The 144179-nt window shown below is 46.5% G+C and overlaps 4 protein-coding genes across 7 annotated transcripts; 1 reads left to right on the top strand and 3 right to left on the bottom strand.

Annotated features, from left to right (window-relative positions):
* Positions 1 to 47312: 47312 nt before the first annotated feature.
* LOC142843328 (carbonyl reductase [NADPH] 1-like) lies at positions 47313 to 49906 on the bottom strand. Its single transcript, XM_075960552.1, has 3 exons — positions 49524 to 49906; positions 48918 to 49025; positions 47313 to 47979 (listed from the first exon to the last, which is right to left on the bottom strand). The coding sequence occupies exons 1-3, from the start codon at positions 49810 to 49812 to the stop codon at positions 47543 to 47545; spliced, it is 834 nt and encodes a 277-aa protein (XP_075816667.1). The 5' UTR covers positions 49813 to 49906; the 3' UTR covers positions 47313 to 47542.
* An 8237-nt stretch (positions 49907 to 58143) lies between these two features.
* Positions 58144 to 60742, bottom strand: LOC142843335 (carbonyl reductase [NADPH] 1-like). The gene is made up of 3 exons (XM_075960565.1): positions 60317 to 60742; positions 59713 to 59820; positions 58144 to 58811 (listed from the first exon to the last, which is right to left on the bottom strand). The coding sequence occupies exons 1-3, from the start codon at positions 60603 to 60605 to the stop codon at positions 58375 to 58377; spliced, it is 834 nt and encodes a 277-aa protein (XP_075816680.1). The 5' UTR covers positions 60606 to 60742; the 3' UTR covers positions 58144 to 58374.
* A 6511-nt stretch (positions 60743 to 67253) lies between these two features.
* Positions 67254 to 69940, bottom strand: LOC142843324 (carbonyl reductase [NADPH] 1). Its single transcript, XM_075960538.1, has 3 exons — positions 69494 to 69940; positions 68870 to 68977; positions 67254 to 67926 (listed from the first exon to the last, which is right to left on the bottom strand). The coding sequence occupies exons 1-3, from the start codon at positions 69780 to 69782 to the stop codon at positions 67490 to 67492; spliced, it is 834 nt and encodes a 277-aa protein (XP_075816653.1). The 5' UTR covers positions 69783 to 69940; the 3' UTR covers positions 67254 to 67489.
* Positions 69941 to 73099: 3159 nt separating this feature from the next.
* Positions 73100 to 98764, top strand: Setd4 (SET domain containing 4). Of its 4 annotated transcripts, none has more exons than XM_075954427.1 (12): positions 73100 to 73184; positions 75736 to 75833; positions 78372 to 78467; positions 81358 to 81395; positions 85510 to 85598; positions 88280 to 88709; positions 90110 to 90284; positions 93191 to 93272; positions 94293 to 94373; positions 96447 to 96570; positions 98297 to 98329; positions 98586 to 98764. In XM_075954427.1, exons 2-12 carry the CDS (start codon positions 75767 to 75769, stop codon positions 98670 to 98672), a joined length of 1302 nt encoding a protein of 433 aa, XP_075810542.1. In that variant the 5' UTR covers positions 73100 to 73184; positions 75736 to 75766; the 3' UTR covers positions 98673 to 98764. The 4 variants fall into 4 exon arrangements, 3 of the variants coding, with proteins under 3 accessions (XP_075810542.1, XP_075810534.1, XP_075810522.1); XM_075954407.1 differs by lacking the exon at positions 73100 to 73184 and adding an exon at positions 73347 to 73561; XM_075954419.1 differs by lacking the exon at positions 98586 to 98764 and having other exon boundaries at positions 98297 to 98565.
* Positions 98765 to 144179: the final 45415 nt, after the last annotated feature.

The following is a 144179-nucleotide window of genomic DNA, read 5'->3' as shown; positions in this document are numbered from 1 at the left end:
GCTTGGTGTTAACAACCATAAAGGCGGATGAGCTCTGGATTGGCCCAGTGAGAGGGATTCAGAAAATCACTGAATGCAGAAAGGCAGGCTGGGCGAGGATGGTCTGGGGAAGGTTGGGTCTTGTTCTCTACTGCTACATCATGGCAGGGCAGCGGTTGGCATGCCACCTTTGCATGGTTTAGCAATGTCCCACGTTGGCACCAGATGTTGGGATTTCTTTTAATGTTTATTATAATATCATGCTTGCTGGGGGGGGGAACTCTGTGATCCATTCTGAACAGCTGAATGTGAACTCTGCCTCTCAAGTCAATGCCTGACTTCACTGAGTGTCAGGCCACAACATAGACAAAATCCCTGAAACACAGAACATTAGCTTCCACCAATCCAAGAGCTGAGACTGTCCTGGGACAACATCTGGGCCTAGAGCATAGCTCCCTGTCTCTTTGTACCTGCCTCTCTGGTGTACCCACAAATGTAGTCTAAAGTAGCCTTGATTTATGACTTTCTTTGTTCTGTAAAAACTATAAAACTTTCATGAAACAGCTTCTAACCCTAACTCTCAGTTGGAACCTGGAACTTGGAATAATCTAAATTTATGATCTGGGGCCGTGGTTACTCAGTGACTCCAGAATAAACTGTCTTGTTGTGGAGATTACTTTAACTATGTAAAGATGTGTTACATTTGTTTATGCTGCATTTGTTTAATAATGTAAGGATGTGTGTTTAACTATGTAAAGATGTATTTCATGTGTTTCATCTTGCCTGCCTAAGACATCTATATGATTGGTCTAATAAAGGGCTGAATGGCCAATAGCTAGGCAGAGAAAGGTGAGGCAGGACATCTGGGGACAGGGAGTCTCAGAGAAGAAGAAAGGTGGGGTTGCCAGCTGAGAGGGAGCAGATATACGGGGCTGGGGCGAGGCGGGGGTAAAAGCTATGACTCACATGGCAGCATGTAGGTGAATAGACATGGGCCATTATAAGAGTTAGGACAAGCCTAAGCTATAGGCTGAGTTTTCATAATTAATAAGTCTCTCTTTCATGATTTGGGGGCTGACAATCCACCTGCTACACTGTCTCTTATTCCTTTTAGGATAAGAACTGTGGTTTTTATGTCAACATTTGGTATGGGGTTGAGGGGGTGGAAACCTATATTAAGCACATACCCAGGTTGGTGAACATCTAATCTCACAGATGGCAGCAGGGCTGTCAAAGGACGACCCCAACATAGGAAGTTATCTTGGTTCTCACTCTAAGATTTTTTTTTTGTTCATGTTTTTCAAGACAGGTTTTCTCCGTATAGTCCTGAAACTCACTTGTAGACCAGGCTGGCCTTGAACTCAGGGATCTGCCTGCCTATATCTCTGGAGAGATTAAAGGCATGAGCCACTACTGCCCACTCTAAGAAGATTAAACAAAGGGGAAAGGCTCTAGTCACCAAGCCATTGAAGGGGCCCCACTTTAACATTTTTTAGGGAGTTTAGGTGTCATCAACCTGTCTGGCTACTTCCTGCTGAGTGGGGGTGCTGCATTCTTGGGGGTATTTTACATCAACATTTCAGGGGGTCTCAGTGATTCAAACCACATAAATTTGTAATGAATCCACAGGTTCTCATCCTCTGTGGAGACAAAAGCAGAAACTCTTTTTCAAAGCATCAAATCCTTAGGCCCATATTCTAAAGTCAAAATACCTTTCTTAGCAATTCCCAGAATCAAATGTCTTTCTCCAGTCCAGAACACAAAAGATAACACAATCAACACAATAACATATATCTCTATACATTCTATCTTTTGAGCCCTCAATTCACTCCTCCTGCCTCCTCTTTACTACTTCCCTACTGCCCAATCTTCCAGAGGGCATCCCTCAGAGCATCTCTGGAGATGAAGACACACATATTCCTTTTAATCTGACTTGGCTTTTTCCCAGCCTAGAACATTTAAACCCCTCCTGTACAAAATCTTTGGCTGTCTTCCTTGTTACTTCCGTGCCTTGTTGCTTTAAGAGTTTCAGTTACTTTTTGAGGCCTTTCAATTCACCCTCACACCTCTTTATACTTGCTTATCTTTTGGAGGATGTCCCTCAGAGTTATCTCTGGGGATGAAAAATAAAAACACTTCACCTTCCCCAATACGCTCCTTGATTTAGCCGGCAGCTGGAGTGACCCCGTTCATGTATCCCCACTTTCCAGATCTTGGTGGTACCTCCACTTGCTGCAGCCAGCGCAGCCTGGATAGCCAAGACTGGTGGGGGGGTGCCGGGATTGAGACATGGAGGCTTCTTTTCGGGTGGAAGAACAGCAACATTTATTTTGCCCAGCAACCTTTTATACCTCTACTGCTTCTGTGGAGACCCACTGGCCAGAAAGAACACAAACATCCTTGTCAATTACAGACCACAAGGAAGTTCCACTGTCAGTCAGGGGGAGTGAAGGCAGCTGGATCACAACACCTTTGTTCAGAGCTAATGTTTGGTGCCCATACTATAAAAAGTGGGTTCAGAAACCGACTTTTTGTCACAGCCTAACAAACACCATCTCTGGCTGTGGTGTCAGCTAGCTGATAAGCTTTCATGCCCAGTAGTGTTTTTTTATTTTTTACTTTTTTATTTTTAAGTTTGCTTCTGGTTTTCCCAGGATCTGGTTTCTGGAATAAAGTTTGCTTCTGGTTTATTAGACTTGGTGGTGTTCTCATCTTTGCACGACCCCCCTGGGCCCAACAGCTTTGTTTTTGGGTTTGAGTGTTGGATCTAGAGACAGAACCCAGGCAGACTAGGTAAGCACTCTGCTGTTGAACTATACCATCAGGTCCCTCCAACCTGCCTTTTGATAGTTTTTTTTTTTTTACTAATGTTATTTAGAAAAACTGCTCTTAATTTCAAATATTTAGTTAGTGTTCTCTGACTATCTTGCTGCTGATCTCTAACGATTCCATCGAAAGCAGAGAATAAAATCTAGTGACAGCTTGTTTTGGTTTTGGTTTTCTGAGACACAGTTTCTCTGTAGCTTTGGAGCCTGTCCTAAAACTAGCTCTTATAGATTACACTGGCCTTGAACTCACAGAGATCCACTCGCCTCTGCCTCCCTAGTGCTGGGATTAAAGGTGGGTGTCACCATGCCAGCTCTAAGGACATCTTTTAAGAAGAGTAGACAAGCCGGGCGGTGGTGGTGCACGCCTTTAATCCCAGCACTCGGGAGGCAGAGGCAGGCGGATCTCTGTGAGTTCGAGGCTAGCCTGGTCTACAAGAGCTAGTTCCAGGACAGGAACCAAAAGCTACAGAGAAACCCTGTCTCGAAAAATCAAAAAAAAAAAAAAAGAAGAAGAGTAGACAACCTATAGATTGTGGGGGAGGAGGATGAGGTGGGTGTGGGTCACATCAGGAATTCAGGCCAGCCTGGGCCATGCAACAAAGCAGTATTTCTGTCTCTCCTCCCCCTCTCCAGCCTCTTCTGATGCACCCCAGTAGTTCTGGAATTTGTTGACTTCCTACCTTACTCTCTCATGTTTTGAACTAAAGTCTGTGCCATCTCACCTGGGAAAACCTGTCTCCTAAAAAGGAGCTTTCCAAAGCTGGGGAATACTAGTGAGTGCTATATGTAATGGTAACTGTAGTAAGAGCTGTGGGCTGCGTTCCTGCCACCCGGCTCCTGGCCGCCTAGCTAGCTTATGCCCCGAAATAACAACACACAAACTATATTCATTTAAACACTGCTTGGCCCATTAGTTCTAGCCTCTTAATGACTAATTCTCACATCTTGCCTAACCCATATTTAGTAATCTGTGTAGCACCAGTCTTACCGGGAAAGATTCAGCATGTCTGACCTGGTGGCTTGCTTCATCGTGTCTGCTCTGGAGAGGAGAGGCATGGCATCTGAGCTCACTTCTCTTCTTCCCAGCATTCTGTTCTGTTTACTCTGTTTACCTATCTTCTAAACTATCAGGCTAAGCAGTTTCTTTATTAATTAAGCAATGAAATCAACAGATTGATATATGACACTCCCACATCATTTTTTTAATTTGCATTCTCCTATGGAAGAGAAACCAGAATCAAATGTCTACAGTGGGGGCTGGAGAGATGGGGGCTGGAGAGATGGGGGCTGGAGAGATGGGGGCTAGAGAGATGGGGGCTGGAGAGATGGCTCAGGGTTTAAGAGCATTGCCTGCTCTTCCAAAGGTCCTGAGTTCAATTCCCAGCAACCACATGGTGGCTCATAACCGTCTGTAATGAGGTCTGGTGCCCTCTTCTGGTTTACAGGCATACACACATTAAGAGAAATGAGTTAACCTAACCTAGATGTGAGAATTAGCCAGTAAGAGGCTAGAGCTAATGGGCCAAGAAGTGTTTAAATGAATACAATTTGTATGTTGTTTATGTTGTTATTTTGGGGGCATAAGCTAGCCAGGCGGCTGGGAGCTGGGTGGCAGGAACACAGCCCGCAGCTCCTTCAACAGGTAACTTTTCAGAGAAAGGTAAAAATTAATGAAGGCAGAATAATTGGAGAACAAAATGTGTGGGAAGGCTTGTGTGAAGCTTTATCCTTTTTGCTTTTTGAGGGGCCCACCTCCAGCTCCAAAATAAATCACAAATGGAGACTTATTCTTAGTTATGAATGCCTGTTCTTATCTTGGCTTGTTTCTAGCCAGCTTTTCTTGACTTAAATTATCCTACTACCTTTTGACTTTGGGCTTTTATCTTTTTCTATTTCTGTATATGTTTTTTTTCCTTCTTGCTGTAGGAGCCAGTCATGATAAGCTAAATATGAACAGATTGAACAGATCACCCAAAGGAAGTTCTTTACTTCCAACCATTATCACCTGCCAGAGAAGGACTCAGCCATTGATAAATTTAATAGGCTCAGTACTTTACCCTGAAGCAATACTTGGTTGAAGGAAGAACCATAAACTGAGATTACCCAAGCACCACCCAAGAACCGACCATCCAAAGAAAATACCTAACATTCCAACTGCTGTAGGTAGAATCACCTGCCATTACACACTTACCAGGACACACCTAGACAAATGTCAGCCAATCAGAGGTCCTGAACCTCAGAAACCCTTCACCCCCACCTTTACTACTATCAAAACCCTACTGTAACTGAGTTTGGGGCTCTCCGTTTATTCCAATATGTTGGACATGTGGAGAGACTGAGTTTGCAAACTTGCATAAAATAAAGGCTATTTGCTTTTATTTTTTTTGGTTTTTCGAGACAGGGTTTCTCTGTAGCTTTGGTGCCTGTCCTGGAACTAGCTCTTGTAGACCAGGCTGGCCTCGAACTCACAGAGATCCGCCTGCCTCTGCCTCCCAAGTGCTAGGATTAAAGGCGTGCGCCACCACCGCCCGGCAAGGCTATTTGCTTTACATACAGGACTTGGTCTCCTTTTTGGCTTTTGGGGGACTTTGCAGATTTGAGCATAACATTTTGGGGCTCGATGGGGATCCCCCAAGCCCACTGGGACTACCACCCATACAGCCTTCAACTGGCCAGTAAGTTTTCTGTGTTTTGTTTCATGTCTCATGTCTGTGTCTTCTGTCTCATGTCTTTCTGTGAGCAGACCCAGGAACCATCAGTGCCTATAGACAATCTAGGTGGACTGCGAAAAAGATCACAGGCAGAGTGCCTGGAGGAAACATCCCCAGGGCCCTTCTGCAGAGGGCTGTTCCCTCTGGTGAGATACGCTTGTAGCAGTCTCAGAGACATGCAGGTAGTGGTCTCAGTTCTGTGGAGTGACACACCGGTAGTGGTTTCAGTACTCTGGTGAGAAATGTGGTTAGTGGTCTCAGTTCTGTACAGAGACACACACAGGTAGTGGACTCAGTTCTGTATAGAGACATGCAGATAGCAGTCTCAGTTCTGTAGAGACACGTGGGTAGTGGTCTCAGTTCGATAGAGAGGTAGGTCACACCCACAAAACAGCTTGAAGCTGTCATCTTTGGTTTGGTTTGGTGCCATTGTCCTGTGTGTCGGTGTGTTGTTGTGTTTTTGTTCTGACTTAGACTTATGCTGATGATGTGGGACAGAATCAAATCATGACTTCCTTGACTTTGATATTGTGATCACTTACAGGACTTTAGAGATAGGGCCATAAGCATAGGGGTATATTTTCTTCACTGCCTTAAACATTTCAAGAAAAGGAGTCAGCCTTGGCCCCAAGCATGAGGCTGCAAGGCAATGTGCTTGTGTGCACGGGTGGCTGGGCTATGCAGCCTTGTTGTTGCAATGTAGCAAGGCTGCCAGGCACAGTTGTATGGAGCAGATGTATCCCAATAGAATTTCAAACACTAACCAGAGAATCAGGCATTAATTTCTATGGCTGGAGAGGTTAACAATCTCTTTTCCCACAATGCTGCATACCTGCCCACACCCATGCTGGTGGATGAGTTCCCTCTACCTGCCCTGGGACTGTGTGCTTCAACTTCTGGTCAAACCTGACCAAGGTTTGGTTCCAAAGGTCAAGGGCTCTGACTATAGTGGTTGCTGTAATGGCTGTGCCATGACACTATAGCCAGACTTCCCTCCACAAGAGCTGCTTTCATCATTCAGATCTAAAGGGTTATAAATATCTGTCATCATTCATAGGGGTTTGTTACAAATTATTATTGGTTAATGCTGAGGGAGCTCCTTCCACTCCTTCAGCCAATAGCCTTTGAGATATCAGCCCACTGGGGCGTGGTCTCTTTCTCATTAAAAAGCAGCGACAGCCCTCCTCCTCCTCCTCCTCCTCCTCCTCCTCCTCCTCCTCCTCCTCTCTCTCTCTCTCCCTCTCTCTCTTTCTCTCTCTCTCTCTCTCTCTCTCTCTCTCTCTCTCTCTCTCTCTGTCTGTCTGTCTCTGTCTCTCTCTCTCTTGCTTCAGACTCTGGTTCTGGTGACTAGACTCCTTTCCTGGTCGTGTAAACGGTGTTCTGTAAGTTTTTCCCCCTCAAATAAATAACTCTTTTAATAATAATTCCAAACTGTTTTCATGCTTTATCTGGTGCCCAACATTTGGTTTTAGAACCATTGATCTTTTCTGAGCAGGTTTGAAGTGCAGCGCTTGGGCAGTGCAAGTCAGTGCACAAGTTGTTGCCACATCCAGTGCAAGCACTGTGTGAAATCCCGGCGTTTGCATTTGCACCGTGACTTTGTCCCAGTGGAACAGCATAGGGATGCTGGGCGGGCAGGCAGCCATGTAGAAAGGAGCTGCGGGCTGTGTTCCTGCCACCCAGCACCCAGCCACCTGGCTAGCTTAGGCCCTGAAATAACAACACACAAACTGTATTCATATAATCACTGCTTGGCCCATTAGCTCCAGCCTCCTACTGGCCAACTCTCCCATCCTTATCAACCCACCTCCATTAATGTGTGTAGCACCATGAGGTGGTGACCCAACACAAAGATTCTAGTGTACATCCATCTTGGGCAGGAGCTTCATTGCGTCTGCCTCACTTCTCTTCTTCCCAGCATTCCATTCTGTTTACTCCGCCTACCTAATTTTCTGACCTATCTGGCCAAGCAGGTTTTTTTTTTTATTAATCAACCAATGAAACAACAGATTGACAAATGACCTTCCCACATCACAGCCGTTCTCGCAGCAGCTATGTCACGACCCCTGTATTGGGTTGGAGTAGGGCGGGTGCCCGGGGTGAGACATTCTGTTTATCAGCTGCTGGAAGCTCCCTGGATTTTTGTACATCTAACCTCTAGAACACCACAGGATCTATCCTGACACCATTCCATTGATTCCGGTCATGACTTGGAAACAGCACCATCTGCTGGTTAATGGGTAAAATGGCAGGTTTCGTTTTTAATGGGACTCTAGCAGCAGTTTTTGCTGAGATCACATGAAGCCTCTATGACCTTGGAGGTACCTCAATTTACTGGTTACTAGGTTTCAGTTTTCTTCTCTATATTATGTCATTATGGAAGTATATGACATTAATTGCTAGGATTAATACCATGATAGGCAAAATTGACTCCATATCTAAGGGTACTAGGAACTTACCTGAAAGGGTCCAGGCTGTTGAATTTGACTTTCAGAAGTTATCATAGAGTTTTGATAAGGCAACAGACAGAATATACCTCCAGGATGCCAACTTACATGATATCCAGGGGCAGTTCAAGGAGATATTATCTTTGAAAGGAAACATTAAGACCTTGGAATCACAGGTTCACAATGAGGACCAGAAAATTAATACCATAGGGAAATCACTAGAAACCTTTGCAGGTCAGGCCTTACGAGAGACAATGATCAAGAGACTTGAAATGATTGAGGAAATTATTGGAGCTGATGAGCCGGGTGAGAAGATGAACTGGGTGAGAAGATACAAGGGCAGGATACAATCAGAACTGGTTTATCCAGGGTTTTAGCAACATACCCTGTAATTTATTCTGACAAAGCATCAACTTCTAAAGGCTCAAAGGGAGTCAAAGCAGGTAGATGGATGCTGATAGGACTGAATGATCTCAAGGAATTTAAGCACGCTGTTGTTACTTATGGCTTGCACTCTACATTTGTTAAGGAAATGGTAAGGACTTGGGCTTCTAATGTCAGGGCTATGCCCCATGATTTCTCACAGTTAGCATCTGTGGTGTTGGAAGATGGACCTTACTTGATGTTTGGAGTTTATTTCAGGGAAGAATCCAAACATATGGAAGAGCAAGGAAGAGCAAAAGGTGTGGAGCTCTCACAGGATCAAATTCTTGGTATAGGAGCATACACTGATCCACAGGTCCAAGCTCTTTATGATGAAGAAGTATTGCCTCTATGCTACAAAGCAGCCTTGAATGCCTGAGATAGAATACCAGAACTAGAGAAAAAGTAGAGTCATATACCAGGCTTAGGCAGGGACAGGGAAAACCCTATACTGAAGTTTTGTAAAGATTAATTAAGGCTCTGAACATAGGAGTAACAGACCCAGAAGCTAGACAACTAATTCTTGAATCTCTGGATTTTGAAAATGCAAACTTAGACTAAAAAAAGGTTATTAGGCCTTTAAGGTTTAGATCATCACCTATGGATGAATGGATCCAGCATACCATGAATTTTCAGACCTTTAACTACGAAGATGAATCTTGGATAGGAAAAGTGATTTCCAAAGTGATGAGGGGACATCAACGTGCCAAATGTTTTAATTGTGGTAAACTAGGACACCTGAATAGGGATTGCAGGCAAGGAAGTTCTAGGAATAACACTTCATCTGGAAATGGCAGGAATAGAAAACCTTGGCCTCCAGGTATATGTAGGAGGTCTTGTAATGGATGACATTGGACCAATGAATGCAAATCAACAACAGACAGACAAGACAAACCAATACCATCAGGAAACTCCCTGAGGGGCCTCTCACAAGCCCCCCAGCCAAAAGTGGCCCAGTCATTCCCAGTAACCATGGAGGACATGTCATGTCATACCAGGAAAATTAAAAACTCTAGAACCTTCTGTGCAAGATCATAAGGTTCTAAATTATGGCTCAAATTTGGAGGATAAGTCAGAAATTCAAATAGGAAATAAGAAGCGTATATTTTGGCAAACTTCTATAAATGATCAGAGACCAAAGCTGAGAGTGCGTATAAATGGAATTGTGATTGTTGGCTTGATAGACACAGGAACAGATGTAAGTATCATCACTCCAGAATCTTGGCATCCAGATTGGCCTCTTCAAAAGGCAGATGTTCAATTACTAGGAATTGGAACCATATCTTGAGTTAAACAAAGCATGAGATGGGTTAACTCTATTGGGCTAGAAGGTCAAAGAGGAAAGATAAGGTCATATGTAGCTTATATTGCAATAAATTTATGGGGCCATGACCTGCTACAGCAATGAAATACCCAGATTAACATCCCTGCAGTCCCAGGAACTCATAATTCTGGGAAGGATGTAATAAGGTACTATGCACAAAGGCCACCAGCCATTTAGGCTGTACAAGAACATAAAGCAACAAACAAACCTTTAAAGGTACCAACAGCCCTACCTTTAAAATGGCAAATTGAGAAGCCAATATGGGTTAAGCGATGGCCTATAGCTGAAGATAAATTGCAGGCTTTAGAACAATTGGTACAGTTGCAATTAGATGCTCGACATATTGAGGAGTCAACTAGCCCTTTGAATTCTCCTGTGTTTGTTGTAGAAAAGAAATCTGGTAAATGGAGAGTGTTGACATTTCTAAGGGTTGCCAACAAGGTAATTTAACCTATGAGTCCTCTATAGTCTGGAATTCCTCTGTCTTCTCTGTTACCCAAAGGATAGCGCTTATAGTTATTGATTTGAAGGATTGCTTCTTCACTATACCTTTACAAGAAAAGGATAGAGAAAAATTTGCCTTCACAGTGCCTACTTATAATAATTCTCAGCCTACTAGGAGATACTGGTAGACTATCCTACCATAGGGAATGCTCAATAGCCTCAGCCTGTGTCAATACTTTGTAAGTCAGCCATTAAAAATAAAACATAAGCAATTCCCTAAGTCTATAATTTACATCCATTACATGGATGACATTTTGCTGTCTGATTCAAACAGATATTTTAGAAAGGAAGTTTGAGGAAATAAAGATAGTTTTGCCTACATGGGGATTACAAATTGCTCCTGAAATGATTCAAAGAGGAGATTCTGTTAATTACCTAGGTTACAGAATAGGTTTACAGAAAATGAGGACACAAAAGGCACAAATTAGGAGAGACAGGTTACAGACTCTTAATGACTTTCAAAGATTGTTAGGAGACATTTCCAGTCTATGACCGGCTGTTGGGTTTATACGTGATCTAATAATTCATTTAAACAAAACCTTAGATGGTGACAAAGATTTGAATAGTCCCAGAGAATTAACAGCTGAAGCAGAAAAGGAACTGATGATTGTTGAGGAAAAATTATAGGAGGCACATGTGGCTAGGGTGAATCCAAATCTTAGTTGTATTCTAGTCATATTGCCTTCCAGAATTTCTCCTATGGGAATTTTAATGCAGAGAAAAGATACTATATTTTATTTTTTTTTAATTATTTATTTATTTTTTTGTTGAAAAAAATTTCTGCCTCCTTCCCGCCACCCATTTCCCTCTCCCTCCTCCCACTCTTCTCCCCCTCCCCCCACTCCTTTCCCCCTCTCCCCACTCGTCTCCCCCTCCCCCTACTCCATTCTCCCTCCCTCTCAAGTCTGAAGAGCAGTCCAGATTCCCTGCCCTGTGGGAAGTCCAAGGTCCAGGAAGGTGAGCATCCAAACAGGGTAGGCTCCCACAAAGCCAGTTCATGCAGTAGGATCGAAGCCTAGTGCCATTGTCCTTGGCTTCTTATCAGCCTTCATTGTCCACCATGATCAGAGAGTCCGGTTTTATTCCATGCTTATTCAGTTCCAGTCCAGCTGGCCTTGGTGAGCTCCCAAAAGATCAGCCCCACTGTCACAGTGGGTGGGTGCACCCCTCGCGGTCCTGACTTCCTTGCCCATGTTCTCCAACCTTCTGCTCCTTATTTGGACCTTGGGAGCTCAGTCCTGTGCTCCAATGTGGGTCTCTGTCTCTATCTCCATCCATCGCCAAATGAAGGTTCATATCCAGACAGATGACTATATGTTTTTCTTTGGGTTCACCTTCTTATTTAGCTTCTCTAGGATCGCAAATTATAGGCTCAATGTCCTTTATTTATGGCTAGAAACCAATTATGAGTGAGTACATCCCATGTTCATCTTTTTGGGTCTGAGTTACCTCACTCAGGATAGTGTTTTCTATTTCCATCCATTTGTATGCAAAATTCACGATGTCATTGTTTTTTTGTTTGTTTGTTTTTTGAGACAGGGTCATTGTTTTTTACCACTGAGTAGTACTCTAATATGTATATATTTCACACTTTCTTCATCCATTCTTCCATTGAAGGGCATCTAGGTTGTTTCCAGGTTCTGGCTATTACAAATAATGCTGCTATGAACATAGTTGAACAAATGCTTTTGTCATATGATAGGGCATCTCTTGGGTATATTCCCAAGAGTGGGATTACTGGGTCTTGGGGTAGGTTGTACACCAGGCTAGGCTCAAACGCAAGAGATCCTCCTACCTCTGCCTGGATTAAAGGCGTGGGCCACCACTGCCCAGCACATCAGTTACTCTTATAAAAAAAGATGGTTTTCCCCAATCCTGGGAGCCCAAAGTTAGAGGGGCTGTGGTTGAAGCTGGTGATGCCAGGGGTGTTTACGGCAAGAGTGGGCACAGGATGCGGTCAGTCTGTTGGGGAGTTTGTGCATCCAGAAGTCAAACCATTGGTTCTATAGATACTGTAGGAAGGATGTAAAAACACAACCCATGAGCAGCTGATCCAAGGGCCTTGAGCTAAGAACTTTAAAAACCAAAACCAAGTGATGTAATAGGAGCGGCGGGGCTGCGTCCCCAGCACCCCAGCCGCCTGCTAGCTTATGCCCCGAAATAACAACACACAAATTGTATTCTTTTAAACACTGCTTGGCCCATTAACTCTAGCCCTTACAGGCTAATTCTCATATCCCAATCAACCCATCTCTAATAATCTGTGTAGCACCAGTCTTACCGGGAAAGATTCTAACCTACATCCATCCTGGGTCTGAGCTTCATGCGTCTGCCTCAGAGAGCAGAGCTCTCGTGTCTGTCCGGGAGATGGGAGCATGGCATCTCTGAGCTCACTTCCTCTTCCTCCCAGCATTCTGCTCTGTTTACTCCTCCCACCTATGTTTTAACCTATCAGGGCCAAGCAGTTTCTTTATTGCTTAACCAATGAAATCAACAGATTGATATATGACACTCCCACATCACTTCCCCTTTTTCTGTTTTTTTTTTTGTTTTTTTTTGTTTTTTTCGAGACAGGGTTTCGCTGTGGTTTTGGAGCCTGTCCTGGAACTAGCTCTTGTAGACCAGGCTGGTCTCGAACTCACAGAGATCCGCCTGCCTCTGCCTCCCGAGTGCTGGGATTAAAGGCGTGCGCCACCACCGCCCGGCCCCTTTTTCTGTTTAAACAAAAAAGGAAGTCTTTAACTTTAACATAGCAAAATTACATATAACAAAACAGTTATCGAGTAAAAGTTACAATATTTACATCTATTTTATCTTTTTTCATAAGTAAAGAAAACTATAACTATCTATATATTCTTTAACTCCATCAAAGACTCCAGAAGGATATAATATTACCCAAGCAAACAAGAAATCCAAAACTCTAGAAATGACAGAGACATCTCGCTGCCTGGACAGTCATCCAAAGTTTCTCTGTACCATTGGGGCATCCATCTTTGGCCTATAGGCCCATAGTTTCCAGCAGACATTTCCATGAAGCAGGAAATTTCAAAAGCAGTCACTATCTGCTTGTCCTGAAGAATGTCTTGCAGACTCTTTCATGAATCAGGAATCCTGAAAGATCATCTCACCTTTAGACAAGTTCAGTAGTCCTCTCTCTGCGGGTTCTCTGTGTCCAGTTTATGCAATACTCCAGGCAAGAGCAGTTTCTTGCCCAAATGGCTATCAAACTCCATAAGGTGCCTCTTCGATGCCCATCTTCCTCTTGAAGTAGATTGGTGCTGCCAGGAGCAGAGTGTCTCATTGTCATGAAAAGTCCTCAGTTATTAAAAGATTAAATGTCCTATTCTGTAATCTTTGAAAGATATGAAGAATGTCTATCTAAAATTTATCTATGTACATCTAGAAAATCTTAATTAACATAACTACAAGCTTGACTATTATCATTATCTATTAACAACCTATACACATTACATTTTTAAATGTACTACACAATCACAATTTCTTAATCAATATCAGAAATACATATACATATAATAAAATTGACCTTAAATTAATATCAGTAAACCAAGATTCATATCAATGCAAATTATTCACATCTATATCATCTTCCCCTTTAAATGCAAAAGAACATTTATAAACAATTTTTGGGAATATGGGCTCAGTTATTTCTCTCCAAACTGCTTCCTGCTGAATGGGGGCGTCATTAATTAAGTCTTTCATGGTATAACCTGTGTGCTAGTTTTATCTCAGTTGGCAGTTGAGCGAAGCAATTTTTTGAGGGTGTTCACAGCAATCTTTCAGGAGGGCGTGGTCTATCATACCATATTGGAATAGAAGCAATCCACAGACTCTCACCCTCTGTGAAAACAAAATAAGAAACTCCTTTCCAAAGCATCGTGTCCTTAGATCCAAATTTCAAAGTCAAGGCATTTTCAAAATATCTATGTTGGATTAGTTCAGCAGCATTTATAAACAAATATCTTTTGGCATCTGTTGCTCCTTCCTCAGCATTCAAACAATTCAAAGAGAGCATAATAGCATACAGTATCAAAATTCTCTGTTTATTTTCCATCTTTGTACAGCTTTGTTTTAACCTCTATTTTGTTTATTTTTACTTTTAACTTTTTGCTTTTTGAGCATATATCTTTGACCTGGAATAACTCTGTGGGAGTGTCATATATCAATCTGTTGATTTCATTGGTTAAGCAATAAAGAAACTGCTTGGCCCTGATAGGTTAAAACATAGGTGGGAGGAGTAAACAACAGAGTGCTGGGAGGAAGAGGAAGTGAGCTCAGAGATGCCATGCTCCCCTCTCCCAGACAGACGCGATAGCTCTGCTCTCTGAGACAGCGATGAAGCTCAGACCCAGGATGGACGTAGGCTAGAATCTTCCCCATAAGCGCACCTAGCGGTGCTACACAGATGATTTGAAATGGGCTAAATTAATATGTGAGAGTTAGCCTAGAAGAGGCTAGATAGAAATGGGCCAAGCAGTGTTTAAATGAATACAGTTTGTGTGTTGTTATTTCGGGCATAAGCTAGCAGGCGGCCAGGGTGCTGGGGACACAGCCCCGCTGCTCATATTACAACAACCAAGGCACAAACTCAAACACAGCTGGCAGAGACTGGAGAGGTGGCTTCTACTCGGCACAGAAGCGGCTCTGAGATTTCCTGAGAGCAACTGGAGGCCAAGATGTGTAAGTTTACATGGATTTGGTTACGATGACACACTTCCAACCTGTAGAATTTCCTCAAGCAAAACGAAGAGTCTTCTAGAACCTCCTGAAAAAGCAAGTTTGAGGCAGGTGAAGTGCCTGGAAGCCAGTGCCCTTCAGGGACCTCTCAAGTGTAAGGGCAGCTTGGAACATATGGTGAGTTTAAGGCTGGCGTCGGTTTTATAATGAGACCCAGTCTGAAAAAGAATATATATATATATACATACATATACATATTATGAAACAACTTAAATGTAATTTGCTTTCAAATTTATTTGACAACTTGCATGCACATACCTACTAATATTAAAGTTAGTGAGATTCTAAAACTGAGGCCAATTTCAAACTATATATACATTTAATTTGTTTCATAATTTAAGAGGAAACAGAAAATTTCCTTAAAAAAAGGCAAGATTGGGGACAGGACTGCAGCAGGGATTGCAGAGGGGATCGCGGAGGGGATCGCGGAGGGGATCGCGGAGGGGATTGTGGAGGGGATTGCGGAGGGGATTGCAGGATTGTGCCACTGCTTCCTGCTGGTGCCTAACACCAGTACTGAGTGCTTTACTCACCACTCACCAACACCGAGCCATCTCTCCAGCCCCAAGGAGGATCATTTTGTGCCCTCCTCCTCCTCTTCCTCCTCTCTCTCCTCCTCCTTTTTCTTCTTTTCTTTTTTTCTGGTTTATTTGTTAAAAACACAAACAAAATATCACTGCACTTCTTTTTAATGAAGAAGTTCTTGTTAAATACCTTCTATCATAATGTAAGCAAATCCACAAGAAATATTTCCACTTTAAAGACTCCTTCAGACATATGTATAGACATGCATAACACATACAACCCCCTATGAGTTAAAAGTAATTTTTTAAATAATTGAAAGTTCTGGTTTTCATCCGTGTGACACAGGTAAGTATTTGTTAAACTTTCACTGCTCAGGGGTTGTGGAGACTCAGAGAGTGGAAGGCACTAGATTGGGAACGTAAAGTCAAGCTTGAAATACGTCTGTGCTCAGACAAGCCCTGTGCCTCCTGATGGGTCGTCCGGGCTGAGTCTGTCTCTATTATGCAGTCAGGTGGGGGGGGGGGCGGCGGCACTGGGCTATTGCAGGCCAGACTGGCCGCTAGCAGAACCTGTCTGCTTAACAACTGGCAGCTCTGTCTGTGGGGCTGAAATGGCCCTCTGCAAACTGAGGGTCAGCTTTTAGATAACCCTTTTAGATAAACCAGCAACTGACGTGAGACGAGCTAACTTTTAAATGATGGGATGTACGTGACGTTTCGGTTCTGCATTGTCCCATACCCTTCCCTGTTACACAAAACTGGCAGTTTCAGAGGAGGGAAGAGCTTGGGTAAACACCATGGGAAAGCGGCAGAGAGAAACAATGGGCTTAGTTTAACTGAAAAGCCCTGTTAATGGAAATTGTAAAAAGAAAACCAATTTGTATCTGAGTTTTACCTCGAGATTGTAAAAAATCCTTTGTTCATGCCTAATGCTTGCTTCTTGCTATAAAAGGGGTGGGAGGTTGGGAACTGCGACTATGGAAGCCCCATCTCTGGCTGTGGTCACAGCATAGCTGGGAAGCTTGTGTGCCCCCATAGTGATTCTTGGAATAAAGTTTGCTTCTGGTTTAATGGACTTTGTTGGTCTGTCCCCCATCGTTGTGCGACTTGTCAGCGCCTTTTATGGCTCAGGGAGGCAGGCAGCTGTGAGTTATTTCTTAAAGGAACCAGGGTCATAAAAAGCAAAAACTGAACCAAGGAAAACGCTAAGGAGGAAACGGAGAATTCACGCACTATCCACATTTAAACACTGTTGCTAAATTTATAAGCTAAAAGTCCATGATTAATAAAACGCGGAAAAAAGCAAGACGCATGAAGCACCATTTCTCTCCCAGACAGCGGGTGAAGTGGTTGCAAAACATTGAGTAACCATAGCAACCTGCATAAGGAAGGAGACAAACACGTAGCGCTGATTCGTATCATCACATTCGCCAAACGCGAACTGGCAATGAAACCCTTGTAAGTCTAAAGATAAGCCTTTGCCTTATGTGGTTAGAATAAAGGAAAGGGCCTGCAATTATCTGTACAAAATGTGGGGCCTGACACCTCTCAGCCGCTCTGGCCCCTGGCGGCCCTCACTTCCCAGGGAGGTTTTGTGAGATTGACTAATAACTCTGTTAGTTGCACAAATTTTAGGGCTAAAACATAAACAGTCTCCTAACTAAGATCGAGTATCGATAAACTGAGGTGAAGTGTGTATGAGCTCTCCATAGCCTTCCGGGTTGGGCAGGAGAGTGCAGCTCCGGTGAGGACAGGCGGCTTACTGGTGATGCTGCTGGCGTCTTCCTGACTCTGCCTTCTTTCTCCCTGTGTCTCTGCTTGGATTTCCTGCTTAGCTGTATTCTGCCCTGCCATCGGCCAAAGCAGCTTTTTTTATTAAGCAACGGTAATAAAAACATATTTAAAACATACAGAGGGGCATCCCACATCTCTCCTCCTCCTCTTCCTTCTTTTCCTCTGTTTAATAACACTCTGGGTTAGTATTGCCCATATAGACACATGCATGGGGTTGTCCACTGTGAGAGACGCCCTGTCCAGCTTGCTAAGCAGCTTAGCACCAGATGAAAGACCCCCCGCCCAGCTTGTTAAACGACTTAGCACCAGTAATGCCATTTTACAAGGCTTGTACTGAATATTCAGGGTTTGAACAAAGGGCAGTTTAAAAGCTGCCAAAATGAGATAGAGACACCTGTGGCTGGGCCGGGGGAGGAACGGGAATACAGAGAATGTGGCTGGGCTTCATCTGTCCCAGGCAGGGAGGAACACCAAGAAGACACCCTGTCTGCCCTAGATAAGAGCCAAGGCAGCCGACCTTGTCCCGACCTGAACTCGGCCACATTCAAACTAACCAATGAAAACCCTGTAACTACACTTCTCGCTTCTGTACCGTGCTTTTTGCTCCCCAAAACATATATAAACCCATTACCCCGACCTGGAGGCGCACAAGTCCTCCAAGAGACTGTGTCGCCCCAGGTACCTGTATATCTGAATAAACCTCTTGCTGTTTGCATCCGTACAAGTGGCCTCGCTGTTCCTTGGGAAGGGTCTCCCCAGAGGAAAGACACTCTTGGAGCGACTTTCAGCTAGAGCATGGCCAACTTACCAGGGTCAGCATGCCCCTAAAGAAAACTGACTCTTCCTCTCTCAGCAGCCATCAACAGCCAATAGCTTCTCAGAAATGGTAGGATTCCTGTCTCTGGATGGCCTATTCTCACACACCTGTTAAGTTCATTTGGTCTGTGGTTTTTCAATCAGACACTGTATGCCCACTGTAATTGTTTCAGGATTCATCAGACACTGTATGCCCTCAGTGATTGTATAAGAATCCATCAGACACTGTATGTCCACTGTGATTGTTTCAGGATCCACAGGACACTGTATGCCCACTGTAATTGTTTCAGGATTCATCAGACACTGTATGCCCTCTGTGATTGTATCAGAATCCATCAGACACTGTATGTCCACTGTGATTGTTTCAGGATCCACAGGACACTGTATGTCCACTATGATTGTCAGGATCCACAGGACACTGTATGCCCACTGTGATTGTATCAGGATCCACAGGACACTGTATGCCCTCTGTGAATGTATCAGGATCCACAGGACACTGTATGTCCACTGAGATTGTCGGATCCACAAGACACTGTATGTCCACTGTGATTGTATCAGGATCCACAGGACACTGTATGCCCACTGTGATTGTATCAGGATCCACAGGACACTGTATGTCCACTGTGATTGTATCAGGATCCACAGGACACTGTATGCCCACTGTGATTGTATTAGGATCCACAGGACACTGTATGCCCACTGTGATTGTCAGGATCTACAGGACACTGTATGTCCACTGTGATTGTATCAAGATCCACAGGACACTGTATGTCCACTGTGATTGTATCAGGATCCACAGGACACTGTATGTCCACTGTGATTGTCAGGATCCACAGGACACTATATGCCCACTGTGATTGTATTAGGATCCACAGGACACTGTATGCCCATGAGATTGTCAGGATCCACAGGACACTGTATGTCCACTGTGATTGTATCAGGATCCACAGGACACTGTATGCCCATGTGATTGTATCAGGATCCACAGGACACTGTATGCCCACTGTATTGTATCAGGATCCACAGGACACTGTATGCCCACTGTGATTGTATCAGGATCCACAGGACACTGTATGCCCCCTGTGATTGTCAGGATCCACAGGACACTGTATGCCCACTGTGATTGTCAGGATCCACAGGACACTGTATGCCCACTGTGATTGTATTAGGATCCACAGGACACTGTATGTCCACTGTGATTGTATTAGGAACCACAGGACACTGTATGTCCACTGTGATTGTATCAGGATCCACAAGACACTGTATGTCCACTGTGATTGTATCAGGATCCACAGGACACTGTATGCCCACTGTGATTGTATCAGGATCCACAGGACACTGTATGCCCACTGTGATTGTCAGGATCCACAGGACACTGTATGTCCACTGTGATTGTATCAGGATCCACAGGACACTGTATGTCCACTGTGATTGTATCAGGATCCACAGGACACTGTATGTCCACTGTGATTGTATCAGGATCCACAGGACACTGTATGTCCACTGTGATTGTATCAGGATCCATCAGACAATGTATGCCCACTGTGATTGTATCAGGATCCACAGGACACTGTATGTCCACTGTGATTGTCAGGATCCACAGGACACTGTATGCCCACTGTGATTATCAGGATCCACAGGACACTGTATGCCTACTGTGATTGTATCAGGATCCACAGAACACTGTATGTCCACTGTGATTGTCAGGATCCACAGGACACTGTATGCCCACTGTGATTGTATTAGGATCCACAGGACACTGTATGCCTACTGTGATTGTATCAGGATCCACAGGACACTGTATGTCCACTGTGATTGTCAGGATCCACAGGACACTGTATGCCCACTGTGATTGTATTAGGATCCACAGGACACTGTATGCCTACTGTGATTGTATCAGGATCCACAGGACACTGTATGTCCACTGTGATTGTCAGGATCCACAGGACACTGTATGCCCACTGTGATTGTATCAGGATCCACAGGACACTGTATGCCCTCTATGATTGTTTCAGGATCCATCAGACACTGTATGTCCACTGTGATTGTCAGGATCCACAGGACACTGTATGCCCACTGTGATTGTATCAGGATCCACAGGACACTGTATGTCCACTGTGATTGTATCAGGATCCACAGGACACTGTATGCCCTCTATGATTGTTTCAGGATCCATCAGACACTGTATGTCCACTGTGATTGTCAGGATCCACAGGACACTGTATGCCCTCTATGATTGTTTCAGGATCCATCAGACACTGTATGCCCACTGTGATTGTCAGGATCCACAGGACACTGTATGTCCACTGTGATTGTCAGGATCCACAGGACACTGTATGCCCACTGTGATTGTATCAGGATCCATCAGACACTGTATGTCCACTGTGATTGTATCAGGATCCACAGGACACTGTATGTCCACTGTGATTGTCAGGATCCACAGGACACTGTATGTCCACTGTGATTGTCAGGATCCAAGGGCACTGTATGCCCACTGTGATTGTATCAGGATCCAAAGGGCAATGTATGCCCACTGTGATTGTATCAGGATCCACAGGACACTGTATGTCCACTGTGATTGTATCAGGATCCACAGGACACTGTATGTCCACTGTGATTGTATCAGGATCCACAGAACACTGTATGCCCACTGTGATTGTCAGGATCCACAGGACACTGTATGCCCACTGTGATTGTCAGGATCCACAGAACACTGTATGCCCACTGTGATTGTCAGGATCCACAGGACACTGTATGTCCACTGTGATTGTATCAGGATCCACAGGACACTGTATGCCCACTGTGATTGTCAGTATCTACAGGACACTGTATGTCCACTGTGATTGTCAGGATCCACAGGACACAGTATGTCCACTGTGATTGTCAGGATCCACAGAACACTGTATGTCCACTGTGATTGTATCAGGATCCACAGGACACTGTATGTCCACTGTGATTGTATCAGGATCCACAGGACACTGTATGCCCACTGTGATTGTATCAGGATCCACAGGACACTGTATGTCCACTGTGATTGTCAGGATCCACAGACACTGTATGCCCACTGTGATGGTCAGGATCCACCAGACACTGTATGTCCACTGTGATTGTATCAGGATCCACAGGACACTGTATGTCCACTGTGATTGTCAGGATCCACAGGACACAGTATGTCCACTGTGATTGTCAGGATCCACAGAACACTGTATGTCCACTGTGATTGTATCAGGATCCACAGGACACTGTATGTCCACTGTGATTGTATCAGGATCCACAGGACACTGTATGCCCACTGTGATTGTATCAGGATCCACAGGACACTGTATGTCCACTGTGATTGTCAGGATCCACAGGACACTGTATGTCCACTGTGATTCTATCAGGATCCACAGAACACTGTATGCCCACTGTGATTGTCAGGATCCAGAGGACACTGTATGTCCACTGTGATTGTATCAAGATCCACAGGACACTGTATGCCCACTGTGATTGTCAGGATCCACAGGACACTGTATGCCCACTGTGGTTGTCAGGATCCACAGGACACTGTATGTCCACTGTGATTGTATCAGGATCCACAGGACACTGTATGCCCACTGTGATTGTATCAGGATCCACAGGACACTGTATGCCCACTGTGATTGTCAGGATCCACAGGACACTGTATGCCCACTGTGATTGTATCTGGATCCACAGGACACTGTATGTCCACTGTGATTCTATCAGGATCCACAGAACACTGTATGCCCACTGTGATTGTCAGGATCCACAGGACACTGTATGTCTACTGTGATTGTATCAAGACCCACAGGACACTGTATGCCCACTGTGATTGTCAATATCCACAGGACACTGTATGTCCACTGTGATTGTATCAGGATCCACAGGACACTGTATGCCCACTGTGATTATCAGGATCCACAGGACACTGTATGCCCACTGTGATTGTCAGGATCCACAGGACACTGTATGTCCACTGTGATTGTATCAGGATCCACAGGGCACTGTATGCCCACTGTGATTGTCAGGATCCACAGGACACTGTATGTCAACTGTGATTGTCAGGATCCACAGGACACTGTATGCCCACTGTGATTGTCAGGATCCACAGGACACTGTATGTCCACTGTGATTGTCAGGATCCACAGAACATTGTATGTCCACTGTAATTGTCAGGATCCACAGGACACTGTATGTCCACTGTGATTGTATCAGGATCCAGAGGACACGGTATGCCCCCTGTGATTGTATCAGGATCCACAGGATATTGTATGACCTCTGTGATTGTCAGGATCCACAGGACACTGTATGTCCACTGTGATTGTCAGGATCCACAGGACACTGTATGCCCACTGTGATTATCAGGATCCACAGGACACTGTATGCCCACTGTGATTGTCAGGATCCACAGGACACTGTATGCCCACTGTGATTGTATTAGGATCCACAGGACACAGTATGTCCACTGTGATTGTATTAGGATACACAGGACACTGTATGTCCACTGTGATTGTATCAGGATCCACAGGACACTGTATGCCCACTGTGATTGTATTAGGATCCACAGGACACTGTATGTCCACTGTGATTGTATTAGGATCCACAGGACACTGTATCTCCACTGTGATTGTATCAGGATCCACAGGACACTGTATGCCCTCTATGATTGTTTCAGGATCCATCAGACACTGTATGCCCACTGTGATTATCAGGATCCACAGGACACTGTATGCCTACTGTGATTGTATCAGGATCCACAGAACACTGTATGTCCACTGTGATTGTCAGGATCCACAGGACACTGTATGCCCACTGTGATTGTATTAGGATCCACAGGACACTGTATGCCTACTGTGATTGTATCAGGATCCACAGGACACTGTATGTCCACTGTGATTGTCAGGATCCACAGGACACTGTATGTCCACTGTGATTGTCAGGATCCACAGGAAACTGTATGCCCTCTATGATTGTTTCAGGATCCATCAGACACTGTATGTCCACTGTGATTGTCAGGATCCACAGGACACTGTATGCCCACTGTGATTGTATCAGGATCCACAGGACACTGTATGCCCACTGTGATTGTCAGGATCCACAGGACACTGTATGTCCACTGTGATTGTCAGGATCCACAGGACACTGTATGCCCACTGTGATTGTATCAGGATCCATCAGACACTGTATGTCCACTGTGATTGTATCAGGATACACAGGACACTGTATGTCAACTGTGATTGTCAGGATCCACAGGACACTGTATGTCCACTGTGATTGTCAGGATCCACAGGACACTGTATGCCCACTGTGATTGTCAGGATCCAGAGGACACTGTATGTCCACTGTGATTGTATCAGGATCCACAGGACACTGTATGTCCACTGTGATTGTATCAGGATCCACAGGACACTGTATGCCCACTGTGATTGTATCAGGATCCACAGGGCACTGTATGCCCACTGTGATTTTCAGGATCCACAGGACACTGTATGTCCAATGTGATTGTATCAGGATCCACAGAACACTGTATGCCCACTGTGATTGTCAGGATCCACAGGACACTGTATGCCCACTGTGATTGTCAGGATCCACAGAACACTGTATGCCCACTGTGATTGTCAGGATCCACAGGACACTGTATGTCCACTGTGATTGTATCAGGATACACAGGACACTGTATGCCCACTATGATTGACAATATCTACAGGACACTGTATGTCCACTGTGATTGTATTAGGATCCGCAGGACACTGTATGTCCACTGTGACTGTCAGGATCCATCAGACACTGTATGCCCACTGTGATTGTATCAGGATCCACAGGACACTGTATGTCCACTGTGATTGTATCAAGATCCACAGGACACTGTATGCCCACTGTGATTGTCAATATCCACAGGACACTGTATGCCCACTGTGATTGTATCAGGATCCACAGGACAGTGTATGTCCACTGTGATTGTATCAGGATCCACAGGACACTGTATGCCCACTGTGATTATTAGGATCCACAGGACACTGTATGCCCTCTGTGATTGTCAGGATCCACAGGACACTGTATGTCCACTGTGATTGTATCAGGATCCAAAGGACACTGTATGCAAACTGTGATTGTATCAGGATCCACAGGACACTGTATGCCCTCTGTGATTGTCAGGATACACAGGACACTGTATGTCCACTGTGATTGTATCAGGATCCACAGGACACTGTATGTCCACTGTGTTGTATCAGTATCCACAGAACACTGTATGCCCACTGTGATTGTCAGGATCCACAGGACACTGTATGCCCACTGTGATTGTATCTGGATCCACAGGACACTGTATGTCCACTGTGATTGTCAGGATCCACAGGACACTGTATGTCCACTGTGATTGTATCAGGATCCACAGGACACTGTATGCCCACTGTGATTGTCAGTATCTACAGGACACTGTATGTCCACTGTGATTGTATTAGGATCCACAGGACACTGTATGTCCACTGTGACTGTGAGGATCCATCAGACACTGTATGCCCACTGTGATTGTATCAGGATCCACAGGACACTGTATGCCCACTGTGATTGTCTGGATCCCCAGGACACTGTATGCCCACTGTGATTGTCAGGATCCACAGAACACTGTATGTCCACTGTGATTGTATCAGGATCCACAGGACACTGTATGTCCACTGTGATTGTATCAGGATCCACAGGACACTATATGCCCACTGGGATTGTATCAGGATCCACAGGACACTGTATGTCCACTGTGATTGTCAGGATCCACAGGACACTGTTTGCCCACTGTGATTGTATCTGGATCCACAGGACACTGTTAGTCCACTGTGATTCTATCAGGATCCACAGAACACTGTATGCCCACTGTGATTGTCAGGATCCAGAGGACACTGTATGTCCACTGTGATTGTATCAAGATCCACAGGACACTGTATGCCCACTGTGATTGTCAGGATCCACAGGACACTGTATGCCCACTGTGGTTGTCAGGATCCACAGGACACTGTATGTCCACTGTGATTGTATCAGGATCCACAGGACACTGTATGCCCACTGTGATTGTATCAGGATCCACAGGACACTGTATGTCCACTGTGATTGTCAGGATCCACAGGACACTGTATGCCCACTGTGATTGTATCTGGATCCACAGGACACTGTATGTCCACTGTGATTCTATCAGGATCCACAGAACACTGTATGCCCACTGTGATTGTATTAGGATCCAGAGGACACTGTATGTCCACTGTGATTGTATCAAGATCCACAGGACACTGTATGCCCACTGTGATTGTCAGGATCCACAGGACACTGTATGCCCACTGTGGTTGTCAGGATCCACAGGACACTGTATGTCCACTGTGATTGTATCAGGATCCACAGGACACTGTATGCCCACTGTGATTGTATCAGGATCCACAGGACACTGTATGTCCACTGTGATTGTCAGGATCCACAGGACACTGTATGCCCACTGTGATTGTATCTGGATCCACAGGACACTGTATGTCCACTGTGATTCTATCAGGATCCACAGAACACTGTATGCCCACTGTGATTGTCAGGATCCACAGGACACTGTATGTCCACTGTGATTGTATCAAGATCCACAGGACACTGTATGCCCACTGTGATTGTCAATATCCACAGGACACTGTATGCCCACTGTGATTGTCAGGATCCAGAGGACACTGTATGTCCACTGTGATTGTATCAGTATCCACAGGACACTGTATGCCCACTGTGATTATCAGGATCCACAGGACACTGTATGCCCTCTGTGATTGTCAGGATCCACAGGACACTGTATGTCCACTGTGATTGTATCAGGATCCAAAGGACACTGTATGCCCACTGTGATTGTATCAGGATCCACGAGACACTGTATGCCCTCTGTGATTGTCAGGATCCACAGGACACTGTATGTCCACTGTGATTGTATCAGGATCCACAGGACACTGTATGCCCACTGTGATTGTATCAGGATCCACAGGACACTGTATGTCCACTATGATTGTCAAGATCCACAGGACATTGTATGTCCACTGTGATTATCAGGATCCACAGAACATTGTATGTCCACTGTGATTGTATCAGGATCCACAGGACACTGTATGTCCACTGTGATTGTATCAGGATCCACAGGACACTGTATGTCCACTATGATTGTCAGGATCCACTGGACACTGTATGTCCACTGTGATTATCAGGATCCACAGAACATTGTATGTCCACTGTGATTATCAGGATCCACAGGACACTGTATGTCCACTGTGATTGTATCAGGATCCACAGGACACTGTATGCCCACTGTGATTGTCAGTATCCACAGAACACTGTATGCCCACTGTGATTGTCAGGATACACAGGACACTATATGCCCACTCTGATTGTATCAGGATCCACAGGACGCTATATGTCCACTGTGATTTTATCAGGATCCACAGGACACTGTATGCCCACTGTGATTGTATCAGGATCCACAGGACACTGTATGTCCACTGTGATTGTATCAGGATCCACAGGACACTGTATGCCCACTGTGATTGTCAGGATCCACAGGACACTGTATGCCCACTGTGATTATCAGGATCCACAGGACACTGTATGCCCACTGTGATTGTCAGGATCCACAGGACACTGTATGCCCACTGTGATTGTCAGGATCCATCAGACACTGTATGTCCACTGTGATTGTATCAGGATCCACAGGACACTGTATGTCCACTGTGATTGTATCAGGATCCACAGGACACTGTATGCCCACTGTGATTGTCAGGATCCACAGGACACTGTATGCCCACTGTGATTGTCAGGATCCACAGGACACTGTATCCCCACTGTGATTATCAGGATCCACAGGACACTGTATGCCCTCTGTGATTGTATCAGGATCCACAGGACACTGTATGTCCACTGTGATTGTATCAGGATCCATAGGACACTGTATGTCCACTGTGATTGTCAGGATCCACAGGACACTGTATGCCGACTGTCATTGTCAGGATCCACAGGACACTGTATGTCCACTGTGATTGTCAGGATCCACAGGACACTGTATGCCCACTGTGATTGTCAGGATCCATCAGACATTGTATGTCCACTGTGATTGTATCAGGATCCACAGGACACTGTATGCCCACTCTGATTGTATCAGGATCCACAGGACACTGTATGCCCACTGTGATTGTCAGGATCCACAGGACACTGTATGCCCACTGTGATTGTCAGGATCCACAGGACACTGTATGTCCACTGTGATTGTCAGGATCCACAGGACACTGTATGCCCACTGTGATTGTCAGGATCCACAGAACAATGTATGTCCACTGTGATTGTATCAGGATCCACAGGACACTGTATGTCCACTGTGATTGTCAGGATCCACAGGACACTGTATGCCCACTGTGATTGTATCAGGATCCACAGGACACTGTATGCCCACTGTGATTGTCAGGATCCACAGGACACTGTATGTCTACTGTGATTGTATCAGGATCCACAGAACACTGTATGTCCACTGTGATTGTATCAGGATCCACAGAACACTGTATGCCCACTGTGATTGTCAGGATCCACAGGACACTGTATGCCCACTGTGATTGTGAGGATCCACAGGACACTGTATGCCCACTGTGATTGTCAGGATCCACAGGACACTGTATGTCCACTGTGATTGTATCAGGATCCACAGGACACTGTATGCCCACTGTGATTGTCAGGATCTACAGGACACTGTATGTCCACTGTGATTGTATCAGGATCCACAGAACACTGTATGTCCACTGTGATTGTATCAGGATCCACAGGACACTGTATGTCCACTGTGATTGTCAGGATCCACAGGACACTGTATGTCCACTGTGATTGTATCAGGATCCACAGAACACTGTATGTCCACTGTGATTGTATCAGGATCCACAGGACACTGTATGTCCACTGTGATTGTATCAGGATCCACAGGACACTGTATGCCCACTGTGATTGTATCAGGATCCACAGGACACTGTATGTCCACTGTGATTGTCAGGATCCACAGGACACTGTATGCCCACTGTGATTGTATCAGGATCCACAGGACACTGTATGTCCACTGTGATTGTATCAGGATCCACAGAACACTGTATTCCCACTGTGATTGTCAGGATCCACAGAACACTGTATGTCCACTGTGATTGTATCAAGATCCACAGGACACTGTATGCCCACTCTGATTGTCAGGATCCACAGGACACTGTATGCCCACTGTGATTGTCAGGATCCACAGGACAGTGTATGTCCACAGTGATTGTATCAGGATCCACAGGACACTGTATGCCCACTGTGATTATCAGGATCGACAGGACACTGTATGCCCTCTGTGATTGTCAGGATCCACAGGACAGTGTATGTCCACTGTGATTGTATCAGGATCCACAGGACACTGTATGCCCACTGTGATTGTATCAGGATCCACAAGACACTGTATGCCCTCTGTGATTGTCAGGATCCACAGGACACTGTATGTCCACTGTGATTGTATCAGGATCCAAAGGACACTGTATGCCCACTGTGATTGTATCAGGATCCACGAGACACTGTATGCCCTCTGTGATTGTCAGGATCCACAGGACACTGTATGTCCACTGTGATTGTATCAGGATCCACAGGACACTGTATGCCCACTGTGATTGTATCAGGATCCACAGGACACTGTATGTCCACTATGATTGTCAGGATCCACAGGACACTGTATGTCCACTGTGATTATCAGGATCCACAGAACATTGTATGTCCACTGTGATTGTATCAGGATCCACAGGACACTGTATGTCCACTGTGATTGTATCAGGATCCACAGGACACTGTATGTCCACTATGATTGTCAGGATCCACTGGACACTGTATGTCCACTGTGATTATCAGGATCCACAGAACATTGTATGTCCACTGTGATTATCAGGATCCACAGGACACTGTATGTCCACTGTGATTGTATCAGGATCCACAGGACACTGTATGCCCACTGTGATTGTCAGTATCCACAGAACACTGTATGCCCACTGTGATTGTCAGGATACACAGGACACTATATGCCCACTCTGATTGTATCAGGATCCACAGGACGCTATATGTCCACTGTGATTTTATCAGGATCCACAGGACACTGTATGCCCACTGTGATTGTATCAGGATCCACAGGACACTGTATGTCCACTGTGATTGTATCAGGATCCACAGGACACTGTATGCCCACTGTGATTGTCAGGATCCACAGGACACTGTATGCCCACTGTGATTATCAGGATCCACAGGACACTGTATGCCCACTGTGATTGTATCAGGATCCACAGAACACTGTATGTCCACTGTGATTGTATCAGGATCCACAGGACACTGTATGTCCACTGTGATTGTATCAGGATCCACAGGACACTGTATGCCCACTGTGATTGTATCAGGATCCACAGGACACTGTATGTCCACTGTGATTGTATCAGGATCCACAGGACACTGTATGCCCACTGTGATTGTATCAGGATCCACAGGACACTGTATGTCCACTGTGATTGTCAGGATCCACAGGACACTGTATGCCCACTGTGATTGTATCAGGATCCACAGGACACTGTATGTCCACTGTGATTGTATCAGGATCCACAGAACACTGTATTCCCACTGTGATTGTCAGGATCCACAGAACACTGTATGTCCACTGTGATTGTATCAAGATCCACAGGACACTGTATGCCCACTCTGATTGTCAGGATCCACAGGACACTGTATGCCCACTGTGATTGTCAGGATCCACAGGACAGTGTATGTCCACAGTGATTGTATCAGGATCCACAGGACACTGTATGCCCACTGTGATTATCAGGATCCACAGGACACTGTATGCCCTCTGTGATTGTCAGGATCCACAGGACAGTGTATGTCCACTGTGATTGTATCAGGATCCACAGGACACTGTATGCCCACTGTGATTGTATCAGGATCCACAGGACACTGTATGCCCTCTGTGATTGTCAGGATCCACAGGACACTGTATGCCCACTGTGATTGTATCAGGATCCACAGGACACTGTATGCCCACTGTGATTATCAGGATCCACAGGACACTGTATGTCCACTGTGATTGTCAGGATCCACAGGACACTGTATGCCCACTGTGATTATCAGGATCCACAGAACACTATATGTCCACTGTGATTATCAGGATCCACAGGACACTGTATGCCCACTGTGATTGTCAGGATCCACAGGACACTGTATGCCCACTGTGATTATCAGGATCCACAGAACACTATATGTCCACTGTGATTATCAGGATCCACAGAACACTATATGTCCACTGTGATTATCAGGATCCACAGGACACTGTATGTCCACTGTGATTGTCAGGATCCACAGGACACTGTATGCCCACTGTGATTGTCAGGATCCATCAGACACTGTATGTCCACTGTGATTGTATCAGGATCCACAGGACACTGTATGTCCACTGTGATTGTATCAGGATCCACAGGACACTGTATGCCCACTGTGATTGTCAGGATCCACAGGACACTGTATGCCCACTGTGATTGTCAGGATCCACAGGACACTGTATGTCCACTGTGATTATCAGGATCCACAGAACATTGTATGTCCACTGTGATTGTATCAGGATCCACAGGACACTGTATGTCCACTGTGATTGTATCAGGATCCACAGGACACTGTATGTCCACTATGATTGTCAGGATCCACTGGACACTGTATGTCCACTGTGATTATCAGGATCCACAGAACATTGTATGTCCACTGTGATTATCAGGATCCACAGGACACTGTATGTCCACTGTGATTGTATCAGGATCCACAGGACACTGTATGCCCACTGTGATTGTCAGTATCCACAGAACACTGTATGCCCACTGTGATTGTCAGGATACACAGGACACTATATGCCCACTCTGATTGTATCAGGATCCACAGGACGCTATATGTCCACTGTGATTTTATCAGGATCCACAGGACACTGTATGCCCACTGTGATTGTATCAGGATCCACAGGACACTGTATGTCCACTGTGATTGTATCAGGATCCACAGGACACTGTATGCCCACTGTGATTGTCAGGATCCACAGGACACTGTATGCCCACTGTGATTATCAGGATCCACAGGACACTGTATGCCCACTGTGATTGTATCAGGATCCACAGAACACTGTATGTCCACTGTGATTGTATCAGGATCCACAGGACACTGTATGTCCACTGTGATTGTATCAGGATCCACAGGACACTGTATGCCCACTGTGATTGTATCAGGATCCACAGGACACTGTATGTCCACTGTGATTGTATCAGGATCCACAGGACACTGTATGCCCACTGTGATTGTATCAGGATCCACAGGACACTGTATGTCCACTGTGATTGTCAGGATCCACAGGACACTGTATGCCCACTGTGATTGTATCAGGATCCACAGGACACTGTATGTCCACTGTGATTGTATCAGGATCCACAGAACACTGTATTCCCACTGTGATTGTCAGGATCCACAGAACACTGTATGTCCACTGTGATTGTATCAAGATCCACAGGACACTGTATGCCCACTCTGATTGTCAGGATCCACAGGACACTGTATGCCCACTGTGATTGTCAGGATCCACAGGACAGTGTATGTCCACAGTGATTGTATCAGGATCCACAGGACACTGTATGCCCACTGTGATTATCAGGATCCACAGGACACTGTATGCCCTCTGTGATTGTCAGGATCCACAGGACAGTGTATGTCCACTGTGATTGTATCAGGATCCACAGGACACTGTATGCCCACTGTGATTGTATCAGGATCCACAGGACACTGTATGCCCTCTGTGATTGTCAGGATCCACAGGACACTGTATGCCCACTGTGATTGTATCAGGATCCACAGGACACTGTATGCCCACTGTGATTATCAGGATCCACAGGACACTGTATGTCCACTGTGATTGTCAGGATCCACAGGACACTGTATGCCCACTGTGATTATCAGGATCCACAGAACACTATATGTCCACTGTGATTATCAGGATCCACAGGACACTGTATGCCCACTGTGATTGTCAGGATCCACAGGACACTGTATGCCCACTGTGATTATCAGGATCCACAGAACACTATATGTCCACTGTGATTATCAGGATCCACAGAACACTATATGTCCACTGTGATTATCAGGATCCACAGGACACTGTATGTCCACTGTGATTGTCAGGATCCACAGGACACTGTATGCCCACTGTGATTGTCAGGATCCATCAGACACTGTATGTCCACTGTGATTGTATCAGGATCCACAGGACACTGTATGTCCACTGTGATTGTATCAGGATCCACAGGACACTGTATGCCCACTGTGATTGTCAGGATCCACAGGACACTGTATGCCCACTGTGATTGTCAGGATCCACAGGACACTGTATCCCCACTGTGATTATCAGGATCCACAGGACACTGTATGCCCTCTGTGATTGTATCAGGATCCACAGGACACTGTATGTCCACTGTGATTGTATCAGGATCCATAGGACACTGTATGTCCACTGTGATTGTCAGGATCCACAGGACACTGTATGCCGACTGTCATTGTCAGGATCCACAGGACACTGTATGTCCACTGTGATTGTCAGGATCCACAGGACACTGTATGTCCACTGTGATTGTATCAGGATCCACAGGACACTGTATGCCCACTGTGATTGTCAGGATCCACAGGACACTGTATGCCCACTGTGATTGTCATGATCCACAGGACACTGTATGTCCACTGTGATTGTCAGGATCCACAGGACACTGTATGCCCACTGTGATTGTCAGGATCCACAGAACAATGTATGTCCACTGTGATTGTATCAGGATCCACAGGACACTGTATGTCCACTGTGATTGTCAGGATCCACAGGACACTGTATGCCCACTGTGATTGTATCAGGATCCACAGGACACTGTATGCCCACTGTGATTGTCAGGATCCACAGGACACTGTATGTCTATGGTGATTGTATCAGGATCCACAGAACACTGTATGTCCACTGTGATTGTATCAGGATCCACAGAACACTGTATGCCCACTGTGATTGTCAGGATCCACAGGACACTGTATGCCCACTGTGATTGTGAGGATCCACAGGACACTGTATGCCCACTGTGATTGTCAGGATCCACAGGACACTGTATGTCCACTGTGATTGTATCAGGATCCACAGGACACTGTATGCCCACTGTGATTGTCAGGATCTACAGGACACTGTATGTCCACTGTGATTGTATCAGGATCCACAGAACACTGTATGTCCACTGTGATTGTATCAGGATCCACAGGACACTGTATGTCCACTGTGATTGTCAGGATCCACAGGACACTGTATGTCCACTGTGATTGTATCAGGATCCACAGAACACTGTATGTCCACTGTGATTGTATCAGGATCCACAGGACACTGTATGTCCACTGTGATTGTATCAGGATCCACAGGACACTGTATGCCCACTGTGATTGTATCAGGATCCACAGGACACTGTATGTCCACTGTGATTGTCAGGATCCACAGGACACTGTATGCCCACTGTGATTGTATCAGGATCCACAGGACACTGTATGTCCACTGTGATTGTATCAGGATCCACAGAACACTGTATTCCCACTGTGATTGTCAGGATCCACAGAACACTGTATGTCCACTGTGATTGTATCAAGATCCACAGGACACTGTATGCCCACTCTGATTGTCAGGATCCACAGGACACTGTATGCCCACTGTGATTGTCAGGATCCACAGGACAGTGTATGTCCACAGTGATTGTATCAGGATCCACAGGACACTGTATGCCCACTGTGATTATCAGGATCCACAGGACACTGTATGCCCTCTGTGATTGTCAGGATCCACAGGACAGTGTATGTCCACTGTGATTGTATCAGGATCCACAGGACACTGTATGCCCACTGTGATTGTATCAGGATCCACAGGACACTGTATGCCCTCTGTGATTGTCAGGATCCACAGGACACTGTATGCCCACTGTGATTGTATCAGGATCCACAGGACACTGTATGCCCACTGTGATTATCAGGATCCACAGGACACTGTATGTCCACTGTGATTGTCAGGATCCACAGGACACTGTATGCCCACTGTGATTATCAGGATCCACAGAACACTATATGTCCACTGTGATTATCAGGATCCACAGGACACTGTATGCCCACTGTGATTGTCAGGATCCACAGGACACTGTATGCCCACTGTGATTATCAGGATCCACAGAACACTATATGTCCACTGTGATTATCAGGATCCACAGAACACTATATGTCCACTGTGATTATCAGGATCCACAGGACACTGTATGTCCACTGTGATTGTCAGGATCCACAGGACACTGTATGCCCACTGTGATTATCAGGATCCACAGAACACTATATGTCCACTGTGATTATCAGGATCCACAGGACACTGTATGCCCACTGTGATTATCAGGATCCACAGGACACTGTATGTCCACTGTGATTGTCAGGATCCACAGAACACTGTATGTCCACTGTGATTGTATCAGGATCCACAGGACACTGTATGCCCACTGTGATTGTCAGGATCCACAGGATACTGTATGTCCACTGTGATTGTATCAGGATCCACAGGACACTGTATGTCCACTGTGATTGTCAGGATCCACAGGACACTGTATGTCCACTGTGATTGTATCAGGATCCACAGGATACTGTATGTCCACTGTGATTGTATCAGGATCCACAGGACACTGTATGCCCACTGTGATTGTCAGGATCCACAGGATACTGTATGTCCACTGTGATTGTATTAGGATCCACAGGACACTGTATGTCCACTGTGATTGTCAGGATCCACAGGACACTGTATGTCCACTGTGATTGTATTAGGATCCACAGGACACTGTATGCCCACTGTGATTATCAGGATCCACAGGACACTGTATGCCTACTGTGATTGTCAGGATCCACAGGACACTGTATGTCCACTGTGATTGTATCAGGATCCACAGGACACTGTATGCCCACTGTGATTGTATCAGGATCCACAGGACACTGTATGCCCACTGTGATTGTCAGGATCCACAGGACACTGTATGTCCACTGTGAGTGTATCAGGATCCACAGGACACTGTATGTCCACTGTGATTGTCAGGATCCACAGGACACTGTATGCCCACTGTGATTGTATCAGGATCCACAGGACACTGTATGCCCACTGTGATTGTCAATATCCAGAGGACACTGTATGCCCACTGTGATTGTATCAGGATCCACAGGACACTGTATGCCCACTGTTATTGTATTAGGATCCACAGGACACTGTATGTCCACTGTGATTGTATCAGGATCCACAGGACACTGTATGTCTACTGTGATTGTCAGGATCCACAGGACACTGTATGTCCACTGTGATTGTATCAGGATCCACAGAACACTATATGTCCACTGTGATTATCAGGATCCACAGGACACTGTATGCCCACTGTGATTATCAGGATCCACAGGACACTGTATGTCCACTGTGATTGTCAGGATCCACAGAACACTCTATGCCCACTGTGATTGTCAGGATCCATCAGACACTGTATGTCCACTGTGAGTGTCAGGATCCACAGGACACTCTATGTCCACTGTGATTGTATCAGGATCCACAGGACACTGTATGCCCACTGTGATTGTATCAGGATCCACAGGACACTGTATGCCCACTGTGATTGTCAGGATCCACAGGATACTGTATGTCCACTGTGATTGTCAGGATCCACAGGACAGTGTATGTCCACTGTGATTGTATCAGGATCCACAGGACACTGTATGTCTACTGTGATTGTATCAGGATCCACAGGACACTGTATGTCCACTGTGATTGTCAGGATCCACAGGACAGTGTATGTCCACTGTGATTGTATCAGGATCCACAGGACACTGTATGTCCACTGTGATTGTATCAGGATCCTCAGGACACTGTATGTCTACTGTGATTGTCAGGATCCACAGGACACTGTATGTCCACTGTGATTGTATCAGGATCCACAGGACACTGTATGCCCACTGTGATTGTTAGTGTCCACAGAACACTGTATGTCCACTGTGATTGTATTAGGATCCACAGGACACTGTATGCCCACTGTGATTTTATCAGGATCCACAGGACACTGTGTGCCCACTGTGATTATCAGGAATCACAGGACACTGTATGCCCACTGTGATTATCAGGAATCACACGACACTGTATGCCCACTGTGATTATCAGGAATCACAGGACACTGTATGCCCACTGTGATTGTATCAGGATCCACAGAACACTGTATGTCCACTGTGATTGTATCAGGATCCACAGGACACTGTCCACTAGTTTTTGTTTCATTAAGTTTGGAGACCCAGTATTGTATGCACATGGATTTACAATCATTATGTCATCTTGATAATTAGATTCCTTGTAAACATGCAGCGTCCTCTTTATCTCCTCTGACTAAATAAAGTCGAGTTTATAAAGAGAAAGACAGCTATGCCATCTTGATTTCAGTCACGCAATAGTTCGTGTCCCATTCTTTGACTCCTGGTCTGTGTCTTTACCATTGATGTGTGTTTCACAGAATCAATGAATAGTCAAGCCTTGTTTTTTAACCTATCAATCAGTCTGCACCTATGGATGAGTCGAAGCATGGTCCATTAAAGGCTGCTGGTGACCGATGTTGACAATTCCTAGACTTTGGTCTGCTGGTTGGATTATTGTTTGCTGTTTCTTTTCTTCTCCTTAGTTTTGGGAATTTCCTGAGCTGGACACGATGGATTTCTCTATCTTTTCCTTTTTCTTCCATTTCTCTCATGAAGTTTGTTCTTTCCCGTACTCGGTCACTTTGCTTTTCCATCGTGGACGACTCCTTTTAGCTCCTTCCACAGCGCTGACGGACAGCTATGAACTGATACATGTGTTTGTATAAGATGGTATGGAGAGATTCTTTTCTGATCATGTTTGCTTGGGGTTCTCCGTGTCTCTTCTGTCTGGATCCTAGGTTATCACTTCATTGTACAGATTCTTAGTGTTTTCAGTTCTTATCTCGGCTCCTTTTGTCCCATGGATTTGTAGGCTTGATTTTTTGCTTGAATTCCAGAATTCTTGGACAGTGAGGTCATGCTTGCTTTTGTAAAATAATTCCTTATTGATATTTGACTATAATAATTTTCTGACCTCATCTTCCACCTCCTCATTCTTTCTTCTGCTTGGTGATGCCTATTGGAGATACTTTCCGTTTTTTTTAAATTTGACTTTTTGAAATTTCATTTCCAATATTTCTATTTGCTTGCTTGCTTGCTTGCTTCCTCCCTCCCTCCCTTCCTCCTTTCTCTCTCTCTCTCTCTCTCTCTCTCTCTCTCTCTCTCTCTCTCTCTTCAGAATTTCAGTTTTATTGCTGAAATTGTCTTCCATGTTGAACTTTTCTTATCCACTTTTCTGAGTTTTTCTCTGTTTTTCTGACTTTCCTCTCCATTCTGTGTCAAACTCATCTGCCTGTTGGGATCGTTTTTCAGGTCAATGATCATTTTTACCAGAAACATTTTGGAATTGTCACCTGAAATGTTCCCTACTTTAGTATCTTTTAGCCATTACTGAGGGGTTAGGATCTCCTGGAGGTGTCATGTAACTTGTTTGTTCATGCTTCTTGTGTTTCCATGTTGCAGCTTGTGCATCTGCCTGTGTAGCTCTTCTGGTTTTTATTTGGAAATTGTATTGTCATGTGCCCTTGTGACAGCTAGCTTTATCTGACAACTTGACACAGTCTAGATTCGCCTAGGAAGAGATTGTCCTCCTCAGGGTGTCCTGTGGGCATGCCTGTGGCGGACTGTCTTCGTTGCTACTTGTTGCAGGAACACCCAGCCCACGGCAGGCAGTACCATTTCCTGGACAGACAGGACAGGAGAAAGCCAGATGGGAGCTGGCAGGCAGCACGGGTGCATTCATTTCTTTCTGCTCTCCACGGTGGCTGTGATGTGACCAGTTAGCTCCTGCCTTGACTTCCCCTCGATGATGGACTGAACCTGGAATGGTCAGCCAGAGAAGCGCTTTCCTTCCTGAAACTGCTTTTGGTCAGAGTATTTTATGACAGGAGCAGAAATATTCCTAGAATGCCTCTCTTGAAAGCTCAAGCTCACGTTGTTCATGAAGGAGGAATCAGTCGCTAGAGAGGCGTCATCAAACCTTACTAGATATAGAACAACACTTGAAATCCATTGTAGCCCAACTAACACACCACCAGTGGACACAAAACCGAGACTGGAAAAACTGATGCAGACATGTTATAAATATGTCAAATGTTAAATATGTTAAAAATCAGAGGGGCTGGAGCGTGGCTCAGCAGTTGAATGCTTTCTTCTTTTTCGGAGGACCTGGGTTTGGCTCACAACCCCCGAAACTCCAGATTCAGGCATCCTGTGCTCTCTTCTGTCTTCTCCTGGCACTCACACGCATGTGGTGAACACATATACACATGTGCAAAAATAGAGCCTTAAAACTATGTGGGGGAGTGTAAAGATAAGAAGTGAGATGGGCAAAAGGCAAGGAGGAGGGAGAGGAAAGCAGGTCAGATGCAAGGAAGGAAAAAGAAGGAGAGGCAAGATGTGGAGAAAGGATAGAGCTTAGAAAATACACGGAGAAAAGAAAAGGGGGGCGGTTTCTGATAATGGAACAACTCAAGAACAAAATTATAACAATGTTCCATGGGAAACAAGATCTAGAAACACGAGAGGGTTTGCTTTTAAGCCAGCAAGGAAAAGCTGCAAACCTGGTGGTGGCCTAAGAGAAGGAGGGGATACAGGGAGAACATCAGAAAAGAGGGCTGGCAAGACGGCTCAGCAGGTAGACTCGCTTGCTGCCAAGCCTGGGCCGAGACCACAAGGCGGAAGAGAAAGCCAATGCCTGCAAGCTGACCTCTGACCTCCACATGTGGCCCATGTGCACATTCACCTAATAAAGGCAGGCAAAATAAAGTCATTGTAATTTAAAAAAAAATTAAGAAAGAAAAGGAAAAAAATATCCCAACAGTGAAAAAATTCACAAACAAAATTAGAAGAGGAAAATACAACTAAAAATGTAAAAAAATACACTAAAGTTAAAAACACTGCTAAGAACAAAATAAACTAAAAGTAAATAGAAAAAAAAGGAATCTTAAGAATAAAATACAAAGCTGGTTGACAATTTCTCCGCTGCAGAGGTTAGGGGCATTGTTGTCGGGTTCCTATTGGGGAAATGTCTGCTGTCAGCTTGCGCTGGTTTCCCACGGTACTTTTCTTTCTTCCTGTCCAGAGCACCCTGGGGCCACACTTGGCTGTGTTGTGTGGGCGGGCTGTTTCACCCTTCTGAGACCCCCAGATCTCCTCCACCTGGGCAGCTCAGGACTCAAGTAGGTCGTGTCAACCAAGTGTGGGAGCAACCTCAACACTGAGAGCTGTACAATCAAATTGTCTTCATAAAAATTAAACTACGATCTGTGGGCTGGGCTGATTTCTTGGCGCGCTTCCCGGCATCTATCTGCAGGGAGAGTGTGTTTACCCAGGGTTATCTGTGTCAGGGGCATTTGCTGGACTGTGGGCTTAGTGTTAACATTTATGTTTGCCTACGGTCAGTTAATAAGTTACATGTGGGGCTCTTACGTGCATTGCTTGTCCACCAGTCAAGTCTCCCCGGGAAGGAACTCCCAGAGATGTGTGCAGGGGCCCGTGTGCAGCCAGCCTCCTCCGCCCACTCTCGGTGGCACAAGCCAAGTGTGTTGGCTCATGACTCAGGGTTTCCTAACAATTTCAACCTCATTGTGACTCAGGCTTTTTCCAGCGGGCTTGCTCAGCTCCCTGTGCTTCTGTCATACTGTAAAATCACGGGAGTCATATGCTGTGTGCAGCTCCCTTTGGGCCATAAGAGATTCCTCTTTTTTTTTTTTTAACTTAGAGATTATTTGAAGCTTCATTTTTAAATTTTATTTTTGTTTTTGAGAATTTCATATACGCATACTGGGTTTATATCATTTCTGCCCCTATTCCTCCTCCAGGCTGCTCTGTGTCCCTCATTCTGTCTCCAGTTCATCATCTCTCCTTCTGCATTTATTATTGTTTTACATACACTCGTGCACACACACACACACACACACCGACTGTATCGGGCTCATCAGTGTAGTGCATGTGAACACATGTTTAGGGCTCACCACTTTGGATCAGATCACCTGTCAGAGCCTTGTCCTTGGAGAAGATTATTCTATGTGTCCTCATGGATTGCTGTAGTTCTTCATCTAGAGCTAGAACCTTCGGGAAATTCCCCATCTGTGTTGATACGTCAACTGTTTTTTGCATTATACAGGTCTTATTTAGGCAAGCAGACTGTTGAGATCTCATGGACTCTGTGTCTCTGACATGTCTAGAAGACACCATCTAGCAGTGGGCACCCTGGGCCCCCGACCTTAGCAGTCTTTCTCCTCAGCCCTAGTTGAAGGGTTTGTGCTGCGGTTCTCTCAGTTGGGGCTGGCACCACGTGAGCGCTCCTTCTTTGCAATGTGAGCCCTTGTGGATCTCTGTAGTCACCTTGGTACAGCACAAACTTCACTTTAGAGGAGAGCACCTTATGTTTCCAACTTTTCTTGAGTGTTTCTCAGACTCCTGAATGTCTCCCTTAGTTGTTTGTCCTGTGACAGGAAGTTGTTCGTGCACCTGCTCCTTGTCCCCCATGGAGCTGCTGCGTCTGCAGTCCTGACGATGGAAACTGTCACCTTTCCTGTGTTCCCCTGATGCATTGGCTGCATGTCAGGTACTATTTCCCAAAGGAACAGGCTCTTGGGTTCCCAGGTATTAGAGAACACACTGAGCACGCTCCAACTCTCCGGAGCAGTTTGGGAGCATGTTCTTCGGTAGAAATGAGTGTCGAAATGGAAGGCCTGTTTGCAAGAACACAGAGCGTGAGCAGGTGGAGGAACCAGACTTCAATGAGGTTATGAGAGACGTCTTGTGCAGTATGTAGTGTTCCTGGGGGAAGGAGGGTCATGGGCAGTTCCTGGTGCTGCCTGGAGCTGCCCTGGGTGATGGACAATGAGCAAGTGTTTTTCTTAGCTTGTGGGGATGGTGTCATTCCTAAGGGCACTGTGGGGTGAGAGCATGTACTATGTGTGTCCACACACCTGTCATGATGACCTGTATTCTATTATTATCCTCACTTGAGAGTGAATGGGATCAAGGCCCAGAAGACATAGTCACCCTGTTTCAGCTCATGTATGTAAAGTTGTGAATTCTTTATGTCTCTCTTCATTTCAGGACTTCAGATATGCTGGCATGCACTTCATGGCTGAGTTACATTCTAGCCTCTCCCCATGGCTGAAAATCTTTCAACAGATAAAAAGGGGAAGGAAGAAATAGTCTAGAACAAACACGTCATTCAGACCGAGGAGTGAGTTCGCCCAGTCAGTAAGTGCCTGCTTACAAGCAGGAGGACCCAAGTCTGAGCCCCAGGACTTGTGGCATCAACTTTAATCTCTGCACTGGGGAGACAGAGGTAGCAGATTTCTGGAGCTAATTGGCCAGCTATCTAGCAAGTGCTATATCTTTAAAACCAAATGAAAAAAGCAAAAGGGACCAAAAACAGTGTACAGCATCTGAGGAATGACCCCAGTGTAGACAGAAGTTTCTGTCCTGCCTAGTCCCACAGTCGTTCAGTCCCCAAAAACACACAGAAGCTTATATTAATTATAAACTGGTTGTCCTATTAGCTCAGACTTATGACTAACTAACTCTTACAACTTAAATTAACAAATAATTCTTGTTTATGTGTAGTCATGTGGCTTGGTACCTTACTCAGCGAGACATTCTCATCTTGCTTCCTCTCCATCTGGCTGATGACTGCAGATTGAGCCTTTCCTCCTCCCAGAATTCTCTTAGTCTGGTCATCCCGCCTACACTTCCTGACCGGCTACAGGCCAATCAGCATTTTATTAAACCAGTACAAGTGACAGATCTTTACAGGGTACAAGACAGCACCCCTGAGGCTGTCGGTCATATATGTGCACATGAAAATGCACACATACATCACATGAAGTCACCCCCAGCCACACACATACTATGGGTACATTTCCTATAAGCACACACTCACATAAGACTCACTGGTGTGACTGTTTGTTGTGAACAAAACTCCCAGAAAAGAACACCAGGAGGAGACCATGTCTGCAGAGATTGACAGACTGACAGGACCTGCAGGAGAGTGGAGAGACTGGAATTTTGCAGGTTCAGAGGCTAATTACTTTATCTTGGGCTGGTTTTAGCTTCTGGAACGGCCATTTCTAGTTCCGCTCCATATGTGGAATTAATTTGGGATAATAAATAAAAACCTCTTAGGACCTATTAACTTAGCAGAAGACCAGCTTCCAGCATTCTAAGAGTTAAGAATGTCCTGGGACAGCATCTGGGCCTACATCATAGCTCCCTGTCTCTGTACCTACCTCTATGGTGTACCCACAAATGTAGTCTAAAGTTAACTGGATTTATAACTTTCTTTGGTCTGTAAAAACTAGAACACCTTTATGAAACAGCTTCTGAGTTTCCAATGAAAGAAACATGCTACATTTCGCTAGCTCAGAACATGCAGGGTGTTTCTGGGTGTTAAAAACCAGCCAAAAAAAATGACAGAGTGAGTTCATGGACCTTTTCCTTAAGGCAATGTGAAAGCCAGCAGCCAGGCAAGACTGCAGGGGAAGGTCGGAGAGAGGGTGCTGCGGCTGTCCACCTGGCAGTCAGGCTTTCGCCTTGCCCATCCTACTGACTCTTCGTCTGTGCTCGTCTGGATTTGCACTGTATTCCCCAACTTGCACACCAGACCTCTGTACCTAGTCTTCCTGGTGTCTAGTAAAATAATGCGCTGCCCTTTAAGTAGCAGGAAGTAGAGTTGTAGGATGAACTCTTAGAGAAGGTGAGGAATCGGAGTCCTGTTGAATTTCCCTATGCACATAAAGCAAAGCTGCTGGATAATCCTAGGGCAGAAGCGTTCTTCCCTAACCGCACGGGCTTCTCTTTACACACTTCTAATGCCTGCCTTTGCTGGAGGTGAGGACTGACGTGTACAGAGGCAAGGACCATCAGGGGAGGCAGCTCTTCTTCACTCAAAACAGCACACGATGCTCCCTTTATTCCCCTTTGAAGATGACGGGATGCTCTGTGCTCAGAAAGTCTACAGTTGGTTCAGCAGAGGGGAACGAATCCTCACTGTTTCCTGACACCCAGGAACTAGGGATCCAAGGTCAAGTTCCATTTTCTTACTCTTTCTTTGGTTGATACTGCCACAGTGGCCCTTTAAATAAAGTAAGACATTTGAGTTGCACTGACCTCAGTATGCACGAGGGCGGTGGGATTGGGATTACAGTGAAATCCAGAAAACAGATGAGACCTTTCCATGACGGAAGATTCTGTTGTTTCCTATAGATTGCATGTAGTAAATTCCCATTTCAGGCCAGCCCTCTAGTCAGCTGTTTACCAAGCATTTTAGACACCCAGGCTCCAGAAAATTCCTGTCTGCAGTCTCTACACAGACCTGGAACTGCTAGGCTCCAAGCCCCAACTCAGGGAAAGAAGCAGAGCTCGAAAATGGAAGCAAATCCAGGAGAAGAGACACTTTGTCCTTGATCATAGAGTTGGTGAAAAACGTCCTTGGACTCTGCAACTTGACTGGCCAGTCTCTGAGACTCTAGAGCCTGCAATACCACCCCACCAGGGGGCAGCCAGTCACAGGCCCAGAGCCTTGGAATCCCCAAGCCTCTTCCCCTCTGTAAACTTCTCTGCCAGCTGGTGGGGGTCTCTCCTGCACTGTTCCTGTTGCAGCAGCTCCTGCTGCTGCTTTGTTTTTGCCTTGAAGTTGTTCTCCTGGTGGTGATTTGGGTCCGGACTTTGGACATAATACGTTCATATCAGAGATAGGGCTGACAAGTATGCCGTGACTCAGCAGGTGACTGTTAATCCCAGGAACCTGGGTTCAGTCCTTGGAAGGTGTCCAAAGGTGGAGGGAATGGCTGATTCCATGAAGTTGTCCTGACACCTCTGCAGGTTTGCGTGGTGTTTGGTCTGCACACATGCAGGCACACACATACACAGAAACACACATATTTTAACACCACATCCCCACCCTCCACACCCACACATACCACACACATACACTGTACTGCACACACACCAGACACACTTACACACAGTATACACACACATACCACCCCACAGCACACCCCACACATACAGTACATACCCTATACAAACATACCACAACATACACACACATATACACCATCACACACCATACCATATACTCTACTCCAACGTCACCTGTACAACATAGCATACACACATAACACATGGAAAACACACACACCACACATACATACCACACACATGTAACACATTCATCACACATATCACATACCACATTCCATACCCACAGAGGACACATACAAGACATACACCATATCACTCACAAACCACATCATACTACAGTCCTACACATATATCACACACCATCACAGACCCCAATTATTCCTGTCACCATACACCACACCTAATGCACAAGTCACAACCATACCACACACACCATACCCAAAAACCATACCACATACACACACACCATACATATCGCACACACGTCATACCACTACACCCATACCATACTCACACACTGCACACACCATACTACACACACCCTACACACATACACACCACACCCATACCACACACACCACACACACATGCATACCACATACACCACACCCATATTACACACACACCATACACACATACACACCATACACACATACACACCATACACACATACACACCATACACACACCACAACAATACCACACACACACCATACACACATATCACACCACACCCATACCACACACACACCACACACACATGCATACCACATACACCACACCCATATTACACACACACCATACACACATACACACCATACACACACCACACCCATACCACACACATACCATACACACATACACACCACACCCATACCACACGCACACCACACACACATGCATACCACATACACCACACCCATATTACACACACACCATACACACATACACACCATACACACACCACACCCATATTACACACACACCATACACACATACACACACCACACCCATACCACACACACACCATACACACATATCATACCACACCCATACCACACACACACCATACACACATATCATACCACACCCATACCACACACACACCATACACACATATCATACCACACCCATACCACACACACACCATACACACACCACACCCATACCACACACACCACACCCATACCACACACACACCACACCCATATCATTCACACCATACACACCATACACACACCACACCCATACCACACACACACCATACACACATATCACAACACACACACACACACACACACAGAAACACACGTAGAGATAGGAGTTCATTCTATGAGGTTGGTTACTCTAGAGAACCCAGATACACCTCATTACACCAGCTAGAGATACCGAAAGATTTTGGTTATTTGTATCCAAATTATACAAATGGCATCAATGTCTGGTAACAACATTTTTGACATTTTATACTTCAAATCCTGATGCTTCCTCATTTAATTAGTATCTAAAATGTTCTATAGTCAATGAGCTGGGATTAAAAATTAATTAAACAATTATTAACTAAGAAAAAAGAGAGCCAATATCAGAGTAACTACAGCAAATTTCCACTTCTAACCATTTAAAAATAAGCGATTTCATCAAGTAGAAATAACTGTAAATATACAGAAACTATACAGTGGATCTTGTAAATTTGAGACATTGGTTTCATCTGTAATTTTCCCTTCATTAGGCCAAATTCTGTTCTAATTTGGTATTCTATCACATGTAAGTGTAATGACAGAATCAGGGGTGTAGAAAATGATAGTTCAGACGCAGATCCTTGCGGGTTTACTGTTTCCATGCGATCGAGTAGACGCTTTCTTAATGGCTTCACCTGTATTCCTCTCTCCTAATGACGCTGTTCTGCCCACTGCTAAAGCCTCATCTCCAGCAGATCCTAGACCAGAGTGCTCGCCACGAGGGACCACGGAACATTCAACATTCTGCTTGCACAAAATGTGGTGCTTGGTCAACAGAGGAACTGTGACAGAAAGTTCTGAAGAGAAGCTGTATCTGCTGTGAACAGAAAGCCAGGGAGGAGTCTTGTATGGACTGATAGGACTTTCAGTTCTATAGAGAGACTGGAATGGAGCAGGTTCAGAGGCTAATTATATGTTGGGCTGGTTTTAGCCTCTGGAACGGCCACTCCTTGTACCACTCTGAGCATACATCTGAAGATGATGAAGATGATGAGAATAATCAGGAGGAGGAAGAAGAGGGTCATGTTGCTGATACCTATTAGAAGCTCTTAATTCAACAGAACATAATCCAAGAACTAGAAAGTCATTAAAAAACATCTTGGGCTTATAAAATGGTTCCTTTTCTCATTGTACCCATTTCTCTGGTCTACCTACCATGTATTTTAAATTTCCTTCATACTTTACTTTGCTCAATAAAACTTTATAGAACAAAGGAAGGTATAAAACCTACATAAAACTGCTTGTATGTGGGAACATAGAATGTGGTTCCCAGGCCATGGTCTCTCAATGGCTCCAGAATAAATGCTCTGTAATTCTTTTGAGGGCTGAGATTGTGTTTTGCACCTCAAACACCGTCCTTGACTCAGGCTCTTCAGCTTGTCCTGCTGTCACCCGGCACACACCTGTGTGGCTGCTACAGCCGGCAGGGATCACAGAGCCCCCTGTATCCTGACCTGGCTTGAGATCTCCACTGACTGCAGCTGTGCTCTTCCTTCTATTGGCCCTGACTTTGGTTTTGATTAAACACCTGAGATAAAGCCGATTTTGTGTGGGCAGAAGCTGCAAAGTAAGGACTGGAGAGATGGCTCAGCGGTGAGAGCACTTGCTGCTCTTGTAGAGACCTCAGCCATTTTTAACCCCAGCTCCAGGGGAGCCTCTGCCCTCTTCTGGTCCTCAGGAGCACTTTATGCACGTAGTACCTGTCCATCCATCTAGAGAAGACGCTCACACACATAAAGGAACCCCAAGATTATACAAATCATTACGCTTAAAGAACAAGCCACATATTTTTATTGTTATCCCAGAATTGACTTTTTCTCATCTTGTATCATAGAGGGAATCATAGAACAATTCACAGAATTACAAAGGTCAATCAGTCAAGTAGTTAAAGAGTATTAAATTAGTATATTGTGTTAGTATATTATCAATGTCCCTTGATCCTCACCAACAGGATACAAAAAGAGGGAGAGGTTATGTGGGAAGAGGTGAGAGTTAAGCTCACCATTGTTCAACCTTTTTTTCATGAACAAACTGCCCATGAGGTCCCTCGGCATCTGGAGGCAAAAGAGCCAAGTACACGGGGGTCTCTGCTCCTTCTTCGGGGCTCTTGGGGGCCTTTGGTCCTGCCATGTCTGTTCTCACCCACCCAGGGCAACAGGCATTGAGGAGGATCTTGTCCCCTTTCCTCTGCTCGCTGAGTTTCCGGGCATGGATTCTCGACAGAACTGTCACCCCAATCTTGGTCACCCCGTAAGCACTATTAGGCCAGCCTTCTTTCTCATGCACTCCTTTCTTTGTGTCCTCCACAAACTTGTTCATGAGCCCCACCAGCTCCTCTTCTGTGATGGTGTCACTTCGAAACTTCTGCTGGAGCTCCGGGCTGCAGTTTTTCAGGGCCTTGAGACTTGCCATGCTTGATACGTTCACCACTCTGCCTAAAACACACAGAGATTGCTATGCAGTGATGTATATGCAAGGACGGCACTTTGACTCTGGAGAGATTTTACACCAGGAAGCTTTCATGTGAGAGAGGATGTGCAGAACAAGACTGAGGTAGCATAAGAAATTGTATTCTTCAAGGTTTGGATGGATATAGAGGCCAGGTGACCATGGAAACAGCAGCCTTTAGAGGTTCTAGAGATGCAGAGGAGCAGCCGGGAGAGAGGTCATGAGTTCAGATGAGGTATACTTCCTCAGGTCTAAACCAGACCCTCACAGTCCTACAGGGGCTCACTTGTCATTGCTGGTGCATGGTTAATGAAGTTGGTTCACATGCTTTGCAAATAACATAGGGTATTAGCAGTTCTTGATTTAAAAAAAAAGTATAATAGTTTGTGTTGCAGAATATGACCAAGTTGATGGAGAGCTAACATCAGCCTGTAGTAAGGACAGGTGATATTATTAAGTGGTATGAACCATACATACTAAAGTTGGGGCTTTTTCCTGAAGTATCTTTGGAGGAGAAGACTTGAGTACACTGAGCATAGGAAACCTGGAGAGGGCATGCTCAAGATAGGAGGCCTCCTGGGTGGGGTTGCAGGTTCCCAGTCCAGACCTGCTGTGGAGCTGAGTGAGGGACGCACTGTGTGGGCACAGTCTGAGGTCTTGTGGGGCAGGGCATTGTGACCAGCAGGGTGCGGTTGGTGTGCACCAGGTTTTAGAGAGGAATGGAATTCTAAAAGCCCCTAAAGTGTGAGCATGTGGAACAACAGACCTTGGAAGCACAGCGGATGGTTAAAGAGGAGTCGGACATGCAAAGAGAGAATCAGGGGCCACAAAGAATTGAGACCCAAAGAGCAGAGACTCTGACCAAGTTTCAGAGAGGCTGAGGCTAGAGAGAGAGGAGCGGCCTGGAAAGCACCCACAGACTCACCTCGGGGTTTCATTATTGGGAGCAGCTCAGTGCAGACATCTTGGGTACCAAAAAAGTTTGTTTTCATTGTCACTTCTGCTTGAATGTGGAAGGGGGTTGGGTCAGCATCTTCCAGGGGAGAAAGAGAATGGATTAACTGGGTGGGACCTGACCCAGAGCCTCAGAGATCCACTTCCAACTATTTAGTCAGGGCACTGCCCCACTGTCAATCAGAAAGGTTCCTTGTTTTGAAGGAGAGCAGGACTGAATTGCTGGAGTGCTTGGGGAGGCTGAGTACCAGGATCTTAATGTAACACCTCTTTCCCCTGCTCTTTCTCTCCCTTCAATTTCTGGTTTATTTCACTCTCAGAGAAGTTGCATTCAAGTATCCCCAACCCAACTACTCAACAAGCTGATATATGATTAACTCGTTCTAGATAGAGAAACACAAGGCCCAAGGAGGCTCTGCTCTGCCTGCAGCACCCACCCTGGTCCTTATCTCCCAGGGGACTTGTATTAGACTCCCACTACAGACTGCCCCTTCCCTAGCAATGCTCCCTTGAGAAGCAGAGCCCCCACCTTGTTACCGCTGGGGACCGCCTCGCCTCCCAACACCCCAGGACTTACTCTTGAAAGCAATGCCCGCATTGTTGACCAGCACGTCCAGTCCCCCGTATTCCTTGAGCAAAAAGTCGCGCAGGGCGCGGATGCTCTGCAGGTCGTCGATGTCCAGCTGGTGGAAGCGCGGGCTCAGGCCTTCTGCCTGCAGCTGCTGCACTGCAGCCTTGCCCCTTGCCTCGTCCCGCGCGGTGAGCACCACGACCCCCAAGAACTTCCGACAGAGGTCCCGCGTGATGGCTAAGCCTATGCCCTTGTTACCCCCGGTCACCAGAGCCACGCGGCTGCAGGACGACATGGTGGGTGGCTGTAGGGTGGCGGTCCGGTTGGAGAGCAGTGAACCTGGGACAAGCTCTGTAGCCCGGAAGTAGCTGCAGGGGAGCTAAAAGCAGGATTTTTCTACTAAAGGCTCAACTCAGGCCCCGCCCCCAGGAGGGCGTGGTGAGACCAGAGACTAAGTGGGTCATCCTTCCTTTAGACTTCCTGAAACTGCTTTTGTAGCTTTGGTGTCTAGTTAGGGGGTGCTGACTCACGTTCGCGGTATCAGGCTCAGCTTTATAAAAGTTTATACTCAAGGAAACTCCTGATCCTTTGTTATCTCCGAGTATGCAGGGTGTTAAAACCCAACCATAAAAAACGGCTGGATATTTTCCTTAGGGCAACTTGAAAGCCAGCAGCCAGGGAAGACTGCAGGGGAAAGTTCGGAGAGAGGGTGCTGCAGCTGTCCACCTGGCAGTCAGGCTTTTGCCTTGCCCATGCTACTGACTCTTCGTCTGTGCTCGTCTGAATTTGCACTTTTTCCCCAACTTGTACACCAGACCTCTGTACCTAGTCTTCCTGGTGTCTAGTAAAATAATGCGCTGCCCTTTAAGTAGCAGGAAGTAGAGTTGTAGGATGAACTCTTAGAGAAGGTGAAGAATCGGAGTCTTCTTGAATTTCCCTCTGCACATAAAGCAAAGCTGCTGGATAATCCTAGGGCAGAAGCGTTCCCCCAACCGCACGGGCTTCTCTTTACACACTTCTAATGCCTGCCTTTGGTGGAGGTGAGGACTGACATGTACAGAGGCAAGGGCCATCAGGGGAGGCCGCTCTTCACTCAAAACAGCACACGATGCTCCCTTTATTCCCCTTTGAAGATGACGGGATGCTCTGTGCTCAGACAGTCTACAGTAGGTTCAGCAGAGGGGAATGAATCCTCAGTGTTCCTGACACAAAGGAACTAGGGATCCAAGGTCAAGTTCCATTTTCTTACTCTTTCTTTGGTTGATACTGCCACAGTGGCCCTTTAAATGAAGTAAGACATTTGAGTTGCACTGACCTCAGTATGCACAAGGGCGGTGGGATTGGGATTACAGTGAAATCCAGAAAACAGATGAGACCTTTCCATGACGGAAGATTCTGTTGTTTCCTATAGATTGCATGTAGTAAATTCCCATCAGGCTAGCCCTTGGCCAGCTGTTTACCAAGATTTGAGACACGCAGGCTCCAGAAAATTCCTGTCTGCAGTCTCTACACATATTTGGAACTGCTAGGCTCCAAACCTCAACTCAGGGAAAGAAGCAGAGCTCGAAAATGGGAGCAAACCCATGAGAAGAGACACTTTGTCCTTGATCATAGAGTTGGTGAAAAACGTCCTTGGACTCTGCAACTTGACTGGCCAGTCTCTGAGACTCTAGAGCCTGCAATACCACCCCACCAGGGGCAGCCAATCACAGGCCCAGAGCCTTGGAATCCCCAAACCTCTTCCCCTCTGTAAACTTCTCTGCCAGCTGGTGGGGTCTCTCCTGCACTGTTCCTGTTGCAGCAGCTCCTGCTGCTGCTTTATTTTTGCCTTGAAGTTGTTCTCCTGGTGGTGATTCGGGTCCGGACTTTGGACATAATACGTTCATATCAGAGATAGGGCTGACAAGTATGCCATGACTCAGCAGGTGACTGTTAATCCCAGGAACCTGGGTTCAGTCCTTGGAAGGTGTCCAAAGGTGGAGGGAATGGCTGATTCCATGAAGTTGTCCTGACACCTCTGCAGGTTTGCGTGGTGTTTGGTCTGCACACATGCCGGCACACACATACACAGAAACACACATATTTTAACACCACATCCCCACCTTCCACACCCACACATACCACACACATACCCTGTACCGCACACACACCAGACACACTTACACACAGCATACACACACATACACATACAGTACACCCCACACATACAGTACATACCCTATACAAACATACCACAACATACACACACATATACACCATCACACACCATACCATATACTCTACTCCAACGTCACCTGTACAACATAGCATACACACATAACACATGGAAAACACACACACCACACATACATACCACACACATGTAACACATTCATCACACATATCACATACCACATTCCATACCCACAGAGGACACATACAAGACATACACCATATCACTCACAAACCACACCATACTACAGTCCTACACATATATCACACACCATCACAGACCCCAATTATTCCTGTCACCATACACCACACCTAACACACAAGTCACAACCATACCACACACACCATACCCACAAACCATACCACGTACACACACACCATACATATCGCACACACGTCATACCACTACACCCATACCATACTCACACACTGCACACACCATACTACACACACCCTAAACACATACACACCACACCCATACCACACACACCACACACACATGCATACCACATACACCACACCCATATTACACACACACCATACACACATACACACCATACACACACCACACCCATACCACACACACACCACACACATACATACCACACACACCACACCCATATCACATACACCATACACACATACACACCATACACACACCACACCCATACCACACACACATCATACACACATATCATACCACATATACCACACCCATATTACACACACATCATACACACATACACACCATATACACACCACACCCATACCACACACACACCACACACACATATCACACCACACCCATACCACACACACACCATACACACATATCACAACACACACACACACAGGAGTTCATTCTATGAGGTTGGTTACTCTAGAGAACCCAGATACACCTCATTACACCAGCTAGAGATACCGAAAGATTTTGGTTATTTGTATCCAAATTATACAAATGGCATCAATGTCTGGTAACAACATTTTTGACATTTTATACTTCAAATCCTGATGCTTCCTCATTTAATTAGTATCTAAAATGTTCTATAGTCAATGAGCTGGGATTAAAAATTAATTAAACAATTATTAACTAAGAAAAAAGAGAGCCAATATCAGAGTAACTACAGCAAATTTCCACTTCTAACCATTTAAAAATAAGCGATTTCATCAAGTAGAAATAACTGTAAATATACAGAAACTATACAGTGGATCTTGTAAATTTGAGACATTGGTTTCATCTGTAATTTTCCCTTCATTAGGCCAAATTCTGTTCTAATTTGGTATTCTATCACATGTAAGTGTAATGACAGAATCAGGGGTGTAAAAGATGACAGTTCAGACACAGATCCTCGCGGGTTTACTGTTTCCATGCGATCGAGTAGACGCTTTCTTAATGGCTTCACCTGTGTACCTCTCTCCTAATGACGCTGTCCTGTCCACTGCTAAAGCCTCATCTCCAGCAGATCCTAGGCCTGAGTCCTCACCACGAGGACTTCAGAACATTTAACATGTGGTTCTGCCTGCACAAATGTGTTGCTTGGTCAACGGGAGAACTGTGATGGAAAGTTCTGAAGAGAAGGTGTGTCTGCTGTGATCAGAATGCCAGGGAGGAGTCTTGTCTGCAGGGACTGATGGACTGATAGGACTTTCAGTTCTATGGAGAGACTGGAATGGAGCAGGTCCAGAGGCTAATTATTTTATCTTGGGCTGGCTTTAGCTTCGTCATTCCTTGCTCCACTCTGAATGCACTCCTGAAGATGAGGAGGAGGAGGAGGAGGAGGAGGAGGAGGAGGAGGAGGAGGAGGAGGAGGAGGAGGAGGAGGAGGAGGAAAAGGAGGAAGAGGATGCTGCTGCTGATAGCTGTTAGACTGCTGAGGGAGCAGCGGGGCTGTGTCCCTGGCACCCGGCCGCCCACATGGCTTATGCCCCGAAATAATTACACGGAAACTGTATTCTTTTAAACACTGCCTGGCCCATTAGTTCCAGCCTCTTATTGGCTAGCTCTTACATATTGATCTAACCTATTTCTAATAATCTGTGTAGCCCACGAGGTGGCTTATCAGGAAAGATCTTAACCTGCGGCTGTGTCGGGAGTGAGAATCATGGCGACTCTTGACTCAGCTTTCTTTCTCCCAGCATTCTGTTCTGTTTACTCCACCCACCTATGGGTTGGCCTATCAAATGGGCCTAGGCAGTTTCTTTATTAATTAACCAATGAAAGCAACAGATCAGAAAGAAATCACTCCCACATCAATTCCCCTTTTTCTGTTTAAACAAAAAAGAAGGCTTTCATTTTAACATTGTAAAATTACATATAGCAAAACAGTTATCAAGCAAGAATTATAGTTACAATATTTATATCTATTTTATCTTTTGTCATAACTAAGGAAAACTTTAACTATCCATTCTTCAACTCCATAAAAGACTCCAGAAGGATATATTACCTAAGCAAATAAGAAATAAACGACAGAGACATCTCACTGCCTGGACAGTCACCCAAAGTTCCTCTGTACCGTTGGGGCATTCATCTTTGGCCTACAGGTCCATAGTATCCAGCAGACACCTCCACGAAGCAGGAAATTCCAAAGACAGTTCAGTCACTTTCTTCTGTATCCTGCAGAATGTCTCGCAGACTCTTTCATGAATCAGGAACCCCGAAAGACTATCTCACCTTTAGGCAAGTTCAGCAGTCCTCTTTCTGCGGGTTCTTTGTGTCCAGTTTATGCATCAGTCCAGGCAAGATGAGTTTCTTGCCCAAATTGCTAACCAACTCCATAAGGGGCCTCTTCGATACCCATCTTCCTTTTGAAGTAGATTGGTGCTGCCAGGAGCAGATGTGTCTCATTGTCATGAAAAGCCCTAAGTTATTAAAATATTTTAAATGCCATATTCTGCAGTCTTTGAAAGACATGAAGAATGCCTATCTAACTGAAGTATATCTCTATATATCTAGAAAATCTAACTCACATGACTACAAGCTTTACTATTATCAATGATTATCCATTAACAACCTATATTTCCTAATTATACATTACATTTTAAAAATGAACTACACAATCACAATACCTTAATCAAGATCAGAAATACATATACATATAACAAAATTGACCTTAAAATCCATACCAATGCAAATTATTCATATCTACATCATATCCCCCTTTAAATGTAAAAGAACATTTATAAACATACTGATGGCAAGAAATACAGATAGGTTGGAGGCAGGGTTCTTTTCTTATCTCTACAGGAAAATACTCATCTTCAAAGAAATTAAGGGACCCTGAATATTTAATTACTGATGGATGGACACATTTAGTAAGTATTAATTTTTTATATATATGTCTTATTAAATATTTCTTTATAAATATCTAGAGCAGGTTTTGGAGTTGGACTATGGCTCAGTCCCTCTTTAATCCCAAGCTTGTTGATAAGAGATATTTTAGAGTTTCTGTCTCAGGTCAGGAGCCATGAAATGGGACAGAATAAGAATAATTATGTTCTTGATAAACTTTCTTTGCTTTTCCTCATATCTGTGTCTTTCTTTATATGTCAGTATATGTCCTTGTTGTTAATGTTTAAATTTCCCATAACAAACAACAGTAATCTTTAAAGTTTCCAGGATGAAGATGGGGCCCCACGACATCAACTCAATCTGGTTTTTATGACGTCATGAATATTTTTTTAAGCGCTAAAATTAGACCTGTTTTTTGGCATCAACTGCATGAGACAATTTCGAATGGTGCACATTTTTGACAACACTCTGGCCAGACCTTCTCAAAATGCTCAGAGACTAGTTGTAATTTTCTTAGGTCAAAGGTTAATTTGGGAATTTATTATCATTTGCTTTCACAGGAGCCTCTAAGAAGAACATCACCCCCATGTCAGCTAGAAGCAATTTTAGAGGACTACGTCCCCTCTCCCAACAGAGTTTGCCCTCAGGGTTAGGGACATCTTTTAGTGGTTGGTTTAGGGTTGAGGGGATGAGGAGATATTTTATGGAATTAGGGGTATTTTCAAAAAAAGGGGGGATTAACTGGTTTGATGGGATGATTGGTTTTTGTGAATTACTGTTTTTAGAAAATTGTATTGGTACTGTTTCCTGTATATTGATATATTGAATATTGAATGTGAGTGTTCCTATCTCTATTTTTGTATAAGAGTATGTTCATAACTTTGTCTATATTGTATTGATACATCTACCATATTACAATGTACATTTCTACCTCTGATACTATTTATATAATAACATTGTTTACATTTGATATGTAATGACATTGTTTACAGTTGAAGATCATTGTCTTCATATATTGCACAGTTGCTTATTCTTTTAGTCTTCAAGTTAGATAGGTATGGAGAATTATATGTTTGCCATATTTATTTTTAGGTTAATCAGGTCTTTTAGATACACAGAGATTATATTTAGTATAGATAGTATAATCTTCAGCCTCTTCAAAGAGCTGTAGAAAATGGCCTTTAATCTAACCTAGAATTCTGTGCCAACGAGACACAATTACTCCTGGCAATGCCACTCTACTCCTGAAAGAACGTTGAGCACCAAAGACACTCCACTGGGAGCTTGTCTTCTTGGCAGAACTGGCCTTTGGGTTAAGAAAAGTCCATACCTCAACTTCTGACAATGAAACAGGATTGTCTTATCCTGCCAAGACAGGGTAGGAGGTTATAAGAAAGTTCCTTGCCTTTAATAATGGGATGTCAGTTATGCTAAGCCTTAGCCAAAGTTGGTTGACTCAACATTGCAAACGAGACTTTGGGTGATTGCCCAGGTAGTCAGTTGTCTCTGTCAATTGTTGCACATTTTGGATATCTCTCGTTTGTTAAGTAATATTTATTCCCTTCTCAGATCTTTGACGGAGTTGAAGATTATATAATTGTAGTTACTCTCTACATTATTTAGACTCCTTGAGATAGAATGTCTAGCAAAACTTTTGTTCTCAATATTGTTTGTTATATTTATTATTTGTTATTATTGTATATAGTTGTATTTGGTTTAGTTCTGTCTTATTTAGACAAAGGGGGGGGGAGATGTAGGGTTAAGCCCAACCTTAGGGGGTGTGTTTGCCTCGGGCTAATGTTTACCTATAAATCTGCCAGGCTTGTGCCCAGCCGCCCCTTCTGCTTCCTGTTCTCTGCGGGAACCGTGGTACTGTAAGTCTATTTCCCATTTAAAACTGTCTGCATTCATTTACGCTGCTACATTAGACACTTTTAATGCAGCAGAAAACTAACTTTCTATATTCCAAGAGCTAGAAAGTCATCGGACAGCATCCTGTTGTAGCATGAATTCTAATGGTATTAATAATAAAGTCCCAGAGTCAGATATAAGGGTTAATGCTGAATGTCAGAGAAACAGAGCACCAGCCACTATCAATGCTCAAAACTGAGGGGTGGGCCTGTAACATTGCATCTCCAGACTGCATCTGTCTCCAACAAACCTCAGACTGCAAGGGGCTCCTGTCTCCTCCTGCCCATGCTCATCTCTGCACCCAGCCATATCTCTCCTGTCTCCACCTCCCTAGTGCTGGGATAAAGGCGTGCTCCACCACTGCCCAGCTCCCTAGTGCTGGGATAAAGGTGTGCTTCACCACTGAGTGATACCAAGTGCTGGGTTTAAAGGTGTGTGCCACCATTACCTGACCTCTGGTGGTGGCTTAGCTCTGCATTCTGATATTCAAGAAAGCTTTATTTGTTAAAACACAAAGTATCATTGCATCTTGGGCTTCTAAAGTGACTCCCCTATCTCCTTGTCCTCAACTCTATGTTCTATCAACCAATGTATTTAAAAGTTGACTTGATTCATGACTTTCTGTCTTCTATAAAACATTTAGAACAAGGAAAGATATAAGACCTTAATAAAACTGCTTGTATAGTGGAACACAGAATGTGGGAACCTAACTCTGTGTTCCCAGGCAATGGTCTCTCAATGGCTTCAGAATAGATGCTCTCTTATTCTTTTGAGGACTGTTATTGTGTTTTGCACCTCAAACACCGTCCTTGACTCAGGCTCTTCAGCTTGTCCTGCTGTCACCCAGCACACACCTGTGTGGCTGCTACAGCCGGCAGGGATCACAGAGCCCCCTGTATCCTGACCTGGCTCTTGAGATCTCCACTGACTGCAGCTGTGCTCTTCCTTCTGTTGGCACTGAGCTTGGTTTTGATTAAACCCCTGAGATGAAGCCGATTTTGTGTGGGCAGAAGCTGCAAAGTAAGGATTGGAGAGATGGCTCAGCAGTGAGAGCACTTGCTGGTCTTGTATAGAGCTCAGCCATTTTTAACCCCAGCTCCAGGGGAGCCTCTGCCCTCTTCTGGTCCTCAGGAGCACTTTATGCACGTAGTACCTGTCCATACATCTAGACAAGACGCTCACACACATAAAGGTACACCAAGATTATACAAATCATTACGCTTAAAAATCCAGCTACGTATTTTTATTTTTTCCCAGAACTGACTTTTTCTCATCCTGTATCACAGAGGGAATCATAAAGCAATTCACAGAATTACAAAGGTCAATCAGTCAAGTAGTTAATGAGTGTTAAATTAGTATATTGTGTTAAATTATTAACAATGTCCCTTGGCCTCACCAACAAGATGCAAAGGGGGAGGGCAATGTGGGAAGAGGCGAGAATTGAGCTCACCATTGTTCAACCTTTTTTTCATGAACAAACTGCCCATGAGGTCCCTCTGCATCTGGTGGCAGAAGGGCCAAGTACACAGGGGTCTCTGCTCCTTCTTCAGGGCTCTTGGGGGCCTTTGGTCCTGCCATGTCTGTTCTCACCCACCCAGGGCAACAGGCATTGAGGAGGATCTTGTCCCCTTTCCTCTGCTCGCTGAGTTTCCGGGCATGGATTCTCGACAGAACTGTCACCCCAATCTTGGTCACCCCGTAAGCACTCTTAGGCCAGCCTTCTTTCTCATGCACTCCTTTCTTTGTGTCTTCCACAAACTTGTTCATGAGCCCCACCAGCTCCTCCTCTGTGATGGTGTCACTTCGAAACTTCTGCTGGAGCTCCGGGCTGCAGTTTTTCAGGGCCTTGAGACTCTCCGTACTTGATACGTTCACCACTCTGCCTAAAACACACAGAGATTGCTATGCAGTGATGTATATGCAAGGACGGCACTTTACCTCTGGAGAGATTTTACACCAGGAAGCTTCCATGTGAGAGAGGATGTGCAGAACAGGACTGAGGTAGCATAAGAAATTGTATTCTTCAAGGTTTGGATGGATATAGAGGCCAGGTGACCATGGAAACAGCAGTCTTTAGAGGTTCTAGAGATCCAGAGGAGCAGACAGGAGAGAGGACATGAGTTCAGATAAGGTATACTTCCTCAGGTCTAAACCAGACCCTCACAGTCCTACAAGGGCTCACTTGTCATTGCTGGTGCATGGTTAATGAAGTTGGTTCACATGCTTTGCAAATAACATAGGGTATTACCAGTACTTGATTTTAAAAAAAGTATAATAGTTTGTGTTGCAGAATATGACCAAGTTGATGGAGAGCTAACATCAGCCTGTAGTAAGGACAGGTGATATTATTAAGTGGTAAGAACCATACATACTAAAGGTTGGGGCTCTTTCCTGAAGTATCTTTGGGAGAAGACACGAATACACTGAGCATAGGAAACCTGGAGAGGGCATGCTCAAGATAGGAGGCCTCCTGAGTGGGGTTGTAGGTCCCCAGTCCAGACCTGCTGTGGAGCTGAGTGAGGGACGCACTGTGTGGGCACAGTCTGAGATCTTATGGGCAGGGCATTGTGACCAGCAGGGTACGGTTGGTGTGCCCCTAAAGTGTGAGCATGTGGAACAACAGACCTTGGAAGCACAGCGGATGGTTAAAGAGGAGTCGGACATGCAAAGAGAGAATCAGGGGCCACAAAGAATTGAGACCCAAAAAGCAGAGACTCTGACCAAGTTTCATAGAGGCTGAGGCTAGAGGGAGAGGAGCGGCCTGGAAAGCACCCACAGACTCACCTCCGGGTTTCATTATTGGGAGCAGCTCAGTGCAGACATCTTGGGTACCAAAAAAGTTTGTTTTCATTGTCACTTCTGCTTGAATGTGGAAGGGGGTTGGGTCAGCATCTTCCAGAGGAGAAAGAGAATGGATTAACTGGGTGGGACCTGACCCAGAGCCTCAGAGATCCACTTCCAACTATTTAGTCAGGGCACTGCCCCACTGTCAATCAGAAAGGTTCCTTGTTTTGAAGGAGAGCAGGACTGAATTGCTGGAGTGCCTGGGGGAGGCTGAGTACCAGGATCTTAATGTAACACCTCTTTCCCCTGCTCTTTCTCTCCCTTCAATTTCTGGTTTATTTCACTCTCAGAGAAGTTGCATTCAAGTATCCCCAACCCAACTATTCAACAAGTTGATATATGATTAACTCGTTCTAGTTAGAGAAACACAAGGTCCAAGGAGGCTCTGCTCTGCCTGCAGCACCCACCCTGGTCCTTATCTCCCAGGGGACTTGTTTTAGACTCCCACGACAGACTGCCCCTGCCCTAGCAATGCTCCCCTGAGAAGCAGAGCCCACCTGTTACCGCTGGGGACCGCCTCCCCTCCCAACACCCCAGGGCTTACTCTTGAAGGCAATGCCCGCATTGTTGACCAGCACGTCCAGTCCCCCGTATTCTTTGAGCAAAAAGTCGCGCAGGGCACGGATGCTCTGCAGGTCGTCGATGTCCAGCTGGTGGAAGCGCGGGCTCAGGCCTTCTGCCTGCAGCTGCTGCACTGCAGCCTTGCCCCTTGCCTCGTCCCGCGCGGTGAGCACCACGACCCCCAAGAACTTCCGACAGAGGTCACGAGTGATGGCTAAGCCGATGCCCTTGTTACCCCCGGTCACCAGCGCCACGCGGCTGCAGGACGACATGGCTGGGTGGCTGTAGGGTGGCGGTCCGGTTGGAGAGCAGTGAACCTGGGACAAGCTCTGTAGCCCGGAAGTAGCTGCAGGGGAGCTAAAAGCAGGATTTTTCTAGGGGAGATGAGTTGGCTCAACTCAGGCCCCGCCCCCAGGAGGGCGTGGTGAGGCCGGAGACTGGGTGGGTCATCTTGCTTTAGACTTCCTGAAACTGTGCTTTTGTAGCTTTGGTGTCTAGTTAGGTGGTGCTGACTCAGGTTCGTGGTATCAGGCTCAGCTTTATAAAAGTTTATACTGAAGGAAACTGCCTGATCCTTTGATAGCTCAGAGCATGCAGGGTGTTTTATGTCGTTAAAACCCAACCATAAAAAACGGCTGGATATTTTCCTTAGGGCAACTTGAAAGCCAGCAGCCAGGGAAGACTGCAGGGGAAGGTCGGAGAGAGGGTGCTGCGGCTGTCCAACTGGCAGTCAGGCTTTCGCATTGCCAATGTTACTGACTCTTCGTCTGTGCTTGTCTGGATTTGCACTTTTTCCCCAACTTGTACACCAGACCTCTGTACCTAGTCTTCCTGGTGTCTAGTAAAATAATCCGCTGCCCTTTAAGTAGCAGGAACTAGAGTTGTGGGATGAACTCTTAGAGAAGGTGAGAAATCGGAGTCCTGTTGAATTTCCCTCTGCACATAAAGCAAAGCTGCTGGATAATGCTTGGGCAGAAGCATTCCCCCAACCGCACGGGCTTCTCTTTACACACTTCTAATGCCTGCCTTTGCTGGAGGTAAGGACTGATGTGTACAGAGGCAAGGACCATCAGGGAAGGCAGCTCTTCTTCACTCAAAACAGCACACGATGCTCCCTTTATTCCCCTTTGAAGATGACGGGATGCTCTGTGCTCAGACAGTCTACAGTAGGTTCAGCAGAGGGGAACGAATCCTCACTGTTTCCTGACACCCAGGAACTAGGGATCCAAGGTCAAGTTCCATTTCCTTACTCTTCAGTTGGTTGCTAGTGCCATGGTGGCCCTTTAAATGAAGTAAGACATTTGAGTTGCACTGACCTCAGTATGCACAAGGGTGGTGGGATTGGGAATACAGTGAAATCCAGGAAACAGATAAGACCTTTCCATGACGGAAGATTCTGTTGTTTCCTATAGATTGCATGTAGTAAATTCCCATCAGTCCAGCCCTCTAGTCAGCTGTTTACCAAGCATTTTAGATACCCAGGCCCCAGAATATTCTTGTTCTGCAGTCTCTACACAGACCTGGAACTGCTAGGCTGAAATCCCCAAACCAGGGAAAGAATCACAGCCTGAAAATGGAAAAGGAACCAGAAGAAGAGACACTTTGTTTCTGAACCTAGACCTGGAGAAAAAGTTCTTGGACTCTGCAACTTGACTGGCCAGTCTCTGAGGCTCTAGAGCCTGCAATACCACCCCACCAGGGGGCCCCCAGTCACAGGCCCAGAGCCTTGGAATCCCCAAGCCTCTTCCCCTCTGTAAACTTCTCTGCCAGCTGGTGGGGTCTCTCCTGCACTGTTCCTGTTGCAGCTGCTGCTGCTGTTGCTTCGTTTTGGCATTGGAGTTGTTCTCCTGGTGGTGATTCGGGTCCGGACTTTGAACATAACACGTTCATATCAGAAAAAGGGCTGACAAGTATGCCATGACTCAGCAGGTGACTGTTAATCCCAGTAATCTGGTTTCAGTCCTTGGAAGGCCTGCAAAGGTGGAGGGAATGGCTGATTCCATGAAGTTGTCCTGACACCTCTGCTGGTTTACATGGTGTTTGGTCTGCACACACGCAGGCACACACACACACACACACACACACACTCAAACACCATATCCCCACGACACCCACACCTACACTATACTACCCACATTCCAGACATACATACACAGCATAAACACACACAACCCCAAAGCAAACCCCCCAGACAGTACACACACCATACAAATACACCACACCATACACACATACACACTACCACACACTATACCATATACACTACACTACACACCACATGTAGAAATAACACACACAAAACACACACCACCACATATACATACTTGTGGACTCTCGCGTCCAAACACCGAGGAGGAGTAGCCCCCAGAGACCACCTCACACACCACAGCCAATGCAAAAGCAGGAGGATTTTATCAATTCTGTCATGATAGGGTCATCCAGCATTCGGGAAGCCGAGAGACCTTGAATAGTTGGCACAGGCTACTTTTAAAGGAGAAGGCCACAGAAGCAATGTGGATTGTGATTGGCTTATTCAAAAGGGCTATTATCAATAATTGGCTGGAGAGCTGTTGCCAGATCAGATGAGGTAAGAGGTCATTTTGACCCCGTTTCCCAGGGGACCGAATCAATAATATACATATATGGGTAATTGTTCGGGTACTGAGTACGTGCGTGTGTAGCTGTTAGGTCCTTGGTTCCCAGGGGAGGAGGGGAAGCACTATGGCACAGAGGCTGAGAGGATTCAGAATTGTCAAAAATGGCTTCAGGATTGTCTTAAAGTCTTACAATACCACACACATATAACACATCACACATATCACATACCACACAACATACCCACAGAGGACACATACCATACATATACCATACCACTCACAAACCACACCACACACCAATCATACACATTTACCACACAGCATCACAGACACAAATAATTCCTGTCATCACCCACCACACCACACGCAAGACACACATCACACAAAAACACACCACACAAACACAACCATACCACATATACAATACACATCACACCACACATCATAACACATATCATACCATACACACACCATACACATCACACACACATGCTACACCACTACAACCATACCACATATACACACATTCCATACACACACCACCACACCCCTACCACACACATACATACCATACCAGACACATCACACCCATACCACACACACACACCATATACACGTACCATACACACACACATAAACCATACATATCATACACACATGCCACACCACTACAACAACCATAGCACACACACAACACACACACCATACACACACACCACCACACCACTACCACAAACATACATACCACACCACAGACACACCACACCCATACCACACACCCACCATATACACTTACCACACACACACATTAACCATACGCATCATACACACATGCCACACCACTACACCCATACCACACACACACTACACACACACACCATACACACATACCATATCCCTCAGACCATACACACACCACACCCATACACCATACACACGTACCATACCACACCACACTCACACACACACACATACAGAGGAGTTCATTCTATAATGTTCGTTACTCTAGAGATTTTGGTTATTTGTATCCAAATTATACAAATGGCATCAATGTCTGGTAACAACATTTTTGACATTTTTATACTTCAAATCCTGATGCTTCCTCATTTAATTAGTATCTAAAACGTTCTGTAGTCAATGAGGTGGGATTAAAAATTAATTAAACAATTATTAAGAAAAAGAGAGCCAATATTAGAGTAACTACATTGAAATTTCCATTTCTAACCATTTAAAAATAAGCAAATTCATCAAATACAAACAACTGTAAATATACAGAAACCATACAGTGGATCTTGTAAATTTGAGACATTGGTTTCATCTGTAATTTTCACTTCATTTGGCAAAATTCTATTCTTTATTTTTTAAATTTGGTAATCTGTGTCACGTGTAAATGTAATGACAGAATCAGAGGGTGTAAAAGATGATGCAGGACAATCGTCTATATTCTGTCAATTATATTTTAAATAAATGCTGATTGGCTGGTAGCCAGGTAGGAAGTAAAGGCAGGAAAACCAGACAGGGAGAAGAGGTGGGGCAATGAGAACAGGAGTATTCTGGGAAGAAGGAAGCTCTTTCAGCAGTCCTGCCCAGATCACTGAAGAAGCAGGATGTGACCTGCCCCGCTGAAAAAGGTACTGAGGCATGTGGATAACATAGATAAGAATAATGTGTTATTATAAGCTACAAGAGCTAATAAGAGGCCCAAGCTAATGGGCCAATTAGTTCATAATCTTATGGAGACCTCTGTGTGATTTTCTTTGGGGCTACCGGCTGCGGGATTCAGGCAGGATTGAAACCCCAACAAGCAGGCCCTCATGCAAGAAATTGCTCTTGTTTGGACTGTTGCATAAACTAGACATAAAGAACCCGGAGAGAGAGGACTGTTGAAGTTGCCTAAAGGTGAGATGGTCCTTCGGGGTTCCTGATTCATGAAAGAGTCTGTTGCGAGACATTCTGCAGGATACTGAAAAAGTGACTGAACTGTCATTGGAATTTTTTGCATCATGGAAAGGTCTGCTGGATGCTATGGGCCTGTATGCTGAAGATGGATGCCCCAAGGATACAAAAGAATTTTGGGTGACTGTCCAGGCAGCGAGATGTCTCTGTCATTTCTAGGCTTTTGGAAGTTGCTTATAATGCACTTCCTATTTGCTTAAGTAATATTATCTCCTTCTGGAGTCTTTGATGGAGTTGAAGAATTTATATAGTTTTCCTTAGTTATGATAAAAGATAAAGTAGATATAAATATTGTAACTATAATTTCTGCTTGATAACTTTTGTTATATGTAATTTTACTATGTTAAAGTTAAAGCCTTCCTTTTTGTTTAAACAGAAAAAGGGGAAATGGTGTAGGAGGTCCTTTTGACTATGTGTTGCTTTCATTGATAGAATAAAGAAACTGCCTTGGCCTTTTGAGAGGTCAGCACTTAGGTAGGCAGAGTAGACAGAACTGAATGCTGGTAAGACAGGGAGCCGCCATGAAGCTACCAGGTCAGACATGCTGAATCTTTCCTGGTAAGCCACAACCTCTTGGTGACATACAGATTATTAGAAATGGGTTGAATCAAGATGTGAGAGTTAGCCAATAAGAGGCTAGAACTAATGGGCCAGGCAGTGTTTAAACGAATACAATTTCTGTGTGGTTATTTTGGGTGTAAGCTAGCCAGACAGCCAGGACCAAAAGCAGGCCCGCGCCTCCTGTTACAAAAAGATGATAATTGAGAGGCGAATCCTAGTGGCTATTAGTTTCCATATGATGCTTCCTTAATGGCTTCACCTGTGTTCCTCTCTCCTAATGACGCTGTCCTGCCCACTGCTAAAGCCTCATCTCCAGCAGATCCTAGACTAGAGTGCTCGCCACGAGGGACCTCGGAACGTTCAACATGTGGAGCCTGCTTGCACAAAATGTGGTGCTTGGTCAAGGGAGGAACTGTGACAGAAAGTTCTTAAGAGAAGCTGTGTCTGCTGTGACAGAAAGCCAGGGAGGAGTCTTGTATGGACTGATAAGACTTTCAGTTCTATAGAGAGACTGGAATGGAGCAGGTTCAGAGGCTAATTACATCTTGGGCTGGTTTTAGCCTCTGGAACGGCCACTCCTTGTACCACTCTGAGCATACATCTGAAGATGATGAAGATGATGAGAATAATCAGGAGGAGGAGGAAGAGGGTCATGTTGCTGATACCTATTAGAAGCTCTTAATTCAACAGAACATAATCCAAGAACTAGAAATGTTGTAATATGAGTGGCGGGGCTGCGTCCCCAGCACCCTGGCCGCCTGGCTAGCTTATGTCCCGAAATAACAACACACAACTTGTATTCATTTAAACACTGCTTGGCCCTTTAGCTCTAGCCCTTACTGGCTAATTCTGATATCCCGATCAACCCATCTCTAATATTTTGTGAGCACCGGTCTTACCAGGAAGATTCTAGCCTACGTCCATCCTGGGTCGGAGCTTCATCGCATGTGTCTGCCAGGGAACGGGGCATGGCGTCTCTGCTCCAGAGAGCAGAGCTATAGAGTCTGAGCTCACTTCCTTTTCTTCCCAGCATTCTGTTCTGTTTATTCCTCCCACCTATGTTTTAACCTATGAGCCCAAGCAGTTTCTTTATTACTTAACCAATGACCTTCCTCCATCATAGAAAGTCATTAAAAAACATCTTGGGCTTATAAAATGGTTCCTTTTCTCATTGTACCCATTTCTCTGGTCTACCTACCATATATTTTAAATTTCCTTCATACTTTACTTTGCTCAATAAAACTTTATAGAACAAAGGAAGGTATAAAACCTATATAAAACTGCTTGTATGTGGGAACATAGAATGTGGTTCCCAGGCCATGGTCTCTCAATGGCTCGAGAATAAATGCTCTCTTATTCTTTTGAGGGCTGAGATTGTGTTTTGAACCTCAAACACCGTCCTTGACTCAGGCTCTTCAGCTTGTCCTGCTGTCACCCAGCACACACCTGTGTGGCTGCTACAACCGGCAGGGATCACAGAGCCCCCTATATTCTGATCTGGCTCTTGAGATCTCCACTGACTGCAGCTGTGCTCTTCCTTCTATTGGCCCTGACTTTGGTTTTGATTAAACCCCTGAGATGAAGCCGATTTTGTGTAGACAGAAGCTGCAAAGTAAGGACTGGAGAGATGGCTCAGCGGTGAGAGCACTTGCTGCTCTTGTAGAGACCTCAGCCATCTTTAACCCCAGCTCCAGGGAGCCTCTGCCCTCTGCTGGTCCTCAGGAGCACTTTATGCACGTAGTACCTGTCCATCCATCTAGACAAGACTCTCACACACATAAAGGAACACCAAGATTATACAAATCATTACGCTTCAAGAACAAGCCACATATTTTTATTTTTTTCCCAGAATTGACTTTTTCTCATCCTGTATCACAGAGGGAATCATAGAACAATTCACAGAATTACAAAGGTCAATCAGTCAAGTAGTTAAAGAGTATTAAATTAGTATATTGTGGTAGTATATTATCAATGTCCCTTGGCCTTCACCAACAGGATACAAAGAGAGGGAGAGGTGATGTGGGAAGAGGTGAGAGTTGAGCTCACCATTGTTCAACCTGTTTTTCCTGAACAAACTGCCCATGAGGTCCCTCTGCATCTGGTGGCAAAAGGGCCAAGTACACGGGGGTCTCTGCTCCTTCTTCGGGGCTCTTGGTGGCTTTTGGTCCTGCCATGTCTGTTCTCACCCACCCAGGGCAACAGGCATTGAGGAGGATCTTGTCCCCTTTCCTCTGCTCGCTGAGTTTCCGGGCATGGATTCTCGACAGGACTGTCACCCCAATCTTACTCACCCCATAAGCACTATTAGGCCAGCCTTCTTTCTCATGCACTCCTTTCTTTGTGTCCTCCACAAACTTGTTCATGAGCCCCACCAGCTCCTCCTCTGTGATGGTGTCGCTTCGAAACTTCTGCTGGAGCTCCGGGCTGCAATTTTTCAGGGCCCTGAGACTCAGCATGCTCGATACGTTCACCACTCTGCCTAAAACACACCACAAATTGCTATTTAAAGAGGTGTACGCAATGATGGTACTTTATCTTGCTGAGATTTTACACCAGGAAGCTTCCACGTGAGAGAGGATGTGCAGAACAGGACTGAGGTAGAAGAAGAAACTGTATTCTTTCCTTTAAGGTTCGGGTGGGCAGAGAAGTCAGGTCACCATGGAAACAGCAGCCTTTAGAGGTTCTAGAGATGCAGAGGAGCAGCCGGGAGAGAGGACATGAGTTCAGATGAGGTATACTTCCTCAGGTCTAAACCAGACACTCACAGTCCTACAGGGGCTCATTTGTCATTGCTGGTGCGTGGTCATTGAGTGGTGTTCACACGCCATGCAGATAACATGGGGTATCAGCAGTTCTTGATAACAGTTATGTCATAGTTAGTTCTGCAGAGCATGCACAAGTTGATGGAGAGCTAACATGAGCCTGTACTGCATTAAGGACAGGTGAGATTATCAAGTGGTGTGAACCATGCTAAAGGCTTGGGCTTGTCCCCTGAAGTATCTTTGGGAGGAGAAGACTTGGGTAGACAGGGTGTAGAAACCCTGGACATGGCATGCTCAGGAAAGGAGGCCTCCTGGGTGGGATTGCAGTTTCCCAGTAGAGACCTGCTGTGGAGCTGAGTGAGGGACGCACTGTGTGGGTACAGTCTGAGGTCTTATGGGGCAGGGCATTGTGACCAGCAGGGTGTGGTTGGTGTGTACCAGGTTTTAGAGAGGAATGGAATCCTAAAAGCCCCTAAAGTGTGAGCATGTGGAACAACAGACCTTGGAAGCACAGCGGATGGTTAAAGAGGAGTTGGACATGCAAAGAGAGAATCAGGGACCACAAAGAATTGAGACCCAAAAAGCAGAGACTATGTCCAAGTTTCAGAGAGGCTGAGGCTAGAGAGAGAGGAGCGGCCTGGAAAGCACCCACAGACTCACCTCGGGGTTTCATTAGAGGGAGCAGCTCAGTGCAGACATCTTGGGTACCAAAAAAGTTTGTTTTCAATGTCACTTCTGCTTGAATGTGGAAGGGGGTTGGGTCAGCATCTTCCGGGGGAGAAAGAGAATTGCGTTACTCCAGTGGGATAGTATAGACAGGACTGAGAGCCCTGGCAATCCACTGCCAAGTATTTAGTCAGGGCACCACCCCACTGCCAAGCTGAATATATTCTATCATTTTTGAAAGCACCCAGGGGTGGGGGTGGGGCTGGGGAAGGTTTATGTATCAAGATAGCATAGTAACCCCCCTCCCTTGCTCTTTTCTTTTTCTCCGCCCAATTCTTTGTTTATTTTACTACCAAGTAAGAATTCAATTCAAGTATACCCATGCCCACCTACTCAACTGCCGAGTGAAGGAAATCTGGAAAGCAGGGTAAAGCGGTCTAGTTGGGTAAACACAGGGCTCTGCTCTGCCTGCAGCCCCCACCCTGTTCCTTATCTCCCAGGGGACCTGTTGTAGACTCCCACAACACTTTCCCTGCCCTAGCAATGCTCCCCTGAGAAGCAGAGCCCACCCTGGCACCGCCGGGGAAGCCGCCTCCCCTTTTCACACCCAGGGCTTACTCTTGAAGGCAATGCCCGCGTTGTTGACCAGTATGTCCAGTCCCCCGTATTCCTTGAGCAAAAAGTCGCGCAGAGCGCGGATGCTCTGCAGGTCGTCGATGTCCAGCTGGTGGAAGCGCGGGCTCAGGCCCTCCGCCTGCAGCTGCTGCACCGCAGCCTTGCCCCTTGCCTCGTCCCGCGCGGTGAGCACCACGTCCCCCAAGAACTTCCGACAGAGGTCACGAGTGATGGCGAAGCCTATGCCCTTGTTAGCCCCGGTCACCAGCGCCACGCGGCTGCAGGATGACATAGCTGGGTGGGTGTAGAGTAGGGGTCGGAGAGCAGCGAACCTGGGGTTAACTCTGCAGTAGGAGGTAGCTGGACAGCCAGTCCACGCAGTGTTTTTCTAGCGGTTGTAAGTTGGAGAGGCCAGCATGGGCGCAATGCGCAGGCGCATCTCTTGATGCCGCCCCCAAGAGGGCGTGGCGTAGCAGGCGGCTTCTCTGGGTCTTGCTTTCTTGAGACTTTTGAAACTGGGCGATTGTCTTGCTGGTGTATATTTATGGAGTTGTGGCTCACCTTCGCAGGATTGACCTTTTTTTTTTTTTAAATAAAAATTTCCCATCAATGAAAATGCTACATTTCGCTAGCTCAGAGCATGCAGGGTGTTACTGGGTTTTAAAAACCAGCCACAAAAAACCGGCTGGGCCAGCTAGCTCACAGGTATTTCAGGCTTTCTTCTTAAGCCGACTTGAAAGCTATCAGCCAGGCAAGACTGCAGGGGAAGGTCGGAGAGGGTGCTGCAGCTGTCCAACTGGCTGTGAGGGCAGGTGGCTGAAAAATCTGGCAACCTGGGTTCAATCCCTGGAGCCCAGGCAAAGGCGGGATGAATGTCCTGATTCTCAGAAGTGGTTCTGACACTTCTGCAGGTTTGCAGTGGGGTTTGGTCCGGCACACGAAGGTGCACACACACATGCACAGACTCACTATTATGTATGTGAACAATAACTTTTTAAAAAATCAGGAATGATCCCAGATTTTCTCCAACTAAATAAATTGTAAGGATTTGTGTGTGTGTGTGTGTGTGTGTGTGTTGTGCCTCCATGTCTGTGTGGCTTGTGCATACTTGGTGTCATTGGAGCTCAGAAAGGGGTAACAGGTTTCCATGGCCTGGAGGTTGTTAGCCTTGTTGTCAGTGCTGGGCATCAGAAATTCCAGTGCTGTTAACTGCTGAGCCATCTCTGCTGCACCTGTGCCTTGAAGTTTTTGTGGAAATACTTGAAAAGTCTAGAGGTATTGTAAGAAATAATAGAGAAATTATACATATTTTCAAAAATATTAAAATACACATATGGAGAATGAGACAATCTTTCTTCCTATTCAGACTTCTCTTTTGTGTTCCTAATTAAGTCCTTTATCCTATATAATTTCATTGGAATTATAGATTTGTATCTATCACAGTGTTGGAGATCGGCTTCGACAAAGATTCTGTTTACCAGAGTAGGGGCCTGGGGATTAGAAAAATAAATCAATTGAAGGAAGATGTGAGTGAAAATAATAAACAGAAACATAGGATAGTACCAGGAGGGAGTTCGTGGGTACTGAATTCGCCAATGTTTAATTTCCACTAGCTTATCATACCCCTGGCCCCAAAAGATAGGAGTAAGATAACCAACTATATTAACATGATACAAGGAAATGAATATACCAGTTGAAGGTCGTAGGCTACATTCTTAAACATTCTGTTGCTAGAACAAGACAAGTATTGCTCACACCCTAGACCAAAAGCATTTTGTATGCAATCCACTCCCTGGGTGGAATCCATAGGCAGCTCCCTAAGGTAGTAAAATCTTAGTAGGATCCTTAGAGCTCTGTTTGAGGTAGAAACTGATCTACTTCTCTATACTTGAAATAGAAGGTCTGGATATTAGCCACACCTGTTGACAACAACCTTGAGAGAACAGAACCCTCAGCTCCACATCTAGGGTGGGGCCTTTATTTGAGGTAGAAGCACAATAGCCTTGAAGGAAAAGAAGTTCTAACTCTCTGACCTTCAGACAGCTTGGAAATAGGCTCACAGTTGTGGGCCTCTACCTCAGTCAAGACATGAAACACCCCATCAGTGCCTGGATCCCTCTTGTTGCTGTTTCTTGAGGAAACACCCCTGCATTGCTCCTCAGTGCTGAGCACTGTTAGGCAGGTGAAGCACACTGTGCTTGGTCTTGCTAAATGTTTCTCACTCTGGACAAGTTATCAGTTGTGCTTTTCTCCTTTATCACAGCGAGTATTTGCTGCAAGTTCCACACCACTGGAGCCCGTCTTCTGCTGTTGGACTTAGCCTGAGTTAGAAGGACGTGCATTGAATTAGTTGAGTACCAGAGCCACTCAGTGATCGTTCGGGGCCTGTAAGGAACCTCGAAGGCGGCAAGGGTCTTGCTGCAGAAGAGAATCATGGATGATTTAGGACCACCTGAAGGCACACTCAGCCCTCCTTCCTACTATGCGCTTCTGGGAACCACGCTAGGATCTTTCTGATCATTCCAGGTTTACTTCTTGGGCCTTGCTTTAGAAATTAGATCAATGCCATTCAAGATAAACTTGACTCTGGCCTCGGTGGTGGGGTAGAATTCCTTACTGAGTCCCACAGAGGGGTCTGCATTCTCCTCTAGAAACTTGGCTTTTTTTATGCCAAGTCAAAGATGGTTCAGTACAGGACCCAGAAGCTCCAGGATCAGATCTTAACAACCCAACTACAGTCTCTTCTCTGAATGGGCTCCTGGTCCCTGCCATCCTGCTCCTCCTGTAACCTTTTGCCTTCCTCTTAATTCTCCCTACCCTTATGTTTTTGCCTTGTCTTTTAAACTTTTCTTAAAAAAACAGAAATTTCTCTTGGGTCTTTGGATAGAAATTAGTCCATCACGCAAATCAAATTAAAAACAGTGTGTCTTTTAGAGTAACCCCAGACTGAAAAACTTCTAAAACGATGTCCCCTGTGTCAAGAGGAAGTAGCCAGAGAGAAGTCTCCCCTATCTTTTATATGAGAAAAGGGTCTGGAACGTCCCCTGACTCCAATACAGCCAAATCCCTGAAATTGAACTCAAAAAGTTCTTTAGTGATTGTACAAAAAAAAAAAAAAATCAAAAAACCAACCAATCAAACAAAACCAGCTGATACCTACTCTAGTCACCCAGAGGTTGCAAAGGCAACTGCCCCTGTGTTTCTCATTCTACCCTTAGGAAACTCCCTTTCTCCCTTCCGAATCCTTAACTACAAAAATCCCAGCCTAAAGCATGGGACCTCTGGTCTTTGACTGAGTCCTGTGCCCGATCATGCACAAATGGCCAGACCTAGAAACACCCTTCCCTGACATTGACCAAAGCTTGCTCACCTTTTATTTCTCCCTACGAGCTTCTTACTTTTTCCTTATACTTTGGCCCTAACAATTCCGGTAACAGCCTCGGGACAAGACTAATGCGTACACAGAGGTGGATGAGGGGATAGCTGCCTGGGAAAATGGTGTGCCCGGGTCCTGATGGGAGCCAGGTAAGCCAGCCTGGGGCAGGGCTGCAGATGTGTATTTGGTGGTGGTGGTGGGGGAGGCCTGGGGAACTGCGCGTGCGCAGCAGAGGCGCAGACTCGCGACAAGCAGCCGCTTCCTCCACAGCTGAGCGCGCGATCTCCGTCGCCACACCCGCCACGCGCGATTCCCCAGGTGAGCGGAGGACTTCCGGGTTGGCCCGGCGTTGTCTGGGGAACGGCAGCGGGGTTTGGTTGGACTTCCCGAGTTCTGTGCAAATCCTGACCCCAACTTCCTGGTCCTGCCAGCAACCTCTCCCCGACCGGAAGTCAGGACGGGATTGAACCCTGTGCAGGCGCAGGATGCACGGTCGTCTGTCCCCAGTCTGTTTGCCTGTGTGGGCGACGTGCAGTGATTGATGGGGTCAGCCGGGACTGTGCTTTGGCATGTGGCCATCACTGGGGTGCTGGTGGGAAGCAGGGTGCAGGGCTTCGGTGGAATTGCACGTCCCTGTGCACCCACATCTGGGCACCGGCAGGGACCAGGCCTGCACGTCCAGTGTTCCTGCCGAGGTAGATTATTAACGCTGCCTGCGCGGCTGACCTGGAGGTTCATTTCTGCCCAGGCATTTTTAATTTCTTTTTAAGAAGCAGATTTTGAAGTCATTTTGCATGGGTATAACATGTCAAATATGTGTAAATCACTTATGCCACTTTAGTATGCACCTGTACGGTACAGGGTAGGGCGTGAAATAGAAAGAGCTTTCAGATAGTGGTTTTTTAGGTCGTTTAGTTATAGAGTTATACTCTTTCTTCCTCTCTCTCTCTCTCTCTCTCTCTCTCTCTCTCTCTCTCTCTCTCTCTCTCTCTCTCTCTCTCTCTCTCTCTCTCTCTCTGTCTCCTCAGAGGCAGGCCCTAAAGGTATCTATCTTATCTTGGGTATAAAGGTGTTTTACCTACACGTGTCTGTGTACCACGTTCGTGCACAGCGTGTGGAGGCCAGAAGAGGACATCAGCTCCCCTAGGACAGGGATTACTCTTGGGCACTAGGGACTGAGCCCTGCTCTTCTGTAGGAGCAGCAGGAGCTCTCAACCACTGAGCCATCTCTCCAGCTGCCCCCATCTTTTAATTTAGAATTTTCGTGATTATTATTATTTTGTTTTTTCGGTAGCTTTGGAGTCTGTTCGGGAACTGACTCCAGTCTGGCCTTGAACTCACATAGATCTGCCTGCCTCTGCCCCCCCAAGTGCTGGGATTAAAGGCGTGCACCACTAATGCCCGACTTCAACTTTATTTTTCCTCACTATTTCTCGCTTAGTTTTATGTCGTAGCGTACATCTTCCAAAAATGCTTGAGTTTATTTCTGTTAATTCCTACAGTTGGTCCCCACTCTGTTGTCTGTATTCTCTGGATTTTCCCTTTTCAGAAAGCTTTCGAGAGAGTAACGTAGAAAGCAGTAGTCATTCTTTTGTCTCCTGCTCATCTCTGACTTGTGTTCCTATCTTGGTTTTCATTTCTCTCTAACGTAGTTATATTTATTCCTAGACCCTAGTGTCTAAAAATCCATTTGACACTGATGGGGATTTATTTCTTCTTTCTAAGACTTTTGAGATGATGGGTGCCTCAAAGACTATGTATTCTTTTTGGTACTTATTTATTGTTGTGGGTGTTCTGCCTTCACAGTGTGCTATGCACGTGTTCACTGAGCCCTGTCTCCAGTTCCTGTGTGTCCTTGAGTGCGTTAACTGGCACTGAACTGTGAAAGTCACCAAAGGCTACGTCTAGGAAGTCAGCTGTGAGAATCTAGTCAGCAGGACCTCCAGATGGTTTTGTTTCCTCTTTTTAGAGCAGAGGTCTTAACCTTCCTAATGCTGCTGCCCTGTTCCTCATGTTGTGGTGACCCCTGCCATAAAATTATCTCACTGCTATGTTGTAGTGCTATTTTGTTTGTGTTTTAACAAAAAAAGCTTGCCTGAAGATCAGAGTGCAGAGCTAAGCCACTAGAGGCCAGGTGGTGGGGGCACACATCTTTAATCCCAGTACTTAGGAGGGAGAGGCTGACGGATCTCTGTGAGTTCGAGGTCACCTTGGGATACACTAGATTGAATCCAGTCTCAAGGAGAAACAGAGCTCACACCTTTGATCTCAGCACTTGGGATCCCACACTTTTAATCCCAGCACTAGGGAGATGGAGACAGGAGTGATGTGGCTGGGTGGAGAGAGGAAGATAAGGCAGGAGGAGACCGGAGCTCAGAGATGCAGTCTGAGGCCGCAGTCTGAAGTAGTCAGTCTAAGGAACAGTCTGAGGACAGGCTCGCTCCTTTGGTCTGAGCAGTGGTAGAGGTAAGAACTCTAGTGCCTGATTGCTGTGCTTCTATGATCTTCCAGCATTAACCCCTCGGTCTGACTCGGGTTTTTATTAGTAATACCTGTTAGAATTTGTGCCATACTACATCATAACTGTAATTTTGCTACTGTTATGAATTGTACTATAAATATCTGATGTGCAGGATATATGATGTGGGACCTCTGTGACCTCCGTGGTTGAGACCCACGTGACCCACAGGTTTAGAGGACACGTTATGGTTATTTGTTACTGCAGGGATCCTGATTTATCACACCTTTTAAGAGTGTACACACCTTTTAAGAAAAGGATTTTTTAAAAAATGAAAACATTCACCAAAATGTGTATTTGTATATTCACTCATCCACTTGGTGAGTAAGGCTGAGACTCTCCTTATTTTAGGTTGAGCGACGCAGGGGCTCTTGTTTTCAATATGCGGAAGCGAAGAGGAAGAACGGGGAGAGTCAGAAGGCGAAGACGGTGCTGTGACTCCAGAGGAGGTGACTGGGGAGGGGTCCTGTGTGCTCACAGTGTTCCTCGTAGGAGAGCCCTGTGTGGACGAGGGTCTGCTCACACAGAATTAATCCAAAACTTTTCACTTTAGCCTCAGGCAGGCTCTTGAGACAAGGGCAAAAAGCAGCCACATTCTTCACCAAAATATCACAACGATCTCTAGGCAACATAATAAAATTCTTCTCCTCTGAAATCTCTTGAACCAGCCCCCAGCAGTTCAAGTAACGCTTAGCACCACTGTCTTCCCTGTTCCTACTCATATGAATTATTAAGCAGTGATTAAAGCATTCCACTGCTTTCCTAACCCAAAGTACCAAAGTCCAAAGTTCTGCAAGCAAAAGCATGGCCAGGCCTATCACAGCAATACTGGTACCAATTTCTGTTTTAGTTAGGGTTTCTATTGCTGTGAAGAGACACTTTGAGCACCTCAACTCTTTGTTAAAGAAAATATTTAATTGAGGTGGCGACTTACAGTTCAGAGATGCAATTCTTCATCGCCATGGCAGGGAGTGTGGCAGTGTACAGGTAGACATGGTGCTGATTACCTCTTGATCAGAAGGCAGCAGGAAGTAGACTCAGGTACTGGGCGGTATCTTGGTCATAGGAAACCTCAAAGCCTGCCCCTACAGTGACACACTTCCTTCAACAAGACCACACCCACCTCAATAAAGGCACACCTCCTAATAGTGCCTCTCCTTATGAGATTATGGGGGCCAATTACATACAAGCTACCACAGTATATATTTCTCTCTCTCTCTCTGAGACCGAGTATATTAAGCAGAATAACTTGTAGTAGAGGCTGGGAAATGTAGCATCAAGGTTCTGGATAACTTGGTTCCTGGAAAGGGTTGTCTGCCTGCCTCACCATGTCCTCATGTGGTGAGGACATCTGTGTTCCTCCTACTTTTGTTGGAAAGGGGTGCTGGCCATCAGATCTATGTCTTCAGGCATAAGTGCACACTGTACCACTGAGATACATCCTCAGTCCCCTCTCATAAAGCCACCATCATAAAGATCCTCCCTAGACTTCTTAACCACTGAGCCATCTCTCCAGCCCCACGCTGTATCTTCTAACCCTGGTTGTTCACTTTAGACTCCATTTCCAGCTCTCATGAGATCTTCAGTATATATCTAAAAGAAACATAAAATCTAAAAGTCATGTTTATTATGTACCTTTTACTTGTCTTCAGCAGTATTTTATAGCTTTTGATGTGTAAGTCATTATCTATACAAACATGTACATATATATTTGGATCTATTAAGAATTTCATATTTTATCAGGCAGTGGTGGTGCATACCTTTAATCCCAGCACTTGGGAGGCAGAGACAGGTTCTCTAGAGTTTGAGGCCAGCCTGGTCTACAGACTGAGATCCAGGACAGCTTGGGCTACACAGAGAAACCCTGCCTCAAAAAAAACCCCAAAAAACAAAAAGCAAAAAACAACCCCCCCATCCAAAATTTATATTTTAGTAGCATTTTTGAAATTTGATTTTTTAGTTATTACTAATATATGTAAATATAATTAATTTTTTATATATTGATTTTTATCTTACAACTTTGTTAAATTCATGTTGTTTTGATATTCTTCTTAGATATTCCATGATTATGCTTATGTGTTCTGAAAATTTTGTTTTTTCCCCCACTTTGGTTCTTTTATTTATTTTCCCTTATTACACTGGTTAAATAGCTTTTATCTTTTTGAGGGAAAATGAGAGATGTCTATCTTTTTCTTGTTCCTTGTGTTACGGGAGATCACTTAACTTTTCACTATTGTAGGCTATTTGTACACTGTGTGGAGATACATTGTTGTGATTGGTTTAATAAAGAGACGTAAAAAGCCACATGGTGAAATGTAGATCAATAGAAACAGGTTAATTTCAGCTTGAGAGCAAGTTAGGAACAAGCCTGAGCTATAGGCCGGGCTTCTGCGGTAACTCTCAGTGTTATTGTTTGGGAGCTGGCTTGCCGGGCAGAGACAGACTCCTTACATTTCCCTGTTAGTGTGGCAGCTGCATGATGGTGCTGGGAATGGAGCCAGGACTTTAAGTGTGGAGCAGAAGTTCTACCCGGGGCCATAGCCCCTGCCCTGTCATCTCACCCCCTACCAGTGTTTTTGTTGTATGTTATTTATCTGGGCTTGGAAATTTCCTTCTGTCTTCATTAGCTGGTGATTTTTTTTTGTTTTTTTTCGAGACAGGGTTTCTCTGTGGTTTTGGAGCCTGTCCTGGAACTAGCTCTTGTAGACCAGGCTGGTCTCGAACTCACAGAGATCCGCCTGCCTCTACCTCCCAAGTGCTGGGATTAAAGGCATGCGCCACCACCGCCCGGCTTAGCTGGTGATTTTTATCAGACTGATGTTAGATTTTTATCAAATATTTTTGTGCATGCATTGAAATAACCATATAGCAAATGACTTTTCTGTTTAGTGTGTATCATTTTCATTTTTAGCAAGATTCATTCCCTTTGTGATCTGCCTGTCTGATACAACGCTGTTAATGTGGTGTGTCCCTGCCTCTCCTGACAGTGAACGAGAGCCACAGACCTGAGTTTATAGAGCTGAAAAGATGGCTGAAAGATAGGAAGTTTGAAGACACAGGCTTAGTACCTGCCTGCTTTCCAGGTGAGAGTCCTGTGGAAGGCGGGGACGGGGTGGGGGGAGGCAGGGGTGGTTCCTGCAGTGGCTCTGTCATTTCCGGAAGCACATCTGTATTCGGGCTTCGCTGTTTGTTTGTGCTTTACCCTGCTTTTCTATGGAAGGGAATGACAGATGAGGAAGAAAACTTACATTTGAAGATGGGGAATAATAAAAGTAAGAAAGATGAAGCCATGAGGCCAGCTGTGGTACATGCCTTTAATCCCAGCACTCAGGAGGCAGAGGCAGGCGGATCTCTGTGAGTTTGAGGCCAGCCTGGGCTATATAATGAGACCTTCTTTCAAATTTAAGAAAAAAGAAAAGGGAAGTAGATGTAGCCATGAATAAGGACAACACGTGAAAACATAAAGTCTTAGCACTTGTGAGAGGGCAGCGTTAGACATGTCTTTAAAGAGCCCATGTGACCGACAGGACTGGTGACCTGAACCTGAGGGGCACACCTCACAGTGCTCACTTTCTTTCGCACTTGGGGAACCCTAATTAAACAACCTTGAGATTTTGTCTCACCCCGGTCAAAATGGCTGATATCAACAAAACACCCGGCAGCACACGCTGGCTGGCTGTGGAGAAAGATGCCCCCATTCACTGCTGGCAGGAAGGCAGATGGATCTTCTACTCCAGATACCGGTACAGAGAATCCTCAAAAACACTGAAAAGTGAATCTACCATATGATGGAGCTATATCCACTCCTTGGCATATGTCCCAAGGACTCAACAGATTCTTCTTCAGCCATGTTCCTTGCTGCTCTATCCACAATAGCCAGGAAATGGAAATGGCCTGAATGTTCTTCAGCGGATGAACGAGTAGTAAAAATGGTGGTGTGCTCAGTGAAGTTCTGTTCAACTGTACAGAAAAAGGAAAGTGTGAAATTGTAGGGAAATGGATGGACCTAGAAAAGATCACACGGTGTGAGGTAACCCAGGCCCAGAAAGGTAACAGTGGTTCCTATCTCCATAGCCTCAGATATGAGTGTGGCTGCCGCCCACTTTAGGGCAGACCGCCTCAGAGACCACAACTGGACGCACTGCAGAGATCATGGGAACCCAGCCCCAGCAGACACTTCTACACCACAGTGTCTGCGGCTGGGGCTCGGGGAACATCTCTGAGGAAGAACATGTGTAAGAGCTAGAAACCAGGACGTCCACTGTGCTGTGAAACAGTCTCTCGTGGAAATGACTGCACACACAAGACCAGAACAATGGCAGTAGCAATGGGCGTGATAATGTGGAAGGGGGATACTTTGTGGGTCCCACCGCTAGACGGAGAGCTGATGACTGCTGGGAGGAGAATTTGCCTCACCCAGGCACGAGCTTCCTTATTGATGAGCCAGCACAAAGCGGTCAGCCTTGAAATGAGAAAACCGAGACTGTCAAATTAGAAGTTTGGGTATTCCTGGAACCTCAGCCTGAAGGAAAGACCTGGGCTGAATCCTCAAAGGCACTTGTGTTCTGAGCGTAGGACTGCTCAGCCGTATCCCTTGAGGTTTGGCAGTATTTGGGGAACCGTGCAGGCGGATGGGATTGTCCCAGGCCCAGGAAGGGTGCAGTTATCTGAGGGTGAGGCGTGCTCCAGCCACACTTGAGGTGCTTCTTCTGTGTCGTGGTGTGGCTCCAGGGGAGGGGCCCTTGGTGTGGCCCTCAGCAAATACTGTCCCTCAGGCAGTTTGGGTCTCTTCTCTCATGTTGGAGGAGCACTCTGTCTGCTCCCACGATCATCTGAACCGAGGCAGGTTACCGTTCTCTGGAATTTGATAGCTTCTTGTGGAGGCTAAGTTGGCATTAGTTTGGATCTATTTCTCGGAAGTTGGGCAATGTCCTACGGACGTGGGTGGACAGCATCTGCAGAGCAGACAATGTCCTTCAGGATGACTCAGGTCTGGGGTAGCAGAGACAGTTCTGCAGTTGGGACCCATTGTTCTTCACACGCTCAACCATAGTGCTAAAAGCACATGCTACTGGACTTTCCCTCTGGCCCCTCGTTAGCTTCTTTTACCTCCCAGGTTGAATGATTTCCCACGTGGCCCCAGCTGAGAGGTGTGTATGATGGTACTCCCGGTGGGTCATTTGCACATGGTGGCTCTGGAAGATTCGAGCTGCCAGTCTGAATAGCAACACAGAGGATAGTTGTCACTTGCAGGTTATAGAGCTGGATGTTTGCCATAGTGAACCGTAGATGCATTCAGGGAGGCAAAGGGGGAAGGGCTTAAGGTAAACTGGAAGGGTTACGTAGTTATTCTGAAACAGTTGTCCACAGCCACAGAATCCCAAGGGCAGTGCGAGTCTAGGGTCGGACACCGACTGCTGGGCAGGTGTCTTCTCATGACGACTATGTAAAGTTGGAGTTTAGCAGAATATTTTGTGCTAGTTCCTATTGTAAGACAATTAAGTATGAAGCGTCTCCCTTTTGACTCTCTGACTTCACCTGTCAGGGTTTGACACAAATGCCTCTATTTTGTTCTTGACAACATTCACAAGACCGTCTTTAGTCAACGTCTCCGCTGGTATGAACTACATTGTCAGCCAAGGACAGGACGTTTAACTCTGTGTTTGTATGTCAAAGCCTGGTCACTGAGTCACTTCTTAGGTTGTAGCTCATCTTGGGAAGCGTCAGCATTGTCCCTGTGTCAAGGTCCTTAGATCTTGACCTAGAACCCAGCTTTGCTGTTCCAGGAATGCAAACCCACAGAGAGGCCAGGTTATATTCTAGAACAGCTCCTGATCCCATCTTTCCTGGGAGGGAGAGCCAAAAGACCCACCTTCAGCATAGCACTGTGAGGACCTTTTTTCAGTCCTGAAGGGGGCCCCCAAATCTCTAAGATACAGTAGGATTTACCCCTCCATGTTTTGATTCTTCTAGGAACAGGAAGAGGGCTGATGAGCAGAACGTCACTACAGGTGAGAACGGCTTCTTTACCCTGGAGGTTCAAGATTGACTTTGCTTTGTGCATGCGTGCATGTGTGTGTGTGTGTGTGTATGTGTGTGTGAGTGAGTGTGTGTGTGTATGTGTGTGTGAGTGAGTGTGTGTGTGTGTGTGTGCATGCATGTTGCTCACATGAAGGGAATCAGATGTGCTCCTGTGCAGCCATATCCCTTAATTACCAAATAGATATGTTGGTTAGGATTGTGCCAAGGAAGCCTGGTTTGCTGTGTAAAGACAGACATCCAAGTCCTTCTGCTGACACAGCATTGAAAGTAGTTTGTTGTCATTTAAACAAGCATAGAGGGGACAGATGATCAGTCCTCAGGACCACGACCTTCAGTCTTGTCGCTCTGAGTTTGAATTACAGGAGGGGACAGATTGGAGTGCTGGTTTTCTGCCCCTTCCTTTTGAGGATGGTCTGGCCCCAAGGGCTGCTAAGGTATGAAGGCCTGCTGTCTTTTCCCTGGCCCTGTGCTCTCTGAGTGAACACTTAGGAGGAAGAGTCAGCCCGGGTAGGGCGCTGAGTATACCGCAGCACGTTAGAGCTTAGATGGGGTCTGTGATGGTGGTGTGGGCTGCTCTTGTCTGGCATGTGTGCTGTGCCGGAGAGCAAGAACATGTGGAGAAGGAACATGCTGGGAGTCGGCCCTAGAGCCCATCCCACAGCATGGCTCCAGGCCTCCAGCTTCTGTTTTCTTTCCTGGAAAATGACTTTGATGATGTAACTCATCTCTGTGGTCCTCTTTTTCTTTTCTTTCTTTCTTTTTTTTTGTGCTATTTAAAAGTACTGTCCACTATACATTTTTCTCCATAGTTACAAATCAATTTATTTATTTTAAAATCACATACATTTGTTTATCAAAATGTTTTTGTGCTGGTGTTTGTACTTGGGGTCGTTCCCAGGCTAACCACACATTTTGCTACAAAGCTATAGCCAAGTCCCTAAGTTTATTTTTAAATTCCTTAATTTATCTCAGCTTAGTCCTGTATGTGTGTTCAGCCAAAAGAATGTACATTTCTGTGCTGTAATTTTATAATGCTGTTTTGTTTTCTTTTATCGTTTTTAAATGTGTAGTCCAGTACTCATGAGTAGAGCCATACTAGGGTGCAGTATTTCTACTTTTTAGTACTTAAACCACTTTAAAATAAAGATTATTCGTGTGTGTTTTCGTGATGTGCGTGCGTGTGATCACACGGCACTGTGCATGCGTGGAACAGGACAGCTCTGGAGCTGGTTCTCTCCGTCCTCCATTACACGGGCTCTGGGGCTGAGCTCAGCCACCAGGCTTGTGTGGTAAGTGCTCTTCCCTTGAGTATTTCTGTTTCCGAGGCTGTCACTAGGACTAAGAGCCGGAGAGCCGTAGCTGGCATGCGCAGCCGTGCTTGGGGGGACCACACCTAGACTGTGAAGTCACAGCCGCGCTGGTTGTTCTCCTTCCAGTTTTTGAGGTTGGGTTTTTGTACGTAGCCCAGCCTGGCTGGAGTTGAGCATGTAACTCAGGCCAGTCACAAATGCTCCATCCTTCTGCTCCCACCTCTGCAGTGCTGGGGTTCCGGTGTATGCCGCCGCGGTACCTGGGCCCAGGCACTTTAAGATGTGTGTTTTTATGAAACTTTTTGAAAGTAGAGATGTATGTTATATGCAGTGGGAGGTACAGATCCTGAATGTATATTTGATGCATTATATATTATACATATTTTATAATGAGTCTGCTCAAGGTTTTTTTTTTTTTTGTTGTTGTTGTTGTGATAAACACTGACCAAAAGCAGCTTGAGGAAATGGAGCAGGAAGCAAAGAGAGAGAGAGAAGGGAAGTAGCCGCTTTTTTAAAGGGAGAGAGACCACGCCCCAGTGGGCTGGTATCTCAGTGGCTATAGGCTGGAGGAGCGGAAGGACCTCCTGCAACAGAGTTCCAAGGACAGATGCTGTGAAATGAGCAAGTGTTATCCTTGGCTCATCCATGAGAAGCTGCTGCTTTGTATGCGGGTGTGAGAGACACACAAGAACATTGTTCAGAGTTGCACATCCGTAAAGAGTATAGCCTGCCAAAGACAGCACACATCCCGTGAGCTCCGAGGAGCTGAGGACATTCCTAGTTCAGCACTGCTTTCTGTGTGGGATGATAGCGTTTATAATGGCAAATTCAGGAAGCTTTAAGGTCAGGCTTGGCAGCCCTCACCTTAATGGAAGCAGAGGCAGGCAAATCTCTGAATTCAAGGCCAGTCTGGTCTACAGAGTGAGTTCCAGGCTAGTCAGGGCTAGCTACATAGAGAGACCGAGTCTCAAAACTAAGTAAGTAAGTAAATAGATAAACAAATCTTTTGGATTTCTTGGTATTCCTGTCTTTTCACAGAAGACAATAAATAGGGTTTCTTCTGGGGCCTGGACATGCTAGGTGAGACATGCCTCTTCGCTGGGGCAGCCTTCTTCAGGAAGCCGATCCATTCAAGGAAATAGCTGTTGATACAAGTGTTTACAGGAGTGGAGCCTTCTAATGTTCGTAAGAAACATTACTGAATAGAATATGATCTGAAAGTGAGGCTTGAGAAGAAGTGGACTATCAAAGTACAGGCCGCCGATCATGTGTGATTCGAATTAATGAATTGCAGTACTTTATCCACCATGTTCAATTCTTTCTTTTCCTGTGGGTAACACTCCTACTGTAAATCACACTGTGGTAAAGTGGAAGTGTGCTGTCAGGGAAAGCTGTGCTATCCATGTGCAGAACTGGATGCAGTCTTTTAAGAAAGAGGCTGAAGCAAGACAAAGTATAGAGAGATATTTTTGTTAATATTATTTCTAAAATATTTAAACACATTTTCATTAATTTTCTTTAACGCCTAAGTAAGTCCTGCAAGACTGTTCTAATTCTCATCGGACCTGTTTTAGGTGTGCAGCTATGAAAAGAGAAGTCACACAGGCAAAGTCAGAAGTTCTTATATCTGTTACCTAGGTGTCTTTCTCAGTTGGCTTTCATTTTTATATTTTGTTTATTATTATATAAAATGTATCTTTTGGTGGTTTGAATTCTTTTATTTTTAAAAATACTTTATTCTGGCTATTTTAGTTTTATTTGTTTCAAAGAAATTCTGAGCCATGAAAATATTTGTTACAATAAACAAGATTCTTGGGACTTAGAGGAAAACAAAATTAAGTACTTCCTAAGTCCAAAAGGGAAGAACCAAGGCTTAAAAACAGCCATGCTCAATCAGAGCCCAGCAGTGCATCCCGGGATTGTGTAGCTCATTGTCTGGCCTGGGACTCACTCATATCTTCTGAGCTCTGCCTTCCATAGCAGCTTGTTTTGTAGGCTGAGGCCAGCTTCACTCCGCACCTGCTGCTGTCCTCGGTGGTCATCTCCTCCTCCTGGCTCTCTAATACGCTGGAGTGTCCACTGAAGTTGAGGCCGTATCTCTACCAATGACCTCTCCTGGCTTCTGACATTGCCAGACCTCAACTTCTCTTCATGGCCTCTTCAGTCATGATGTTTCTATTGCAGCAGAGGCTGCACCTTCATCAGTGACCTTTCATGGATCTCACAGTGCTGAGCCTTAGCTCTTCATGATCCCTTCCTGCCTTCAAACCAGTGCCGTCTGAAGGATTCCCCACTGGACCACAGCCTCTATGTCCTGGTGCTGAGGAAGTACTCCCCAGGTTTATTTCAGTGATGCTGGTCTCTTGTTAATCATAGCTAATTTTTTGGGGGGGGGTATTTTTTCGAGACAGGGTTTCTCTGTAGTTTTTTGTGCCTGTCCTGGTACTAGCTCTTGTAGACCAGGCTGGCCTCGAATTCACAGAGATCCGCCTGCCTCTGCCTCCCGATGCTGGGATTAAAGGTGTGCGCCACCACCGCCCGGCATCATCACAGCTAATTTTTAAGCCAAGCTAATTATCATTGATTGTCTTGGTAAAGCAAAGATTTTACTTCCACAGACTCTAGCATAGGAATGGCCCTAATATAGTCTGTGCTTCTCTCATTGCGAGCCAGGCCTGCTCTGTTTGCACTCTGGGGGGCTCTTGATATGTAAAAATGCCATTCTGTGTTTGCAAAGCTGAGGTGTCCTAAACTCTACTTTCTCTTTGGAAAGGAGGGACAGACGATTATTTCATTGCCTGAGAGCTGTCTGCTCACCACGGACACCGTGATTCGAAGCTCCTTAGGCCCCTACATCAAGAAGTAAGTGACCACTTGCACAACTGGTGTGATTTGAAGCTCCCTAGGGCCCTACATCAAGAAATAAGTGACCATACCTTGCACACCTGGTCTGATTCGAAGCTCCGTAATGCCCTACATCAAGAAGTGACCACACCTTCACAGCTGGTGTGATTTGAAGCTCCATAGGGCCTTATATCAAGAAGTTAGTGACCCTTGCACACCTGGTGCCAGTGTGAAAAATTCCCTGAGAGTTTCTGCCATTGGCAGATGTGTGATTACTGATACGGCATGAGGACCCAGTTCTTGTCCAGCCTAGAAACACTTGGTGTGATTTGAAAGGTTTATTCTCTTCTAGGTTTGCTCTCAGTTCACTGGGAACTGTGTTCCTAAGGTCTTCAATAGGCTGCCTGGGGTGTGGGTGTGAACCCTGTCCTTATTTACTAAGAAGTGAACGTGAAATGGAATGGTGTACATGATGCATCTTACAGATGCTTCTTCCCTGTCTTGGTTGACCCTATTGTGCCTGCTTGACTTCTTCAGCTGTGAACGGATTTGGCCTTAGGGAAGAGTTGGCTTTAGTTAGGGATGAAGGAGAACAGGCAATGTGGGATTTGACACTGGGGAGGAGTTGGTTTTAGTTAGGGATGAAGGAGAGCAGGCAGTGTGGGATTTGGCATTAGGGAGGAACTGGACTTAGGGATGAAGGGGAGGCAATGTAGGATTTGGTGTTAGGAAGGAGTTGGCTTTAGTTAGGGGTGAAGGTGATCAGGCAGTGTGGGTTGAGATCCTTGTTCTGGGCACATGGTGATGAGCTTTGGTTTGGGGGCATCTTGAGCACAGAGTGGGAACCTCAGCAGAAGTGATTTCTACATTTTGAGGGTTCAACCAAAGATGGTGCTGTTATATAACCCAAGTCCCCACCCCCATTCTTTATGGGCCTGTGTAGAGGCAAGGGTGCTCTGAATCCTTATTTTCTGAGAGGTTGCAATAGAAGTGGGTGACGTGGGAATCTGGACTTCAAAAGGGAATGATAGCTTTGCGAAGCCTGTGTACGCCATAGGGGCTGATTTGTGAGTAATTATTCAGATGCAGCTACATAATTTGTATTAGAACCTATAAGTTTAGGACAGAAGCTCAAAGTGTCTAATGGGCGGGCAGTTTCTGTCTGGTCGGCATTGCCCAGTAGAACTCCAGCAGTGGTGGAGATGCTTTGTTTCGCACTATCCAAGATGCGAATCACAAATGCCTGCTGAGTAACTAGAATGTGGCTTGTTTTATTAAATGACTCTTAAGCACTGCTTAACTATAAATAATTTAAATCAAAATAGTTCCGTGAGCCAGTGTTCCCTGGGTTGGATGCTGCATCTCTGGATCTTTCTACCCCTCACACTCCCTGTAGTATGTCTTTACAAGGTGAAACCCAGGAGCTTATAGAGAAAGTTTCAGCTGTGTGGTGGTGATGCAAGCCTTTAATCCCAGCCCTTGGGAGGCAGAGGCAGGCGATCTCTGTGAGTTTGAAGCCTGTAACTGGAAGGTTTTCATCCCACCTGGTCCTGTAGCCACTTCTAAAATAACCACTCAGAGGCTTAATATTAATTACATACTTTTTGGTCTGTTAGCTCAGGCTTATTATTAACTAACTCTTACAACTTAAATTTACCCCTTTCTATTATTCTATACTTTTTACTACCAGGCTCATCCCTTGTTACCTCACATCTTGCTTGTCTAACAGCTGCTGTATCCCTCAACTCCACCTTCTTTCTTTCTGTATTCAGTTTGACTTTCCCACCTTGCTATATTCTTCCCTGCCATAGGCCAAAGCAACTTCTTTATTAACCAATGGTAATAAAACATATTCACAGCATACAGAAGGGCATCCCACATCATTGTCCAGCCTGGTCTATAGAGTGAGTTCCAGGACAGCTAGAGCTACACAGAGAAACCCTGTCTCAGAAAAAAAGGGGGGATAGGGAGAAAGAAAGAAAAAAGCTTTCACAAGGAAAACCAGGCTGGAAACAAGATTTCTTTCTTTCTTTTGTTTATTTAATTTTTGAAAAATGACTCTTACCTACTAACCACAGAAATGGCATTGGTGGGAAAGAGAACATAGACCATGTTGGGTGTGCTCTGGGGAGAGCATAGACTGTGTTGAGTGTGTGCTGGAAAGAACATAGACCATGTTGGGTGTGCTCTAGAGAGAGCTTAGACTGTGCTGGGTGTGCTCTAGAGAGAACTTAGACTGTGCTGGGTGTGCTCTAGAGAGAGAGAGAGAAAACGTAGACTGTGTAGGGTGTGCTCTGGAGAGAACATAGACCGTGTAGGGTGTGCTCTAGAGAGAACTTAGACTGTGCTGGGTGTGCTCTAGAGAGAGAGAGAACGTAGACCGTGTAGGGTGTGCTCTAGAGAGAGCTTAGACTGTGCTGGGTGTGCTCTAGAGAGAACTTAGACTGTGCTGGGTGTGCTCTAGAGAGAGAGAGAACGTAGACCGTGTAGGGTGTGCTCTGGGGAGAACATAGACCGTGTTGGGTGTGTTCTGGAGAGAACAAAGACCATGTTGGGTGCGCTGGACAGGCACAGCCATAGGAAAGATGCCTCTGTCTTGGGTAGAGCATCGACAACTTGAGCACATTCCCTCGGAAGCAAACCAAACTGTTTGGCCAAGGCTACACTTTAATTCCTTCGATTTGTCTTCATTTTACAAGGTGGAAGCCTCCTCCATCTCCCCTGCTGGCCCTGTGCACATTTTTAGTCTCAGAGAAGCACGCAGGTGATCAGTCCCTCTGGAAGTCTTACCTGGACATTTTACCCTCTTCGTACACCTGCCCAGTCTGCTGGGAGCCGGAAGTGGTAGATCTTCTACCCGAACCTTTAAGGACAAAGGCAGAGGAACAGAGAGCCCACGTGCAGGACTTGTTTGTCTCCTCCAGAGCCTTCTTCGCCTCCCTGCAGCCTCTGTTTGCGGAGTCTGTGGACAACATTTTCAGCTACAGTGCCTTCCTGTGGGCCTGGTGCACTGTGAACACCAGAGCTGTGTACCTGCGGTCCACGAGGCAGGACAGCCTTTCTGCGGAGCCAGATACATGCGCGCTTGCTCCCTACCTGGATCTGCTCAACCACAGCCCGCATGTCCAGGTGAGAAGCTGGCATGGACACGTGTCCTGTTGTTTTAGAATTCCAACATGTGGAGTCGAGAATGAAGTAGTGGAGGTGTAAGCTGCTTCAGGTAACCGTGTTAGACCAATCTTTCTGCAGCCACATTTTGTTTCTGGTCCTGATATAATTCTGGCAAGCTCTCTGTGTTTGTACTGCACTGCTCTCCAGGCCTGCAGGGCCCTGTGCTGAGCCCCTGGGCCTTTCAGCCCAGACTTTCTTTCCTTCCCAGCCTTCAGGACCCTGTGGTCTAGCTTTCCTTCCCAGCCTTCAGGACCCTGTGGTCTAGCTTTCCTTCCCAGCCTTCAGGACCCTGTGGTCTAGCTTTCCTTCCCAGCCTTCAGGACCGGGGTGCTGTCTAGCTTTCCTTCCTGCCCCACCCCTTTTACACTTGGTGGTGTAACTGTCTGCTCGTGTGTCTTTGTTCTGACTGGGGATTGTCTGTGCCTCTCCAATGGACTCAAGGCTTTGTGGCCTTCTGTTGTTCCTCTTTGAAGCCTCAGTGGCCAGGACAAGGCTTGATTATGGAGCAGATGAGAACCTGTGTGAACAGGAGTCTGCGGGCCATGAAAGAACTCCTAATGATAGCCACGATACCCTCTTCCTCAGCCCTTTTCTCACTGGACACACTGGAGATAAATGTATTTGCATGGCATGCTGGGAGAAAGGATAGCCAAGGAAAGCCAGCCTTGGAGGGCCGAGAGGAAGCGCTTTGTCAGCTCACCCGAAACCTATTTAGAGTTTGGGATCTGCACCTTTGCTGTCTCCTAAGAGACACGCCACCAGGAAGAGATCAGTGTCACCTTGTCATTTCACAAGGCAGTGGGAAGACCCCGGAAGGTCCTGCTTGTCTTTTTGGCCCTGGGAGGCATTTCCCACAGTCTCCAGCACGTGAGTTCAGTGTTAGGTGAAAGGTCATAGGATGCTGGACATAGGGGCTCAGTCCCCAGCTGATCTTATTGGTGTGTTTGTGGGCATTTGCACTTCAGTGATTTTCTAGACAATCATGGGAGGACATGACCACAGCTGGACGATGGGAGCCTGAGGGCCAGAGCTGCAAAAGACCTTTGTAGGCTCACGGACTATAAACAAATGAAACTGTGGCCAAGTCCAGCCTCACAGCTTTTGACAACGATGGTCTTAGCACCACCGCATTGTCTTCCATTCCTGACCAGAGTCAGAGGCCATGGTTGGACCTCCTCCCTCATCAACAGGTAAAGGTGAGATGAGGAAACAGGCCCAAGTGCAGCTGTACTGTTCCCCACCTGTGGCCGACTTTGTCACCGGGCATTTCAAACTGCATTGTACTACAGTTAATATGGTAACTTGGTGAGCCTTTGAGATTAGGTTAAAATGAGAAATCCTATGCCTTTCCCCTGTAGATAAAAGCAGCATTCAATGAGAAAACCGGCTGCTATGAGATCAGAACGGCCTCACGCTGTCGGAAGCATGAGGAAGTGTTTATCTGCTATGGCCCCCATGATAACCAGCGGCTGCTCCTGGAGTACGGCTTTGTGTCCGCCTGCAATCCTCACGCCTGTGTTCCTGTCCCCGGAGGTTGGTGTCAGTGCTGTTCTCCCTGAGGTAGTGTCGTGTCCTGCTGTAGTAGAAGGCTGGAAGGGCATCCTTCACTTATGGCTTCAGGGAGCGCTAGCCTTGCCTCTGCTGATTGGATGTCTGTGTTGCAGTAAAGACAACAAAACTGATTGGTTCTGAGGCTGCGATGAACTGAGAAGGTGGAGTGGGAGGAGAGCTGCTTAGGAAGTGATTGACAGTCATAGCTGAGCGGATGCAGATCTCTGTACTGAGCAGAAACTTAGTAAGCCCACATGGGTGAGTGGCTGGAGCGTCCCAGCATATAGTCGAGGTATTTATGTGTAGGCTCCGATGGATGTAGACCCTCTCAGAGATGCTGTCCACCCTCTAGGCAGAACGACCATTATGCTTCTTAGATTAGAGATAGAAGGGCCTGAACCGGGCCACTGAGATGGGTCCGTGGGTAAAGGGGCTTGCCACAAAGCCTGATGGTGTGAGTTCAATTCTCAGGACCTGCAGGGAGGAGAGGAGGAGAGAACCAATCCCTGCAAATTGTCCTTAGGCCTTCACACACATGTGTGGTGCACACACAACACATAAAATAAATACGTGTAATAATTTTTTAAAAGGAAAATGCGAGCAGGGCCTTGTACAGTGAGTCAGAGAGCCAGCTCTGAGATGGCCTCATTCGAGGTCTCGCAGTTGCTGTACGATGGCTCTAACTGCAGACAGTTGCCGGGTAAACCACTGAACAGCAGCTACATTGGTTAGAAGTGGCCTGAGGATCAGCTCAGAGGCAGGACAGTTGCCTGGCATCTGCAAGTCCCTCACTGAAGGAAAGGGAAGGCTCGTTTTTGTCAGAATTACACCCAAAGCCCTGTTTTGTTTTTGTTTTATAAAATGCAGAACTGAACTTATCATCACTTCCAAACAGACATCTTTTGTTTGCTCTCTCCTTCAAAAACGTTTGTCGGTTTTCACACGTTCACGTGTGGCTGCAGCCGCTGATCGTGGACTGCTGCAGACAGAGTTGCCATCCGTCCTCCCTGTGTTCCTGTGCAGCCTCTTTCTGGCTCTGTCTCCCAGCTGGGGCTCTGGCGTCTTCGTCTTCGCTTGTTCTACTATGGATATGCTTTGTGGTGGTGGTGTGTATCTGTGTGTGCGTGTGTGTTTGTATGTGCACACATGTGTACGCGCATGTGTGTATGTATGTGTGTGTCTGTGTGTGCGTGTGTGCACATGTGTGTATGCATGTACACGTATGTGTGCATGTGTGTCTGTGTGTGGGCGTGTGTGTGCGCGTGTATGTGTGTGCATATGTGTACGTGCGTGTGTGTGCGTGTGTGTGCGTGTGTGTGTGAAGGCGTAAGTCACAAACAATGCCACACCAATTTGGGATTATGATTAATAGGGTGATATTTATTTAAAGGGGAAAAACTTACAGATCACTGTCCCAGGCAACAGCCCTCTACGCGACCAGGAGTCTAGTCGCCGGCGGAGCAGGAGGTGAAGAGAGAGAGGAGAGGGAAGTGGCCGCTTTTTTAAAGGGAGAGAGACCACGCCCCAAGGGGCTGGTATCTCAGTGGCGATAGGCTGGAGGAGTGGGAGGACCTCCCGCAACACCTCCCCCTTCTGTTTAAATAAGAGAGTTCTAAACCTACTATGAAATTATATACAATAAGTACAAATATCCTATTCTAACTAGCTTAGGTCTTGTATAATAAATAACTTGGCCAAGTCATGAGAGAAAGTAACTACATTTATATAGTCTTCAACCCCATCAAAGATCTGAGAAGGGAAATAATGTTACCTGGGTAATTAGGAAGTTCAGTAAAACAACTTCCAAAACATGCAACAAATCACAGAGACAACTAGCTACCTAGGCAATCACCCAAAGTCACATTAGCAGCGTTGAAGCAACCAACTTTGCCTTAGGCCTAACATAACTGACACACCATTTTCCAAGGCAAGCAACTTTTCAAAACTATCTTACCCTGTCTTGGCAGGATAAGACAGTCCTGTTTTATCCATTGATGCATGCTCTGTATCTTTGTCAGTGGTTGAGGTATGGGCATTTCTTTGCCCCAAGGCCAGTTCTGCCAAAAAGAAATGCTCCAGGTGGAGTGTCTTTGGTGCTCAACATTCTCTTGGGAATAGAGTGGTGTTGCCAGGAGCAATTGTGTCTCACTACCACAAAACTCTGAGTTAGATTAAAGGCCATTTTCTACAGCTCTTTGAAGAAGTTGAAGATTATCTATCTATACTGAGTATAATCTCTATATATCTAAAGAACCTGATTAGTCTAATTATAAATGACAAACTTAGATGACTATTAGTCTATATAATTCTCAATATCTATCTAACTTAAAGACTAAGACAATAAACGACTGTGAAACAAATGAGGACAATGACCTCCAAATATAAACAATGTACAAATATGCATTGCAGTAGGTAAATATATATCAATACACAAACATTATATAAGTATCTTAATCAGAGGTAGAAATGTACACTGCAATATGGTAAATATATACAATATATATATATCAATACAATATATGTCAATACATAAAAAATGTTTTAAACAGAGGTAGAAACATGAATGCATACAATAGTCAATACAATTTAACTTTGTATCAATATACAAGAATCTATATCAATATATTTGTCTAACAACAGTAACTCACAATTACAAATCTATTATCCCATCATGTGTGCGTGTCTGTGAACCTTGCTTCTCCGCATTCTGCCCTCAGCCTTGGAAACCTTACATCTTTTCAGGGACCCCGACCTCGGGAGTTGCCCTGAGGAGGACACTGGTGTGGGTCAGGAAGCACTCTTGATTATATGGGATGGTCATGGGAGGGAAGTCAGCTGGAGGGCATGCATTGAGTCCTGTCCTCTGACATCATCTCTCTCCGACCTAGAGACACTGGTTAAGTACCTCCCAGCAGCCGACAAACAGATGCACAGGAAGATGTCCATTCTGAAGGAGCGCGGCTTTACAGAGTGAGTGCTTTTGGAATTTCCATGCAAACACTGGGGTTCTGGTCCTGCCTCTGTATTAGCTGATGGCTGGGTATTTATTAGGTCTTACCCTGTGCTAAAGTAGTGCTTGGTGTTGTGGACACTCAAGGAGTGGACTGTGAGAGTCAAGCTTGAAACAGTCCTGTCCATGTTGTGAGGTGGGTCGTGTTCAGGTGGGGTTATCGTCACAAGCTAGGCTGACCCCTAGCAGAACCCATCCCCTGGCGTCAGGGGCAGTGAGAGACAGACCCCAAACTCACCCTCTGACATCTTCTTTTCTGTATAAATCATGGTTTTCCATGGCTTGCAACTGTGAGGCTGCAATTGGAAAATGGCTTTTCACCCTGTCTTAGGGTTACTATTGCTGTGATAAAACACCATGATCAAAAGCAGGCTGGAGAGGAGAGGGTTTATTTGGTTTACAGTTCTACATCATAGTCTGTCACTGAAGGAAGTCAGGACAGGAATTCAAACAGGGCTGGAACCTGTAGGGGCTGATTCAGGAGCCATGGAAGGAGCTGCTTGCTGGCTTGTTCTCAGTGGCTTGCTCAGCCTGCTTTCTTAAAGAACCCAGGACAGCAGCCCAGGACGGCAGGCACCACCCACCATGGACTGGGGCCTTCCCCAACAACCACTAAGAGCCTTATAGGCAAACCTATAGCTTGATCTTACTGAGAGATTTTTCTTAATTGAAATTCCCTCTTGTCCAGTGACCCTAGCTTGTGTCAAGTTGGCAGAAGAGTCAGAACACAAGTTCCATTGTGTGGAATGAACCGCAGACTGTCCTGTACCCTGGCTTTATTCACAGAATCCGCAGACTCAGTATCTCACACTACTTTGACCTTTGTGGAGGTGACCTAACATCTGTGCCTGGTTAAAGCCACTGCCAGGGTCCTTAGGTGTTCTCCATGGTGCCGTTTCTGAGTGCTAGATTTGCTGATGCTGGTCTTCTCTTGTAGAAATCTGAGAGCTAGATTTGCTGATGCCGGTCTTCTCTTGTAGAAATCTGACATTTGGATGGGATGGACCATCTTGGAGGCTGCTCACAGCTCTTAAGTTGCTGTGTCTAGAAGCTGAGAAATTGTAAGTTTCACCTGCATTGCTTTTCTTTGTTTCTTGAGACGGGGTTTCTCTGTGTAGCCCTGGCTGTCCCAGAACTCACTGTAGACCAGGCTGGGCTTGAACTCAGAGATCTGTCTGCTCTGTCTCCTGAGTGCTGGGATTGAAGGTGTGTGCCACCACAGCCCGGCTCCTACATTGCTTTTCCTCGGTGCCTGCTTCTTGGTAAACATTAAAGGCGTTTGTCTGGGGAGTTTGCAGTGGAGGGCAGAAGAGCAGGCTGTGCCCTGGTGCTGCTGTTGAGAACCCACCCAGCCTTTAGGAGTACTCCGCACTCTGGTCAGCTGTCCCCAGGTGTCCCCTGGTGACCTGGTGCTGCTGTTGAGAACCCACCCAGCCTTTAGGAGTACTCCGCACTCTGGTCAGGTGTCCCCAGGTGTCCCCGGGTGTCCCCAGGTGTCCCCTGGTGTCCCCTGGTGACCCGGTGCTGACAGTCTGAGTAAGTGCCTATGCGCTGTCAGCATGGGCAGGCCAGAGGCACGTCTCTGAGTAGACGGGTTTTCCTTGCAGCAAGCAAGTACATAACTGTGCCCTGTCTGGTCCCGTGTTTCCCCCACCCCTAGTTCTCTCCTGGGGTTGATCTAGAAGCCCTGCTGAAGGGCTGTTCTATGAGAGGAGGCAGGTAGAGGAGCCCCAGTGCAGACATGCACCCTGGTTAGGCTCCTTAATATCCCTAAGGAACTACCGGTGGCTTCTCAGAGCTGCCTGTCCACCCTCATGGCTGTGCTCTGGTCATCACTGGAACTCCTCCAGGCCCAGGACTGATTTGACAGCAGCTGCCTTGCTGCTGCCCAGTATGTTAGGCAAGTGTCCAGCAGTGAGTAGGAACAGCCCCGGCACAGCTCTGTCGTTCTTCCAGCACGTCTTACTCTTTCCCATGGGGACTCAGAAGTAAGTTTCCTCCTGGTCTTAATCCCAGAAATGTAGTTGAGTCATGTTCCGGGCTGATTGGCACCACAGCAGTTTTACTTACATGGGAATTAAATTTTTTAAAAAATAATTGCATATAGAAATATTGAAAATATTAAGAAAAAGTTAGTTGTAGATAAAGAAAAATATGTATGCACAATTGTCTGTCTTGTCATTTTTTACTGTATGTAGGCAAGTGTGTCATAGAACGTGAAAAAGTCTCACAATTGGTTTGCAGCCGTGTGGACTGTAGGTGACACTTGCTGCAGTCAGTGCTCTGTTGCTGTGAAGACACCATGACCACAGCACCTTTGTAAAAAGAAGCATTCACCTTCACCTGGGGCTGGAACGCAGTTTTAGAGGCTGCAGAGGTTTGAACATCAGGCCCCATGGACTCATTTGTTTGAACAGTTGGCCCACAGGGAGTGGCACTATTAGGAGGTGTGGCCTTCTAGAGTAGGTGTGGCCTCATTGTAGGAAGTGTGCACTGTGGGGCAGGCTTTGAGATCTCATATGCACAAGCACACAGTCTCCTTCTGCTGCCTGCAGATCAAGATATAGAACTCCTAGCTCCTTCTCCAGCACCATGTCTGTCTGTGTGCTGTGTATTTCCCACCATGACAATGATGATGACATCTGAAACTGGAAGCTTCCCCAGTTAAATGTTTTCATTTATAAGAGTTGATGTGGTCAGAGTGTCTCTTCACAGCAAGAGAAACCCTGACTAAATCAGAGGTTTAGTCTATTTTCATCGTGGCGGGGAGGATGGTGGCATGCAGAGAGACAAGGTGCCTGAGAGGAAGCCGAGAGTTCCACATCTAGACCTGCAGGCAGCAGGAAGAGAGAGCCGCTGGGCCTGGCTTGGACTTTTCAAACTTCAAAGCCCACCCCCAGTGACATGATTCCTACACCAACAAGACCACACCCCTGATAGTGCCATTCTCTGTGCTTGTGGGGGCCAATTACATTCAGATTACCACACTGTGGCTTCCGTTCAGGAACTGCAGCGGTATCACAGGTTTAGGGGTGAGCCTCCTGTGCCTCCTGTGCTCAGAGGAACAGGGGTATGGCTGTCTCCTGTAGCTGGGGGACCTGCTGAACTGATCTTGTTGGACATTCTGATTCTAGTACGTCCTGGAAAAAGGTGCTTCTTGGCGAAGTGATCTCAGATGCAAACGAGAAGACAAGCTTGGGTGTGGCCCGGAAAATATGCTCTGACTTCATCGAGGAGACCCGTGCTGTGCTGCGCAAGGTGCGTCCCTGATGCTGCTGGGCCCAATTCCAGCCCCGACAGTCGTGAGACTCTCCCAACAGTAAATGTTTGGTCACCTTTATATCTGATGGTGTTAACAGAGTTACACCTAAAGTTATATATACAGTGCCAGGGAGACAGCCCAACAGACACTTGTGCTAGTGCAAGGGCCAGAGTTCAGATCCCAGCACATGTAGCAGTCGGGTGTGGCAGCTGGCGTTCCTGTAACTCAGCCAGCCTCGTCCAGAGCGCTAAGGATCAAGTGAGAGACTGTGGATCACACTACAGGTGGATAGCAGTAGGAGCTGACACTCAGCCTCTGGCCAAACCATGTGCGGGCACAGGCCAGTCTGGAAGGTTTACATGTAGTGTGTGATGTACGGGCCAGTCTGAAAGGTTTACATACCATGTTTGATGCACCGGCCGGTCTGGAAGGTTTACATGCTGTGTGTGAGTCACAGGCCAATCTGGAAGGTTTACATACCATGTTTGATGCACAGGCCAGCCTGGAAGGTTTACATGCTGTGTGTGAGTCACAGGCCAATCTGGAAGGTTTACATACCATGTTTGATGCACAGGCCAGCCTGGAAGGTTTACATGCTGTGTGTGATAAACGGGCCGGTCTGGAAGGTTTACATGCTGTGTGTGATAAACGGGCCGGTCTGGAAGGTTCACATGCAGTGTGTGATGCCCAATGGTGCTTTGGTGTATGCTCACCGTGTGGAATTGTCTAGTCAAACTGCTGAACAGTATTTTCCAGACTACAGCTCTTGGAATCTGTTTCTTGACATGCAGTGCGCATCTTGTGCCTAACTGAGGTCACGTGTTGTACAGGGAACTCTGCGGTCTGTTCCTCTTGTCTAGGTAAACTGTGTTTCTTGACTGACATCACCAGTCTCACCACCATTTACATGGTGGTCACAGTTCTTTACAGACATAAAAACCTGAAGACCCTGGCTTTGTGCCTGACTTTATCCAGTGTTCTCCAGGCTCTTTCTTGTCACAAATAAGGGCTCCTCTTCTCCCCCCCCCTTTTGTGATATTGGGGATGGGACCCAGGTCCTCACACCTCCTAGACACACCGTCTAAACCTGAGCCCTGTCACTGCCCTCATTCCCATTTAAGACTGTACCTCTGTGAAGTATAGCAACATTTTCTTTATCCATTCATCACTGGGCACTTAGATCAAGTCTTAAATTTTGTCTCATGTTTTATCATTGTCTGATTTCTTAATGATAGTGTTTCAAATATCCTTCTTTAACTTCATAATTTTTTTTGTTTTAATGAGAAATCAGTTTATAAGAAATGTGACTATTAAAATTCAGAAGTTTGTGCATTTTGAAGATTTTTTTTTTTTTTTTTTGGTTTTTCGAGACAGGGTTTCTCTGTGGCTTTGGAGCCTGTCCTGGAACTAGCTCTGTAGACCAGGCTGGTCTCGAACTCACAGAGATCCGCCTGCCTCTGCCTCCCGAGTGCTGGGATTAAAGGCGTGCGCCACCATCGCATTTTGAAGATTTTATGCTAAATGAGAAGAAAAGCACAAAAGGACAAGGCCTATCCACTTACAGGGTTCCCAGGCCAGGGAACCCAGGGCTCTGGGAAGGGAGCTGGCTTCCTCAAGTGATCTGGGCGACTTAAGGCCATTGACTGTCTGCCTCAAAGCAGTTAAAACTGTAAATTTTATAATGCATTTCTAGAATATTAAAAAGTTAAAAATTACTTTCAGGTCTCTGACATGAAGGAAGGAAACATGCTGCTGGTAAATCAACTCGCTTTGGTGGAAGCCTTGTGGGTGGAGGAGCTGAGGATTCTCCAGGCCTCTGCTGAGTTTGTGAGCAGTTTATGATCCCCCTCCCCCCGACATCACGGGGAGCCTGTGATCCCTCCTGTGGAGGGCGTACTTTCCTCGTTTTTGCTGAGGTTGGACTAAATAGACTCATATGACGTCCTTTGCAGTCTTCGGATGGTTTCTAATAAACATTTAATGTTTCTCCCTCTGCTTTTCTTATCCGTAGAGAACTTTCAAGAGCTCTCATGGGATGGAATGGCAGCTGCTCTCGGCCCTGGGAAGTATGTCTGTCCTGAGCAGAGGAGGGTTCTAGGTGCTGGGTAACTGAGGACAGACATGCGCTGTCTGTGTCAACACTTCCCTGCCTGCGTCAGTGGGGAAGGAACAGCATGGAAGTGATGAATTGAGGAGTGGGAGGCTGGACAGGCAGGTAGCCCGCTGTGGTCTGTCTCCTGGTGTCAGCCCGCGGTGGTCTATCTCCTGTGTCAGCCCGCTGTGGTCTGTCTCCTGTGTCAGCCCGCTGTGGTCTGTCTCCTGTGTCAGCCCGCTGTGGTCTGTCTCCTGTGTCAGCCCGCTGTGGTCTGTCTCCTGTGTCAGCCCGCTGTGGTCTGTCTCCTGTGTCAGCCCGCTGTGGTCTGTCTCCTGTGTCAGCCCGCTGTGGTCTGTCTCCTGTGTCAGCCCGCTGTGGTCTGTCTCCTGTGTCAGCCCGCGGTGGTCTGTCTCCTGGTGTCAGCCCGCGGTGGTCTGTCTCCTGTGTCAGCCCGCTGTGGTCTGTCTCCTGTGTCAGCCCGCTGTGGTCTGTCTCCTGTGTCAGCCCGCTGTGGTCTGTCTCCTGTGTCAGCCCGCTGTGGTCTGTCTCCTGTGTCAGCCCGCTGTGGTCTGTCTCCTGTGTCAGCCCGCTGTGGTCTGTCTCCTGTGTCAGCCCGCTGTGGTCTGTCTCCTGTATCAGCCCGCTGTGGTCTGTCTCCTGTGTCAGCCCGCTGTGGTCTGTCTCCTGTGTCAGCCCGCTGTGGTCTGTCTCCTGTGTCAGCCCGCTGTGGTCTGTCTCCTGTATCAGCCCGCTGTGGTCTGTCTCCTGTGTCAGCCCGCTGTGGTCTGTCTCCTGTGTCAGCCCGCTGTGGTCTGTCTCCTGTATCAGCCCGCTGTGGTCTGTCTCCTGTGTCAGCCCGCGGTGGCCTGTCTCCTGTGTCAGCCCGCGGTGGTCTGTCTCTTGGCGTCTTCCATTTCAGTCCACTCTGGCAGTTACTGGTCCAGAAGTGACCCTCTAAGACCCAGGTAGGTACTCTTGGCTTAAGGACAAGTTGGGGCCAGGCAGCTCTGGTAGCGTTGTGTCAGAGGGTTGGCAGTGCTGGATCACAACTGGATCGCTTAGGCCTTCCCCATGTATACCCACTGAGGGAAGTGTCGAGGTGCCTTCTTGATGGGAGGCAGGGTGTGTGTGTGTGAGGTGCGTGGGGAGGCTTGGGGTCTTCCTGAGGACAGTGTGCTGGTGGCCTCTTGCAAGCTGCTGGCAGGGAAGGACTGAATCATACAGGGCTTTCTGCTTTTTTTTCTGGCACTTTCCTGTGCAGCCTTTCCATGTGGGGACACAGGCTCTGCTATTTCATGCTCCTAAAGCAGGGTCAGGACAGGGGAGGAGAAATGGCAGGAAGGTACAGGGGCAGGTATTAGGACCAATAGGGGAGAAGGGAGGATGTGGGTCCTATAAAATACCAAGCCAGCATCCATTTATCAAGCTTCTAGCCTCAGCCCTCCTCCCCCCAGATAAAACAGTTAATTTTTTCCACAGCTTGCTCTCCCATGTTTCCTGGTTGCTTAGTTCTGTGTTCATGCCACAGTGAATTTTGCAGTCCCCCAGGCAACTGCTGACATCCCTGTCACAGATGCAGTTCAGTTCAGGACAACTGAAGGCACTATGACATTTTGTCCTGTGTCTGTTCTCTGAGTTTATGGTGACCTTTCAGGGGGTCTTGGTCCATCAAACCATATTAGTCTGGAGCAATCTGCAGGTTCTCATCCTCTGGAAACAAAAGAAGAACCGCTTTTCCAAAGCAACATATACATAGACTCAAACTTTGAAGTTAAGAAACCTTTAAAACATATGTTGTCTTAGCTTAGCAGTCCCCAGAATCAAATGTCTCTCTTTAGTCAAAAAATTCAAAGAAAACAATAATATACACAATCCAGACCCTCTTTGTATATTCCATCTTTACATGGCTTTTCTTACTCTATTAATTTTTAATATTTATTATCTTTACTCCTTTAATCTATGACTGTCTGTACTCTATCTCTTTAAAGACTTTGTTTTATTTTTTAAAAACCCATTTACTTCTTTATAACTCTCTATAATCTTTTCTCTCTCTCGTAAGCCTACATACATTTTTTTTAAAAACATACTGTTACTTGTTTATAGAGTTCTTTTAAGTCTAAATCTGTCCTATTGTGTATCTGTAATTATTTATTGTCCAGGAGCATTTCTTAAAATGCTAATAAGCCCATCTTATTAACTTTTGCCACGCCATTGCTAAGGGAAATATGGCACTTCCTGCTTGCTCCACCCAGTCCAACATGGTGGAAGTCCGTTTACTGCCTCTGAGACTGCAGGGTGGGATCCGTCCTCACTACCTCAACGTGATAACCAGTTGGCCCATGCTGCCACCAAGTAATTTGCAGCACGCTGCCCAGAATCCCCATTTAAATGCTTGGCCTCCTGAGAGAGCCAGAGGTCACACTGGCAGCACGGCCCTGAAAACCAGCATTTCAAAACCGCAGTTTTTTTTTCTGATAATGCTGAACCAGGAAAACCTGTCTTAAGGGAGCTGCATGCCACCAGCTGAAAACAAATTCTGCTGAACTTTGTTTTTCCGTGTCTCGAATTCCTTTCTAAGCTTTCTTGGGTTTTACATGGATTAGTTGGCCACATTGTCACACCAGTTTGTTGTAAGGAGGTCACTTGTTTGTTTCCTGGCTGCTTAGCAGCTCAGCCCATGAAATAATCAAACAGAAACCATATTATTTGCAATACTGTTTGGCCAATAGATTAAGCGTATTTCAGGCTAACTCTTATATCCTAAACTAACCCATCTCCATTAATCTGTGTATCACAATGAGGCTGTGGCTTACCAGGTAAGTTCCGGCTTCTGTCTCCAGTGAAGCTACATGACTTCTCCCTGACTCCATCCTTCTTTCTCCCAGCATTCAGTTTAGTTTTCCCCGCCTACCTCTATTCCTGTGCAGGCCCAAAACTGTTTCTTTATTAAGCAGTGATAACCATCACAAATAGAGGGAAATCCAATATCAAATGACAATACTGTTTGATCAATGGCTCAAGCATATTCCTGGATAACTTATATCTTAAGTTAACCCATTTTTATTTATCTGTGGATCACCATGAGGCTGTAGCGTACCATAAAGGTTCCACCCGGAGGTCCTCCTTTGGCAGCTACATGGTGTCTCCTTGACTCCACCCACTCTCTTTTTTTCTGTTCGGATTTCCTGCCTGGCTTCACTCTACTAATCCACTGGCCTAAACAGCTTTATTCATTAACCAATAAAATATGCCAGAAGGACATCACACATCAATGCTGTCTGAGTATACTTGTGTGTGTGGTATGTGCATGACAAGCCGTGTGAGTATGCTTGTGTGTGTTTTATGTGTGTGGCCCGCTGTGTGAGTATACTTGTGCGTGGAATGCTGTGTGAGTGTGCTCGTGTGTGTGGTATGTGCATGTACTCGTGTGTGTGGTATGTGAGTGGCATGCCGTGTGAGTGTACTCGTGTGTGTGGTATGTACATGTACTCACGTGTGTGGTATGTGCATGTACTCGTGTGTGTGGTATGTGCATGTACTCACGTGTGTGGTATGTGCATGTACTCACGTGTGTGTGGTATGTGAGTGTACTCACGTGTGTGGTATGTGCGTGGCATGCCGTGTGAGTGTACTCGTGTGTGTGGTATGTGAGTGGCATGCTGTGTGAGTGTACTCGTGTGTGTGGTATGTGCATGTACTCACGTGTGTGGTATGTGAGTGGCATGCCGTGTGAGTGTACTCGTGTGTGTGGTATGTGCATGTACTCACGTGCGTGTGGTATGTGAGTGGCATGCTGTGAGTGTACTCGTGTGTGTGGTATGTGCATGTACTCAAGTGTGTGGTATGTGAGTGGCATGCCGTGTGAGTGTACTCGTGTGTGTGGTATGTGCATGTACTCACGTGTGTGTGGTATGTGAATGGCATGCTGTGAGTGTACTCGTGTGTGTGGTATGTGCATGTACTCACGTGTGTGTGGTATGTGAGTGGCATGCTGTGAGTGTACTCGTGTGTGTGGTATGTGCATGTACTCACGTGTGTGTGGTATGTGAGTGGCATGCTGTGAGTGTACTCGTGTGTGTGGTATGTGAGTGGCATGCTGTGAGTGTACTCGTGTGTGTGGTATGTGCATGTACTCACGTGTGTGTGGTATGTGAGTGGCATGCTGTGAGTGTACTCGTGTGTGTGGTATGTGCATGTACTCAAGTGTGTGGTATGTGAGTGGCATGCCGTGTGAGTGTACTCGTGTGTGTGGTATGTGCATGTACTCACGTGTGTGTGGTATGTGAGTGGCATGCTGTGAGTGTACTCGTGTGTGTGGTATGTGCGTGGCACGCCATGTGCGTGTACTCGTGTGTGTGGTATGTGCATGTACTCACGTGTGTGGTATGTGAGTGGCATGCCGTGTGAGTGTACTCGTGTGTGTGGTATGTGAGTGGCATGCTGTGAGTGTACTCGTGTGTGTGGTATGTGCATGTACGCACGTGTGTGTGGTATGTGAGTGGCATGCTGTGAGTGTACTCGTGTGTGTGGTATGTGCATGTACTCACGTGTGTGTGGTATGTGAGTGGCATGCTGTGAGTGTACTCGTGTGTGTGGTATGTGCATGTACTCACGTGTGTGTGGTATGTGAGTGGCATGCTGTGAGTGTACTCGTGTGTGTGGTATGTGCATGTACTCACGTGTGTGTGGTATGTGAGTGGCATGCTGTGAGTGTACTCGTGTGTGTGGTATGTGCATGTACTCACGTGTGTGTGGTATGTGCGTGGCATGCCGTGTGCGTGTACTCGTGTGTGTGGTATGTGAGTGGCATGCCGTGTGTGTGTACTCGTGTGTGTGGTATGTGAGTGTACTCGTGTGTGTGGTATGTGAGTGTACTCGTGTGTGTGGTATGTGCGTGGCACGCCATGTGCGTGTACTCGTGTGTGTGGTATGTGTGTGGCATGCCGTGTGAGTGTACTCGTGTGTGAGGCATGCCGTGTGAGTGTACTCGTGTGTGTGGTATGTGCGTGGCACGCCATGTGCATGTACTCGTGTGTGGTATGTGTGTGGCATGCCGTGTGAGTGTACTCGTGTGTGGTATGTGTGTGGCATGCCGTGTGCGTGTACTCGTGTGTGGTATGTGTGTGGCATGCCGTGTGAGTGTACTCGTGTGTGTGGTATGTGCGTGGCACGCCATGTGCGTGTACTCGTGTGTGGTATGTGTGTGGCATGCCGTGTGAGTGTACTCGTGTGTGGTATGTGCGCGGCATGCCGTGTGAGTGTACTCGTGTGTGTGGTATGTGCGTGGCACGCATGTGAGTGTACTTGTGTCACAGACTTGAGGGCAGCCCTAGGTCTCATTTCTCAGGAGTCATCCACCTTGTTATTTTGAAATAAGAGTCTCACTGGGATCAGAGGTTCCCCACGTGAGCTAGGCTGGTCCACACAGTCCCAGGGCCCCTGCATCCCTACCTCTGCAATGCAGGGGCTACAAGTATGCACTGACAGCTGCCCCTCCCCCATGGGCACTGAGGATCGAACTCAGGTCCTTATGATTGCATAACAAGTGCCTGACTGACTCCCTAGCCTGTGGCTCTGGTTTTCACAGCTGTGATGTATCATTAGACCAGAGTTTGGCAAAGTTTCTGTAGAGGGCCAAACATCAAACAGTTATGTTTTCTGACTCTTAATGTGGTCTTTGTCCCAGTGTATTGCTAACAGAATCGAGACCACGGGTGTTATGGTTTAAGTAAAGCAGTTCCCCGAGGGCCAGCAGCAGGCCATGGGGTGGGTGGTGGGTCCCAGGCCGGGCCACTGCAGGTGACCTGAGGCCGCGGTGGATGAGAGACGGATAGACACTCCATGCTGAGAGAGTTTATTCAATGGGTTATGGAAAGGAAAGGGGAGAGGGAGAGAGAAATGGAAAAGGGGTAGGGAGAAGAGGTAGCAGCCACCTCTTCAGAAGAGGGATGGGGCAGAGAGAGCACTGGCTGGAGGCGGAAGGGAAGATCTGCTTGCCTTGAAGCCAGCAGCAGATCATAGCAATAGGTAAGCAGGTCACATAGCTGTGCTTCAATAAAACCTTATTTACAAGGACAAGATTTTGGCGGGCTGTCTTGACCCTCCTCCGGTGAGGGGTCAAGGTTTGGTAGGCACAGGGATGGGGCCTCCCCATCTTGATGTTCTTAAAGAGCCAACAGTCATAGCCTTAGACCTGTCCCACCCCACCTCGGGAAGTCCCAGCCTAGGTGCTGTCCCCTTCATTCTGAATACCCCCCACCAAGCCCCTGAACTCTCTACCTCACACATACCCCCCTCGTTTTGCTTTTCTCAGCTGGTAGCTTCAGCTCACCTGTGGTTTCTATCCCCCCACCCCCATCTTGTTAGTGAGTTTGTGGGTGGTAAGCCTCCCACAGCTTCCCAGACCCCAGGGGACAGCTGGACATCCCAGGAGGTAAGTGACATCTTCCTCCACCAGCTTTCAAGCTAAGAGCAGGATGGGGCTGTTGGCCTTTCACACCGGGCTTTACTGTGCTTTTGCTCCCAGGTAGAAGCTAGCAGCGACCACTTTGGAGCTGTGGTCAGAAAATGACCTCTGACCTCCCGGAAGCAGATGCCGACTTCAGGCTGTGGTGTGGAAATGTTTCCTTTAGCCGCTGGTTGGTCAGCTGCAGTCTTGTCCTACAGGATGGGGTTAACGTTTGGTCATTTGGTCCAGAGAGGGAAAGTAGAAGGCATTGCTTTGTTGATGGCAGCTGCACCTGGGACCTTTGTGGGGAAGGCTACACATTGAGTCACTCGGGAGTAAACTTGGTTTCAGAGCTGGAAAGTCAAGAGTGAATGGAAGGGAGCATGGACCATGGGAGGGAAGAAGTGGCCCAGTGAGCATCTGTGTGTGTGTTTCCTCGTGTGTGTATGTGTGTGCCCGAGTGAGTGTGTATTTGTATGTATAAGGGTACATGTGTTTCCTCATGTGTATGAGCACGCTTGTGTGCGTGCGTGGACACATGCTGTGTGCGCGCGTGGATACACGCTGTGTGCGTGCAGAGACTCATGGTTGCTGCTGGGAGTCTTGGTTACTCTCCCCCTCTCTACTAAGGCAAGGCCCCTCAGATGACTTCAGAGCTTTCCGGTATCACTAGTGTGTGTAGTCACTTTGCTCCGGGTTCCCATCTCAGCTTGCACACTGGGATCACAGGCAGGCCGCTATGTCCACCGGACACTTACAGGGATTCGGGGCAATCCATGCTCTGGCATCACACCTGGGCAATCACTTTCACCACTTACCTGGCTCCCTCTTCCTCTGAGACAAGGTCTAGCTATGTAGTCCAGGTGGGCCTTGAACTGGTGATCCTTCTGCCCCACCCTCTGGAGTGTGTGCACTACAGGCATGCACCACACACGGCTGCTGGATGCTCCCTGTTGCAGCACCCCCGTACCCCCTAACACACCCAGCACTGCAGTGTTCTCACACAGCACCCCAATCGCTCACAGCCTCCCCCCACATCCATGGCCTTCTGCTGCCTCTAGTCAGCTGCATTGTAGAGAGGACACAGGCTCAGAGTGAGGACAGATGCCCGGCGACTGTGTGTAAGCTAAGAGCAGCGGGGCTGGAACGGGAGGCTCCCTGAAGGCTGCTGGTGTCTCTTGTCATGTCCTCGTCAGACCCTTTCGTGTGACTCAGTTTCTGCTTCAGGAATGCAGAGCTAGAGGAGCTCCCAGGTGATTCCTGTCCATGCCAAAATTAAGGCCATTGATATAGAATTCTGAAGGAGCCCTGGGTATTAGTGAGTCCTTTAGTTCTTTTTTTCCTATTTTTATTAAAAAATAAAAAAAAACAAAAAACAATCTTTTCTCATTTTACATACCAATCCCAGTTCCCTCTCCACTCCCCTCCTCCCATTCCCTCCAATTTCCCCTACACAACCTACCTCAAGACCCAGCAATATCACTGGGGCATATACCCCAAGGACATGTGCTCAACTATGTTCATAGCAGCATTATTTGTAATAGCTAGAACCTGGAAACAACTTAGATGCCCCTCGATCGAAGAATGGATAAAGAAAATGTGGTCCATTTACATACAATGACATCTTGAAATTTGCATGCAAATGCATGGAGCTAGAAAAAACATTCCGAGTGAGTTAACCCAGACCCAGAAAGATGAACATGGTGTGTACTCACTCATAAGTCGATACCAACAAAGGATAACGAGCCTACAGTCCATGACCCCAGAGAAGCTAAGTAACAAGGAGAATCCTAAGAGAAACATATATAGATCCAACTGGAAAGGGGAAGTAGACAAGATCGCCCAACAAAATTGGGAGCTTGGGGGTGGGAGGAGAAGGGAGGGCGGAAGGGGAGGAGAAGGGGAGAAGGGCACGAGGGAGGAGAACTTGAGGGATTGAGATAGTCAAGAGGGAGAAGGACAGAGACGGAGAGCAAGGAAAGAGTGCGTTAACTCTGGTATAAGCAAATCTGATCAGTCCTGAAGTGAGGCTGACTTCATTACTCTGGAGTGTCCAGGGCATCGGAGTCCTTAAAGTACCCCAGGTTCAGCCGTCTGCAGTGTTCTCTGGGAAACAGGAGCAAGCTGCAGTAACTGCTCCCAGATGAAACATTCCGGTTCCAAAGACCTTCAGTTATAGTTTTGGAAGGGAGAAGAGAGAGAGGTTATAGATATATAAATAATCTTTTAACTGGTAGTGTTTGGTGTTAAGTAAAAAGTTATCCAATGGTCAAATGCTTTATCGTTTGGTTAAAAAACACACAGAGATATAAGCGCCCAGTGCATGGCAAACAATATGCTTTATATTTCCCCACGAGGCTCCCTTAAAAACAGGCTGATGCCTGGAGCCTTGCAGGTGGACCTCTGAATGTTCCAGGACTTTGCAGTTTTGGGTCATTTCCATCCTTGCACACTAGGTGGCGCCAGAGGACTGTGATGCTGAGGATGAGGATTTGGATCTTAGGGCTCCATCAAATCAGGCAACCAAGGGTGTTTTTCCTCTTCGCTCCCCTTATTAGCAGGATCCCAGTAAGGCAAAAACACACTGTTTTGCTTTGAGCTCTAAAGTCTTATTTACATTCCTTTTGGGAAGCAGTGTCTTTTCAAAGTGTGAGCGATGAGCAGGTGTGAGCAATGATTATTCAAGGTCATCATTGAGGAAAGGGAGGGGGCGTGGCCGGTGCTGCAGGGAGGGCTGAGTTCAGGGTGGAGGAGGGGCCAGCCGTGTTTCCCTACAGGTGAGCAGAGACGTCTTCAGCACCGCAGAGAAGGACCAGGCAGCAGGTACTAACTTCGTCTTAACCTAGAACTTAGCTGCTACCCGATGGACAGGCAAAGACAGAGCCGCCTTTAAGGAGTGGAACGGACCACCCACACGAAGTCCTCAGGGCCTCAGTGTGCCTCATCTGGTGATGTTTCTAGAAAGGTGTGCTTTGTAGAGGGCTGGAAAGAATAAATGTGTTTCTACAGACAGATGGCCCAGCCGCAGTCAGGGGTGCCGCTGGATCTGAGCGCCGAGCTTTAACATGCTCTTGGCTCCCCTGTGCAACAGGCAGCTGACAGACTGCAGACCACCGTGCGGGGCTGACTTAGTCCCACAACACACCGCTCCACGCCGGTGGCCTTGGAAAGAAAACCTTTGGTCTGCAGAGTTCCCCACGCTTCTGTTGCCTGTTCTCATGTCCTGGATTTACTCCGCAGACCAGAGAGCTACTGTCATGGCCTTTCCCTCTTTGTCTTCTGCCTTCCCTGGCTCCTGAGGATTTTGGTCCTTGGGCTTTTGGTGTGTTCCTTCGGCACATTGATCTGGACAATGCCCTTTCCACAGCATTGGAATTTTACTTTAAAATTTTCAACTATAGAAGTACATATTACCGGGGGCTGGAGAGATGGCTCAGTGGTTAAGAGCATTGCCTGCTCTTCTAAACGTCATGAGTTCAATTTCCAGCAACCACATGGTGGCTCACAACCCATCTGTAATGAGGTCTGCTCTCCTGCCCTCTTCTGGTCTGCAAACACACAGAGACAGAATATTGCATACAAAATAAATAAATAAATATTAAAAAAAAAGAAGTACATATTACCACTTACCTGATTGGAGCAGCCCAACAGAAGTGTATATTAGCCCTTACCTGATTGGAGCAGCCCAATGGAAGTATATATTACCCCTTACTTGATTGGAGCAGCTAAACCGAAGCCTATTAGCTCTTACCTGATTGGAGCAGCCCCGCTGGTTGTGTTTGGGATTCAGCTGTGGCTGCAATGGCATTCAGGATGGTGAAACAACTGAATTTGGTCAGTGTACCATGGACGGCTTCTTTAGAAGAGATGACCCTGTTGTCAAAAACAAAAAGACAAAAGCATTCCTGGGAAGATGAAGGCATTGTTTTTATTGGGATCATTTGCTCTATATCCCCATTCTTCAAACAGCATTCTGCAGTTAGAAGGTGCAGCAGACACAGGACGTTAGCCTCCTCCGCCCACCAAGACAGGATCTGCATCAGTACAAGCTACCACGCCCAGGAAAACTGACACGTCTGTGCTGCAGGGGTGTGGCTGGCTCCAGGATCGAGTCAGTTTGCTGTGTGTGGTGTGCAGTATTCTTCTGTAGCTATGGGTTATGAATCTGAGAGCCAATCAATTAATCAATCATCCTTGCTGTGTGTTGTATGTGGTCTCCTTTGTATCTCTAGGCTCTGCATCTGAGAGCCAATCAATCAGTCATCCTTGCTGTGTGTTGTATGCAGTCCCCTTTATATCTACAGGTTCTGCATCTGAGAGCCAATCACCTTTGCATCAGAATTGGGCCCTGGTTTGCTTTCTGCTGCTGTGATAAAAAAACATACTGACCAAAAGCAACTTGTGGAGGCAAGGGTTTATTCATGTTATACTTTCAGGTCACAGCCTGTCGCTGAGGACGTCAGGGATGTCAGGGCAGAGACTCCAGTTTTGCTACAATCGTCATCTCCTAACAGGGAACTCACTCACAGCTAAGGAAGTCCAGCAGAAACCAGGGAGGTATGCTGTTGACAGCTTCCTCTCCGGCTATGCCCTGATAACGTCCTTGTACATCTCAGAACCATCTGTCTAGGGATGGTATGGCCCATGGTGGCCTGGGTCTTCCTACACCAATTAATAACCAGTCAGGCCAGACATGCCCTCAGGCCGGTCTGATCTAGGCGATGCCTCAATCCAGGCTTTCCTCTCAGATGACTGGAAGCTGTGTCAACAGGGAACACTAACGCGATTGACGGTATACCTATTTACACAGTGTTTACACTGGATAACATTTTCAGTAGTGAAGACGATTTCAAGCACACAGAAACTGTGGGTGACTTGCAATTTGTATGCCATTTGTGTGAGGGCTTAGGATCTGCAAAGCTATCCCATGAATGCTGAGGAACGGCTATCCCAGTCTTCTGGGCTGCTCCATGTGACCATCAGTAGGCACAGAGTGAACTGTGGGAGCGCCTGCTCTCAGCACATGGAGCCAGCAGTGCCCACACTAAGGGGGAGGGGACAGCTCTGCTTGGAGGATTCTGAGGGGTGGCTGTTTCTTTACTTGTGGGCAGGACTGATCCAAATACGACTGGTGTGTGGGGTGAGGCCTCTGGACCTCAGGGCCTCTGGGCAGTCGGGTTGCAGATCCCAGAATGTCTAACACAAGGTTTGGAGTTTCACTTCCCCTGCCCCACAGGGAAGGCCTGTCTTTGCCCAAAGCCTCCGACTGGAAGGAGACACGTGTGTTTCTTTATGTTCGTCCAGTGTTTTCCATGGCTGCCCTCAGTTTCACAGGAGTCTTTAGGAGTGAGGTGCAGGGAGATGGGGCAGGGCTGGCTTTGTCTTGGAGGGTCTGAGCACTCTGAGACAAGCTCACCTTGAACACTGCTGGGCTCCTTCTTTATCTGGGCTCTGGTTCCCTCTGCGGGTTCCGACATGCCCATGGCTCACACACAGTGGCAAGAGGAGCTGCTGGCAGCCGCAGACACGCTGCCTGGCCAACTTCATGGCATTGTTTTTACCAGTTAGCTCATGGCGCAGGATGACAGCGAACAGGGCTTGGTGGCCCTTTCTTTGCCTACGGACATCCTTCTGCTTTGTGAAAGGAGAAGAAAGAGCAAACAAAAGTCAGCTCAGATCACACGGGGCCTGTCCCCAGCAGGAAGTGGGGCCTTACTTGTGAATGTGTAACTCACAGTAAGTTCTCAGCAGACCAAAAAAAAAACAAAAAACAAAAAACCCTCCAACCCTTTCATCATATTCTCCCCTTTCTTAGCCTCCGACTGTTTTACCTCATTTAAGGCCTCGCTCAAGTCCAAATGGCCAAATGGCGTTTGTCAAGGTTAATCGGCCAGCCCCGAGGCTGTGTTCAAGGCTGCCTGGGGGAAACATCTCTGCGCAGTTGTCCACGTTGAAAGAAAACAGTACATTCGATCTTTGCCAGAAATGACTTCTACAGACACAGTGTGTGTCTGCATTCCTTAGCCTTCTAATCCCTTCCTACCTGGGGTGGGGGTGGGGCCGCAGGAACCAGCTCTTCACAGTTAACTTTACAGTGTGTCTGTAGACGTGGGAGTCTCTGAACCAGGACCGAGGTTTATTTTTACTAGCTGGCTAATGACCCCAAGCAGGTGTGCAGGGTGTTAGATGTTGAGCGATGAGCTCACACTTCACGTTTCCACAAGGGTTTTTATTCTCCGGGACGAGGTTGTGCTAAGGATGGTGGCAGCCAGTCATGAGATGGCATAACACCTGCCTATGGTCTCCCGTGTAAGCTATGTGCGTGTCTGGTGCAGGCATGATAGGACGAGCCAGGCAGACTCATCCTATGTCACTGAGTCATACAGGACAGTGTGGGGCAGGGCTGGACACCACTGAGTAACACTGGATGGTGCTGTCCAGGGCTGGACACCACTGAGTAACACTGGATGGTGCTGTCCAGGGCTGGACACCACTGAGTAACACTGGATGGTGCTGTTCAGGGCTGGGCTTTTGTTTTTGGTCAGTTTGAAACAAGGCAGAGTCATCTTGGAAGAGGGAACCTCAATGGAAGAATTGGCTCCCTCAGATTGGCCTGGGGGCAAGTTTGTGGAGCACTTCCTTAATAAATGATTGATGTAGGAGAGCTCCACCCACTGTGGGCAGGCCACCCCTGCACAGGTGGTCTTTGGGTGCTTAAGAAAGACAGCAGATCAAGCCGTGGCTTCTGCTTCAGTTCCTGACAGCCCATGTCTGACTTCCCTTCAGGACAGATTGTGAGCTGTAAGATGAAGCTGGCCACAAGCTGCCTGTGGTCGCTGTTTCACAGGGATAGAAAGGAACTAAGACAGTACCTGAGGCTGTAGCGTGAGTGGGGACTGGGCCTCTGACACCGCGGTCACCATGAGCCACTGGGTAGTGATTTCCTCTGCTAGGACCAGTGTGGGTCAAGTCACAGATCTGGAGGAGGGAGTTCACAGAGGCCAGTGTAAATGTGCCATCCTGCACATTCTAGCCATGTGTGTGTGTAAATGTGTGTGTGTGGGGGTGTACGTGTGCATTGTGTGGGTATATGTGTGCATTGTGTGGGTGTACGTGTGCATGGTGTAGGTGTATGTGTGCATTGTGTGGGTATATGTGTGCATTGTGTGGGTGTCCGTGTGCATTGTGTGGGTGTATGTGTGCATTGTGTGGGTATATTTGTGCATGTGTGTGGGTGTATGTGTGCATGTGTGTGGGTGTATGTGTGCATGGTGTAGGTGTATGTGTGCATTGTGTGGGTATATGTGTGCATGTGTGTGGGTGTACGTGTGCATGTGTGTGGGTGTATTTGTGCATTGTGTGGGTGTACATGTGCATTGTGTGGGTGTATGTGTGCATTGTGTGGGTGTATTTGTGCATTGTGTGGGTGTACGTGTGCATTGTGTGGGTGTATGTGTGCATTGTGTGGGTATATGTGTGCATTGTGTGGGTGTACGTGTGCATTGTGTGGGTGTACGTGTGCATTGTGTGGGTGTACGTGTGCATTGTGTGGGTGTATGTGTGCATTGTGTGGGTGTATGTATGCATTGTGTGGGTGTATGTGTGCATGTGTGTGGGTGTATGTGTGAATGTGTGTGGGTGTATGTGTGCATTGTGTGGGTGTATGTGTGAATGTGTGTGGGTGTATGTGTGCATGCGTGCAAGTGTATGCGTGCATGTGTGTTTGCCTTAAGTTGAAGCACAGTCCAGTGAGTTAGAAGCCAGCACTTGCTGCCTTGTATCTCCTATTCTTTAATATTTTGGAAAATTCTAGACCAGTGGTTGGCAAACTTTGGTTACTCCTTGTTTTGGTCAATAAAGCCACTCTCCTGCAGGAGTATTTTACTATGATGGAGTATCCACAGATTTACCTCTGAGCCGTCTGAACTGTGCAGTTAGTGTGGTGAGCGCTTCCACAGTGTCGGGCCACTGGTCTGTCTGCTTCCAAAATGCATGAACTCCCCATGCAGATGCTCTGTACCGCTCACCAGTAACCCCAGTCCCTTGTCCCCACAGCTGCTGGCACCCTCCACTCACCAGTAACCCCAGCCCCTTGTCCCCATGGCTGCTGGCACCCTCTACTCACCAGTAACCCCAGTCCCTTGTCCCCATGGCTGCTTTCACCCTCCACTCACCAGTAACCCCAGTCCCTTGTCCCCACGGCTGCTGGCACCCTCCACTCACCAGTAACCCCAGTCCCTTGTCCCCACGGCTGCTGGCACCCTCCACTATACTCTCTATCTTTGTGAAATCACATAAACATAGTTGTTGCTGAAGTTTGGGTCATAGTCTATTCCCCAAGAAGCCAGGTTCAGACACTCCTGCTTGTGAAGCCTGTCAAAGCAGCCAAACTAATAGTAAGAAGCCAAAAAAAGTAAGTTCATTCAATGCGGCCACTTTTGGAGGCGGGACAAAGAGATCCCATGACCTCCTCCAGTCCATCTTTGGGGGTCCTGAGGTGGGACTAAAGTTTAAATAGGAGGCCAGGGATGTGCACTCCGAGGGGTTTCTGGTCAAGGAGTAGCTCCACCCACTGTTCGGCCTGTCACTGTCTGGACCCCAATGTCTCCAGCAAAATGGTTGGGCAAGTTGCTATCATGTGTGAGTCGTCCCTAAGCTGGGCTGGCTTCAGCCTTTGCCTTCTCCATTCCAATGAGGAATCACATTTCCTTGGGGGACCATTGTTTCAATAACCTGGCCATCAGTTTGAGGGATACAAATGCATCTGTGGAATACGTTCATTTCTATGCCTGTGACATAACTTGTCCCTTGCCCTTTGTGGATGCTATGACCTTAGCAGATTACCGCAAGGCTCACCTAGATGACTGAATTTCACTAAAGCTGAGTAATATCCTAGTGTATGGGCACACATGATATTTTTTCATTCTAGTGCTATTTCATTTATATTTTAATAAATAAGGCTTGTCTGAAGATCAGAATGCAAAACAGCCATGCTAGTCAGCCATACAAGCCAGGCAGTGGTGGTACACACCTTTAATCCCAGCAGCCACACTAGATAACCATAGAGGCCAGGCAGTGGTGGTGCACACCTTTAATCCCAGCCCTAGAGAGGAACATAAGGTAGGATGAGAAGGGAACTCGCTTCTTTCAGTCTGAAGATTTCATAGGAGTAAGAGCTCTCTAGTGGCTTGGTTGCTTTGCTTCTCTGATCTTCAGGTTGAACCCCAATATTTTTCTCTGGGTTTTTATTATTCATGCTACAGTTCATCAACTGACAGACACTGGCTTCTCCTCTTGGCTGTTATGGCAACACTGGCCACAAACACGCATGCTCATAATCCAAGTCCCTGTAAACTGCTCCGTGTGGGTACCCAGGACTCTGAAAGGCAGTTACCTGCCTGTATGTTCGCCAGGTGGTGCCTTCATCTTGCAATAGCTGAATAGTTGTGGCAGAGATGTGGTGGTTCACAAAGCTGCGAAGATTTTCCTCTGGCCCTTTCCAGGGAATGCTTGCTGGTCTCTGCTAGAGTTACTACGCTATGGACCCATTGCATGGCTTCATTGGAGATTTCTTCTTTTGCTCCCTGGGTTTGAGCCAGGTCTTGTCTTTAGTTATCTGGCTAAAGATAGATCCTGCTGGAGAAAACTCTTGCCCTTAGATGGAGATGACATCCATCAGCTCTCTTAAAACCTAGAACAAACATTTTTTTTCCCCAGCCAACACACTGGATTTCCCAGTTTATTTGTTTATACTATCTAGCTGCCTGGAGTGATGTGGCTGGTCTCAGATAGCGGATGAAGGGCTGCATCCTGTTAAACAGTAAGCCAGGATAAACGCTCGGTTCCTTCAGTTGCTTCCTGTCAGGTGATTGTCACCACCACTAGAAAGCCCCCATCTCAAACACATCCAATTTCAAAATATGTTTCCTCAAACATTATCTTACAAAGTTCACAATCCAGATGGGAAGGAGGGATGTGAAGGAACATGTGTGATGAGCAGATGGAGACTGAGGTTTCTGTCCTGTCCAATTCTATTCAGTCCCAAAGAAACACACAGAAGCTTATGTTAATTATAAACTGTTTGTCCTATTGTTCAGGCTTATTATTAACTAGCTCTTACAACTTAAATTAGCCCACAGTTCTTGTTTATGTTTAGCCACATGACTTGATACCTTTTCTCAGTGAGGCATTCTCATCTTGCTTCCTCTGCATCTGGCTGGAGACTTACTCTCTGCCTTTCCTTTTCCCAGAATTCTCCTAGTCTGGTCGCCCCACCTATATTTCCTGCCTCACTACTGGCCAATCAGTGTTTTTTTTTTTTTAAACCAATAGGAGTGACAAATCTTTACAGTGTAAAAGAGCAGATATTTTTATTATTATTATTTTATACTTCCTCCTCAAAGTTCTTTCTCCGTTGACTTTCAATCATTTCATTTTCTTGGAGCTCAACCCCAGAGATACTTGGGGATGGATGCATATTTGTGTCTCATTAAAATGTGCCAAATTTATCGCACCTGCACTGTATAATTTGCCAGTGTACAAAGAGAAAAGAGATGGTTTGTCTCAATCTATGTCAGACAAATAGAAAACCCATATGTAACAAAAGGCACACAGGTGTAAAATGCGAGCCATGCTGTATTGACCCGGGAGTTGTACAGACAAGATGAACTGTGCTCGTGGGCTGGGTCTAGCCTGGTGCCTTTCATTGCCAATAAAGCTTAATGGAAACATAGTTACACTTGCTTGCTCGTGCAACTGTTGCTTGTTTTCACAGAGGGCTGGCCACACACCCTGCTAAGGACTGGATATTTTTACAAAACACATTTTGGTGGAAAGAAATAAAAAAGAATTAACCACCCTTAAAAGAAACTCAAAAAAAAAAACTGGACAGTTCTAATTAAAATATTAAAATGAAGGCTGGCTTGGTGTTACAAGCTTGTAATCTCAGCTATTTGGAACACTGAGGCAGAAGGATCACAGGTCAAGGCCTGCCTGGGGTACAGACTGTGTTCCAGGCCCGCCTGGGCAGCTTAATGAGACACTGCTTCAAATATAAAAAGTACAAAGAGTGCTGGGATATAACTATGATAGAGCACTATCATGATCATGGCCCTAGGTTCAGGTCTCGGTGCCTGAGATGAAGAGAGATGAAGACTAAATGTAAGCTGTGAACTATGGATACAATCTAAATGATATCATTGACACAGTGTATGTTGGGGGAATACTATTTCCAGGTGTGGTGTGTGACTTTTGTTTACCCTGCATTTGTTTAACTCTGAAGCTGTGTTACTGTGCCTGTCTAAAGCACCTGATGGTCCTAATAAAGAGATGAACGGCCAATAGTGAGGCAGGAGCAAGGTTAGGTGGGCCTGGCGGCCAGAGAGTTAAATAGCAGGAGAAATCTGAGAGGAGAAAGAGCAAGAGAGCAAGGAGAGGACTGAAAGTAAGATACACAGAAGTAAGAAAAGGCAAAAGCCCAGAAGCAAAACGTAGAAGGGATAATTTAACTTAAACTGGAAAGAAACAAGCCAAGCTAAGGCCAGGCATTCATAACTAAGAATGAGCCTCCGTGTGTGATGTATTTGGGAACTGGGTGGTGGGCCCCTCAAGAAGCAAAAAGAGGAAAATCTCTCACGACAAGTGTAGACATGATCTTGTATAACATTAGATTGTATTTGCGCTCCCTGATGCCACTACAACACTTAAAAACATTTGTGAGCTACTTCTACAATGAATGCTGCCCGAAGCAAATGGTCCTAACTAGCTGGCCCAGTTTTTGCTTGCTGCACTCTTCCCCAGGAATCTATTGATGTCCTGATGTTTGAGGTCATATCCCGTATTTCTCCTTGCTCCCCAAACACTGATACACTAATCTGTCCCTAAAATGTTGATAAATACTAATGGATGTTTCCCACAGTTGCAATGTTTTTGAAAAGCAATCAGCAACACATAATAATGAAGTCATTCATCAATTATGAAAGGCCCCTGCACACAAATCTTGTGAATTCTCACTGCAGATTCCATGATTATAAAATAATGTCACTGCCTTTCCCATACTCACATTTGAACAATGGAGACCTCATATTTTGACCACAGACAAAAAGTTCAAGATCTTGTAACATCTTTAAATCGCCGTTGAACAGCAAGGGCTTTGAGTTTTTTAGAATGCCCAGTAGTTCTAGCCAATACTTCACTCAGTAACTACAAACAAGACTTATTGGTTTATTTCTCCCTCCCCCTGTCTCTCTCTGTCTCTGTCTGTCTGTCTGTCTGTCTATCTGTCTGTCTGTCTGTCTCTCTCTCTCCCTCTCTCTCTCTCTGTATGTCTGTGTACGTGTGTTCAGGCCCCCATACAGGCAGAAGAGGGTGCCAGGTTTTCTCGAGTTGGAGTTACAGGTTGATGTGGGTGCTGGGAACTGAATTCTAGTTCTCCAAGAGAGCAATGGATGTTCTTAACCACCCAACCCTCTCTCCATTCCATTTACAGAGCAGAATTAAAGAAATAGTAGATCTAAACAAATTACATTTAAGACGTAGCAGATTCATTTTCATTCGGGCTCTCCAGGAATTCCTTTCACCTGTGCCCCTGGCCCTGCTCCCCAGCCCCAGTCTCAAGGTACTGTGGTTGAAACCCAGGGTCTTTTGCATGCTAGGCAAGTGCTTCATTTCTTGTTTTCTAGTTTTTTATGGCTTTTATTGAGCTATACATTTTTCTCTGCTCCCCTCCCTTCCTTCTCACTCAATATGTTTTTTTTAGATCCATCCATTTGCTTGCAAATTTCAAGATGTCATTTTTTTTAACCTCTGTGTAGTGCTCCATTGTGTAACTGTACCACATTTTCTTCATCCATTCTTTGGTCGAGGGGCATCTAGGTTGTTCCCAGGTTCTGACTATGACAAACAATGCTGCTATGAACATAGCTGAGCACATGTTCTTGTGATATGGTTGAGTATCCTTTGGATATAGACCCAAAAGTGGTATTACTGGGTCTTGAGGAAGGTTGTTTCCTATTTTTTCTGAGAAATCTCCACACTGACATCCAAAGGGATTGTACCCAGTTTATTTGTGTATACTAGCTGCCTGGGGTGATGTGGCTGGTCTCAGATAGCGGATGAAGGGCTGCATCCTGTTAAACAGTAAGCCAGGATAAACGCTCGGTTCCTTCAGTTGCTTCCTGTCAGGTGATTGTCACCACCACTAGAAAGCCCCCATCTCAAGCACATCCAATTTCAAAATATGTTTCCTCAAACATTATCTTGCAAAGTTCACAATCCAGATGGGAAGGAGGGATGTGAAGGAACATGTGTGAGGAGCAGATGGAGACTGAGGTTTCTGTCCTGTCCAATTCTATTCAGTCCCAAAGAAACACACAGAGGCTTATTCCCACCAGCAATGCAGGAGTGTTCTCTTTACCCCACAACCTCTCCAGCATAAGCTGTAATCAGTGTTTTTGATCTTGGCCATTCTGATAGGTATAAGATGGAATCTCAGAGTTGTTTTGATTTGCATTTCTCTAATAGCTAATTTTTTCATTTTTATGTGTATGTGTTCATGTGTGTACCTAGATATATGTGCATATGTATGTGTGGTGTGAATATACATGCGTGCAGAGACATGTGGAGGCCAGAGGATGGAATCAAATATCTTCCTTAATTTCTCTTCACCTTATCCTTTTGTGATGGGATCTCTCACTGAACCTGGAGCTCACCCATCTGGCTAGTAAATCTCAGTAATCCTCCTGTCTCTGCCTCCCCAGCTCAGAGGTTACAGGAGCGTGTTGCCGCACCCTTCTTTTGTCTGTTGATGCTGGGAATTGAACTAAGACCCTTCCACTTGCACGTGTAGCACATTACTGACGGAACTACCATCCAGTCCCTGTGTGGATTTGTTTATCTTTATTAGGTCAGTGAACAAAGCAGCAGGCTTCGCGGTGGCATTTTCACACATATATGCTGTCGTGCTTCGTTTTCCTCAACCCAGGATTACTTCTTCATGCCCTGGGCTTCTGGAGAACCATTTTCTTTCTTTGGCTTTGATGGGATCAAGCTGCTGCTAATTTCCAGCTTATGAGGCAATGAGGAATACCACGCTTGTTGTTGATGCATTGACAACAAACATGAGAATCAGATGAAAGTTTTCTGCAAATTTAAAAAAAAGAGTCCAGTCACTTCTACAAATGGCTTAAAAGCCTCAAGATTTTAAGAATATGTATTTGCAATTATTCTTCTTTAATAATTAATTACTAATATGTTTTAATCACTGAGAACACGGTTTTGATCATTAAGAATTTACAATGTAAAGATGATTTCAAGGTCAAACTTCAAATGTTAATCATCTTAACGTAATGCATCTAGGCCTCTCTTGAATTCAGTTTAAAAATCAAATGTAAACCACTCACCAGAAGGATGTACTTACCAGATGACATCTTTGATTACTCCCTGCTGTAGTTCAAGGTCATTCCTTGAATCAAACTTCTCGTCTTTCTTTCTCTCACATACCCCTCTCACAGCAGACCTTTTATGACCTTCCCTTCCTCTCCCTTCTTCCCATCCCACCTTTAATTACAGCCGTACATGGTTTGTTTTGTTGTGAGGGCAGATTGTGCCAAAGGGCCTAAAATACTTAGAAATTGTGTATTTCATTTACCAGTGGGAGGCTGCTTCTTGGTGTTGAAACACTCCATAGGGTGTCCTCCAAATGCTCCTTAGGGTGTCCTAAGACTCTGCAGGGTGTCCTCCTAAGACTCCGCAGGGTGTCCTCCTTTGTTGAACTGGACACTCAGTGGCTTAAGCATTTAAGCCTTAGCTGTGTTCTGCTCAGGACTAGTGAGGTAACAATTATAACCCTGATGGGGCCTCTGGGTTTGACTCTGGGCACCCTGGATACTAGTTCTGTCACAGGTCTCTGTCCCGTAACCCCCCTCATGTGTAAACAGGGACCCGCAGAGCACTGATGCAGGAGCCCTGCAGTAGGAATGGCAGGACCTGCGTCAGTTGTGGTATGGAGACATCAGATGAACCTACACTATAGAGATGATGGAATTCCTTTATTTTGTTCCTCTGTGCCCATCCCCGGGTTACTGGCAGACAGGCGATTCCTGTCACAGTTGAAAGTCTGGTCTCATCCAGTGTGTACTAAAAGTCCCAGCTGAATTAGAATGATGCCATAGGCAACAGTCTGAGGAGAAATGGGCTGAAAAGGCGGTCCAGTGTCTCTTTCCCAAATGGCTTCTGGAGGTGAGGAGGAGGTGCTATCCACACATCTCCCCTCCCATGCTGGTGCACCAGCCTCCAGCTGCTCCTCCTTTCCCACTGTGGCTATGCCCCACCACCCTCAGAACATGCCTGGAATTTTACCTGCTTCCCAACTCCATATACTCTGCCTGTTCTCTTATATCCATACCTATGTTATCATTTAATTTGCAAATTAAGCATAGGAAGAGATTAACAGCAGTGACTAACAGTTATCACACATGCTGTAATAGAGGTTATATTAATATGGTTTCTCTCAAAATAAAAAATAGTACATCATAAAGGTTTTGTGTGTGTACATGTTCAGGTGTGTGTGTGCGTGTGCATGTGTGTACAGGTGTGTGAGCCTGTGTGTCGAAGCTAAAAGTTGGTGTTGGAATCTTCGTCAACTGATTCTCTATGCTAGATTTGTGACAGAATCTCTCTCACTGAATCAGGAACTCACCAGTTCATCTACACTGGCTGGGAGCCCCCAGGGATCCCTCTGTCCCCATCTCCTCAGCCCTGGGATTGCAGGACCCTGCAGCTACTTGTGGGGGAATGTTGGAGATCCAGACTCAGGTCTCCATGCTGGCACGACAGAGTCCTCTATCATCTGCCCTGCCCTTGCCTTTTCATCGAAAGTTAGAACTTGACAGTTTCTCTGTGGCACACCCATCACCAGCACCATCCCTCTGTGGCACACCCATCACCAGCACCATCCCTCTGTGGCACACCCATCACCAGCACCATCCCTCTGTGGCACACCCATCACCAGCACCATCCCTCTGTGGCACACCCATCACCAGCACCATCCCTCTGTAACACACCCATCACCAGCACCATCTCTCTGTGGCACACCCATGGCCAGCACCATCCCTCTGTAACACACCCATCGCCAGCACCATCCCTCTGTGGCACACTCATCACCAGCACCATCCCTCTGTGGCACACCCATCGCCAGCACCATCCCTCTGTGGCACACCATCACCAGCACCATCCCTCTGTAACACACCCATCGCCAGCACCATCCCTCTGTAACACACCCATCGCCAGCACCATCCCTCTGTGGCACACCCATCACCAGCACCATCCCTCTGTGGCACACCCATCACCAGCACCATCCCCTCTGTGGCACACCCATTGCCAGCACCATCCCTCTGTGGCACATCCATCACCAGCACCATCCCTCTGTGGCACACCCATTGCCAGCATCCTCTAGTACTTTGGGGCCACTAGCAGGTAAAACAGGGGTTCCTTAAACACCTGCATTGCTGTGGATGCCACAGCTGATCTGATACCTGAGCTATGAACTGAGAGACTAATGAACACGTACCATACACAGTATGGATATACTAGGCAAATAAATGATTCGTGTCCTAGGACAGGGTGGAACAGAATGCAATATCAGATTTATTCAGGCTACTCCAATTTGTAAGCAGCTTAACACTTACAAATTATCTATTTCTGAAAATTTTCATTTGATATTCTTGAGCTGTGATTAACTGCATAAGTCAAAAGCACGGACAAGGGAAAACCACAGCACCCTCCCCTTAAAAACTTTAGTTAGTAATTACCTCTCTGTTGTTGCCTCTCCCTTGTTGGTATTTTGCTGCCTGTAGACCTCTCAGAGTGACCCTCACCTAGCCCCAGGCTGGACTCCACACTGCTGGAGAATGAGTGACCCTCACCTAGCTCCAGGCTGGAATCCACACTGCTGGAGAATGAGTGACCCTCACCTAGCTCCAGGCTGGACTCCACACTGCTGGAGAATGAGTGACCCTCACCTAGCAGGCTGGAATCCACACTGCTGGAGAATGAGTGACCCTCACCTAGCAGGCTGGAATCCACACTGCTGGAGAATGAGTGACCCTCACCTAGCTCCAGGCTGGACTCCACACTGCTGGAGAATGAGTGACCCTCACCTAGCAGGCTGGAATCCACACTGCTGGAGAATGAGTGACCCTCACCTAGCAGGCTGGAATCCACACTGCTGGAGAATGAGTGACCCTCACCTAGCAGGCTGGGAATCCACACTGCTGGAGAATGAGTGACCCTCACCTAGCAGGCTGGAATCCACACTGCTGGAGAATGAGTGACCCTCACCTAGCAGGCTGGAATCCACACTGCTGGAGAATGAGTGACCCTCACCTAGCCCCAGGCTGGAATCCACAGCTTTGTCTGCTGTATCTCAGCAGCACAGGAGCTGATTTCCATGCACTGGGAACAATCATGTTTTGTGAGCTGTCAGAATCATGAATCCATGCCTGCATGGGCTTTATAGCAGCCTGTTAGGCATCTCTTGCCAAAGCCTGCTAGGCAGAAGCATCTGTTTGGATAGCCCTACATGAAAATGCGATGTTTGTTGGCTTCTCATGGCCTCCTGGCTCTGTGTTCCCGTCTTAGAACACATCTCTCAGGGCCAGAAAGGGGTGGTCTTCCCTCCTAAATACTGCACTTTAGTCCTCTATGTCCTTCATGCACTACAGAGAGGAAGAACAAGGACAATCTCTCCCAGGCCATAGCCCAGAACAATACTGCAGAAACCATCTGTCTCAGTGTAGAGAGGTGGGTATCTCTCCACCACCTCATATGCATCCTCGTCATCTTCTTCCTTGTCCTTGGCATGCCTCTGAGATCAAAGAGAGGCAAAAGCAAAAAGCACACCAATGCTCTCTGAGAGCATCCGCTTGTGGTCCTTTAAGCTCCCTTGGATGGAGAATGGCTCTGGTCAGAGCACAGTGAATGTCTGGTGAGTGAATGGAAGATACTGACAGACAGCTCCCTAGAAACGATCTCGTGCAGTCACGTAACTGTCCTGCAGTCCCGTTCTAGAGAGGGACACTTGAACCTGTCCATTTGGCTCAGAAACGGTGGTTCCCAAGAAACTGGGATTCGCCTAAAAATTCCTGAAGAAATAAGGAACAGACCTGGTACCAGCCAGAGAGACCTTGCTCTCTAGGAAGAGACTTTACACTGTTCTGGTAACTCACTGAACCATCTCTTCTGGTAACTCACTGAACCATCTGGCAGGACAGACCACAGACATGGGCCAGCGATGGGTAGGTCCCCACTGTGATCAAGACCACTTAGGTATGAAGCTTCTTGCCCTCTGTTTAAACCTAAACCTCACGTCAGTACCCCAGCGCTGAACTTGGGGGTCACTAGACATCTTTATTTGTTCCTCTTCCCACAGCGGCCACATGGACGAAATCTCCTTTTGCTTCCCTTCACAAGATGACCTCAGCTGGTAACATTGTAGTCTTCAGTTTGTCTAGGTCTACACTGTCACCGTTCTCACATCCAAAGTCACCGAATGACATTTGACTGTATATTTCCCAAACAACTTGGTGGTGGTTCACACCAGACATGGGCACTTTGCCACAAAGAGCTTAAGAATCCTGTGTTCATTGTGACATCACCCCTTGAGGCAACAAGAGGAAACTTCCCCCTTTCTCCACTCTAGTGAAGGAGAAAGGTCAGAGGTCAAGGAGTGATGCCCCGAGCATAGATTGGGTCTGTATTTTCAAGTGATTTCGCCATGATTAGGCATTTTGACACCTATCCAAGCAGGCTGCTACTCTCAAAATGAGACTGGGGGAGGGGTGTTGCCTTAACAACTCTATTTCAAAAGGATGGACCCCAGGTCCTTCAGAAAGACACTGTGACTTGTCAAACGGGAAGGAGACTTCAACAACCTTACTTGTCATGTAATTCTTTTGTTCCTTTATTGAAGTCCATTTTCCTGAGTATACCAGACTGGCCTCAAACTTATAACCCTCCTGCCTCTGCCTCCCAAGTGCTTGATTACAGGTCTATACCAAGACATAAGACATATTTTTAAGTATTTTGAAGTGACTGAGAAAGAATTAATCATTGTTTTTTTTCTAAAGAAAATGTTGTAAAGAAACAAAGGTTGGGGTCTACAGTTAGGTATAAGATGGTTTTAAGTTGAGTCAAGCTGGAGTAACCATAGAGCAAGAGCCTGGTGGTTTCTTGGGAATTCAGTGAGAATACAGTGTTTTATAATGCCAACTAGCCAGACTTGTGACTGAAGCAAAGTGTCCTTGAGCTAGTAACAGGAGAATTCACTTACTGCTCATTTTGTTTTGTGGGTTGGCCACTTGGATCAGTCACCACAAAAGAGGAGGGCGTGGTTCTTGCAGTTCTCTTGGTGTTGGTGACAGGAGGATCTTGAGCGTGGCCCCACCGGCTGGCAGTGTTAGCAGCGGATGCTTTCCGGGCAGACACTGTTATCTGACATAGCTGCGTTGAATCAGGTGACCTCATAGAACACACCAACATCATGTATGCTTTCTTTCAAGAAGTCTTACCCACAGCCTGTTCCTTTTGTGTTTTCACCACAGCCATGTCTCTACCCTCATTGTGCCCTTGGCCTTATAATTGTTGATGGATCTCTGTGTCCAGGAGATAAGGGAGTTTTCAAGAGGAGACTTACACAGGATGGAGGTACACACTGAGTGTCTAGTGTGCCAAACTGTGGATTCAAAGAGTAACAAAGACTGGAGAGAAACACGAGGACGCCAAACTCTTAAAGGGTTAAGTCAAGAAGGCACGGGCACACGCATCCCGAGAGTGTCACTGTGGGGCAGGAGCACGGTGAGAGCCTAGGAAGAGCTGGGCTAATGAATGACTCCTGCCTAACACGCCACATGCCTGAGACTTAACGAAGTCAGGGCTGGAACCAGAACCTTTGCCGCTGTACTTACTGTCTAAGGGCTCCATCATCCTAGTCGGAAAATGGTGATTGTGATAGAGATTTAGAGTCATTATTTTTTAATGCTAGAGAGCAGACTTCTGTATCTCTCCGCAACTCCAAGGTCACACGAGGCTTGGTGATCTAGCACACAGCACACATAGATGGATGCATTCAGTCATCCCTCACATGGTTGCTCTAGACTCTCACTTTGGGGTCTTTAAAAATCTTATATTTCAAAGGACATTTGTTAAGCTTACCAACAACGAGCAAAAGGGGTTACTTCAAAAACATTAGTATATAGGTGACCTCAGGTCCTAAGACTAGGACATTTTTTTTTTTTTTTGGTGGTCGGGGGAATCACTATATTTGCTTGATATAGATATGAATAAATGGCATTGGTATGGATTTAAGGTCAATTTTGTTATATGTATTTCTGATCTTGATTAAGGTATTGTGATTGTGTAGTTCATTTAAAAATGTAATTATAATTAGGAAATATGGGTTGTTAATGAATAGTCATCAATAATAGTCAAGCTTGTAGTCATATTAGTTAGATTTTCTAGATATATAGAGATATATTTCAGTTAGATAGGCATTCTTCATATCTTTCAAAGGCTACAGAATATGGCATTTAAATGTTTTAATAATTTATGGCTTTTCATGACAATGAGACACATCTGTTCCTGGCAGCACCAATCTACTTCAAGAGGAAGATGGGCATCGAAGAGGCTCCTTATGGAGTTGGTTACCCATTTGGGCAAGAAACTGCTCTTGCCTGTACTGATGCATAAACTGGACACAGAGAACCTGCAGAGAGAGGACTGCTGAACTTGCCTAAAGGTGAGATGGTCTTTCGGGGTTCCTGATTCATGAAAGAGTCTGCAAGACATTCTGCAGGACACAGCAGAAAGTGACTGAACTGTCTTTGGAATTTTCCTGCTTCATGGAAATATCTGTTAGAAACTATGGGCCTATAGGCCTAAGATGGATGCCCCAATGGTACAGAAGAACTTTGGGTGACTGTCCAGGCAGCGAGATGTCTCTGTCATTTCTAGAATTTTAGAACTTACTTACTTCTTGTTTACTTAGGTAATATTATATCCTTCTGGAGTCTTTGATGGAGTTGAAGAATATATAGATAGTTATTGTTTTCCTTAGTTATGATAAAGGATAAAATAGATATAAATATTGTAACTGTAATTCTTGCTTGATAACTGTTTTGTTATATCTAATCTTACTATGTTAAAGTGAAAGCCTTTCTTTTTTGTTTAAACAGAAAAAGAGGAAATGATGGGGGAGAGTCTTCTGTTTTGTGTTAATTTCATTGGTTAAATAAAGAGACTGCCTTGGCCCTGATAGGACAGAAAATTAGGTAGGTGGAGTAGACAGACAGAATGCTGGGAAAAAGAAGCCGAGTCAGACAGTCGCCATGATTCTCCCACTCCAGACACACGCAGGTTAAAATCTTTCCTGGTAAGCCAGCTCGTGGTGCTACACAAAATATTAGAAATGGGTTAGATCAATATGTAAGAGCTAGCCAAGAGGAGGTTAAAACTAATGGGCCAAGCAATGTTTAAAAGAATACAGTTTCCATGTAATTATTTCGGGGCATAAGCTAGCCATGCGGGAGCCAGGGCGGCCAGAACACAGCCCACTGCTCCCCACAACATTTGCTTTTCTATGGTGGAACTGCAGAAAGCTAAGTCCTTAGACTTGGGGTGACATCAGATAAGACTTGGGAGGTTATTCTGAATTTAATATTGTGATTAACTGCAGGACCTCCATAGAACTGCATCTCAAACAGAAGGAGAGGAGCATGGGAAGAAGACAGCAGCTTGTCATAAACTGCACAGATTTGCAATCTGAGCCACCTGCTGACCCTTCTTCAGTGAGGGCTTTGGGATCAAGTGCCCACTAGACTAACGTGCCCCCCCCCACCTCGGTTTTCCTGCTTTAGTGCCTCTGGGCCGCTAAGCGTCTTCTGGGTGCTGGGCTCCTACTTCATGCTCTCTGGCTCCAGCTCCCTTTCCCCTGGAAGTGTCTGCTGGACCTCACAGTCCCAGGGTTGCTTCATTTACCTGTAAGGCTGAAAAGCTCCTCCTCATCCCCAAACAACATCTCTTGATATTTAAGAAGCAACCAGATTCTGGGCTATTTTCAGTTGGAATTTCAAGCTTTCTCTTCTCCCCAAATCCCCTTGGGCTATAAATTAATTTGAGCCAAAACATGCTTTTAAGAGAAGGGGACTCAACTCAAGACAAGGGCTTGCTCTTTTTGAAATTGCGTATAATTTAACACGGTATAACCTTTGAAGAGAAATGTGACCTGCTCAGGGCATCCCAGAGGGATTGACGGAGGTTGGGTGTCTGAAAGCCTTGTCTCAAAGCAGGCAGGTATTCGGTTTCAAATTATCAAAACAGCCCAGTGCTCTTCTTGGAGTTATTTTGACATCTAAATAATAGTTCTGGCATTTCTCTCAGAGTGTAAATCAATAACACTGACTTTGAGCATTCCTTCCTGTGTTTTCATTCCTTATCCGTCTATAACCTTAGATCAAGTATTAATAACTACTTTAAGCCTTAGCTTAGGTTTGGCACTAAGTGATGCTCAACACCCCTCCTCCCTCCCTCTACCGTGCCCAGCTCTTCCAGAATATTCTCTTTGTGAGACAAAGACTCTTCAAAAGCTGAGGAGTGGGCCGAGCGTTTGGTGGGACATGGTTTCCCCTTCATTTGCGCTTCCTGAAGTGTTACAACACACTGCCTTCTGCTTCCCTTTCCACACCATCTCATACTTTGTGCCCTGGCTTCCCACCAGGGTTTCCAGAACACCCGTCTCTGAACTGGTGCCGAGGAAGCTGTGATTCTGAGGTTTCACCCCTTCTGGAGAGTAGGCTGGAGAAGGTGCACTTTTAGCTGGCGCCCAGAGGGGCATTGGTCTGAGAAGCCTTGGCTCCCAGCTTCCTGGTCGCAGTTCTCTTTTCATTCCACTCAGTCAGAAGTGTTTTCTTCCAGTTCACTGTTATTGCGTCTCAAAAACGCTGGCCACCGGCTTGGGGAGTGGGTCAGTGGGTAAGGTACTTGCTGTACAGGTGTGAGGCTCTGGCTTTGGATCCCCGGGACCCAGGTAAAGCTGAACACCGTAGTGTCTGTATCTCACTACCACAACAAGATGTAGGGCAGAGACAGAGACAGGAGAATGCATGGGCCAGGTGGCAAGCCCATGGTCAGCAGCAAGCAGGAGCCCCTACCTCAGACAAGGTCATAGGTGAGAACTGACACCCAGGCTTGTCCTTTGCCGTCCTCATTCATACCGTGGCATGTGTGAGCTTGAATTCATGCTCACAGCCATGCGCCCCCGCAAATGCTTGCAAGCTGAGAATTCCTGTCTTTGAGAGTGCACGGTGTGGGGGAGGCTGAGCTGAGTTACACCTAGTTTGGATTTCAATTCTGCTGGTAAAGCAGCTGACTGGCTTTGGATGAATTATTTGAGCTTGTGAAGTTCAAGGTTTTTGTCTGGCTGGGGCGACCGTCTATCAGACAGCGCTGCTGCCGCTGGTGGTACTGGGTCAGTGTGGACCCAGCCAGGAGCACAGGTAGGAGCTTCTCCAGTGTCTGCCTTTCTTTCTTTATCTTTCCCATTTCTGTCCTGTTGGCTCCTTATCTTTCCCTTCAGCATCTCCATGGGTAACATTGTTATTTTTATTTTCAGATACTCTTCCTTAAAGTCGTATCAGCACACGGAAGCCTTTGTTCTTGACCTTTCTCAGGCTGAGTGTCTGTGGTGGGGATCTGTCGTTTTGGCATGTGGGGGACAAAACTCAGGTGTTCATTATGATGCCACATGGATATGGTGCCGCGTCCTTCTCAGGAGACAGATGGTCCCACAGAAACTGCCGCACATCAAAAACAAAGCCAATGGATGGTTTTCTATAGTTTCCTATGTTAGATATACAAAGCCAGAGTCGACCTTGGCTTCAGGAATGCCAAGTCTTTCAGGCTCTAATCCTTGCTACCTTCTGGGGGCTGGGAAAAAGAGCGCCCTCTGCTGGTGTTGAGTATAGAGCTGTGCTGGAATCTTAGGTTCCCTGTTCCAAGCCCAGTCTCAGGAGTGGGTCCTTCATCAGGGCTGCATGGGTCAGCTCCTGAATATTTCACAGTGCATTTGCTCTTATCATTAACTGTGCACACACTGTCCTGTGTTATAAACTGTGCACACACTGTCCTGTTATAAACTGTGCACACACTGTCCTGTGTTATAAACTGTGCACACACTGTCCTGGGTTATAAACTGTGTACACAGTGTCCTGTGTTATAAACTGTGCACACACTGTCCTGTGTTATAAACTGTGCACACACTGTCCTGTGTTATAAACTGTGCACACACTGTCCTGTGTTATAAACTGTGCACACACTGTCCTGTGTTATAAACTGTGCACACACTGTCCTGTGTTATAAACTGTGCACACACTGTCCTGTGTTATAAACTGTGCACACACTGTCCTGTGTTATAAACTGTGCACACACTGTCCTGTGTTATAAACTGTGCACACACTGTCCTGTGTTATAAACTGTGCACACACTGTCCTGTGTTATAAACTGTGCACACACTGTCCTGTGTTATAAACTGTGCACACACTGTCCTGTGTTATAAACTGTGCACACACTGTCCTATGTTATGAACTGTGCACACACTGTCCTGTGTTATAAACTGTGCACACACTGTCCTGTGTTATGAACTGTGCACACACTGTCCTGTGTTATAAACTGTGCACACACTGTCCTGGGTTATAAACTGTGCACACACTGTCTTGTGTTATAAACTGTGCACACACTGTCCTGTGTTATAAACTGTTCACACACTGTCCTGTGTTATAAACTGTGCACACACTGTCCTGTGTTATAAACTGTGCACACACTGTTCTGTGTTATAAACTGTGCACACACTGTCCTGTCTTATAAACTGTGCACACAGTGTCCTGTGTTATAAACTGTGCACACACTGTCCTGTGTTATAAACTGTGCATACACTGTCCTGTGTTATAAACTGTGCACACACTGTCCTGTGTTATAAACTGTGCACACACTGTCCTGTGTTATAAACTGGGCACACACTGTCCTGTGTTATAAACTATGCACACAATATCATTATGCTTTCATGTTGGGTGACAAAAAATATAAAGATGATAATTTGGCTTTTATTATTTTGTTTCCAACTCTTTCAAGGAATGTCAATATTTAAATTTTGAAAACTAAAATTGTTAGAGAAACAATTTATTACAAAATAAACTTGACTGGACAATTTTGGCCCGATGTGTTACTGGCAGAGTGCTTGTCTAGTGTGTATGAAGTTCTGGCTGGGCTCATTCCTGGGAGAAATTTTAAAATGATGGTAGTTACAGAAACGAACTTGAAAATGTGAAAAATAGTTATGGTTCCTTCAAACTAGTTCAATTTTGTTGTAGAGAAACAATGCATACTCAGGAATATATGCATAAGATTGACCTCAGGCTCATGAACACCAGGAGAAAGCTGACTTCTAGGTCTTTTTTACAGAAAATGTTGAACAACGTAGTGTGAGACTCACTCAACTTTTAGAATGAGCTTGCCAAGTGCAGGTGCCCATGAACTCTGGAAACAGGCAGACATGTATACCCATCTGAGGGACATTGTCAATCTGGAAATTATCTGTGTTTTCATCTTAGAGACACTCAGAATTGTATTTTGGGTTAGATGGTGGATGGGCTTTTATTTCTTAAACTTACATCCCCCCTCATCCCATTGGTTCATATCACTGTCCACAGCATGATGGCTTCCTTCCTACGACCTGTCTCTGCCCACTCATTCACATATAGTGGCTGCTGTGGACATGCTTAGCAAATGTCACACCCTCCTCCATGATTGTTTGGACCATTGGAAGATGAGTGTGGGAACTTGAAGCTAGGTCTCAGGGACTCTGGGTTTCAAGGGCCTTGTGAATGGCCTCGTGTTTCTTGGAGATGCAGAGAGACATTGCTTTTACTCTATGGTCACAGAAGCAGAGGATGATAGTCAGAGGATCTGGAAGACTCAGGCAATGAGACGAAGACACACAGGTGAGAGGTAGAGACACTGCTAGATCCCCAGGCAATCCAGTCTCCTCTTCCTTGAATCCATCAGGGACAACAGAGATCCTTTTTTTTTTTAAAATTAGATTTTTAAAAAATACCTATCTTAGTGCCTGCAGCTATCTAGGCTTTCATGGTTTCCACTGAAAATTCAGGTGTATTTCTAATAGGTTTACCCTTTTTTGTTACTTGATTTTATTTTTGCAGATCTTAATATTCTTTACTCTGTATGCTTTGTGTTTTAATTATTATATGGTGAGGGAATGTTTTCTTTTGATCCAGTCTATTTGGTGTTCTGTAAGCTTCTTGTACCTTCATAGGGATATCCTTCTTTATGTTGGGAAAGTTTTCTTCTATGATTTTGTTGAATATATTTTCTGTGTCTTTGAGCTTCTTCTCCTTTTTTTTTTTACCCCTATTATTCTTAGGTTTGGTCTTTTCATGGTGTCCCAGATTTCCTGGATGTTTTGAGTTAAGAATTTGTTGGGTTTGATGGGTTTTTTTTTGACCAATGAGTCTATTTCCTTTATAGTATCTTCAGCACCTGAGATTCTTTCTTTTATCTCTTGTATTCTGTTGGTTATACTTGTCTATGTAGTTCCTGCTTGTTTACCCAGATTTCCCATATCCAGAATTTCCTCGGTTTGTGTTTTCTTTATTACCTCTATTTCAGTATTCAAGACTTGAACTGTTCCCTTCACCTGTTTGATTGGGCTTTCTTGAGTTTCTTTGAGAGATTTATTTCTTCCAATTTTTTGTTTGTCTTTTCCTCCATTTCTTTAAAGGAGTTTTTCATTTACTCTTTAAAGGTCTCCATCATTTTTATAAAGTTACATTTAAAGTCATTTTCTTCTTCTACTTCTAAAATAAGGTCAGGATAATCACGCCTTCCTGTTGTGTTGTGTGACCGCTGGCTTTTGGTGGTACCATGTTGCTTTTAAGGTTGTTGGAGGAATTCTTACATTGGCGCCTACCCATCTCTTCCTTCAAATGAGGCTGACAGTGTCTTTGTGTCTTGGTCCAATCCTTGCAGTGGTTGTCTGAGCATTTGGGTGTTTTTCTTGGTCTGCTCTGTACTGTCAATGTCTGTCCCAGAAAGCTTCTGAGGTCTCTATAGGCCTGCTCTCTTGGTCTTCTCTCCTGGTTTGCTCTCTTGGTGCTCTCTTAGCCCCCTCAGTGTTGGAGCAAGCTCTTGGTCCCCTCAGTATTATATAAAGCTCCCAGCTCTTAGGCGGGGTATGGGTAGTCACTTGGGGTGTGCAGTGGATGGGGTTGGGTTTTGGGGGAGCCTATCCACAGGAAACTCTGGCTAGAATAGCCAAGGAAGTTGGGGAGGGGCCCTGGATTTTGTCCCACTATGGAGGTCCTAGAGAGTGGGGTGTCCCGCTGTGTGGCTGTTCACTCACCTCTTAAGTACCCTCAATATTGGAGCAAGCTGTGTGTTTCAGAGTTCAACAAACTTTCTTTTGTGAGTAAGGCAGCACAAATTAATTTCTGTTATTTTTTATATGATGAACCTTGATGGAAGCAATCTCTAGTTCCACAGCTAGAATCCCAAGTTGACCTGATCCTGGGACAAAAACTTGTGCTCAAAACAAAACAAAACAAAACACAACCAAACACAAACCAGTTCCTTCCCCCAACTCTGCTTCTTAACCAGATTTGGCTGCCATAACAAAATCCCTGAAGTGAACAACTTAAGAGGAGGAGGACTCATTTTTGTCATGGGCCATGATCATGCGACTGTTGCTTCTTGCCCTATGGTGAGGTGAACCACTGTGGTGTAGAGCAAAGCAGCCCATGTTACAGTGGCCAAGAAGCAAAGAAAACAGAAGAGATCTGTGTCTCAACAGATACTTCTATGTCGTGTCCCAGTGATCTGCTACCTCCCAATGATCCCAAATCTTCAAGAGGCACCAACAGGTATGGACAAAGGCTTTAGACACTGCCTGGGGGTGGGGGACATTTGAGATGCAAACCATAACAGTGATGAACTTTTAGAGAAAGGAAAGGGCCAATAAATCAATATATCTCATGTGTGTTGGAAGTGAAAACGAAAGTATGACCATGTATCCACCGATCGCCTCCAGGCGGCTTGCGTTCATTTTCTAGGGCTATAGAACCAATGAACACATTTGTAGCTATAACATAGAATAATATAGGATAATGGCAGCATTTATTGACAACAGAAGATTGTGCAACTTTCCTGTTCATCTCTGCATCACAAAGGCCCAGAACCTTAGCTTTCCAGTTAAGTAAATGGAGGTAGTCGCAGTCCAGGGTGGAAAGACTAGATGCTCTTTGGAAGGCTGCTGGGGTCGACCCTGGAAGGCTGATGACCCTGTAGCATGATCTTCATGGAAAAGGGCAGCCATGTATGTACTTAGAGCAGGAGCATGTAGCCACTGCTGGCTTCCTCTTTCCAACTTCCTTCCTTCTGGACCCCAGTCCCTTGGGTAAGGCTGCTCACATTTGAGGAGGGTCTTCCCCCTCCTCAGCGCTGTCCCACAGACTAGTTTTCTGTGGAAACATGCTTACTTAGATGTTTCCACTCTCGGGCATTTCTCAGTCCAGGCAAGCTGACAACCAAGACCACACACTGGGTAGCCAAAAGCCAGGACCAGAAACAAGCACCTGGGAGTCATCCATCCTGCCTCGTGAAATGGAACTGTCTGTTGATGACAGAGCGTTTCTAGAACTTCTGTTCCCAATATGGTACTCACTGACCACATATGACATGGGAGCACCCAGAATGAATGCTTGCATGATTGAAGAGCTGATTTTTAACTGTATACCCCTTTGATGACTTAAATTGAACTATAAGTAACTACATGTGGTTGCTGACTACAGAATCTGACAGCCAGAGTCAGACTATAAATACACTCTATGATTTTTGATGTTGGCATTGTTAAGATGCCATTTATGATGTGTGGTGGGTTTCCCACTTGAAAAAGACCAGGGGTTGAGAGCCTGGCTGTATCTCTTTTAACCAAATTCCCCTTTGCTCTTTTGGCTGGGAAACTATGCTTGACCTTGGCTTTCGGTAGTGGGGCTCCACGGTTGAGGTGGGCGCACTGTGGTTCTCTGCTCCACTTCTGCATCCACAGACTCGGGGCTGAGGGCAGTCAGGCAAGTGAACCCTGGGGGGAAGAGGATATGCTTACCCTTCAACATGTTTGAGGACCAAACCTCAGCCACATGGAGATGGAGTAGCCCAGCAGAACCGCGCTAACTCCAGGTAGGCCTCACACTGGCTTACCACAAAAACCTCAGTGTTGACACACTTTTCTTTGTGGACCTTAATGACAGACTTTCTTGGTCTTGGTTGCCGTGGAGAGATGGCGTGGAGCGGGGAGCAGTGTGCTTGGTGTCTGTCAGTATTTCTGTAGTTGCTATATTTTGTGTGTTCACATGGGTGCTTGCGCGTGTGCATACGTGCGTGTAGAGGCCAGATATCAGCCTTGGGTGTCGTTTGTCAAGTGTTGGACATCTTATTTTATGACAGGGTCTCTTATAGGCCTAGAACTCACTAATTTGACTAGTCCAGCTGGCAAGCAAGTCCTAGGAATTCTGCTGTCTCAACCTCTCCAGTTATGGGGTTACAGGTGTACACCACCTCCTCTGGATTACTGATGCGGGTTTTGGGGGTTGAATTTAGGTCGTTATGCCTGTGTGGAAAGCACACACTGACTGAGACATTTCCCCAGACTAGATGCTATATTTTACTAAAGTCAGATGAGAGCGTCCTTTCCTGCAAGAGGCAAGTCAACAGCCTCACGGGCTGTGTAGGTAAGTTTGGTTTGTGGAAGGTTTTCAGTTTCTGGCCTCAAGTTCATGCATGCTAATGCAGAGTTGCACACTGTGGAGTTGCAATTGCCCACACGGATGCAAAACTGCAAGCCTGCCACAAAAAGCCACGTTTGATTGAGGTAGTGGAGGAGTGATCTATTGCCTCACTGATGGATTAGCTTCCTCCGTGAGCAGCCTGACTGGTCCTCAAGATTTCCTTCCTCATGGCTGCTGAGAAACACACTGTCTCTGAAGGCTGGCTTGTTTTGGCTGGTGTTGTTCCTCATGGGTGTCTGTGGCTGTAGCACTCACGGGCTTGGTGAAGCTGGTCCACATGCGTATGTCCTGGGGCTGAGGACTCTCCTCTCTGAAGGTCACTGCATGCCTTCGCTCAGGTCAGGGAGCCGCTGAGCCCACCCCACCTGGCTACCCGCAGCAGTGTGGTCCTTCTTGCTCTGCTCATCTCCTGTTGCTCCCGCTTAGAAGACTTCAGTGACTCCACAGGTCCCTGGATTCTGAGGAAGCTGAGTCTCAGAGTCTTCTGCCTCCAGCTTCCCACCTCATTCTCATCTCTGGAGGAGAGTCAGGAGGTAATGTCCCCTGGACTTCTTGGGTCTCCCTACCCCAAACTGTACTCCTGGTTAAGCCAAGGAACAGCTGGGCACCTGATGGGACATCCTGTTCACTCTTCTTTCTGGCTGTCACTCACTCCTAGTGCTTCAAGTATTCTGAGACTGTCAGCTGCACAAATGGAATGGGCTGGTGGCTTGTGCAATTGGCCCCCGTGATCTCATAGGAGTGGCGCTATTAAGAGATGTGGTTTTGTTGGAGTGGGTGTGACCTTGTTGAGGGAAGTGTGTCACTGTGAGGATGGGCTTTGGGGTTTCCTATGCTCAGGACACTGCCCAGTGTCTCAGTTCATTTCCTGTTGCCTGCATGATGTAGGACTCTCAGCTACTACATCTGCCTGCACGCCACCATGCTCCCCGCCATGATGATGATGGACTGGACCTCTGAACTGTAAGCCACCACCTTGATTAAATGTTTTCCTTATGAGTTGCTGTGGTCACAATGTCTCTCCACAGCAATAGAGACCCTAAATGAGACAAATGGCTTCTTCCACGTTGCAGGGCATCCTGTGGACTCACCTCCTTCCCTTCACATTCTCTCGATGCTACCTGTTCTCCAGGAACTTGTGTCAGGATGACCTTATAAGGATGCTTTAATGTGTTTTAGAATGAGTCCCGTCTTTGAACACAAAGTGATTAGTAAAAGTGGGATAAAAAAAATAAGAGCAGGATTTAGAGTAAACAACACATTTCATGGTGCTGGCTAATTTTTCAAGTCACCCTACCAACCCCATTTCCTATGTCTAAGGGAAGAACAGGGTTCAGAGGTCCTGGAGCTTCCCTGGCTTACGTACCAGAGTCAGGAAGCATTCTGTTTTCAAGAGCGTAGAGGGACGGGGATCAGGAATGGGATTCTGGAGCCCCAAGGTCATGCCTGGAGGCTAGAAGGGGCTGTGAGTTCTCATGGGGGGTTGGGAAGTCTCGGTGAGGAGTCCTTGGATGTGGTAGAAGCTCTGACTGGTAGAGCCTTATGAGGTGTGAGCTGGGATGTGTGGCAGTGGTGTTATGGGCATTGGAATGTGTGGGAGTAAACATGTTCAAGAACTGGGTACTCTGGGAGTCAGGGTATTAGACATATATGAAAACTGGGTGTTAACATGTTGAGGTGTGAGAGTTGTGTAAACTCTGGGCATTTGAGAGTTGTGGGGTCCACACAAACTGGGGTGTGCGTTGTGAATGTTGGAGCACATGTGAGTTTTGATGTGTGTTGTGTGTGTGCTTAGGTATTACAGTGGGGTTCCAGTGTTGTGCGTGTGTGTGAGGTGCCGAACAAAAAGAGGCATCTGGGATGCCTCTGAGAAGATTCGAACCTCCGACTTGCATTAGAAAGACCCATTCCCTCTCACTGTCAGGCAGGCCTGAGCAGTGGTACTCTAGCAGTGTGACATTAGCCCCTCTTATTGTCAGCAGTGTGAGCAGTGTGAGCAGTGTGAGCAGTGTGAGCAGTGTGAGCAGTGTCAGCAGTGTGAGCAGTGTGAGCAGTGTGAGCAGTGTCAGCAGTGTCAGCAGTGTGAGCAGTGTGAGCAGTGTGAGCAGTGTGAGCAGTGTGAGCAGTGTGAGCAGTGTGAGCAGTGTGAGCAGTGTGAGCAGTGTGAGCAGTGTGAGCAGCGTCAGCAGTGTGAGCAGTGTGAACAGTGTGAGCAGTGTGAGCAGTGTCAGCAGTGTCAGCAGTGTGAGCAGTGTGAGCAGTGTGAGCAGTGTGAGCAGTGTGAGCAGTGTGAGCAGTGTGAGCAGTGTCAGCAGTGTGAGCAGTGTGAGCAGTGTGAGCAGTGTCAGCAGTGTCAGCAGTGTGAGCAGCGTGAGCAGTGTGAGCAGTGTGAACAGTGTGAACAGTGTGAACAGTGTGAGCAGTGTCAGCAGTGTGAGCAGTGTGAACAGTGTGAGCAGTGTGAGCAGTGTGAGCAGTGTCAGCAGTGTGAGCAGTGTGAACAGTGTGAGCAGTGTGAACAGTGTGAGCAGTGTCAGCAGTGTGAGCAGTGTGAGCAGTGTGAGCAGCGTGAGCAGTGTGAGCAGTGTGAGCAGCGTGAGCAGTGTGAGCAGCGTGAGCAGCGTGAGCAGCGTGAGCAGCGTGAGCAGCGTGAGCAGCGTGAGCAGCGTGAGCAGCGTGAGCAGCGTGAGCAGTGTGAGCAGTGTGAGCAGTGTCAGCAGCGTGAGCAGCGTGAGCAGTGTCAGCAGCGTGAGCAGCGTGAGCAGCATGAGCAGCGTGAGCAGCGTGAGCAGCGTGAGCAGTGTGAGCAGTGTCAGCAGCGTGAGCAGCGTGAGCAGCGTGAGCAGTGTGAGCAGTGTGAGCAGTGTGAGCAGTGTGAGCAGTGTGAGCAGCGTGAGCAGAGTGAGCAGCGTGAGCAGTGTGAGCAGTGTGAGCAGCGTGAGCAGTGTGAGCAGCGTGAGCAGTGTGAGCAGTGTCAGCAGTGTGAGCAGTGTGAGCAGTGTCAGCAGTGTGAGCAGTGTGAGCAGTGTGAGCAGTGTCAGCAGTGTGAGCAGTGTGAGCAGTGTCAGCAGTGTGAGTAGCGTGAGCAGCGTGAGCAGTGTGAGCAGTGTGAGCAGTGTCAGCAGTGTGAGCAGTGTCAGCAGTGTGAGCAGTGTCAGCAGTGTGAGCAGTGTGAGCAGTGTCAGCAGTGTGAGCAGTGTGAGCAGTGTGAGCAGTGTAGAGCAGTGTGAGCAGTGTGAGCAGTGTGAGCAGTGTGAGCAGTGTGAGCAGTGTGAGCAGTGTGAGCAGTGGAGCAGTGTCAGCAGTGTGAGCAGTGTGAGCAGTGTGAGCAGTGTGAGCAGTGTGAGCAGTGTGAGCAGTGTGAGCAGTGTGACAGTGTCAGCAGTGTGAGCAGTGTGGAGCAGTGTGAGCAGTGTGAGCAGTGTGAACAGTGTCAGCAGTGTGAGCAGTGTGAGCAGTGTGAGCAGTGTGAGCAGTGTGAACAGTGTGAACAGTGTGAACAGTGTGAGCAGTGTCAGCAGTGTGAGCAGTGTGAACAGTGTGAGCAGTGTGAGCAGTGTGAGCAGTGTGAGCAGTGTCAGCAGTGTGAGCAGTGTCAGCAGTGTGAGCAGTGTGAGCAGCGTGAGCAGTGTGAGCAGTGTGAGCAGCGTGAGCAGTGTGAGCAGCGTGAGCAGTGTGAGCAGTGTCAGCAGTGTGAGCAGTGTGAGCAGCGTGAGCAGTGTGAGCAGCGTGAGCAGCGTGAGCAGCGTGAGCAGCGTGAGCAGTGTCAGCAGTGTGAGCAGTGTGAGCAGTGTGAGCAGTGGTACTCTAGCAGTGTGAGCAGTGTGAGCAGCATTGACAGCGTCAGCAGTGTGAGCAGTGTGAGCAGTGTGAGCAGTGTGAGCAGCGTTAGCAGCGTGAGCAGCGTGAGCAGTGTGAGCAGTGTGAGCAGTGTGAGCAGTGGTATTCTAGCAGTGGACTGTCAGAGGAAGAGCTGGGATCTCTAGCAGATGCACTGCGCCTATGTCTGTCCACACAGTGAAGCCATCGTCTGCTAAAAGCGCAGGATTGTGACAGGTGCCAATGTGGGGTTGTGATGCTGATGACCTTTGAGACACTGTGCTCAGTCCAGAGAGAAAAGAAGGACAAACACTGTGTCCATGCATATGAGGTTCTTCAGAGTATCAGGATTCGTAGAGACGGAGGGAAGTGGCAGTTGTCCTGGCTCGAGGGACAGAGAGATGACAATATGTTCTTCGATGGATCACAATTTCAGCTTTGCAAAACAAAAAGAGCCCTGGATATGGAGTGTGCCAATGGTCCCACAGTAACGAAATGTGTCCAATATTACTGGAGGGCACACGGTTAGACAGCTTGGCATGAAGGCACACTTAAATACTTTTACTTGTGTGTAGGTGCGTGTCTGCACGTGAGCATGACAGCAGGTTCCCATGGTCAGAGACATCGAATTCCCCGGAGCTGGTACTGCTAATGGTTGCCAGAGCCACCTGTCTCCAGGCTCTAGGTCCAGGTCTGGAATCTCATCTCTCAAGAGGCTGAAGAAGGAGGATTAAGAGTTCCAGGCCAACCTAGGCTATATAAGCCAGATGATCTCTTAAAACAAGGGGAAGAAAAGACAGCAGATGATTAGGGTGTAATTTCTACAACTGATGTGAAACAAAACTCTCAGAAAACCAAAGGGTAGGCTGAGTTAGATAACAGACTTCTTTCTCTGAGGCCATGGACTCGGTTTACCTTTCTGCATTCCGAGGCATGGTGAAAGCTGACTTTTACACAATGGCTCCCCGAGGCACTGAGGCCACCACCTGCTTTTATTCCCAATGATGTGGTGGAAAGATGGGACCAGCAGGGGGCGGAACCCTGGCTCACACCCACAACCCAGTTCCCTCTGATTCTTACTCATCTTCTCACTTGGTTTCCCAAGGCCAAGGTTTGTATTTTGGAATCTCTCCTCTCCTCTCCTCTCCTCTCCTCTCCTCTCCTCTCCTCTCCTCTCCTCTCCTCTCCTCTCCTCCTCCTCTCCTCTCCTCTCCTCTCCTCTCCTCTCCTCTCCTCTCCTCTCCTCTCCTCTCCTCCCTCCCTCCCTCCCTCCCTCCCTCCCTCCCTCCCTCTCTCTCTCTCTCTCTCTCTCTCTCTCTCTCTCTCTCTCTCTCTCTCTCTCTCTTTCTGTGTGTGTGTGTGTCTGTGTGTGTCTGTCTATAGCCAGAGCTTTCAGAAGCCTGAGGATGAGGAACTTCTCCTTCAGCAATGGGGGTACGCCTCTACTTCCCTTCCCTTATGGCTGGAGTTTGAGGGAGTGAAGAGAGGCTGGTGCTGAGCTTTAATGGTGGACTCACCCTCCCACCGCCACTGAGGCCCAGCCTCTGAGATCCGCTGTCTCCATCTGGGACTCAGGTCACAACCACTTCAAGGTGAGCTGCTTGCTTTAAAGTCCTTTGATATTTTGACTAAAGCCTCTGTCCCATTGAGGTACCGACCAATTCAAGTGACAGCTGGGCCCTTTGTTTATGATTGGCTCATGTTTCTGAGTGAATTTCTTTTTGGAGACCATGTTCTATGAGTCACCTTTGAAATGAGAATTTATTAGCTTAGGAACGATTCTCTTTGAATTGTCAGGGTAAGTGTAGTTGTCTGAGGTCCTGTTTCTGTCCTGCTGGGTCTGCATCAAAGATAGAGGCGTGACCTCCCACATGCTCATCCAGGGGACTATTGCCTTCTGTTTCCAAAAGAACATCTCTCACCTGCTTCTCTCATCTCTGTCCAGCTGCAGACCCGAGCTTCTCCCTGTTACCTGGTCCCTAGCTTCATCCCTGTCCTGCTGCAGACCCGAGCATCTCTCTGTTACCTGGTCACTAGCTTCATCCCTGTCCTGCTGCAGACCCGAGCATCTCCCTGTTACCCGGTCACTAGCTCGGAGCATACGAGTCTCAGTTCCTACCCATAAACTGGGTATAACTCAGGATTTGTGAGTGTCTGAGTTTCTACATGTGAAAGGAAGGCATCTATTTGAAAATGCTCTGCCAACTCTCGTGATATCTCTGCTGATTAACCAAAACACAGCACAACAAACAAACAAACAAAAAATGGAGCTAGTTTGAGATGGCTCTCTCCCTGTCTCCCTGTGTCTCTCCTTTCCTCACCCCCATAGCTGCCCAGTGACAGAAGGTCTGGTTGTGTCACATTTAAGACCATAACAACGAAGAATCTTCCCTCCCCCTTTCCTCTCTCCACACTCTTGTCTAGGACCAATGGAAGCTGGTTTCCACACCTCTCTTTTCTGGCCGTTGGGTGTGTGTTACTCCCCCTGAATTTCTATTCTTCATTTGTCTTTTCAGGGTTCACTGAAGTGGGGTGCTAAGTGTAAACTGTGGGAATTTGAGGGCTCTTCCCCCCTTTGGGTTTATTTTCTCAGTGGGGCATGGAATCAGCAAGCAGGATGTGGAGTCACAGAGGTAGGGATTGGTGACAGCTGGAGAAGGCATGCCTTACCATCATGCTGTGTGGTCCTGACTTGACTCCGCCTATAGTGTATACGTAGTTTCCTCTTGCTGGGTCCTGTCCACTGTCCACTTGGACTCTCAGGAAACGGAATCATTGCTCATTGGTTTGTTTGAAAATCTGAAGCTGGTTGTTTGATTCAAACCAGTCCTGTCAGTCTTTCTCAGGGGACAGGGACAATGTGGAAGAACGAGAAATGATCCCAACATTATAACACGAAGTCTTTCTGTCGATTTATTGCACTTTGTATAATTCTTCTGGCAGTGTGGTGGTGGCCTGATTCTTTGTGGCGTAGAAAGCTTTGGCGTGCAGTTCTTTGCCTGCGACTGGATGCCCATGCTCTGCTGACCAGAAGTCTGAGGGGATAACTGGCTGTCCACACAGCGTTTCTCCCTGGCCTGTGTTCCAGCTTGGTGTTGTGACAGCTTGGGGCAGGGGGGCTCTGTGTGTGGGAGACAGAGAGAAATTTGAAAATCGCCACCCTACTTGGCACGGTGAGCAGCCGTAGACGGAGTGGAGGTAAATGCGGTTTGTGGGGGGCTGGGAGGGAGCATAGAGGTACAGCCGGTGGTAAGTAGATTCCTGAAATGGCTCCGTGTAGATAGTGGGGAGAACAGAAAGGCTGGTATGACGTGGGAAGGAAAGAAAGTAAGCCCAAGTCTCCACCGCCTCGGTGAAGCCATGAAGCAGGTTCCAGGAGCTCACTCCCTTTTGGATTTAACCTTTTGTTTGGAAATAACCATAGATCCATATGACATTATAAAAAAATTACAGGGGTGAATGAACCTTTCCCTTCTGCTACCAATGGGCTGTCTGGGTTCCTTTGCTCTTTTAAGATTAACATTGTAGCTTAGGAAAGGGTGGCCATTTTCTGGGTCTCTGAGTCCCAAATGTGGGCTTGATTAACAGATGCAGAGGCTCTGAGGACTGGGGACACGGAGCCCAAGCCTTGTGGTTCTAGGTCCTTAGTGGAGAGGCTGCTCTGGGCCTGGTCAGTGGTCCCACCCGCACAATGGCTCATGGCGACACCATTCAGTGGCTCATGCCATAGCTCTCAGGCTCTGGGTGTGGGAGCCTCACCCCATGACAGCAGTTGGCATGAAGGCTCTCTGGCATTTGGCTTTTGAACCTTCAACCCTTGGTGTTGGGCGTGGTGGAATGTCAGGAGCCATTTCACCCCAAAATTATTACAGGAACCATCGCCCTGGGGAGGCTGCAGAGAACCCCACACCCCCAATTGTATTGAGAACTGTTCTATTGACAGAGCCTACCCCACACCCAATTATCTGTTAATAGAGAGCTGTTAGCGGAACCCGCCCCACATTCCAAACTATCTAGAGAACTAGGTGTGTCAACCTGTGAACTCCTGGCCTACGTGACCTGATCGAATGTAACCTCCTGGCCTATGTGACCGTGGATCACGCGGCAAGATTCCACGCCCCTGCCCCCATCCCAAGCCAAACTCCTCATCCTATATAAGCTGTAACCCTGACTCTAATAAACGAAGGCTCTGACAAACCTAGCATGGCCTCCTTCCTCTCTCTCGCCCATGTCTTCCAGATAGCGCCTCTCTGGGACCCTGGAATAACTGATCAGCCAGGTGAGTTACAACCCTAGACTGAGTAACCCGCCGAGGCGGATTACAGTAGAACTCTTCCATTGTCCAGAGGCCGCTGTCTCTGGCCCTTGAGCTTTCACGGACTTCTGCCTTCTTGCTCCGTATTTTCTCAGCTTTTCCTCTGTCCTTTTCCATTTCTCTCACGTGGCTTCTGTTCCCAGGTGCTCTCTGTTGCTGAGCTTGTTGCTAACGCAGCTCTTGTGTCTTTCTCTTCCTGTCTCAGCCGCTCCACTCAGAAAGATCATAAACAGGCAAGAAGAGATGTTCCCAAATGAATGTACACACAGGTGCACATGGATACACATGTACACCTGCACACTTATACAGACTCACATGCATGCGTGTGCACACACCCACATAAACACACATACACATGCACACACATGCACACCTGCACACTTATACAGACTCACATGCATGCGTGTGCACACACACCCACATAAACATACATACACATATGCACACCTGCACACTTATACAGACTCACATGCATGCGTGTGCACACATACCCACATAAACATACATACACATGCACACACATGCCTACCTGCACACTTATACAGACTCACATGCATGCATGTGTACACACACCCACATAAACACACATAAACACACATACACATGCACACTTATACAGACTCACATGCATGCGTGTGCACACACACCCACATAAACATACATACACACACATGCACACCTGCACACTTATACAGACTCATATGCATGCGTGTGCACACACACCCACATAAACATACATACACATATGCACACCTGCACACTTATACAGACTCACATGCATGCGTGTGCACACATACCCACATAAACATACATACACATGCACACACATGCCTACCTGCACACTTATACAGACTCACATGCATGCATGTGTACACACACCCACATAAACACACATAAACACACATACACATGCACACACCTGCATACCTGCACACTTATACAGACTCACATGCATGCATGTGTGCACACACCCACATAAACACACATACACATGCACACACATGCACACCTGCACACTTATACAG

This window comes from Microtus pennsylvanicus, chromosome 1, assembly GCF_037038515.1.
Source record: "Microtus pennsylvanicus isolate mMicPen1 chromosome 1, mMicPen1.hap1, whole genome shotgun sequence".
NCBI classification, from domain to species: Eukaryota; Metazoa; Chordata; class Mammalia; order Rodentia; family Cricetidae; genus Microtus; species Microtus pennsylvanicus.
Note: the sequence above shows the minus strand (reverse complement) of the source record. Positions and strands in the feature narration are given on the sequence as shown.

Excerpts from the sequence above, each read along its gene's own strand:
- Setd4 (XM_075954427.1), top strand. The coding sequence starts at position 75,767 with ATGCGGAAGCGAAGAGGAAGAACGGGGAGAGTCAGAAGGCGAAGACGG. Across the intron at positions 75,834-78,371 it reads GTGCTGTGACTCCAGAGGAG|TGAACGAGAGCCACAGACCT; the intron begins GTGACTGGGGAG and ends CTCTCCTGACAG. Across the intron at positions 94,374-96,446 it reads TGTCTAGAAGCTGAGAAATT|TACGTCCTGGAAAAAGGTGC; the intron begins GTAAGTTTCACC and ends TTCTGATTCTAG.
- LOC142843328 (XM_075960552.1), bottom strand. The coding sequence starts at position 49,812 with ATGTCGTCCTGCAGCCGCGTGGCTCTGGTGACCGGGGGTAACAAGGGC. Across the intron at positions 49,026-49,523 it reads TGCGGGCATTGCTTTCAAGA|ATGCTGACCCAACCCCCTTC; the intron begins GTAAGTCCTGGG and ends CTCCCCTGGAAG. Across the intron at positions 47,980-48,917 it reads CCCAATAATGAAACCCCGAG|GCAGAGTGGTGAACGTATCA; the intron begins GTGAGTCTGTGG and ends TGTGTGTTTTAG.
- LOC142843324 (XM_075960538.1), bottom strand. The coding sequence starts at position 69,782 with ATGTCATCCTGCAGCCGCGTGGCGCTGGTGACCGGGGCTAACAAGGGC. Across the intron at positions 68,978-69,493 it reads CGCGGGCATTGCCTTCAAGA|ATGCTGACCCAACCCCCTTC; the intron begins GTAAGCCCTGGG and ends CTCCCCCGGAAG. Across the intron at positions 67,927-68,869 it reads CCCTCTAATGAAACCCCGAG|GCAGAGTGGTGAACGTATCG; the intron begins GTGAGTCTGTGG and ends GGTGTGTTTTAG.
- LOC142843335 (XM_075960565.1), bottom strand. The coding sequence starts at position 60,605 with ATGTCGTCCTGCAGCCGCGTGGCGCTGGTGACCGGGGGTAACAAGGGC. Across the intron at positions 59,821-60,316 it reads TGCGGGCATTGCCTTCAAGA|ATGCTGACCCAACCCCCTTC; the intron begins GTAAGCCCTGGG and ends CTCCTCTGGAAG. Across the intron at positions 58,812-59,712 it reads CCCAATAATGAAACCCGGAG|GCAGAGTGGTGAACGTATCA; the intron begins GTGAGTCTGTGG and ends TGTGTGTTTTAG.